General features: G+C 39.9%; 11 protein-coding genes across 17 annotated transcripts; 7 read left to right on the top strand and 4 right to left on the bottom strand.

Annotated features, from left to right (window-relative positions):
* Positions 1 to 8,027: 8,027 nt before the first annotated feature.
* urb2 (URB2 ribosome biogenesis homolog) lies at positions 8,028 to 31,465 on the bottom strand. Of its 2 annotated transcripts, none has more exons than XM_030726472.1 (12): positions 31,396 to 31,465; positions 30,081 to 30,236; positions 29,807 to 29,983; positions 28,455 to 29,581; positions 28,206 to 28,344; positions 24,967 to 27,436; positions 24,175 to 24,335; positions 23,843 to 23,953; positions 21,765 to 22,007; positions 17,629 to 17,725; positions 13,749 to 13,882; positions 8,028 to 10,597 (listed from the first exon to the last, which is right to left on the bottom strand). In XM_030726472.1, exons 2-12 carry the CDS (start codon positions 30,204 to 30,206, stop codon positions 10,400 to 10,402), a joined length of 4,983 nt encoding a protein of 1,660 aa, XP_030582332.1. In that variant the 5' UTR covers positions 30,207 to 30,236; positions 31,396 to 31,465; the 3' UTR covers positions 8,028 to 10,399. The 2 variants fall into 2 exon arrangements, with proteins under 2 accessions (XP_030582332.1, XP_030582333.1); XM_030726473.1 differs by having other exon boundaries at positions 31,382 to 31,446.
* A 2,455-nt stretch (positions 31,466 to 33,920) lies between these two features.
* abcb10 (ATP-binding cassette, sub-family B (MDR/TAP), member 10) lies at positions 33,921 to 50,233 on the top strand. Its single transcript, XM_030724440.1, has 14 exons — positions 33,921 to 34,811; positions 36,291 to 36,497; positions 37,952 to 38,154; positions 41,213 to 41,347; positions 41,904 to 42,050; positions 43,036 to 43,171; positions 44,495 to 44,590; positions 45,657 to 45,866; positions 45,963 to 46,042; positions 46,182 to 46,362; positions 46,964 to 47,007; positions 47,208 to 47,242; positions 47,398 to 47,456; positions 47,562 to 50,233. The coding sequence occupies exons 1-14, from the start codon at positions 34,397 to 34,399 to the stop codon at positions 47,753 to 47,755; spliced, it is 2,142 nt and encodes a 713-aa protein (XP_030580300.1). The 5' UTR covers positions 33,921 to 34,396; the 3' UTR covers positions 47,756 to 50,233.
* A 4,923-nt stretch (positions 50,234 to 55,156) lies between these two features.
* acta1b (actin alpha 1, skeletal muscle b) lies at positions 55,157 to 59,268 on the top strand. The gene is made up of 7 exons (XM_030723499.1): positions 55,157 to 55,285; positions 56,178 to 56,314; positions 56,948 to 57,272; positions 57,649 to 57,810; positions 58,225 to 58,416; positions 58,536 to 58,717; positions 58,878 to 59,268. The coding sequence occupies exons 2-7, from the start codon at positions 56,186 to 56,188 to the stop codon at positions 59,019 to 59,021; spliced, it is 1,134 nt and encodes a 377-aa protein (XP_030579359.1). The 5' UTR covers positions 55,157 to 55,285; positions 56,178 to 56,185; the 3' UTR covers positions 59,022 to 59,268.
* Positions 59,269 to 60,437: 1,169 nt separating this feature from the next.
* ccsapb (centriole, cilia and spindle-associated protein b) lies at positions 60,438 to 64,325 on the top strand. 3 transcript variants are annotated; one of them, XM_030757576.1, is made up of 5 exons: positions 60,438 to 60,505; positions 61,413 to 61,825; positions 62,632 to 62,709; positions 63,552 to 63,772; positions 63,865 to 64,325. In XM_030757576.1, exons 2-5 carry the CDS (start codon positions 61,438 to 61,440, stop codon positions 64,045 to 64,047), a joined length of 870 nt encoding a protein of 289 aa, XP_030613436.1. In that variant the 5' UTR covers positions 60,438 to 60,505; positions 61,413 to 61,437; the 3' UTR covers positions 64,048 to 64,325. The 3 variants fall into 3 exon arrangements, with proteins under 3 accessions (XP_030613436.1, XP_030613426.1, XP_030613416.1); XM_030757566.1 differs by lacking the exon at positions 60,438 to 60,505 and adding an exon at positions 61,062 to 61,121; XM_030757556.1 differs by lacking the exon at positions 60,438 to 60,505 and having other exon boundaries at positions 61,220 to 61,825.
* Positions 64,326 to 70,601: 6,276 nt separating this feature from the next.
* Positions 70,602 to 79,593, bottom strand: rab4a (RAB4a, member RAS oncogene family). Of its 2 annotated transcripts, none has more exons than XM_030722609.1 (8): positions 79,444 to 79,593; positions 77,243 to 77,323; positions 74,948 to 75,062; positions 73,924 to 73,986; positions 73,505 to 73,659; positions 73,225 to 73,320; positions 72,901 to 73,047; positions 70,602 to 71,808 (listed from the first exon to the last, which is right to left on the bottom strand). In XM_030722609.1, exons 1-7 carry the CDS (start codon positions 79,457 to 79,459, stop codon positions 72,932 to 72,934), a joined length of 642 nt encoding a protein of 213 aa, XP_030578469.1. In that variant the 5' UTR covers positions 79,460 to 79,593; the 3' UTR covers positions 70,602 to 71,808; positions 72,901 to 72,931. The 2 variants fall into 2 exon arrangements, with proteins under 2 accessions (XP_030578469.1, XP_030578460.1); XM_030722600.1 differs by having other exon boundaries at positions 70,602 to 71,804.
* Positions 79,594 to 82,217: 2,624 nt separating this feature from the next.
* Positions 82,218 to 94,059, top strand: phf10 (PHD finger protein 10). Of its 2 annotated transcripts, XM_030726409.1 has the most exons (13): positions 82,218 to 82,357; positions 83,564 to 83,673; positions 84,256 to 84,386; positions 84,486 to 84,569; positions 84,685 to 84,809; positions 85,194 to 85,343; positions 85,861 to 85,970; positions 86,065 to 86,212; positions 87,689 to 87,841; positions 91,803 to 91,911; positions 92,492 to 92,680; positions 92,892 to 92,996; positions 93,328 to 94,059. In XM_030726409.1, exons 1-12 carry the CDS (start codon positions 82,286 to 82,288, stop codon positions 92,987 to 92,989), a joined length of 1,479 nt encoding a protein of 492 aa, XP_030582269.1. In that variant the 5' UTR covers positions 82,218 to 82,285; the 3' UTR covers positions 92,990 to 92,996; positions 93,328 to 94,059. The 2 variants fall into 2 exon arrangements, with proteins under 2 accessions (XP_030582269.1, XP_030582268.1); XM_030726408.1 differs by having other exon boundaries at positions 92,892 to 94,059.
* Positions 94,060 to 95,792: 1,733 nt separating this feature from the next.
* Positions 95,793 to 99,430, top strand: psmb1 (proteasome 20S subunit beta 1). The gene is made up of 6 exons (XM_030720900.1): positions 95,793 to 95,986; positions 96,328 to 96,435; positions 97,284 to 97,365; positions 97,498 to 97,627; positions 98,233 to 98,339; positions 98,877 to 99,430. The coding sequence occupies exons 1-6, from the start codon at positions 95,886 to 95,888 to the stop codon at positions 99,060 to 99,062; spliced, it is 714 nt and encodes a 237-aa protein (XP_030576760.1). The 5' UTR covers positions 95,793 to 95,885; the 3' UTR covers positions 99,063 to 99,430.
* A 2,970-nt stretch (positions 99,431 to 102,400) lies between these two features.
* psmc3 (proteasome 26S subunit, ATPase 3) lies at positions 102,401 to 104,180 on the bottom strand. The gene is made up of 2 exons (XM_030720491.1): positions 103,194 to 104,180; positions 102,401 to 102,866 (listed from the first exon to the last, which is right to left on the bottom strand). Exons 1-2 carry the CDS (start codon positions 104,136 to 104,138, stop codon positions 102,528 to 102,530), a joined length of 1,284 nt encoding a protein of 427 aa, XP_030576351.1. The 5' UTR covers positions 104,139 to 104,180; the 3' UTR covers positions 102,401 to 102,527.
* tbp (TATA box binding protein) lies at positions 104,160 to 110,413 on the top strand. Its single transcript, XM_030720521.1, has 9 exons — positions 104,160 to 104,295; positions 104,760 to 104,911; positions 106,107 to 106,275; positions 106,417 to 106,585; positions 106,782 to 106,869; positions 107,541 to 107,632; positions 107,765 to 107,932; positions 108,053 to 108,147; positions 109,019 to 110,413. Exons 2-9 carry the CDS (start codon positions 104,861 to 104,863, stop codon positions 109,096 to 109,098), a joined length of 912 nt encoding a protein of 303 aa, XP_030576381.1. The 5' UTR covers positions 104,160 to 104,295; positions 104,760 to 104,860; the 3' UTR covers positions 109,099 to 110,413.
* A 321-nt stretch (positions 110,414 to 110,734) lies between these two features.
* Positions 110,735 to 115,584, bottom strand: pdcd2 (programmed cell death 2). Of its 2 annotated transcripts, none has more exons than XM_030720503.1 (8): positions 115,250 to 115,584; positions 114,586 to 114,694; positions 114,367 to 114,423; positions 113,915 to 114,103; positions 112,595 to 112,756; positions 112,349 to 112,449; positions 112,159 to 112,272; positions 110,735 to 111,822 (listed from the first exon to the last, which is right to left on the bottom strand). In XM_030720503.1, the coding sequence occupies exons 1-8, from the start codon at positions 115,430 to 115,432 to the stop codon at positions 111,643 to 111,645; spliced, it is 1,095 nt and encodes a 364-aa protein (XP_030576363.1). In that variant the 5' UTR covers positions 115,433 to 115,584; the 3' UTR covers positions 110,735 to 111,642. The 2 variants fall into 2 exon arrangements, with proteins under 2 accessions (XP_030576363.1, XP_030576372.1); XM_030720512.1 differs by lacking the exon at positions 110,735 to 111,822 and adding an exon at positions 111,890 to 112,052.
* Positions 115,585 to 117,703: 2,119 nt separating this feature from the next.
* Positions 117,704 to 126,342, top strand: rhoua (ras homolog family member Ua). The gene is made up of 4 exons (XM_030720532.1): positions 117,704 to 118,306; positions 118,685 to 118,743; positions 120,107 to 120,295; positions 121,452 to 126,342. Exons 1-4 carry the CDS (start codon positions 118,015 to 118,017, stop codon positions 121,734 to 121,736), a joined length of 825 nt encoding a protein of 274 aa, XP_030576392.1. The 5' UTR covers positions 117,704 to 118,014; the 3' UTR covers positions 121,737 to 126,342.
* The last annotated feature ends 2,610 nt before the right edge of the window (positions 126,343 to 128,952 follow it).

The following is a 128,952-nucleotide window of genomic DNA, read 5'->3' as shown; positions in this document are numbered from 1 at the left end:
TTATTCCAGTGAAATCATATGACAGCGATTAAAAACTGGAAAAGTTTGATTTGTTGTGTGTGTGTGTGTGTGTGTGTGTGTGTGTGTGTGTGTGTGTGTGTGTGTGTGTGTGTGTGTGTGTGTGTGTGTGTGTGTGTGTATTATTAAGTATCCATTTCACTGTGTTGACGTGAAATCCATAAAGAGGAATCCCACAACTGAGCTTTTCTGCGTCTTTTCTCACTTAATCATATTCATATTTAACCTAATTATTTATATACAATACCAGGCAAAAGTTTGGACACCCCTTCTGATTCAATGTTTTTTTTTCCTACAATGTAAATTAATGCTTAAGTCATTCAGACTATAAAGGAACACATACAGAATCATGTAGTAAACTTAAAAGTGTTAAACCAAAGTATGTTTTACATTTTAGATTCTTCAAAGTCCCAAGAGTGTACAAAGCTGTCACCTAAGCAAGAGGTGCCTACTTTCAAGAATCTACAATATAAAACATATTCTGGTTTAACACTTTTTTTTATTAAATAATGTATTTCTTCATAGTTTGGATGAATTTAGTATTAATCTACAATGCTGAAACTTTTTAAATAATGAAAAACCACAGAATTAGAAGGTGTGTCCAAACTTTTGACTGGTACTGCATAGATCACAAAACAAAAAATCTCAATCTGTTTAATAAACATTTTTCCATAAAAAAAAAAAAAGTTTTAAAAAGTAAACTGTGATGACTCACAACAATTTCTCCCACTTGTGTCCTAATAAAGATAAAAATCGACTTTAAAATATTGTAGTGGTTTACATCTTCATGTTTTTGATCCTTCCAGGAACTTCTCATCCACACTGTCTTGAAGCTTTGCTGCTTCCCACAGAAGATGTCATAATAAAAGGCACAGAAAGGTCAGATCACTTTCTGTATTCATGAAATGACTATCAGATCATCTATGCATTCAGTGGCAAAATTTGAAGTTAAATTATGCTTAAATGGTTTTTACTGAAAAGTCTGATAAATTTGAAATATCCCTTACACTATGATATGCTATGCCAGTCCCAGCTCTGCTGGAGTTTTCTTCCTGTTAAAAGAGAGTTTTTCCTTCCCACTGTCGCCAAGTGCTTGCTCACAGGAGGTTTTCTCTGTGTTATTGCAGGGTCTTTGCCTTACAATATAAAGTACCTTGAGGTGACTGTCGTGATTTGGTGTTATATAAATAAAATTGAATTGAATATGCAATGACTTGGATTCACATACAGTGAAATTTTCAGGATGTTTTTTCTTAATTACAAGGAAACATATACAAAATAATGAGTTATGAAGAAATTAATGAAGTATTTCAGAGATCTTTTTGACCTTTTATCCATTTTCCTTGTTTTCTGTTAGACACTCTTACAGTGGATGCTCATATAAAATCAAATCAGATGGGAGTCAGTGTAAGTAATCCCTGTGAGCCAGATGCTCAGGCTTCAGACTGCTCTCAGTTTCAGACAGTTTTGACCACTCTTGGCTCTGTGTGTTGGCACTAGTAGTCTCGGGCATGCAGCTCTGGTCATGAGCAGAGAAGCACTGGTGTGTTTTACACAGAGGAAGAACTGAGGTGCTTCACCAAGCCTGTTAAGATAAATAAGGATTTTTATTTAAACTGTGAATCATGCAAAGCTACTGTAGTAGAGTCCAATGATAAGAATATGAACCTGGAAATGAGCATAATAGGTACCCTTTAAAATTCCTCCAAACCTTTAACAGGCCTCCGAAACACTAACTTTCCCCAGTAACTTCAAACTAATGAGAAGAGCACTGAAAAAATGCAACATAATAAAAATATTTGCTGTGAAAGAAGTAAAGCTGACCTGATCTTGGCAGAAAATCATGTGCTTAGACTCCTTGCTCACAATAAGAAGCTTTCGCATGCCTTTAAGCAGCAGAAATCAATAAAATTGTATAACTTCCAAACACAAAGAAGAGGAAACATTATGTCCTGCCTAAAATTGTTAACATTCTGAAAACACAGCTGAAATGGATTTTTCTATGGTCTGCAGCACTCAGACCAACTCTCTCTGACATAGAGCTCAGCTGGAACACCCCTGGCTAAAACTAAAAGGTCTAGCTCATGTTCTGTGTGGTTCAATCTGCCTCTGACATTTTTCATTTTAATGGTGACAAAATGAGATTTTGACTGGAGAGCAAAATGCCTCTCGGTCCAAGTAAAGAAAAAAAAAATGCTATCAATACACACACTGTGCTGTTCTCCAAAGATGTCCCAACAGTATTATGCACAGGCAGAGAAAAACACACACTTATTCAGTTCTGCTCTCGTCATGGTGGTCTGAGAAGAGACTCAGTGTGTTCATGTTACCTTCAGTAGGGTTAGAGTATGGATGGATGGAAGTCAAACTGAGAGAGAGGGGATGAAGACTAAGAAGCACAGAAACAGATGTGCGAATTTAGTAGCACGGGTGTAAAAGAGGTTTTTATACTTTGTCCTTTACCTCTGATGCCCTGATTACCTGTTATGAGGGTCTCAAGTTACCCCTGAAGGGGTCAGTTTAACTCTAAGATTTCAGATAAAGATCAGAGGCATCTTCTTTGCTTTGATCATGGCAAACATGGCAACATTTTCTTGCTGTTATGCAGCAAGAAATGTCACGCCTAGCTCTGTCAAGTTATGTTTTTAATCTTCTTGGACTTATAAAAAAAATGCCTGTGCAGCAGCTGTTAAACAAGGATAATTGAAGTGAATTTTATCATTTTATGATATGTACAGGGACTTAATTATATGCAAATTGCAATCTGTTATGGCTTTTGGATTAAACCTGAAATCTAGAAAACTGTAATTAAACGGTCAATGAAACATGACCGAAATAATGTGACGAAAATTTTTAATATTGTAAAATAAGCTGTATTTAATGGCCAAATTTCTAAAGATGGCAACAATACTATAATGGGAAGTAAAATTCCAGACTCACTGCAAAACAATAGAGGATAAAGAGTTGCATAGAGAATTATCACTGGAGGATTAAGTCCAATCAAATGACAACTAACTAATTGTGTTCATTGTTTCTTTGATTAAAGTTCTTAGTTTTCCACAAGTTCACATGTCTGTGTCTGTAATCACTGTACAAATAAGTGTTGCATGGAGCAAACACATCAGTGTAGTTCTTAGTTTAGGAAAGAAAAGCAACCTGTGTGACAGTGAGGAGCTGTAAGGCAAAGAGACCTCAGATTTAAAGAAATATTTAATTCACAAGTCTTATAAACCTGCTGTGAAGTGGCCGTGGAATATGAGCTCACCCACTTAAAGAACAGGTGCTTCAACATTAGCTGAGCCTGGAGGAATGTTTCAAACTTATTGCTGCCAAGAGAAAAAGGGATTTTCTTCTGCAGGTCTGGAACATGGAGCGATGAGTCCAAGTTTGAAATATCCCAGCATAACTGCCAACTATTTGTCAGATTCAGAGAACATAAATTGTGCATGCATTTTTCAGACTGTCGTGGCTTAGGGCTGCTTTGTTGATGACAAAGTTACCAGATCCATCATACCTTACTATTATTTCATAGCAGTCTTTCAAGCTAACTTACCAGAGATAAGCTAAGGCCTTCAGTTACTTCCACTGTAAGCTGGCTCACTAGATTCTAGATTCACTACAGTTAGTTTCTTTTTCATCTAGACACATAAACAGTGTTTAGACAGAAATTAGGTCACCTACTGGCTCGCCTGTGCTGTAAATATCTTACATCATCCAGCCACTTTGTTAGGTACACGTTTTCAACTGCTCATTAATGCAAATATCTAATCAGAAAATCACATGGCAGCAACTCAACATGTAGGCATGTAGACATAGTCAAGACAACCTGCTGAAGAATCCAAGTGCTCTTTAAACATGGCATGATTGTTGGTGCCAAACAAGCTGGTCTGAGTGTTTCAGAAACTACTGATTTACTGGGATTTTCACACAAAACCATCTCTGGGGTTTACAGAGAAAAAAAGATAAAATATCCACTGAGCAGAATTTCTCTTGAGTGAAAATGCCTCGTTGATGCCAAACTGGCCAAACTGCTTTGAGCTGATAGGAAGGCAACAGTAGCGCAAATAACAACTTGTTACAACCAAGGTATGCAGAAGAGTGTCTCTGAGAGCATAAACACATCAAACCTTGAAGCATCAATGGACCACAGCAGCAGAAGATTACATTTGGTGCTACTCCTGTCAGCTAAGAACCAGAAACTGAGGCTACAATTTCCCGGGGCTCACTAAAACTGGACAATGGAGGACTGGAAAAATGTTTTCTGGTCCAATGAGTCTTGATTTTGGATGCAGCATTTGGGTGGTAGGATCAAAATTAGGTGTAAACAATATGAAAGCATGGATCCGTCTGGCCGTGTATTAATGATTAAGGTTGATGTGGTATAATGGTGTGGGGGATATTTTCTTGGCACACTTTGGGCCCCTGAGCACAAGCAATTGTACAAGTATTGTTGGTGACCATGTTCATATTTTTATGACCACAGTGTACCCATCTGCAGCAGGATAACTCAAATCATCTGAAAAAAGGATCAAAACCTCTGACGAATGTTTATAGCACCTTGTCAAACCTATGGCACAAAGAATTCAGGCAGATTTGAAAGCAAAAGGGGGGTCCAACCCAGTAGTAGCAAGATGTATCTAATGAAGTGACTGGTGAGTGTATACTAAGAGGTGTTGAATTACAGGAAAAACCTGAATGCTTGTCTCCTACAGTGAGGTGATTCCGTGAACCTTTATCTCTACAGTGATAAACTGCGATCTCCACCACCATGCCTCTGGTAGAGATCCAGGGAAAAATCAATGTCAAGGAGCACTGAAGCTCTTCTGGTGGCACATAGCTACCCAACACTTTAATGTGACGCTTTATTAACAAAATAATTTTTAAGCCTGTCTTGTCTGCCAAGTTTTGCAAGGAGAATTATGATCTGAATGCACTGTTGTGTCAAACAAATTTGTTCTTCCAAAATGAGCTCTTAAATTCTCTATAGTTTCCTCTTGTTAATGTTTTTCCTTTTATTTTATTTATTTATTTGTGTTATTTTTCAAATAAATGTACATGTATTGTAGCAATGCCAGAGTTGACAGACGAGGGAAAAAGCAAGAAAGAAAGAAAGAAAAAGGGGGAGAAAATAGAAAAAGATAAGAGGACAGAAAACCACAGTGGCTCACCAACTGCTGAAAAACATACAAAAAACAAGCAGTACCTAGAAAAAAATATACATGTGAAAATAACTAAAAAAAAAAAAACATGGCCACACAAACCAAAAGACAGAGTTCATCCTTATTGTGTTGTGGTCTGTGTGTGTGTGTGTGTCTGTGTGCATGTGCATTTGTGAGCTTGAGTGAGTAAGAGAGTGTCAATGTCTGTGTCTCTGTCACGAAATGTACTTAGTAATGAGGGCGGAAAGCCGCAGCAACGCCCCCCAGAAGTCAGAGGCAGATAGAGAAAGACCCAGGAGATCGGAGCCGCCTGCAGCCCCCCAAGAGTAATGAAGACCCATGGCCACACATTCCAATGACAACCGCATGTCCACCCCAGCAGAAGGGAGAGGGAGGCCCCAGATGGAGCTATCCCAGCTAAGGGGCAACAGCCCCAGAGAACTAGAGGCAACAGGAAGCCAGCCCCCAGAGGCTGGCCCCCCAAGCACAGGACGGTGGCAGGGCCCTAGGGCCCGAGACACCCAAGAACCGCCCGGCACCCAGCAGAGAGACGGAGAGAGGGACAAATGGACAAAGACACACACTCATCCACATCCGGCCACCCTCTAAAGCGGGGCACATGGACACCGCCCCTTGGTCAGCAGTGACCCCAGGATGCTGCCAACCTGGCCCCCGAAGCACCATCTGACTCCCATCACATGCCAGGTGTAGGAAATAGGGGTGTAGGATGACCCGTCCACCCCTCCCCCTCCTTGTTAGTGATATGATGGGTGCATGTATGAGTGTATGTGAATGTATGAGGTGTAAATATGTGTGTGAAGCTAGTGTGCTGTTAAAATACACACTTTATTTAGTTTTTATATTTTAATTCATCACACATCTGTATCTTGTTCTAGCTTTATAGTCTTAAATGAATACTGCACAGACCGGAGCATCCTATTTCTTGTGTATCGTACCTCAAGCCAGTCTTTATCTGGTGAGCAGTGATCTCTATATATTGTTTTGAGTTTTGTATTATTCTTATTTCCCACAGGCTTGTGAAATATTACATATGACTGAAAACTGTTCAAGCACTTTTGTTAGGCACTAAAAACATACTCTGACATGCTGCCGGCTTGCAAAACCCGGTGACCCATGCAGTGAGCTTCCATTATGTTTTCAAAAGGTGTGGCCTCTTCAGAAAGACTGGATGCCGTTAAAGAACTGGATGGGAAGACCCTTAACAAGCCATTTCCTGTTTCAGCTGTTACCTGCAGTATGTCTCATTTGTGAAGCTTTTACTGAGGCAAACTGCACCTTGAGGAAACAAGGTTTCAAAAAAAAAACAAAAAACAAAAAACAAAAAATCTCTTGAACCGTGTTGTGACACTCTTGTAAATAAAAATGTTTTCCATTTATGCCATTAATGCAAACCCTGCATGACAGGAGTTTTCAGACTGATCGATGCATTGTGAGAGAGTATATTTTGTACATGCAGGCACAGTGATGAAGAGTCCATTTACTACTTTTAAAAACACATTTAGCTACATCTACTACTTAGGTTGTCAGAAAAAAAGATGTTTTCAACTAATTTCCCACCGTTTTAAAATATAAATGACTGAGCACTGAAATTCTGTGCACTTTTAGTTATATAGACATCAAAGCTGCAGATCAGTTATTCTGTCAAGTACAGGCAAATATGCACAGCATATCTCTGTAAATTCTAAAAGAGCTTGACTCTAGCCCTCCCCTTTTTTGACAGTTTTGCATTAATGTTTACAAACACTGTCAGTTTAAACACTCGATCCAAAGCGCGAAAACCCCAGCTGTCACTTTCTGCCAGTCTTTGTAGATCAGTTGATGTATTGAAAAATAGATTAAAAAAAACAACTTTTAGATCAGTGTTTCTAAACATAAAGCTACAGTTTTATTGGTAAAAAGAAGTTCTGTACCATTTATTATATAAACAGTTTTAGCAGCTGTACACAAACAGACATGTATAATAAAAGTGTGCACCTAAATGAAAGCTGTGATCATAGCGATGCCTATCCTGCCAAACAAGTGTCTATAAACACTATAAATCCAGTTAATGATTACCATTTTTTTTCCCCACAGCTGCAAATCTAATAGATTGATTCATCATTTGTCCTTTTTTTGTCTCTGAAAACACAGTTCATTCATCAGCTTTTCCATCAATAGGCAGGTTTCTGTGGAGATCCTTTTAAATGTACAATTGAAAACGCTCCCTTTTCTTTCTTTTGCCTTACTCCTTATTAGATTGTGAATGTTTATCCAGCCAGTTTCCACCTGACAATCACAATCACCCACGCTGACCTTCACTTTATGCCTTTTCTTTTATTCTGCCCAGTTTTATGTCTGTTTTTATTCTTGCGTTTGCTGCTTTTGTTCAACCTATAAAGTGTGTAGATTTTTTTTGTCAGTGATGGTGCGCTAAGTTGAAGCCTCTACATGAGAACAACAATAAAATGTTGGCTTAACATTGAGCCTGGCAGTCTGAAAGACACACAGCAAACTTGCAGTATCTCCTGTTTGAATCTGTCTCTGCAGAATATCAGTCTCTCAGATCTTCCCACACATTACCTGTCTGACCTGCTTCAATACTGAACTGAGTAAAGGCAAAAATGCACACAAATTATGTAATATATGAAGTATACTGTTTAATTTTTAAGCACTTTTAAGCACTTTGAATGTTAGTATTTGCCTATCATCTGCAACAGTGACAATGGGAAATATTTTCCTATTTAGATTTTTTATTATCATTACCTTTATTTTACCAGGAAGTCCCATTGAGATCCCAGTCTCTTTTAGAAGAGAGGCCTGGCCAAGATAGCAGCCCTATAAACTCAAAAACAACTCAAAATATTACAATATTACAATTACAATATACAATATAAAATACCCATAACATAAAACATTAAGTGGCTTCTCAAAAGAAACATTTGCAAGTCTCCTCCACTGAATTCCTTGTTATGCATTTAAATTCAATGATAGATAGAGACATGTTTAAATTTAGGTCTTTCTGTAAATTAGTCAATATCCAAGGTGCATAGAAAGAAAATGCTGTTTTCCCCAGATCTGTCCAAACTCTAGGTACACCAAAAAGCAACCATTCAGAAGGTCATAACTGGTAACTATTGACACCAAGACAGAGAAGATACATAAAATGGCTTTATAGAGGAAAATATACCAGTGCTGTTTTTGTCGAATGGTCAGTGATGGCCAACCCACCAACTCTGCATTTGTAATAAAATATAAAGATGAATGGTACACTGAAAAAAGACTCTTTAGAACTGAAGAGGTAGCATGCATATACAGTGTATCACCATAATCAGTTACAGGCAAAAATTTAGCTTCCACAAGTTTTTTCTTAGAAAAAGCAGAAAATCAAGATTTATTTATTTCTTACGGGGAACAGGATTAATTTCAGAAGCACAAAGTCACTGTTACAGAGGCCTGCAGATCTGCAGACCTTGTGATTAAAAGCAATACGCTTTACCATGTAAGCCACAGCCAGCAGTATGATTTTTATTTTTCAGTGTTGGTAACTTAAGGTGACATAATAGGTACAAAACACCATGAGATGACCTGCAGAAATGTTTTTTAATTAAAATGGCAGAAAAAATGGTGTGCCATGATTTGAATGTTGCGTTATATGTTGATTAATGATTCAGAAATGCAATTACTGGCAATAATGCAAAGGTTTAAAATTGCAGCAACTTGTCAGACTCGCTCATAAAAATGCCAAAGTGGGAAGATTGAGGAAACATATTTAATTTATTTATGAAAAAAAAACACACTTAAAATGCATATATTCTTGTTGTTTTGTGACTGTCTTCTACATTTGCCTAACTCCCATTGAAACTGAAAAGAAATATTTGACAAGTGAGTCTTTTAAAGCTTCTGCTCCTCACGTCACACATGCGCTTGTGTCTTTAGGATTCAGGGTGTAACCAAAGTGATCTGCCTGCACCGAGCTTTATGTGCAGTAAACAGATATTTATACGAACTGCAACTGTGTTTGCAATACCTGCAGGTCTGGTTACAACCCTCAGGCCATTTTCAAGCAACTACTTTACAGACATCCTTTTAACACTGTCAGTTTGAGCTGTTTAAATGTTCACATTTAAGGTGACGGTACATAGAACCAGCTTTGGAGGGGATAATGCATCATAGTACCAACACACTCAAGGTGCTGATCTACTGAAAAAAATAAAGTTTTTTTGTATATCATTGTTCATGTGCCTGATGGAACAAATATATCTTTATATCTTGTTGTTTTATACTTCGGGAGTATAAACCTTCATCCAAAAAGGAAGGAACTGAATCTCACTGTGCAAAGTCATAAACTGAGTCATCAACTCTTTGGGGTACAGGGATGCCTTTTCGAGTTGTGGCTCATCATTCAGCCTGGTATACCATTTAACAATGTTTACATATATTTCACAGGCAAGTAAACCAAGAAAGCAGTTTGAGATGATGTGAGCTTTGTGACATGGTACATCCTGCTGGAAGCAGCCATCAGAACATGGGTACACTGTGGTTATAAATGGCTGGACATAGCCAGCAACAACACTCAGGTTGGCTGTGGTGTTTAAATAATCCTCAATTGGTACCGAGTGAACTAACATGTGCCCATGTGCCATGAATATATTCCCTACACCATTACACCACCAGCAGCCTGAACTGTTAATATTTCGCAGGATGGAGCCATGCTTTCATATAATTCTGATCATCATGCGAATGTTGCAGCAGAAATAAAGACTAATAAGACCAGGCAACATTTTTCCAATTTTCTATTGCCCAAAACTGGTTAGCCAGTGTGAACTGTCACCTCAGTTTTTGGTTCTTAGCTAACAGGAGTGACACCCAGTGGGATCTTGCGCTGCTATAGCCTGTCCATGCTTCAAGGTTTGACATGCTGTGGTTCAGAGACGCTCTTCTGCATACCTTTCAGTTGTTGTAATGAGTGGTTATGGCCTCATGAAGACAGGACTCCTCACAATATTTAACAAAATCATATAAATTGAATATTTATTGTCTTAGGTACAAAATCCATTGCCTTATATACAACAAACTGTGTCTGAGCATCAAGAACAAATCGACATTGTGCTCTTGCAGTGACATCTTCTGGTATCCACAACTGATTTTCTTCCTCAAACCGAAACCAGCAAACCAACTTCTGTTTATTAAAATTGACCCTAACCCAAAGGCAGTTCTGGCAGTTAAACAGTGTATTTGTCCTCTCCTTGCCTCTGTGCTTTGTGGTAGTGGATGTAGCTGCCGTACAGCTCATTGAAGACCTCACTGACTCCCATTGGCAGTCCCGCCTTGAGAAACCTGATATCCTGCTCCTTGCACAGATCCAGTATCAGGTATATGCCCTCAGTTAGATGCAGCTTCACATCTGGTCGCAGAGTAACCTGGAGAGGTCAATTATGAAAGAGGAGAAGACAACAGACACAACAGGAGATAAGAGAAATTTAAATCAATCAGAGGTCAGACAATGTTTGTCCATTTCATAAATTACATCTTTGTTCCAGCAAAACACTTAGCGATGATCCCTTCCATCTACACACATCCCAGCTCCACTGTTTTCCAGTTTAACAAGATCAAATTTGCATGGAAATATGATACCGTTATGCAGTTATATGCATTGACCTGAGGCAAACTTTTCAAGCCATAAATTATGCGTCAGAATAGTTAAATACTCATTTAGTTCAGCCGTAAGTTTCAATTAGAGAGGCATCAAAGGACAGACATCGTCATCTATACTGGCCAAAAGTACATTACTGCAAATGCTCAGAGCAGGACTACAAAAAGATAAAACTGAAGATCAATTAATCCCCTAGAAACCCAGGAAATATTTAAAAAGGAAACTCCCAGAGGCACCACAAAAAGAGTTTCTCAAATAGGATCAATAAGCATCACAACATAATTGTTACTGTTCCCACTTTCAGTCTACAGGAATCATTCTGCTTTGCAATTTGACACCTCATCTGAGTAGATTTTAAAGCAGTAACCAACTCTTTGTGTCAGTGTTGCTGCAAGATGAATTAAAAGCGTGGAAAGTATTATTTTAAACCCACGCTGTAGTTCACATCTGAAATTCAATACACTACGTGGCCTCACACTGTTGTAGAGGATTGTCTAGTTCTCTGAAAATGGGGAGGTCGTACACACCCACACCCACACACACACCTGAGTGATAAAAGCAGAGCAGTGTGTTCAGACAGCAAGATAACCAACACTACAATGGGTGTAGCTTTCTTACTCCAATAACACGTAAACAGTCAAACAACAATGATTGTGCTCAGCAGAGACTGCAGAACAAGCCAAGTGGATATTCAATATCATCTAGTTATTCATCTCCATACACCCCCACAGGTATACAGGTGTTACGCACCATGACTTGATGCTATTTGCAGTGACCACAGTCCACAGATCTCTGACAAAAACCGAGGAGGTGATAGTTGCTCTGTGCTGCTGACTGTACCGGTTTCATGATTAGCTAAAACCCTGCTCACATAATGATAGGCTTCACACATGAAGGAAACAACCAATCAGGGGGATTTCTGCAGACAAAGCAGTTAGAAGCACTTCGTAACTGCTTTGTTTGCAGAAAACTAAGCTACCCACAAAGAAGAGGCAGAACATTTAACATGATGATAACCAAAGCTATGGAAAACACCTGTGTATTTCTGCTTTTTTTAAATGTGCTCTTCAGCACTATTTGGCATCTACTCTATCTGAAGGATTACATCCTGTAACATTTGCATAGTTTAACCACAGTGACACTCCTTCAACAATGAAAGTGCTGCCATAGTACCATTCTGGTTTCCTGCTGCACCTTTTGGAATGCAAATGTAATCCTGACATGATTTGAACTAAAATTAAAGATTATTACAATTAGGATTTATTTAAAAGAAGTATAGTACTAACTGTACATATAAGGGTTCGTTTACAACAATACAACAGTCCCAATGCATGTGTCAAAAACTTGTATAAACTTTTTGTGTTCCCAGTGAAAACTGTGTATCTGACAAATGTCCTCAAATCCAAAATCTCCATTAGTCAGTGGCTGAGTTTTACTTAGGGTAAAAAAAAATTAAAACATTTCTAGTTCTGCAGTGTCAGTTCCGTGGACTGCATATAAAAGATAGACGTGGCCTCCAATTCCAAAAGCTAACATCAATGTTAAAGTGCCTTAAACTTGCATGCTCCAGAGGGTGACTCCTCTGGCTGCAGTCCAACTGAAAAAGAAGTCTCTGAGAAAATGACCTTATATTACAGTTATAACCTACAATATCCTGGTCAGTTTATGATCTCAGTTGCTAGCTTCTTATTTAATGTAAGATGATATTCAATTTTTCTTCATGGTCCCAATTTTTATGATTAATTCATATTAATATTAACATTAATATTACAGCTCATTGTATGGTACGGACGATCCAAGTAGTTGGTGCTTCTCCACCCTTTAAACGGTAACTTCTGTCTCCAAAAGAAACAACACAGCAGCAGACAAAATACTACAGGTACTGCTTCAAAATGCTTTGCTCCAAACCAGTGGATGACGTAATGGTGGCTACATTCATCTTTGTTCCATTTGTGATTCTAACCACTTAATGGCAATTTTTTAAAAAAATGCAAAAGCAAGTTCAATATGTTCAAAACTAAAAAGAAAATGTTGCTTTTCTATCTGCAGCTCCACTCTTGTCTCGTAACACCTGGCTGCTGCACAGGACGTTTGTTCCTAAGAGTCATCAGGAGCAGCTCTGAGACAGCTAAATTACAATCTGACTTACAAAGAGGACCATCTCTTTACACTGTTCCACTGTTTAGTTTTAGGTCAATTTACATAGTACAAAGAATCCCAAAAATGGCTTCCACACTATTTCTGTCTGTCTGTTGGTCTGACAGTCTGGATTGGTTTTGTTCATTTTCTTCCTCCCAGTGTGTGACTGCTGGAAACTGCTGAGTCAGGCTGGCGTCATGTTAAATACAGTCTGGCAGCAGAGAGGAGCCGCTCTCAGGAGCCAGACGTGACTCACTGTACTGAGGGAGCTTCACTCCAGCACTTGGAGTTACGGTAATCCTGGACCTGTTCACTGAGATTTGTGAACATCTACAGTTTGGCCAATGGAAATGCTTCCCATCACTGCTTCTGAGCGTCAGCGTCTCCATCGCTCAGCTCAACAGTTACCAGACAAACTGGGTTGGATCAAAGGATCATCTGAGATCCTGCTGCCTCTTCCATACATCTGTGTGTGTGCGTGTGTGTGTGTGTGTGTGTGTGTGTGTGTGTGTGTGTGTGTGTGTGTGTGTGTCTCAGTCACAGCTGTAGAAAATCACAGGGGATGACAGATGGGTTCAGATGAGGAACTGTCTTGGCTTTCTTTAATACTATGACTGTGTGCAATTGTGCGTGTGTGTGTGTGTGTGGGTATTTCATTGCTCTGTCACCAAATTGTAAAAACCATCAGAAAGAATAATTTTTCCAGTGCAAATATTAGCAAGTCAAGACACAGAGAACATTCATAACATGAGTGAGTGTGTGTGTGTCTGTGTGTGTACCTTCTGCAGCTCTGTGACGTACTGAGCCACCATGAAGGCTGAGAGTGCGGTGAAGTTCTCAGCGGTTGTAGCGATGTGAGAGTACATCCTCTCGATCAGTCTGGAACACTGTAAGTACACATCACTGTCTGGACCTTCAGGAAACACAGAATGGTGTTCATGTCATTCAGATATTCATATGGGGAAAATGAAGATTGTGTATTTAGACACTGAATCTGGCTTTCCAGATAAGCTTTTAAACAAAGATTCTTATTTTATTGTACCCAAACAAAGCTAATCAGCAATGGATAAACTAGAGTGTAATACTGCATTCACACAACTGGTGAAAAAGCGACTGACTGCAAGACATTTTCAATGAAACCTGGAGATATGACACTACAAACTGACACTTGACACAAATCAAAGTTGTCTTCAATCTATAAACTGTATATAAATGATGGGCACAGGCATTGGTAAGTTAAGTTGTGAATCCTCGAGATTTTGAGTGTTGCCACCTTGGTGTCTTAAAATCAGATGTGAGGAGTGTGGAACAAACTTCACTTTATCCTCCATTTTTGACTAACTGGAGCTTTACAAAATTCGCATCACATTGCATTCGGTAGCAAAAGGGCCATTTTCCCATAGACTTCTACAGTTATGGCCAAAAATGTTGGCACCCCTGAAATTTTTACAGAAAATTAAGTATTTCTCCCAGAAAATTATTGCAGTTACACATCTTTTGTTATGCATATGTTTATTTCCTTTATGTGTATTGGAAGAACACAAAAAACAGGAAAAAAAAGCCAAAATTCATATAATTCTACGCAAAACTCCAAAAAAAAAAAAAAAAAAAAAAAAAAAAAAAAAAAATGGGCCGGACAAAATTACTGGCACCCACAACTTAATATTTGGTTGCACACCCTTTGGAAAAAATAACTGATATCAACCACTTCTGTAACTATCAACAAGCTTCTTACACCTCTCAACTGGAATTTTAGACCACTCTTCTTTTGCAAACTCTTATATTTGAAGGGTGCCTTCTCCCAACAGCAATTTTAAGATCTCTCCACAGGTGTTCAATGGGATTTAGATCCAGACTCATTGCTGGCCACTTCAGAACTCTCCAACACTTTGTTTTCATCCATTTCTTTGTGCTTTTTGAAGTATGTTTAGGGTCATTGTCCTGCTGGAAGACCCATGACCTAGGACAAAAACCAAGTTTTCTGACACTGGGCCCTACATTGCGACCAAAATCCTTTGGTAATCTTTAGATTTCATGATGCCTTGTACACAGTCAAGGAATCCAGTGCCAGAGGCAGCAAAACAACCCCAAAACATCTTTGAACCTCCACCATATTTGGCTGTAGGTACTGTGTACTTTTCTTTGTAGGCCTCGTTCTGGTTTCAGTAAACAGTAGAATGACATGCTTTACCAAAAAGCTCTACCTTGGTCTCATCTGTCCACAAGACATTGTCCCAGAAGGATTTTGACTTACTCATGTACATTTTGGCAAACTGCAGTCTAGCTTTTTATGTCTCTGTGTCAGCAGTGGGGTCCTCCTGGGTCTCCTGACATAGCGTTTCCTTTCATTCAAATGTCGGATAGTTCACGCTGACACTGATGCACCCTGAGCCTGCAGGATAGCTTGAATTTCTTTAGAACTTGATTGGGGCTGCTTATCCACCATCCAGACTATCCTGTGTTGCAACCTTTCATCAATTTTTCTCTTCCGTCCACGTCCAGGGAGATTAGCTACAGTGCCGTGAGCTGTAAACTTCTTGATTATATTGCGCATCGTGGACAAAGGAATATCAAGATTTCTGGAGATGGACTTGTAACTTTGAGATTGTTGATATTTTTCTCACAATTTTGGTTCTCAAGTCCTCAAACAGTTCTCTTCTCCTCTTTCTCCATGTTTAGTGTGGCACAGACACACAATGCAAAGATTGAGTCAACTTCTCTCCTTTTTATCTGGTTTCAGGTGTGATTTTTATATTGCCTGCACCTGTTACTTGCCACAGGTGAGTTTAAACGAGCATCAAATGCTTGAAACAAAGTTTTTTAACCACAATTTTGAAAAGGTGCCAACAATTCTGTCTGGCCCATTTTTGGAGTTTAGCATGAAATTATATGGATTTTGGGGTTTTTTTTCCCCTCTTTTTGTGTTTTTCCAATACACACAAAGGAAATGAACATGTGCATAACAAAACATGTGATTGCAACAATCTTATGGGAGAAATACTTAATTTTCTGGAAAATTTTCAGGGGTGCCAACATTTTCGGCTATGACTGTATATACCGTAATCAGACTTCATTTGGCAAGCAGAAGTTTTGCCCCCTGCTGGCCATTAGAAAGAAAGCACTTCCAAACTACCTTCACTTTTCTGACACAGAAGCTAAGTCTAGGGCTCCATAAAGCCGACAACAGGGTGAATAGAAGCCAATCTATGTGCCTTTCTATTCTGTTCAGTTCTATGTAAACTGCTAAAAACATTAAGGGAACACTTGGAATTAGTTTCTGACAGCTTGGTCAAAAACATGGACATGAGCAGCCCAGTGGAGGTCATTTTGTAGAGCTCTGGCAGTGCTCCTCTGTTCCACCTTGCACAAAAGAGAAGATACCAGTCCTGCTGCTGGGTTGATGCTCTTTCACTGCCAGTGCAGGTGTTCCAGTGTAATAGCCCATCTCCTCTTATCACCCTGACACTCTTAAGACTGTGCTGGGAAACGGAGAAAACCTTTTTTGTGACAACATGAGTGAATGTGCCATGCTGGAGAAGCTGGACTACCTGTGCAACCCAAATGGGCTCCAGGTACTGTCTCATGCTATTAGCAGTGACAAAGACACTAGCAAAATGTGGAACTAAAAAGAAATCAGTCATTAGGGACAAGGAGGGTGCAATGGCCTGTGGCCACCACCTGCAAAACCACTCCTTTTTGAGGGGTTGTATTGTTGTCACCTCTCCAGTGCTGCCACTTTTATTTACGCCAAGACAGGTAAAACAGATTGACAATGGTTTATGCTTCCTAAATGATCAAGTGTTCCCTTAAAATTTTTGATTAATACATATCAGCAGATAAACGCAGCCAAGGTAGAAATATTGTTTTGCAAGCAGTTGGACAGTACATCCCAAGATATGTCAAATTTTTATATGCAGTCAGTATTCAGCCTTTTTCCATTTCTTTAATTACGCAGTGAAGCATCGGTCAATCATATATTTCCATTTCTGTAGGGACACACAAGTCTAGGGACGATATCGATGAGCACTAGATTAAAAAAAAAAAAAAATCTGAGATGATTCAGTTTGTAGTATAGCTGGCCATGGTCAGATATTTTGTAGCACAGGTAGCGTGAATGCAGCATAAGAAAGAAAAAAAAAAAAAAGAGCTGAGAATTTAAAGGTAACACCACAACATGCTCATACAGCACCCTTAGCAGTGTAAAGAATAGTTCCTTTGGTGACTAAGCAAGAGAGAGACTAAAAGGTTTCTGCAAACAGATGCCTAAAATTTACAGTGGATTTAAAATGAAAAATGAGCCTCTAACCTTCTCTACTTCTGGGAGGCTACTGCCAGAAGTGTTGAAATGTGCGTGGGCACGACACAAAGTTCCTGTCAACTCCAGTTTGCACAATGCAATTTATTATTCTTCAGTAATGTGCTGTGTTATTAGCTGTTGGGAGGATGGCAACAAAACACAAACCACATCTGTATTGAAGAGTATAAGCAAGTAAATCACTGACTGCTCTCTTTCATCATAGTGAAGGAGCCCATTCTATTAGGCCTTGAAGACATGTTAAAAGTTTCCTGTTATGTTTTTAACCTACAGTTTTACACTGTGCATTCCTGACACCCTGACTTAGCTGGTTTGGCCACATTAATGCATGATATTAATGTTACCTGTGTCACCATCTCCCCTTTGCCGACCCTCCTGCACAATAGATGCCACTAGACGATAGAAGACATTTAAGAAGGAGGGCGCTGCATTTAACATCACCTGGAAACACAGACAAGAAGTAAACAGTCACTCAAATATATATAGTTCATACTTCTGCCTACTAAAACACTGTTAGACTTTAAAAAACTGCTCAACTGAGATTGCTGAATAGTAACAGATGCTGGCAGAAAAGTGTTTGTAGACTCTTAAATTCATGAAGACGTTGATTCTTGATGATTTGGGACTGACTTTGGAGTATATTAGTGTATATTCACATCTCTAATACAGCAGACATTAACATGAATCCTGCTTAATTGATGACTTATTGTCATATAGTGTGGTAAAATGTTTTAAGGAGGATTAATGTTATACATTTTAGGATCTGCTAAACTGAGCAGAGAACTGAATCCAAAAAGGTTTTTTTTGAAAAAAACCAGACTAAGCAGTCCTGACAGAGCCATCTGTTACATCACTTTCACTGCTCAACTCATAACAGCGCAGCCATAAACTTAGAGCTCACAAAAATGACTGAGGTAAAAGTTGGATTCCCGCGAGAGCTACGTTTGCATTTCTGTCTGTACCTCGCTCTCCTTGGGGAGACTGAGGGAGGGAAGGAGAGACGGGGAGAATATAAATGAGAAAGGGATGATGTCACCAGCTCTGGTTGGAGCTCAGCAAAGGTTTCCATCAGCTTAAACCCGCTCCATGCCAACCCACCCGGCGTGCCAGCTCCCCTGCCTCTCCTCGCTGAGCCTCCTCCATCACACCTCTCCAGCTCACACCCCTCTTTTCCATTTTGTCCTGAAACTTCCCTCATGCATCACATTCTCCATCTCTGGCTATTTCTGCTTATCTCTTTATCCCCTCTCTCTCTCTCTCTCTCTCTCTCTCTCAATAAATGCACTCTGCGTTCCTTCAATGCCTCAGTTTTCCTCTCAGTTGTACCTCCCCTCTCTCCACCTCTCACGATCATCTTTTGTCCTCGCAAACATCTGATATCACTTTGCTTGTTTGTGGCCGCCTTTATTTAACACAGCTGACCCATTTCAGACCCGCGTCGTTGCTGTTTCTGAACAATAAACAGTCAACATTTTAGAGAGAATCTGAAAAATTACCACATTAACACCAGCACAACAAATGGAGTGCGTGGGCTGGGATGTAGATGGTCCCATTTCTTTAAGAAAAATAAAGTTGTTTTTGTTGTCCTCAGGGTGCAATGTGCACACTTCATAATAAAGGCAGTAAAGTAGACACCATGAGGTTTTCCATGCAGCTGGTGAGCTGCAATATCCTTTGTTTGAAAGCGGCATTCCTTCGAGGCATCCTGTGGCCTCAGCAGCGGCACATACCGCATTTTCTTCAAATTGAGGACTCAAACCAGCAGTCTTGATCTTCAGTGACCTTCATTACACAAGTATCTAGGCTTGGTTTCATAAGTGAGGGGAAGCGTGCAGGCATAGCTTGCAAAAAAATACTCAGAAGTTCTTTTATTTTCTTCAACTGTATAAATATACTTTGTACTGTAGGAAATTATAAACAGAACAAACAGACTGCTGGGGTTTCTATAATAATGTAAATGTACCAAAAACACTTGCTTTTTATTTCTAGACACAGTTTTGTCGTATCTCTTTGTAACTACAGTTTACAGATGTACCGTAATTGTGTCTCACAGTTTGGAAAAGAAGACAGCTGTAATGATACACTCTCTGAATGTGTGTGATTGTCCCTGTTAAAAATGTGGCTGCGCAGAATGGGCAGATTGTGGGTTGCAACTTTTTTGAGAACAGCTCGTCCAAAAACGATGTAAGAAACCAAGAAACCAAAGGCAAAAATAAATTTAATTAAATTAAAAACGACTCCAGCTTTCTTTGTAAAAAAAAAAAAAAAAACAGTTTTGGATCACTGAATGTGTAAACTTTTTTTGGTTCTCTCATTTTTTTTCAATCCATGTTCAAAGACCTATTTAAGGATTAAACTTGGCTGTAATATTAAAGTTTGAAAGAGGTTTAGTGAGGAGGAAAACAAACATCTTTCAGACATAAAACTGATAATCCATACAGCCTCAACTCAACACTAATAATAAATAATAATGCATTAGTCTTATATAGCGCTTTTCTAGACACCCAAAGATGCTTTACAATTTCATGCACGATTCATTCACACCTCAATCATACCTGGTGGTGGTAAACTACTAATGTAGCCACAGCTGCCCTGGGGCAGTCTGACAGAGGTGTGGCTGCCAATTTGCGCCTACGGCCCCTCCGACCACCACACACACAACCACATTCACACTTAGGCAATGTGCGCTCAGACTGGGACTCGAACACGCAACCCTCCGGTTGCAAGGTGAGCACCTGCCCACTGCACTCATTCAAGTCTCACTGCACTCATTCAAGTCTCTAGCAATTCAATGGCCAAATTTAACACACACAGACACACACAGACACACACACACACACACACACACACACACACACACACACACACAGTGGGATTGGGAGATTTTTGGCCCTGAATAACGCACATACAGCCACGATAACCCTCACCAGGAAGATATGGCAACCTTTATGCTGCCCAAGAGGCAAAATAATGAAAAAATAAGTCCACATATCCTTTGCTGTTGGCTCAAAGTAAGAACTGCAGGTGAGTCTCATCTCACACCTTAAAATAATTTGGGATAAAATATCTAAACCTTGAAATAAAGTATTATTTGATATCAGAGCTGTGTGACATTTTGATCTTGTTGTCTGGACCAAAGTAGATAAACTCATAAAATTTTCAGCAGCAGAGTGTCGCCTCACATCAAGAAGGTCATTTTGTATTTGGAGTCATGCTGCAGCTTGCACCCACTTCTCCTTCTACTGAATTATGGCTGAAACATGTCCCGTGTTTCTGCAGTACATTATCGTGAAATGAACTGCTCCCTTTTGTTCCCTTTTGCACACACACGCACACACACACAAAAATTCCCCACTCGTCCTGCGGGTGATCTTTGTCCTCCTCCAAGCTCAGGTCCTCGTCCACAGGCCAGGGGACTTGAGGGTCCTGTGCAGTATCATAGCTGTTCCAAGGACTGCGATCTTCTGGAAAGAGATCTCAGATGTCGTTCCTGGAATCTGCTGGAGCCACTCTTCCAGTTTGGGGGTCACTGCCCCGAATGCTCCGACTATCACAGGAACCACTGTTACCTTCACCTTCCACATTCTCTCTGGCTCTTCTCTCAGCCCTTGGTATTTATTGAGCTTCTCATGTTCTTTCTTCTTGATGTTGGCATCACCTGGTAACGCTGCATCTATCACTACGGCTTTGTTCCTCTGCTTGCCCACCACTACTATGTCCGGTTGGTTAGCCATCACAAGTTTGTCTGTCTGCATCTGGAAGTCCCACAGGATCTTAGCTTGGTCATTCTCAACCACCTTGGGGGCGTTTCCCATTTTGACCTCAGGACTTCCAGGCCATACTAGGCACAGATGTTCCTATATTCTATGCCAGCCGCTTGGTTATGACGTTCCATGTATGTCCTAGCTGCTAGCATCTTCCAAACTGTTGTTATGTGCTCGATTGTCTCAGGGTCATCTCTGCACAGCCTGCACCTGGGGTCTTGCCTGGTGTGGTAGACCCCAGCCTCTATCAATCTTGTCCTTAGAGCTTGTTTCTATGCTGCCATGATTAGTGCCTCTGTGAGCCTGAGGCCACCACAGCAGAAACCCACTGCCTTCATCTAGAAATTCTATCCATAAAAGTCATGAACAGGTTTAGGTTAGACAAAGGGCAGCCCTGGCAGAGTCTGACCTCACCGGGAACAGATCTGACTTACTGCCATCAATGCAAACCAAGTTCTTGCTACAGTTGTACAGATACTGTAAGTAAGCACAATTTAAATAATACAGTTTTTTTCACATTTCCTCAGCTACTGCCATGTGCATTACAATTTGTGGTGGCTATGTAAAAGCATAACACCTTCACACGTCAATTATTTTGGAGCTAATCAGCAGCCCCATATGTGTGTGCCAGACTGGACCCTCTGGCAGGCCAGTTCTGCCCCTCAGGCTGCATGTTTGACACCCCTGAACTACTTCGTTCATCAGTCTCTTCATACCTGAGGATGACACTGGATGATGGCAAACAGCGTCTCATGAACCGCCAAAAACGCTGACTGATAGACTGCTGGGGTGATGTGGTCGAGGGGGACCGACTGGAGCGCTCCAAAGACCAAAGACACATGATGAGAGCTGGTGATGTTACCCTCCCCCTGTCGCAGCAGTGTTGTCATTGACGTTATCATGGGAATGGTAAAGGAAAGGGTCAGTGAGACGTCCTGACTGGCTGATCTCACTAAGAACTGTAACACAGAAAAACAATGACACAGTAAACGTTAGAGAGAGATGAAAGCATAAAAACTATGAGAGTAAGCAGTTACAAATCCATTAAAGTATATTTTCTTCACGGCTCATCTTCATTAAAGCTTTCCGGATGCCATTAACACCAAATTCAATACGTAACTAAAAAAAAACTGACAACAAAAGCCCTTTTCACAGCAGACATGACTTCCCAGAACAGATCTATGTATTCATCAAATAGATCTCTGTTCTATGTATTTGAAGTTCCCAGTAAACCAAGTTAGTGACAGTGAGACAACAGGGTCCATATTCAAAAAGCTTCCAAGTACTCAGCTCAGAGTAGCTCCAAGAAATTCAATTCCAAGTCTTTAGGTGTTTTCAAAGAATTTCCCCTGAAAGTCCGGACTAAATCCTGGCAAAGATCAAAGCTATTTACAAAGCATCCCAAACACCTCAGGAGAACCCTTAAGGTGAAAAACTATTAGGAGTGATGAGGACACATTTTAGGAGATAAGAGGAGAAAATGGAAGAACGCACCAGAAGTCGCTCTGCCACTTTTTTCCCTTTTTAGTGAGGACATAAAATATTTGCAGTTTAGATTTGCTGACTGACTCAGGGTGTCAGCTCACACCAAAAACAGTTCACCTTGGAGACAGGTAGAGCTGGAGATGAGGCTGGAGAGACAGATTATTCATGAACTATTCACGCAGTAAGATTTGATCATATGCTTATAACACATGTGAATACATAACTGTAGAAATGAGCCACGACTCAGTGCACGCATACAGGCACGTGGTCACTGGTGGGCTCTGGTAATTAGTTAAAGAAGAAGGAGAAATATTTTCCAAAAACTGAATGTTAAATTGAGCAGTATTTTTATAGCACTTTTCTACTTTTTTACAAGCTCACATTCACACACAATTACACAGCACTTTATTCTATTACTTTTAAGCGCTTTCTAACTACCATACACACACTCACATTCACTTCCTTTGCCAAGGGCACTTCAGCATGGAGACTGAAGGCCCTGAAGATGGTACCACCAACCTTCTGATTGGCAAATGACCTGTTCTACCTCCTGAGCCACAGATGCCACAAATGACAATACCAATTTTTTTTTAAATACTGGATTGACTGAAAGTAGGCCTGCTCAATTATGCCAAAAATCATAAATAATTTGGAACAAAGTTCAAGAAGCATGCTAGCAAGCTTACAAAAAAGTACATATTTACAAGGGCATACCACTGAACTTTAAAAATAACTCAAATTAGTAACAAAGAAAGAAAGGAAAGAGGCTGGATCCGGGAGGGACAGCAAGTCATCTGGCACAGCCAGAGGACCAGAATAGTGTGTGTTTTTGACCACAAATCCCAGCTTGTAATTGCAACTGTCATCCCTGCTGGCTTACTGCCTCCACCATAGCATTTCTGCAGGTGGAGATGGGGGGGGGAACAAGAGACCCAGGCAGCACTTGACTTGCATGCCTCAAGAGACATACATGGAAACCATTTGAGAAGCACAGCTGCCAGGCAACTGACAACTCCGTCAAACAACGCCAGAGGCAGAACAGTCAGTAGACACTCGCAATCCAGAGAAAAAGGCAGCTGCAGGCAACAGTTAATAATCGTTCCAGAGCTTCAAGTATATCTTGTTGACTACAGTCTCTCTTACTATCTTTAACGTTCATAAAAAGGGGCCCCTTTTATGTATATATTCAAGTGTGCATGTGCATAAGTAAGATGCATGTGTGTGTGTGTGTATTCTCACTGACGTATGCTCCCTTTTCACCTGCATTAAACTCTGTATGTGTTTGAGTGTGAGTGTTTGGTTTTCTTACCACCATAGCAGATATAATCTGTGGTGCAATGAGCCACAGAGCTCTGAAGCAAGTCTCAGGCAACTGACAACAGGACAGCAGCTTAATGATGATTACTGCAGATAGCACCTCCTGGAGAACAGCAAGCAGGCAGAAGAGTTAGAAAACAGTTATCATCACAGCGACAATGATTCACTGTGGAAAAAGTACCAAAAAGCACAACTTCCCACCTATCATGGACAGGAAGAAAGCTTCTCATTTAAAATACTGTAATAACAGCACAGAAAAAACTAAGATCGTTAAATGTGAAATAACAAAAGTGTGGAAATCATCAAATTTAGTCTCAGCCTCACCCTGCAGTTTCCTGCCCTCAGCTTGTCAGTGCCGAGTCCGTCTCTGATCATCAGCAGCAGTAGGTTAAACTGACTTCTTGTACTTTTCTCCGCCAAGTGGCATAACAGCTCCTGCACAGCTGGCTCCAGCTTACTAAGATCAGTGGAAGACAGCCAAGGAGCTGAAATCAAAGTGAGAGTTCAGCAAAAAATAATGACAGGGTGGATGCAAACAATGTGCTCCCAATATCTATAAATTCAACCAGAAATGTGTTTTCAATACGTCTGCGTTATTGGACTGATACTAACATTTAAGGACTGGCACTAAAATTGACAAAGGAGTAAGGGAGACTTTTTTTTCATGTCTTAAAAAATGGATCTTTGAGGCTTTCTCTGTATCATGTCAATCAGACTGGATATTCTTAATTAAATCTTCTTAATTCTGTTTGCGAGGAGCAGCCAATCAGAAGAAATTTGCCTGAAATGATAAATTGGCTTTTTTCAAAGGGGTGGCTGCACAAAGGCCCCAGTATTAGATGTTACACTGAGCATCATGTAAAGCTACTCTAGTGGAGTCCAAGAGTCTTCTGCAAAAGAGCTCAACAAATGTATCTTTGCATTTGACTAGTTGGGATAAATCTGACTGCCATATGTGAGACAAAGAAAAGCTCATTTTCTTTAACAGATGGCATCAAATACTCCCTTAGTTGCATTCCAATATGTCAATATGTGCAGAGATAATTACTGAAAGGACAACACTGACTGATTGCACAAGTGAATGAGATGTTTATTTTTAATTTAGGTCTATATTACCTGTTAGCAGCCTGTGCACATTCTGCACAATCTGAATGTACAGGTCATCCAACTCCTTTCTTCCCTTCTTCATTTCTCCTTCTTCCTCCTCTTTTTCCTCTGTCAGCTGCACTGCTTGGTAAAAAAAGGACAGGAAACAGAGACAGGAAACCAGGAAGTCCATGGGCCTGGGGGCAGAGCTTATTTCTTTGAGGATCTGCTGGCAGAAGCCCTGATAAAGGCTCATATGGGTGAGTTTGGTGCTATTCTGCTTGTTCTCAGCCTCCACTGACAGTGAGGACAGTTCAGACTGCAGCATGACTGTCACAACTTCTACAAGAAAGGCTTGACCGAGGACGCTGGCGGGCTGCTTGACTGCCTCACTGACATTTTGGGGCTTCAGGATAGATTTGACAGCTGGTCCCAGTACACCAGTTATTTTTGTAAGTATTTGGGTTAAAGTCTGATTCAGTGGCTTGCTTTTTCCCAAGTTGGAGGTCATTACTTGGGAAAAAGAAGTCACTGATGCCAGCAGAAGATGAACCGATGACAAGGAAGGTCCTGAACTGGATTCAGCATTTTGTCTACTTGTCATTTCCTCACTGGTAAGATAGGAAGCAAACTGGTCCAGGTTGAGATGAATGTGGCTGTTTCTGATAATTATCACTCCGACCAAGGTCTGTATGAAGTCCTGCACTGCTTTGATAAAATCCAGCCAATCAGTGCTGGATGTGGCCTGAAGTCTTGGACTGTTGCTATGCCAGAGGAGAGAGGACAAAGTGGCCTGCAAGAGAGTACCACCATGCATGAGCTTCAGAACACTTTGGAAATTCCTACTCTCCAGGAGATGAGCCAGAATCCTGAGGAGCTTTCCTAGGAACCGAGCATCACCTCCAGATTCTGCTATCTGGTCTGGCTTACTGGAGGTGGAAGTGAGCATGAAGAAAAGCAGGAGGAACACAGAGGAGAGATCATCAGAGCTCATCCCATCTGGATTTAGGGTTGCTAAGATTTGGAGTAAGTTTACCAGCTCCCTGGTTTCTGTTTCAGTCAGGAGTACAAAAGTCTCTCCAGTTTTAGAAGAAGTCAGAATATCCTCAACTATAGTCTCTTTCTTCACCAGCGTGGGCAGAGGCTGACTGGCATCTCTCTGTGAAGAGACTGCTTCTCTTTCCTGAAATGTCAGAAATGTAGAACAAACCTTGGGTGCATGTGCTGCCCTGAGCACACAGATAATCCTTTGTGTGAGGGACCAAACTGTGGCAGAAAACAGTGAAGGCAACTCAGCAAATATTGGGCTTTGGAGAAGCTGTGACGATACGAGGGAGACAGTCAGACAGCTGGGCGGCTGATCTTCAGATCTATCTGTCTGTGTGTTCAGCGATGAACTGATAAGTACGTTAGCTATGCAGCGCGCGTCATCTCTGTTCAGGTGGCGAAGAATCAAAGGTAAATTGGACATAACGAGATACCAGTGTGTGGCAAAGTAGGAGCTGGCATTCACACTGCCTATCTGGCCATCCCACCCCTGTTCTCCATCCAGACTCACCTCAAGCTCAGATTTAGCTAAAATAAACTGGGCTGACTTTGTTAAAAGTGCTGCAGTGCTGGATTCACCCATCAAGGCATTGTCCAACAAAACCTTCTTCAACTGCTGTAAAGTGAGGAGTTTGAGCAGCACACAGCTCATTGGGCTGCAGGAGGGGGATGGACTGTGACCTGCAGGTAAGATGTTGCCTGATAAAAGACACTCTATGCGGGAGAGGACCGGAGAACTCGAAGTAGCTTCGTTTTCAGTCTCGCTTACAGCTGCTGAGTCACGTGATGTGTATTTGCTGCAGTGGATGTGGAAGAGTGTGTCCACCTCCACCCAGGTGTACCTGAGCAGAAGAGCTGCCTCCAGGGTCTTCTGCTCCCACAGAGCTCCTGTTTTAGACTCTGAAGGTTTCTCTTTGGGGTCCAGATTCTTTCTACCTTTCCTTGGGGTCTTCTGAACTGAACTTGTATTTGTATTCTTCTTCTCTGTTGAAACCACGTGTAGCAACTCCTTTACCAAGTCCTGAAACCCCTTGATTAGGTCCTGACTCTGCCTCACTAAGGGAGCAGGAGAGGCATTGTCTAGAGTCTTCAGATTGAATAAAACAGCATGAAGCAGCTGACTGAGGGTGAAGAGTTTCAGAGATGCATCTTTTCGCTCTTGGTCCTCATGTTCTCCGTCAGTCTCCATTTTTTCTTCCTCTGTTTTCTCCTTCACCAGGTCAGGTAGTATGTATTTCCTGATGGCCTCCATCATTAACAAACAGATCTCTAGACCTTGGGATGGGGGTGTGTCCAGAAGACAAGTCCTGAGAGAGGTGGTGATGCTTTCAGACAGAAGAGGAGGTCGAAGGTCATCTAGAGCTGGTTGGCAGATCACCGACAGGAGCTCAGAGAAGAGACGAGGGAGTTGGCGGAGCTTAGTGTAGGTCTGGAGGAGACTGCACACCATGAGCTGTTGGGACATAAATGTTGTTTCATCAAAACATCATCCTCTGAATATTCATATATTTTAATTTACAAAACCACTTCTGAAAAAGTTGGGACACTGTGTAAAATATAAATTAAAACAGAACGCAATGATTTGCACATCTCATATTTTATTCACAATAAAACATAGAAAACATATCAAATGTTTAAACTGAGACCAAGGCCATCCTCGCATATTTCAGCAAGACAATCCTAAACCGCATATTGCATCTATTACAACACTGTGGCTTCGTAGTAGAAGAGTCTGCGTGCTGAACTTTCCTGACTGCAATTCCAGACCTTTCACCAACTGAAAACATTTGGAGCACCATGAAACAAAAAATATGACAAAGAAGACCCAGGACTGTTGATCTCCTCATGTCCCAGGCATTTTATGGACTGCTGTTAAAGAAGATGGGATGCTATACAGCAGTAAATATGGGTCTCTCCCAACTATTTTAAGACATGTTGCTGTCAAATTCAAAATTAGCTTTTTTTTTTTTCCTTTTTTCTTAAAAGTTGTACATGTTCTCAGTTTAAACATTTGATACATTTTCTATGTTCTGTTGTGAAGAAAATATGGGTTTATGAGATTTATAAATATTGCATTCTGTTTTTATTTACATTTTATCCCAACTTTAATGGAATTGGATTTGTACTTAAAAACATCGATTTGTTGATTTAAAAAATTTTTTTTTTTACTGCAGTTAATTTGTGAAATAAAAAAAAGTTATATTGAGTGAATGAATGAAGACCTGTCTGGCCCGTTGCACTCGTGCTTCCATGCATTCAGCATTAATCCAGGCCGAAGATAAAAGCTGGTCCAGGTCTGGTTCAAGAATCAGATGATTGAGACTCAAAAGCACCTTTAAACAGCGGTACCATGACGGTATACTGAAAGTCAAGACATGAAAGTTTTTCAGAGTATGATGCAAAAAAAAATTATTATTCTGAATGGAAGAAAAAAAACTTTTACAAAATTTTATAAAGGAGTTATTCATTACCTTGGCTGGGCCTCGTTGAAGAGCATTTGTGCCACTGCTCTGTAATAGTTGAGCTGGACGTCTTTGTGCCGTATCCTGTCTGCAGCCACATTATAAATACCAGCTGACAGCGCCTGGCTTAGCAGGGACTCCATGGCCAGCACAGCCAGGTTCCAGTTCTCTGGGGAGCGGACGGAAGCTGGATGTGACTGCTGTCCGTCAAAGTGAAGATCTAAAGTTGGGACCAATCTGGTTAGAAAGTAGAAACACAGCATCCTCTGCTCCTCCTCATCTTCTACCCTCCCTTTGCTGTATTTTTCAAGGAAAAACTTAAACAGCAGAGACAAAGCACTGGACTTCACAGCGTAATGTAGTGATGGCTCACAGTAACCCTGGTCACTCAGCTTGGAAAGTACAGCACTGACAGGCTTGAAAGGCACTTTTGTCCCTCCAGAGCCACGTTTCCCAGAGTCCTCTTTAGGTGGAAGAAGCTCCTCCTTGTATGAGTTCAGGTGCTCAGAGGGGAAGAGAGCTAACTGAAGGAGGGAGTCTATCTTCATGCGGATGTCTCTACACAGCTGTTGACGGAGACGCAGGTGAGTGAGACACGCTGCAAATTCTCCAGAGGTCAGCAGGTATCGGAGCAGGGCTAACGGTTGGATCAGGTGGTTGGTGACCATAGTAGAGACTCTGCTAGGGTTGGCTTGGTGTCGCTGCACTGACAAATAAGATGACAGCACCTGAAGCAACACCTCAAATAAGTTAGCTGAACGGAGGTTTTCCTTCAGCTTGGAGAAGGATTTATTAGCTTCTGACTGTGGCTGATCCAGTGGACTGCCAGTCAGGGAGTCCGTCTTGGAAGTTTTCATATTTGTAGCAGGTTCAGTTTGAAGACTCTCAGTCACTGGTTCATCGTGATATGAGGCAGAGTCCTTCTTTAGGTGCTCAATGGACAATGGCTTCTGTAGCTCACAGCAGGCCAGCAAGCAGACTTTGGCCAGGAGATCAACCATAAGTTCATACTTAGTTGTAAAAACAGAAGAGAGTGCAGGAGAAGAGAAAATGCACTGAAACACACTCAGTATGTAGGACGCACACCCTGATGACTTGAAGCCGACATGTGCACACTTCTGCAGTTGGTCAAGCAGCTAGAGGCAAACAGAAAAAGCTGTGAGTAAAACGTCCACTTCTCAGTGTAAACTGACATTCTGGGAGCTTTTAGCATATTTGTGTCCTTATTAATTAATGCAACAACTGTACCCAGAACTGCTCAACACATGATTTTACTATCTTCCAATGATACGAGAGAGGGAGAGGAGATCATATGTGCGGTTAAATCACAAACTTAATTTCTGATTTAACTGCTCAAGTACCTGCGGCATGTTGAGCTTGAGAGTGATGGTCTTTCCCTGCTTGAGAAAAGACTGGAGCTTCCGGCTGTGAAGCATATCATCAAGGTAGCACCACAGACTTTCCAAGAAATCCTGGGAAAACTCCACCTTTTTATTGTAGTAAAGTGACAGGGCATGGGTGCACCAGTCCAACAGTACCTACACACAGACACACATAGGGCAGCTGCTTCTTAATACAGGCAACAAAAAAAGTATCATTACCATGCTATAACCATTCATAAGCATCCACTGCTACCTGTTCTTTGTTGGGCAGTAGGCACTGTGAGGAGATCCAGGCAAAACGTGCTAGCTTCAGTTTGTCCTCCCACGGAGTCTGTGGGCTCTTTAGTTTCAGGTGGATACCTGAGTAGATGGCAGCCATCTCTGCAGCTGGTGCTGCTGATGCAAAGGTCTTGAAAGTAAGGAAGACAAGGAGTGAGCGGTTAGACAGAGGAGGTGCAACAGAAAGAAAAGTGAGATGAGGAAACCTGAATAGTTCTGATAATCATAAGTACTGATAAAACTATCTGGATGAGATCTGATAACACACAGACAAGTTACCAGAAAGAGATAGGTTTTACACTTTTTTCAACAGACAGCAATTAAAAGCACTCCATCCTGATCTGAGTCTTATGTCACACAACAATAATTGTAAGCTACTTTATTTTATTGTTATAAATAGATGCTATATAAGTCTTTGACTTGTCCATCAGTTATAAAGTAATACTTTCGTTCTCCTGGAAGACTCTGAGCCTTGTCTTTAAATAAAGTAAAGACTATTCCTTAAAAGTCTTGACTTATTAGTATCCTTCAAATAGCTGTGAAAACACAAACTAATTACTCTGGACCTAACAGTTTGTTTCTGAGGCATCATTTGACAAAAATGGCAGTTATTTTTTTATAAAGCAAATTAAGATTTATACCAAATTTGGCACAGTCAACCACATCATTTTGATTTCAGAGCTTTTAAAACTTAAACTTAAATATTATTTTTTCACCTATTGTATCTCGGAATTTGTGATGTATGCTAGAGCATTTCAGCGTTTTTAGGTTTCTTCAGGTCCCTCTGATTTCTCACTTTTTAATACATACCCACAAACAGAGGCTCAGAAAGATTTGCGGTGTTTGAACGCAGCTTCAGAAGGCTCTCCAGTAATGATTACCTCGTATTTACTACATTTAACATTATTAACCTCTTCGTAATTTACTCCTCATTATCTAGAATCGGTCGTTTTTACGTATTCTTCCGTTTTGTACTGTAGAGTATGTTCGGAGTTTCTTTGCCCATCTGTCAGTTTACTTTCGCTTAAAAAATAAAATAAAGATCTCGCTTATAAGAACTTTAAAATTGATGAACAAGTAGAAGTCACGTCGGTGTGACACACACACATAGAGACACACACAAACACGCTTCAACGCTAACGACTAGCTGCGCAGCATATCCTGACGTTAATATGAGCGAAAACTGTGCTGCTCGCCGTCTGCACACAGACAGATCCGCACAGAGCGTCTGATTTACTTGATTATGATCAGCGACACACACTTTTACAAATTTACCTCTTTAAACTTACTTCTTTTGAACCTGCACGTGTCTCCTGTTTTCAGATTTGAAAGACCTTTCAACTTTCACCCTGCCGGGCCAGACAGAAGCAATCGAGAGTCGATGTAAAACATTGGATATTCCTTCTCTAATGGTAGAAATTGCATTAAAGTTACATTTAAAGCAGGGATTTATTGTTATTACAGCCCATTAGCTAACTAAAAAAACAGACTTGTATTTTATATGACATATTTCTTCTCTATCTGAGCACCTAACAGCCTGCAATCAACCTGACATTCACATTCACACTCACACAGAATGAAGGATGCAGAAAGCGTTGGACTGCATGATGTCTCTGTTTTCAGGCAACACAGGTGTTTGTATGAACTAAACAAAAACATTAACTTGGTCTTTGTACAATTTTAATCAGATTTTGTTTGGGGTCCTTTCACTTATAAAGGATAGCAATTATAGATGGGAAGAAAGTAGAAATATTTGCTAAAGTTTTTTTTTTTTTGTTTTTTTTTTTAAGATACAGAGGGGGAAAAACTAAACCAGAGAAAGAAAGAACTAAAATAAATCACACTGAACTGTTAAATCAGGTAACTGTTGGAGAAAGGCTTAGTTTTAATGTGTAAAGCAGTGCTTAAAGGCTCAAAAATGACTTCCCCTGGGAAAAAAACAAGTATGTTGTGCCTTAATAAAGCAGCTCAGAAATAAGCAAAGCTCAGGGAAGTAAACAAATAGTGGGGACAGTGTTTGGGGATGTTGAAAAAACTTATGACATGTTGTGGAGTGAGGATTAATTATTAAACCCAAAAGAACACAAAGAACATAAAAGAGAAAATGTTGAACTGGATCAGCGATTTTCTAAACAAAAGATCTGTAACGGTTCTGGATAAACAGGAGAGAGCATTATATCTTGAGGTGGCTGTCGATGGAATACCTCAGTGTGGTGTAATCAGTTCATTGCTCTTCCTAATCATGATTAATGGTATGTTTTGCCAGGTACCAGAGGACTTGGGAGAGTCTGTTTTTGCTGATGACACAGCCATCTGGAAGAGAGGAAGGAGCATTTATTTGCATGTTGCAAATAAATTACAGGAAATAGTTTGGCAGATCCAGATGTGGGCAGCTAAGTGGGGATTTCAGTTCTTGCTGGAGAAGATAAAAATGATGTCCTTTATTAGAAATCACACAGGAGGACTGTTTTATTCATTTGTATGGGGAAAACAATAGAAAGGGTGGAGTCATTTAAATTTGGGGGAATGCACTTTTATTTACTCAGGTGCAGCATATAAATAAAGTCCAGGAAAACTATATATAAATATTTAAAATATAATGATGGTGGGAACTCAATGGAGAGCACAAAAGGTAGCTTTAAAAAAATTATTTATAGCATTAATGAGATCTAATCTTGATTATGGAGCTGGATACTGGCACATGTGGGTATTATAGGAAATGGGCAGCTACTTTGGCTAAGGAGGCACTTAAACAAGAGGAGGTGGAGGTAGCACTTTGCAAATTGGAAGTAAAAGCACTAATAGTATTAAGAATTAAAAAAAAATGGCAGCACAAAGAGTAGACGTTCTACAGAATTCAGGGAACAGTGGACCAAGTCAAGACCACTATTCACAATAGAGTACAGAAAAGATATGAAATGTTTAAATTGAGACATTTTACTATTTCATGACAAATATTAGCTGACACTCACACATCTCCAAATATGTGGGATGGGGGCAACAAAAGGCTGGAAAAGTAAGTGGTACTGGAAAGAAACAGCCGGCGGAACATTTTGCAGCTAATTAGGTTAATTGGCAAGAGGTCAGTAGAAGTAAAGATGGGCAGAGGTTCACCAGTCTGATAAAAACAACAACAAAAAAAAAACCTGCATCTACAAATTGTGGAACAGTTTCAGAATAATTTACTGAACATAAAATTGTGACTTTGAATATCTCATCATCTGCAGTACATAATATCATCAAAAGACCTGTACAGGGTGTGTCCTACCTCTTGCCAGATGGCAGCTGGGTAGGCTCCATCCCCCCCGCGACCCCGAACTAGATAAGCGAAAGAGGATGGATGTGAATAAAATCTGAGTTTATGAGTTTTGCAAATCACTGCATTGTTTTATTTACACAATGCCCCAACTTTTTTGGAACTGCCCGGCGCGACGGGCACGCAGGAGAAGGAGGAGGAAGAGCGGTAGACTTTAGTTTACTTTAGCTTATTAAATATGACGTTTTACTACAAAGTTATTTTCATTATAGACAGGCAGGCTATAATTAGTTTACCCATCTGGCTCACTTCAGAGGACACTGACACCTCTGCTTTTTGTGATTATATGATGTATACGATTACAGATCGTTTCATGTAGATATTATTTTATAGAACTGCAGTAAAATGAGAAAGTATGGTTATGAAGTCTTTATGTTAGTGTGTGTATTGCCTATCTTGTTTTGTAAATCTTTGCTTAAAAAATGTATATGAGTGATCTGGGAGTGTTTGGTTACGCCTGGGAAAGTTTATCTCGTCAGCCATTGAAGTGACCGTAGAGGTGGAGGAGGTTCCCTGTGTGTACGTGAGACCCGTATCAGGTCACGTTTCCTGTTAATAGCTTTTATTTTCTTTGTTAAAGTAGATTTATTCTTTACCGCGGACTTTCTGTTGGGCAGTTTTCGGCACCTCGTGTTTCCGCTACGCTACACGGACCTTTAGCGGCAGATGACAGCGGCAGGCGGGGTGTTGGTAGCTGTTGGGTGATAAGAGATAAACTGGGTTAAAAGCGGCTGTCAGGCGCAGATAAAACCGACAGCAACGGTCCGATGTAGTGGCTACAAGCTGCAGCGGGAGGACGCGGTGTGTTGACAGAGGTCCAAAAATGTTTCTCCTGGTGGACTTACTGAACCAAAAACACATCGACACCATTAGTCACTGAGTTTGGAGAAAGAAAAAATACTGAGATTTTTTTTTTTTGGTCAAAATCATCGTTATTTCTTTATTTATTTGGTAAATAGCTGTAAAATAGGACGATGTGTATTTTAATTCGCATGTCAGGTTGCACACGCAGAGTGCATCCATCCAGACTGAAGCTGATGCAACCCAGGTTGTTATGGCTGGAGCACCGTCCGACTCTCTCAGCTGCCCTCCGGAGGAAAGGGCAGTCCACCGGGCTCAAGTCCTCACTCCATCCGACCCCGGCCTTCCCTCCCCGGGCAGCCAGCGTCTACACGACGGTCCCGCCGCGCGGCCCCCTCAGAAGTGTCCCTGTACTCTGTTCAAGCGCTCGGGGACTCACTCTCACACCTGTTGCCTTTGCAAGCTCCTCAGCATCCTCTACACCCACACCTGCCGAGTCAGTGAAGACCGATACTCCCACTGTGGTCCCCCTGAGGGATATTAAAAGGATTATGAGACTGGCTTACCCGGAGAGATGGAGACTGGCAGGTAAACCTAACGGGGTCATAGGGGTCATCTTTAGGTGCCTCAGTGATGAATAAAAACGCTTTCTCATTGTTAAAATGCTTTAACTGATAATAATAAAGCGAAGTTTTTCAGAGACTGATCGATACAGGATAATTCAAGTTTGTAATTTAATTTAGATTTGTCAGTAAATATTTACATTTTTACAGTAAACAAGTGATAGTATTGAAAATTGCACGTTATTCATTTTCTTTTAAATTCTTGAGTTGTCTAATTCCTGTCTAACGTAGACATATTGGTGTCTTAATTGTCTAATATTGGTGAAAACAAAAGTGAAACAGTAGCTACCAGCTGCCAAAAATAAATATGTAACTAGGGACTTGGCCTATACAAGCAAATCGAGCGAATATCAGAATCAACAAAAACACAGAGAAGGCAGTACTTCATCTCAGGCTCATGTGATCAAAGTTTTTTGTCCATTTGTAGACTTCGTATTGAGTTATAGAAGTCTTAAGTTTGGGAGTAGCTGCTTTATACACATACAGTATTGAAAAGATGACAATATGTATGGTCACACTGACAAAAGCGCAGGTTAAAGCTAAGAGTCTGTGGATCAGTGCCAGATTTCTTCATGTGCAGGAAAACCCCTGACTTCATATCACCTCCTGCACAGCTGTGATCTGCTTTGCTGCTTGTACTGCAGAGTCCTTGAGTATTGTAGACAATGAAGTTGGACTCCTTATAAAGTGTGATGGCACACTTTATAAATTTTCCCCTAGTATAGTATATTTTTATCAGGGTTTTTCCTACATACAAAAAAGAGGCCCATTTTAGGATGGTTAAAAACCTGAGTCATGTTTTGTAAGAATCCACTCTAAAGTCAGTTAAAACTTAATACGTTTGTGCACCCCCCCCCCCCCCCCCATCCAGTTAAGTTTCAAAGCTGAAATACAGACAGTTTCTCATTTTCAAACACAATTTCAAAGCTGAAACTGAACTGGCCAAGCATAACCATTCCTTCCCTCTTGCACCTCAACTCAAAAGGGAATGTGCTCTGCATCAGTCATAGTATGGGGAGGAAAAGAAAATCATAAATCTATTTTTTTTTTTTTTTTTTTTGGTTGTTACAGTTGATGTGTTAAATTAAACAAGAGGGTACCTCCTGTTTCTAAGAAAGTCTTATTTGTGGTTTTTATCTGATATTATTATTTATTTAGTTATTTTTGCAAGCCCTCCTTTTTCACAAGTCTCACAGTATGCACAAGTGAAGTGAAATAATGCACATAATGCAGACAGTTTATAAATTCTAGCTGCTTCCTGGCCTTTGGGTCATACCATATCCTTCTGAGAATTTAAGTTCTCTGTAGTGGGCACAAAAAATAAAATTGAAAGATAATTTTGCCTCAGTTCTCAGGAGCATATAAAACCTAAAAAAATATACAACACTTAATATACTTAATACATTGTTCTCATCTTTCTCTTTCTATCTTTTATCAACCACAGCTGGTGTAGGCTTCCTGACTGTCTCCAGTGCAGTAACAATGTCAGCTCCCTTCTTCCTGGGCAGAGTGATTGACACCATTTACACCAGTGCGGCAGACACAGAGTCAATGACGGCTTCGCTCACGTCGCTGTGTATCATGCTGGCCGGAGTGTTTCTGTGTGGTGGAGCGTGCAATGCTGCCAGAGTCTACCTCATGGAGTCCTCAGGTGAGATATATTCTACAGGGGCTCATGAAGAAAAGAGGATGGTGAACATGGATCTAAGAGAAAGACCAGGGAGGAGATTTGTGTGACAGAGGAAGATGCTACGGATATGTAGAGATAGAGGCAGATGAGCTGCTGTGGTGACCCCTAAAGGGAGCAGCTTAAAGAAGTAGTTTGTTTTTAAAAATACACCAAATATACAGCTAAAACTAAAATTTTAGTTGCATTCTTTCTTGTACAGGAAAAAAAAAAAGTAAGTAATCATTTGAAAAATCCATCCATCTATTCACTTCCGCTTATCCTGTTCAGGGTTGTGTGTGTGTGGGGTGTGGGGGGTGGAGCCTATCCCAGCTTCCATCCATCCATCCATCCATCCATTCGCTTCCGCACATCCTGTTAAGGGTCGCGGGGGGGCTGGAGCCTATCCCAGCTGTCATAGGGCGAGAGGCAGGGTACACCCTGAACAGGTCGCCAGCCTGTTGCAGGGCCAACACAGAGGGACAAACGACCTTTCACACTCACATTCATGCTCTCATTCACACCTATGGGCAATTTAGATTAGCCAATTAACCTAACCCCAGTAAGTGCATGTCTTTGGAATGTGGGAGGAAACCGGAGTACCCGGAGGAAACCCACGCAAGCACGGGGAGAACATGCAAACTCCACACAGAGAGAGGGAGAGGCCTGGGCCAAGGTGGAATCGAACCCAGGCCTTCCAGATGGTATTCTAACTGTGAGGCAGCAGTGCTAACCACTACGCCACCGTGCTGCCCCTATCCCAGCTTGAAAAACTTTATTATTTATTTAAAAATAGTTTGCCACGAGTTGGATCTGAAGAGGTTTTGAGGTGATTATGTTACCAGCTGAAAACAGATGCCCTTGTGCCTTGTCTTGTTTATTACTGAACAAACAGAATTGCCATAACTTCAAAGCTGTGGTTTTATAAGAAAGTTAGATGCTGTAGTTATTTTTGCCAACCATTATTCAAGCACAGAGACTTCCTGGAGTGTTTGCTGCTTCTTCTTTTGTCTCTCTCTCTGTGCAATTTGCCAATTATTCATCTTTTTATTTCCACAATTTAAAAAAAAAATACCCAGATTAAATTTTTGTAAAATAAAGGTTGACTTGATAGCATCAGAAATCCAGGTTTGCTTATTTGCCATTGAAAAATAAAACCCATTTACTCTACTTCACCCTGTATTTTTACCCTGTTGCATCATACTCCACCTGCAGTGGCTCTTTGTCTCACAGTCTGAGAACTACTGGGCTGTTATCAAAAAGTCATTACATGTGCGCATCTTTTCATGTTTGACTATCTGAAACAATTGATTATAGAACCGATTCCTTTTCTAAGGATTAACCTGTGAGTTGATTGTTTCATTACCACAGTCTCTGCCTTTCTCATTGATCTCTTTTCCTGTTATTTTTTCTTTCTTTTCTTTTCTTTTCTTTTGCAGGTGAACAGATTATTCGTAATCTCCGTGCCTCCCTCTTCTCCTCCATTCTCAGACAGGAAGTGGCATTCTTTGACAGGAATAAGACCGGCGAGCTTATCAACCGACTCTCCTCTGATACGTCCGTGGTGGGCAGCTCGATCACAGACAACCTGTCAGACGGGCTGAGAGCTGTCGCCCAGGCAGCTGCTGGTGTCAGCATGATGGTGAGTAAATCCCCTCTGAGTGGCCTGCTGAAGTCACTCTTTTTGTAGGAATATAACCAGAATGCAACCAGCTGGCAGCCAGTTGAGTCACGGCCCCTAAAGTTGTGCTCATTGACAAAAATTCATCCAGATTGATGGCAACATGTTGGCAGTCTGTCTGCATATATAAATTTGACAGCAATTATTTGCAAACCTTTGACAATCTCTGTGAGAGTGATTGCAGTCAGTCCAAGTCAGACTGCAACTGTTTGCAGAAAGGTTGTCAGGTGACCTGTGCAATCGCCTTGCAATCAAAAGTGGTGATGAATGTGCAACACTCTCAAGCTCTGGACAACCATTCAGTCGCCACAAGTTGTAAACAGTCGCAAAATCAGAAAAAATTCAATACACTCGGCCAACAATTTGGTTTTCATTTTTCGTAGATGCAAAGAGGTTGCTGTCTTAATTTTACTTGTGTGACACAGCCATTACTTTGTTCTGAATTAGGAGGTAGCTTTCTCAAGCTAAGTGTGTATTTGCTGTCCTTGTATCGATATAATAGCGCCGTGCAAAATATTACAGTACTATGCTGTATCAATTTTGTTTTCCTCTCTCGCCTACCTCTACTTGGCACCATTATTTAATAACAAGCTGATGTTTGAGCTTCAGGTGAATGCTATCTGAAGAAAAGCTCACCATCACATGTACTTCTATTGCAGGCTTCAAGGTTTTTATGTCAACTGCATCTTTTTATGAGAGTGTCTTATTGAAGCTGTTCTTAAATTTTCATTAGTCAACTGGTACTGGTAACGAGCTTCAAAAACAGACTACAATCATCAATGTGCCATCAGTGTGTGCCTCAAAATTGCAGTTGTGACCCTGAATGACCTTTCTCACCTGGATAAGGTTAGGAGCTTAGAGAAGGCGCAGTCACTCTTGGCTGTTCCTACCTGTTGGTTGCTTCCATCTCACCACAGATACTGTATCCCAATGAGCAGTACAACTCAAAAATCATTAATCCAAGCTGCCACTAGTCTTTTTTTTTCGTTTTTTTTTAAACTATGTCTTTAGTGTTGCTGCTCTGGATTTCTAACTTAGTGTGATTTTGATGGTATATTTTATGTTAATTTAGTACTGTGCTTGATTTGTGATTTCTAACTGTATAACAGATTGCCCCTTGGAGATAATAAAGATACACTATATGGTCAAAATTACTGCCACCTACACATTATACCTGCAGGAGCTGCTCAGCCATAGAGTCCCATGAGCTCCAGGCTCACAGTCTTTGTACAGATGTCAGTGTCAGAGGAGGTTTAGAGTTCTGGGAAGATTGTGGGAAGAAATTTCACAAACTGACTTGTTGCAGCAGTGGTATCCTATTAGAGTACCACACCGGAATTCATTGAGCTCTTTAGAACGGCCCATTCTTTCAGAAATATTTGTGTGGCTAGCTGTTTCATTTTATGCAATTGTAGCAATAGGACTGGAAAAACCTGAATTCCAAGATTAATGTGCCCTTGAAAAACAAACGTGTGCACACAGCGATGCTTTCCTAATGTCAGTCTTGCCATCACAGTAACACACCTGCTCTTTCATCCCATAAGACAATCGCAGGGCACTAAAAACTGAACTAAGCAAAACAGCAATACAATACTCTGCTTGGTAATAGTCCACTATTTTATTTGTGAGTGCAGTGCCACCTTATCAGAAATACACAACCACTCATTCACATACACGCACACGTATATTCTTGCATTGCATATCCTTGTATTTATTTATTTATATTTATTACATTTTATTCTCGTATTTATCTTTCCACATGTTTGAAACGCACTGACCAGCGGCAGCTGTCACTTTTTCATCAAGCACTTGTGTTTGATGACAATAAAGGCTTTCTGATTCTGAGAAGCGAAGAATTGTGAGAAATGTCATCTTAAAACCTGAAATGTCAGGTAGTTCCCGTTAAAAACCTTCCTTAAATATCTCTCTACCTCTTGCTTAAAAGCTCACAGTTCTTTAGTCATCGAGCTGTATTGCAGCAGCAGCGCGTGTCTAGTTTCGTTTTTTCACTACGAGGAAGTGTCTGATTTTTCTTTATCTGCAGCGTTCCATTCCTTGCTGCATGCATGTGGGTACAACGCCATCCTTAGGCTGTATTGTTGTAAAATGAGTCTACCAGAATACCTACGAGCACAAGGAAAGAACTGCCACACTTCTGACAAACTCTGAGCATCACTGAAGTCACAGAGCCTGTTATTCATGTACAGTTTTGATAGACAGGTTGCTAAACTGATGCTTACTTACTGAGCTATTAATAAACTGGTTTGTCACTTGATTTCATTTTTTTTCCTGGTTTAATTCCTTGTTTATATTTTTTTGCTTTAGAGAAAACCATAAAACACGAGATGTGCTCACGACAAACAGCAGTGAGGAAGTAAAATTATTTCTGTAATAAGTACTCAAGGAAATGAATGTAAGTAATTACTGTAATCGGATGTTAAATTGGGTGGATCCATGTTCACACATTAGCTTCATTCATTATTTAAATGTCCTGAAGTGCCATTGTGATCTTAAGGATCTAAATGCTTTCATGCGGAGCAAACAAATGAGCTGCTGCACCCAGATTTCTGCAGTTTCTACAGATCGAAGCAGTTTTATTTTTAAAAGAAATCTAAATATCTCTTCATTAATAAAATCAATTTTTTTTCTGCCTTGTTATGAGAATTTTACAGAGTCTTTTCCACTTAAATCCAATAATATATAGAATACTAACAACACTGCAAGGGCACAGTAATCAGTGCATTGTCTCGTTTGGTTAATGTAGGTTTTGTGGTTTGGGTTGTGTTTTAGTTACCTGTAGAAGAACCTTAGAGTGCTTCAAAGAAGTAAACAACAATATAAATAAAAATTTTTACTTTTCTGTTTTCTTCCTTTTATACATCCAGCTTTTTCAGCAGTTAAATTTGATGTCTGATATTTCACCAGTACAATGTGGAGCAATTTGGTATGAACTTCCTCCTCCTTCCTTATTTTTTCCATTTATTTAACTGCTGTTTTCTCTTCTCTTTTTCTTTTCTAGTTCTACATCTCTCCCAGTCTTGCAAGCTTTGTGTTACTGCTTGTTCCTCCTATGGCCGGTCTCGCTATCATCTATGGCAGATTCCTTCGCTCAATCTCCAAGCGCACACAGGATGCGCTCGCACAAGCCACACAGGTAAACAAATAGACAGTTTTTTAAATGAAGCAGCAATGAGTAGTTAATGAAGGGAGCTTAAATAGAGTGGAATAGCTCAGGAATATACAATAAATAAAATACCATACATACAATAACAATAACATACAGTATGACAAAAACAAAATAGGTCAAACAGGTCAAAATTTCCCTAAAGAAAGGACAAATAAATAAAACATTTTTAAAAAGTACAAATAAAATACAATAAAACCTTATGTAACCAGCTGAATATAATACAATAATGTGGATCAAAAGAAGGTAAATAGTTCAATAAAGCAGAATAAAACTGACTTACTAAGTGTGGTAAATGGGTGACATTGTAGGGGCTCAGCATAACAGAGTGTGATGTGTAGTGGACAGTGCAGTAAAATTGGCTTAGTTACTCTTTCTGTGTCCCTCAGTTTTGTGTAAATATTGCACTGCCTTTAATGACCATTAAATTAGCAGAGTAAATTTGCTTGTTGATAATTTGAAAAAATATTTTTCCAGTCAATGAAGTCATAATAAAATGTGTGTGCGTGTGTGTGTGCATGCACAGTTGGCAGAGGAGCGAATCAGCAACATGCGGACAGTCAGAGCTTTCGGTAAGGAGCTGTCAGAAGTCGACACGTACACACAGAAGACTGACTATGTCCTCAACCTAGCTAGGAAGGAGGCCATGATGCGGGCTGGCTTCTTCGGAATGGTAAGTGTGTGTGTGTGTGTGTGCGTGTGTGTGCGTGTGTGTGTGCGTGTGTGTGTGTGTGTGTGTGTGTGTGTGTGTGTCCTTCTTAGTGATGCAAATCAAATCAGTTAGCAAATGAGGTGTTGCACACAAGCTTCTGCTTTTTTGCCCCCATAGTTCAGGCTTGTCACAATAAAGGAGGTGTGGCGCCATAATATGGGCATGACCCAGTTTTCCATTCAAGGACAGAGAATACGTAAACCAACCTGTGAATTAAAAGTTATCTGTGCCACACAGCCTGTCCAGCCTTACAGCCTTTAAATGGGTATATATTCTTCAATAATTGTACTTTTTTTTTTTTTTTTCATAAATGAAGCTTAGACTGTCCGACTCCTGTTATGTCCATGATCACAAGCCAAACTCTGTAAAACAAAACGTAATCAACAACGCTGCTGACGGCAAACATGCACTATGTGATCAAATTTATTGTAGGGATGATGCATTTAATATTTAGCTAGGCAGACAGATAAATATAAAATATGTATCCAGTATGTCTATGTACACCGATCAGACATAATATTATGACCACCTGCCTAATACTCTCTTGCACTGTTGAAGAGATAATCAGTGCTATCACCTGTCAGTAGTCATAATGTTATGCCTAATCTGTGTAAATTTCATTATTGCAAAGAGGTTCTTTTTTTTCTGCCTATAAGTTTGTATAGAGTATTATTGTCTGCAAGTCGTGCTCCCTGCATCTCCTGTCTGTTTCTCAGGCTCATAACTCAACTAAATAATGCTGTCAGATGATAAGTTTGTGTGTGTTTGTAATGGATATTAAGAAAAAACTCAACATTTAGCTCTTTGTTCTGGTTCACTAATAGATGGTAATCAGTGTTAATGGAGGAGCAGTGGTCCCAGATGTTATAATTAGTGTGTGTGTGTGTGTGTGTGTGTGTGTGTGTGTGTGTGTGTGTGTGTGTGTGTGTGTGTGTGTGTGTTTCAGACTGGTCTCAGTGGAAACATGATGATCCTGTCAGTGCTCTTCAAAGGAGGCCTTCTGACAGCCAGTCAGCACATGACTGTGGGCGAGCTCTCATCATTCCTCATGTACACCTTTTGGGTGGGCATCAGTATTGCAGGTCAGATGCACATATATTATATTGCCAAAAGTATTCACTTGTCTGCCTTCACACACACATGAAACTGAGTGCCATCCCATTCCTAATCCATAGGGTTTAATTAATATGATGTTGGCCTTTGCAGCTATAACAGCTTCAGCTCTTTTGGGAAGGCTTTCCACAAAGTTTAGGAGTGTTGATGTGAATTTTTGACCATTCTTCCAGAAGTGCATTTGTGAGGTCAGACACTGATGCTGGACGAGAAGGCCTGGCTCACAGTTTCTCCTCTAAATCATCCCAAAGGTGTTCTGTCGGTTGAGGTCAGGAGTCTGTGTAGGCCAGTTAAGTTCTTTCACACATTCATGTCTTTGTGGGCCTTTCTTTGTGTACTGGTGTGCAGTCATGTTGGAACAGGAAGGGGCCATCCCCAAACTGTTCCCACAAAGTTGAAAACATGAAATTGTCCAAAATGTCTTGATATGTTGAAGCATTAAGAGTTCCTTTCACTGGAACAAAGAAGCCGAGCCCAACTCCTGAAAAACAACCCCACACCATAATCCTCCTCTTCACCAAACTTTTCCATCCAACTTTTCCAGACTTGACCATCAGGTTGCCAGATGGAGAAGTGTAATTCGTCACTCCAGAGAACGCATCTCCACTGCTCTTGAGTCCAGTGGTGGTGTGCTTTACACCACTGCATCCAATGCTTTGCATTGCATTTAGTGATCTAAGGCTTGGCTGCAGCTGCTTGGCCATAGAAGCCCATTCCACGAAGCTCTCTGTGCACTGTTGTTGAGCTAATCTGAAGGCCAAATGACGTTTGGACGTCTGTAGCAATTGACTGCAGAAAGTTGACAACCTCGATACGCTGTGCGCCTCAGCATCCACTGACCCTGTTCTGTCATTTTACGTGGCCTACCACTTTGTGGCTGAGTTGCTGTCATTCCCAATCACTTCCACTTTGTTATAATACCACTAACAGTTGACTGTGGAATATTTAGTAGTGAGGAAATTTTTTGACTGGAGTTGTTGCACTGGTGACATCCTATCACCGTACTACACTGGAATTCACTGAGCTCCCGAGAGCGACCCATTCTTTCACAAATATTTGTAGAAGCAGTCCACATGCCTAGGTGCTTGATTTATACACCTGTGGCTATGGAAGTGATTGGAACACCTGAATTCAATGATTTGGATGGGTGAGTGAATACTTTCGGCAATATGGTGTATTTATACACACACAGTCAAGCTTATCAATTTCCTTACCTGGAAATTTATATCAGTGCATGTATTGTGTGTCTGTGTGATCACTAACAGTGTGGTGGTGTTGTGTTTTATTTGCAGGCTTGAGTTCGTTCTACTCTGTGCTGATGAAGGGTTTTGGTGCAGGAGCCAGGCTCTGGGAGCTGCTGGACAGAAAGCCTGAGTTTCCTCTAAATGGTCAGTATACACATGCATACGCACCACGTTTTGCCCCTCACCCAAACCTTAAACATCATGAAAAAGTGCCTAATCCCTAACCTAAATCTAATTCTAACCTTAAATGTAAAACTAGCTCTTAATGTTATTCGACTATGTAAAAAAAAAAAAAAAAAAAAAATCAAATTTTTTTTTTACTCTTTATCACTTGGAACAATATATTCGTTCATGATTTCTGATAAAACTTTGCAGGGGTGTAGAGTGGGCTCATGTTAACAATCCATCAAAATTTGGCTTACGTCCACCGAGGTCTTCAAGGTCAACTTAATGATTTATATGTTGAAAATTGACAAAAAGCCTTAAAACGATTATTCTTTGTTACAAGTGCATTGCATAGAAAGCACCATAAAAAGATTTCAAATATCGTGTCAGATTTGACTTCTGACCTCCCTTTCAAGGTCACTAGATTAAAGGTCAATATGATACTAATGCTATAAAGAGCTATTTACTTTATATTTATCACTAAACATTTAATTAAATTTTACTAAACAATGAAATGAATGCTACTATGTACTATATCAACATAAATAAAAATAATAAAAAACTATTGTACTCAAAATTATGTCAAGTATATTAAAATGGGTAAATAACAAAAAGCCTGCACTTTCCACTTGTTTTTACTCTAGCACAAGCTTCTTAAAATACATTTTAAAAAGAACAAAGAAAATAAAACAAATATGTACAAAATGCAGTACTATTCCCTTAAAAGTAAATACTGCCCAGAGAGTGGGCTGCCTTGGTGGAGGTTTGTGTTTTCGGAGTGCTTCTTGTTCTTATAATTGAAGGACTTTCAAATAGTGATTGTATGAAAGAAGTTTAGCTGTGAAACACAAGTCCATAAAAAGTTTTAAACATGCTTTGATTTATCCCCATTTTTGGCTTCTCAGTTAAAACATTATATATCAAATTAACATTTTAAGATTGGTATTAAAACTCGATTTAGTAGCTTTATTTTAATTTATTTTATTTGGATGAGTTTTTAGTGAACCTCATTTGACTGGTTTAATCTTCCTCTGCCCCTCCGCAGAAGGCCGAGTCCTCCCCGCAGACCAGCTGAAAGGCCAGCTCGAATTCTGTGATATCTCTTTTGCCTACCCGACACGTAAAGAGACCCCCATCTTCCAGAATCTGAATCTCTCGGTGCCAGCTGGTAACATCATGGCTGTGGTGGGGTCCAGTGGATCGGGGAAATCATCCATGGTTTCACTTCTGCTTAGGCTGTACGACCCCGATGCTGGTGAGAGCGAGCACGTTCTGTCTTCTCACCTACGACGGTGCAAATGCATTTCAAATGGTGGCTGTTTTCCTACTAAGAAAGACATTTCTTCTTCAGGTAAGATCACCATAGATGGTCACGACATCAGGGATTTAAATCCCTTCTGGCTCAGAGGTCATATTGGAACTGTTAGCCAGGTAATACTTTAAGAGTTAGCTTTTTTTTTTTATATATACAACAGATATAAACCACACCATACAAGTTAAATATAGTAGACACAACACATGCTGTATTATTGTAAATGACTTCTCAGTCCTTTCTGTCTCCGTCTTCCAGGAGCCGGTACTCTTTTCTTGCTCTATCAGAGAGAATATAGCATATGGAGCGCTGAATCCAGATGCAGTGACCACAGAGGACATCTACAGAGCAGCCAAAGTGGCCAACGCCTATGACTTCATCCAGACATTTCCCAAAGGCTTTGACACTGTGGTGGGGGAGAAAGGTGTGCTCCTGTCAGGTGAGGAACCAAAACAGCAATTAATGAGCCGACACTATCGATGACATTATTTGAAGGAGTTAAATGGGATTTATTGTGCCATCTCTTCATTTTCTTAACTGCTGATCCATTACAGGGCAGTGGGAGACTATCTCAACTGCCTTTTTGTTAGGCTTTTCCTTCTTTTCTGACTGAAAGGGGATGTCCTCTCACCTCAGTGATGTGACCACTCAACGTAGTGTCACTGAGAGGACATGATGACATGTTTGGCATGTCACTGAGTGCCTGGGTAGACAGTTACCACAATCCTTTATTTGTGAAGTGCAGCCAATCAGATAAAAGTTGGTTTAAAGGGAGAAGAGCTGAAACGGCTTGTTTTAGACTGTGGATGAACTGAGGGGCAGCACCAGTTTCCAGAATTAAAAATTATTTAGATCTGTGAGTCATGCAAAGTTACTCCAGTAGAGTCCAAGAATAAAAATGTTCTTCTTTATTTATGCATTTTAAGCTGCTGTTTATTAATGTGGCATGCCCTTTATGTGTGTGTGTGTGTGTGTGTGTGTGTGTGTGTGTGTGTGTGTGTGTGTGTGCGTGTACATGGTTAACTTGTATTTGTTTTTAGGTGGTCAGAAGCAGAGGATAGCCATAGCCAGAGCTCTGCTCAAGGTAAATACAGAATCTTTGTTTTACTACTTAATACACAACATAACACAAGTCTGCTAACAACTGTAATTAAAACATTTATCATTTTTCTTATCCACAAACCAGCCACTCTAATAATAAAAGTTCATCTTATTGCCCATTGGCTGCCATCTAATTACAACCACAGTAGGTTTAAAATGACCGTTTGTGGTTTCTCTCCACAGAATCCGAAGATCCTGCTTTTGGATGAGGCTACCAGGTGAGATTGATGATTACCTCTTAATACTTTTGATGGTGTTGATGTATTTGCTATTATTTACACATTTGAGCATAAATACAGGGTTAAATAATCAATGTCTTGCATTATTTTGTTTAAAAAAAAAAAAAAGATCCTAAATAACCACCTTTCTTTAGTGCGCTGGATGCTGAGAATGAGTTTCTTGTTCAAGAGGCTTTGGAGCGTCTGATGGAAGGTAGATCTTGCTGCCTCTTCTTTCCCTACCTTTTATGTTGCATCGCACATATGTAATCAAACTTCTATTTTTTTATTTCCTGCTGTTCTCATCCTTTTTCAACAGGGAGGACGGTCGTGATCATCGCTCACCGTCTCTCCACGATAAAGAATGCAGACACTGTTGCTGTACTGGACCAGCGGTGTATAGCTGAGTGTGGCCACCCCACAGAGCTGCTAGGAAACAAGGAAGGACTGTTCAGGAAGCTGATGGAGAAGCAGGCGTTTCTACAGGAAGAGCAGCAGAGAGCACTTATCTGACAGGACAGGGCGCATGGATAACTGAAGGACAGAGAAATCAGGAGGTGAGGTCAGTGGCTGGGATAATAAGCTTTGAACTCTAGTGAGGGGAAGCCACTGAAAAATAGAAAAAGGGTTTTCTTTGAGACTTCCCCTTTCTGCCTCATTGCTGGAAAGACTGCCGTATGTAGCATCACACAAAAAGTTGATGACTAAAATGTGGATCAGTGAATACTCCCTAAAAATGTCTATTTTTGTTTTTTACCCCGAAAAAGAAAGTGAGATTAAGAGAAAGGCACTCCTCACACATGATTCACAGCCAGCTGTTAGAGTTAGAACTAGAGTTTGAGGGAAAGCCCAAATCCTGTTTGACATCATCCAGATGTTTAAGAGAAATGGGCAGATATTAAATGTGACACTGAGTCTGATCCTCTTTGTCTCTCTGCTGTGGCATATGGCCTTTTGGATTTTCATAATGACACCAAAACAACTCAGTTTGATTTATACAGCACTGCTGAATGTATATTTGTTTTGTGTCTCTGTAACAGTTTTTTTTTTAAATTTTTTTATAAAGACTTGAAGCCTTTTACTGTCATATTAGACACTAAAATTAATGAAACAATTGAGCAGCTACAGATGTATGTATGTGGTGTTTACACTGTGTTGTAAATCAGTCCCGAACACTGTTTTAATACATTTTGTTTAATGTATACACATTTGTCATGAGAAATATACATTTTGGCCTAAGGTAACAGCTAAGGTGCTACATATCTTAAAATATTTCTCTTAGCAAGAGTCTCTCTGAATCATATTTATGGTTGGATCGGCTCTTTGATACATTTACGTTCAGTCACACTTTTGCGCTTTGTGTTCAGGATTGAACTGACAGCCTCGAAACTGTTAAACTTTACTGTGTTTGCATGCCAAACATAATAAAATGAGCACAGTTGGAGGATGGAGCTGACTGAGGCTGCTAAACAGACTCTTTTATGTCTGGAGATCTGCTGCTCTCAAGGAGGAAAAACACTGGAGTCAAGTCATTAGAGTCAGAGAGGGTCCGTGTGTCATTAAAACAGTTATCTCACTGTCTAAAATCCACAGTTTCATCATCTTATATCCTCTTCAGAGAGTTACCCACTGCAGATAAGAATATAATCTTTCAGTACAATTTGGAAAAGCAGAAAACAATGTTAGACCTTAAACATGTGAGTGTGAAACACGAGATGAGTGCATACTGCATAAAATATGTGGCACAATCATCTCTTCCATGCTCTGTGCACTGCCTGGTGATTACAGGATGTGCACTTGACTGGCCTTAAATTCTATATAAACAAGCACCTACATGCAGCCACAGTGCTAAATATTATAAGTGGCATAGAGAGGCTGACTAAGTAATGACTCCTGAGTAAACATTTGGCTCCTAGATGCCCTCTTTGCTGCTCAGTGAGGGTCTGTTTGAGAGGATTTTCCTTAATTTTGAACCCAGACATTTAAATGTCTTGAGCTCAAACTCTCTGCTGCTCTATCGGAAGCGGCTCCTTTTTATTTGTAGCTGTATGTATATTCCCGGTTTGCTTTTGTAATGAGGCAGATCTATACCACCGTGTAGCTGGGAACATTTGTCACAATTTGTCACTGATTTTTATGCCAGCTCACGTGCACAGACGAGTCAGCAATAAGGACTGAACTCCTTTATATTGGGCAAAAATGAAGGCTTCAGATTCTAATTACAATATTGTAACTTACACACAGGTATTTATTAATATTACATATTAATTATGAACTAATTAGTAATCCTTTGAAACTGTGTATGACTAATGGCACAAATACTGCAACAGTCATTTTTTTATTTTTTTATTTTAAATAGTTCTTTGATAGCTCACATGAGAAGGGTGCAAACAGGTTAGCTCACAACTTGAAGGCAGTGATGTGGCTCATTAGTGAGATTGATGTGGACACTATTTTTTGGGGGGGGTGTTAATCCAGCATTGATCTGCAGTTTCTTATTTTTTGTGTCAGTTTAGAGAGGTTATTCATTACAGCGTGTACACTGTGCGTCAGCATGATTTTATCTGTGTTCTTAATGTTAAACTTATTCATCACAAGATGGTTCATTGGGGACACTTTTTTTTGGTTTTTATTTGATTTCACTTTAGAAGAAAGGAATTTTTACTTGAACTGCAGTCGAGTTTTGTGTTATTGCGACATATTAGTTCACATTTAAGAGCTTGAAAAGATGCCTTGAACGTCTGTGAACGTGTTTTTGCCAAACTGGAGAAGTTTGAAAATTAAATTTGCTCATTGCTTCATGCCAAATTGAAGGAAATGCTGAAGTTTGCCAGTCGATAGTAGATCCATGTGCTGCAAACATCTTTTTCTAACTTGTATATAAAGAGACCTAAAGATGACCAATATGATGTATGATGGATTTCTAATGATTTTTGTGGTCAATATATTATCATACTTGTATGTAAAGATAAATAAAGTGAAATATTAAGTTACTCTGTGTGGGAGGTTTTTTTTTTTTTTTTTCTTTCTTATGTGAAACTTTCCCCCCTGATGGTTTAACATACTAGAGTCACAAATAGGCACAAAGTTCAGACAAAACTGGGAGACCACCCAGATAATGGAGTTTAACAGAACTTAAATGTATTTCACTAACCTGAAAAGAAATATACAGTGACTAAATCTATAAAAGAAAGCAAATTATCAAAGAACTTAAACCACATGCTTAGCTGCTGGGGAGCAGAGAGAGATCACTAGGTACCAGCCCCCTTTAAACAATCAGCCAAAGTGTGCCTCACACACCCTGCTCGCCTCTAACACAAAGCCAGAGAGAGGTGCAAAAGCAGACAGAGTGGGCAGTGTCATCACACTAGTATGTAAATTTGTTTACCGGTAATCCATTTATACCCTGAAGAGCTTTCTGATCAGTTTTACAGCATTTGGCTGAATCTGCCAGGTTGATTGTTGTTTGGACCACTCCTAAAGTCTCTGCTAGGTTTGTTTTGGTTCTTCAGCCTAACGATGGCCTCCTTCACTTGCATTGACATCTCCTTACCTCATATTGAGCGTTTCAGTAAACAGCAACTACACAGTTTAACACTTTTTTTTTGGGGGGGGGGGGGACTCCAGATATTGTATCTGCTTAATTTGTCATGAAATAACTTGAGGACAGGCCTCACTTGGCTAAGAAATTGCTTGTCAGTCAATTGTCCATTTACTTTTGAGCCCCTGAAAATGACAGACTGTGTAGGAAAATGGCTGTAATTCCTAAATGGTTAATAAAATCCTTTTGTTAAACCACTTGAATTAAAGCTGAATGTCTGCACTTCAATCACACATTGATGGTTAGATTCAAAACCTGCTGTGTTGGTATATAGAAGCAAAATTACAAGGGGGGGAAAAAAAGTGTCATTCTCCACATATTTCTGAACCTAACTGGATCTCAGTGTTCTTCTGTGCAGTTTATCAGACTCTCAGCAGGTGGCGCTAGTGCTTCATACACGGAGCTACCTTCCTGGTATGAGGCATTCACTTCAGGTTGGTGGGATCAGTGCTGGTTCAGTCCTTCATACCAGAGTTAAAACCTCATGGTAATGATATGAGTAATGTGTATTCAGCTGTTGGTAGGTTGTGTTGACAGTGTCGTGAGCTTCTCTGCAAATAGACCGTTGTTCCATCTGCTGGCACACAGACAGGTCATCACAGCGAAGCGATGCAGTCGATATATTTATCTTTGTAAAAGTTTGTTACACCTGGGAGGCATCTTACGTGTTGATCAAGATTAATCAAATCTGCTTCAGCTTGGATTTAGAATTTGAAAATGGTCAGCACTGCATTGTAAGCAAGTGATTTTTAGCACAGACACATGAGACAAAACCCTGTTCTGAAAAACTCCCTAAAATATTTTATGAATAGTTTTACTTTATCTATCCATCCATCCATCTTCCGCTTGTCCTTTTCAGGGCCGCGGGGGCTGGGTGGTTGGAGCCTACCCCAGCTGTCATAGTTTATGGATATTAATTCATGATCTTAGTAAACAAATTATGTTATAAAGAGGATGTAATCTAATCTGAATTCTAAATGTCTGATCTTAGATTTTTTTTTTTTTTACCATATTCCTTTATTTAATGTCTTACTGAGGTCTCCTGTTTCTTCAGTTAAGTGGTATTTTCCCTGACACTACAGACACTGGGTTCACCCCTGCAGCAGACCCAGCAGTTGTGCTCATGCACCACACCAGGTCTCATGTGCTGCAGCTCTCCTCATCGTTCCCCATGTGACTACATTGGGCTATTTGAGGAACGCCAAGAAAAGAGGTTCTGACCCTTCTTGGCGTTACACAACAACATTCATTGTCTTTATTTATCATTTATCATTTGGAAACACCACACAGAAACTTACACAGCTAAAAAAATAGAAATATAACCAACTATATGCAACCAAACCAGAATAATTTACGATGCATTTTGAATCTCGGTCATGCCAAAGCACCGTGTGGAGGAACCTACGGAGAATTTCTCCATAAACCAGAGAAGACTTAATATAATTTAGAGAAATCCCTCCACTTTAAAGTTAATTCTCACTGGTCGGGTAGCCATGCATCCACCTTTTGTCTCTCTGTTGCATGTCAGCACTGCCCATCATTATCCATAACTCTGCCTACACAGTGGCATTTTACTGTTTTCATGTACTGCTCAGTCCAAGCAGTGGAGAGGGATTCCATGAGCCGATTTAAATAAAATGAGGGAAAGCAAGAATTAATTAAAGACCTGATATTTAATGGTTTTTATTGTTAAATTTTACCTGTCCATTTACAACACTTGCAGTATCCTCGGCCACTCCACACTGCAACAAAATGGACCTCAAGTTAATCAAAATCTCTAACAACAAGTGCTGCCTATTGCTATTCTATTGCTCTTAAAATAAAAAAGGGTCTACTGTACATGTTGAGCATGCTGCCACACTTTAAAAGGTAGGACCCTCATATACAGCAAGAGTATTGGTTCCAGCTACTGAATGCCTGAGCTTGTGCTATTCTTACATGTTCTCTGACACTCTCGCCCTCCGCGCTCCCATGATAGTCCTGAAGCTTTCAACTGAAGAAAATTTAACTGAAAAGGTAGCAGGTATGCAGCCACAGAGACTGAGGGAGCTTTTACAAAGAAAATAACCTTTTCCCTCAGCTTTTTCACTTCCAAAAATGATCTCTGTCTCCACCTGCCTCTATTATCATAACTGCATTCACTTTTCAAAGCACACAAATGCAAAAAAAAAAAAAAGTTACTCTTCCTTTCCAAAGTCTCTGTCTCATCGGCTGCCTCGGTCACACATCTTCTGACCAACTACACTCATCTTTTCTGCCACCTGCTGCACACGCCCTTTGACCTCCATCTTCCTCCTCCCCCTCGGCTCCAGGCTTATTCTCGCTAATCTCCTCCCCCTCGGCCCCTCTAACCTCCCCTCACCGTCTCCCTCTCACGCTCCCCAACAACTGCCAGTCCCTTTACATTTTAGGTGTTTCACAGGCCCTCAGATCCAAAATGGTTCACAACAAGTACATAAAAGTAGCTCAACCTTGCTCTGCAGCTCCTCCATCCCGTCAGCCCCCCTCCCACATGCAAACACATTCCCTAATCCACATTCTCTCTACTTACGGCCTGCACCCAAGGAGGCCCTACCCAATTGCTATCATCCACCAAGACTTCCAAGATTTTGTCTGCCTACCCCTTCTTGTCCTATTTATGTAGACCTGTGCTGTAAAAATGCATTTTAAGTTCAAGAAGAACACTAAGAGCCCACTGAACCACCTAATGCAATTAAAAATGACCTGATTAAGTCCTCTTTCCACAGATCTCTTTTTATACGGGCAGTGAATGCCAACCAGTCCATCTCCAACCACTTACAGTTCATGGTGTGCTGCTGCAATGACAATCCAGATTATGTAAGGTTATATGTTAGTATTTCTCTCTTCCCACAGGAATCCAACTCACTGTGTTTTTATTAGTTACTAATTCCACTGATTACTTGTTCTTCTTGATATATTATTTAAATATTTGCAATGAGATGTATAAGAACAACCAGAGTCTAGAAAGAAATCTACAAACAAATCTTCGATTTAAGCGCTCAATAAAAAAAAAAAAGCTCTCATCATGTTAATACTGTCCTCGCAACATATGTTACCTTCAGGGAGGACTTCCAGGAACTGCAACATCCAGTGTGTGTGTGTGTGTGTGTGTGTGTGTATTTTCTGTCTGATTGTTCATTTGACCACAAACATGCTTCCTTTCTCTGCCACTTTAGATGTATCTCTGTTTTTTGTACTCTAATCTAATCCGCTCTCATTCCTCCTATGGAGTTATCATAACCACAATGGCACCTCCTCTTCCATTCCTTTCTGTAACACACATTAACATGCATGTGCACACACACACACACAACTCTCCATTTGTCACACATGCACCAGCTCCCCTCCTCCATTAGAGTTATAATTAATCCAACTGCTCCACTGACAGAGCAGAGTAGCCCCTTCAGATAAGGTTTCACCTGCTGGCTGCTTCCAACTTAGATCCCTGTGAATTTGAAGCCACGTGGGCTGCAGGATGGCAGATTTTGAATTGAATTAATTGCACTTTTTAACACAGCTGTGGATACCGTTATAACTGAGAAGCAGGATTTCAGTTTGCAGTCTCTTAGTTCTGATCACGTACTCTTCTGTGTACATTAATCAATATGTCTAGTATTGATTGGTGTATTTTTTTTTTTAATATAAGAGAACATTTAAACTGGCAATCTAGCAATCCACGTCTACTTTTCTACTTAAGACTGTAACTTTATGCTACAGTATTTGTTGTAATGAATTACAAATAATCCTTTAGATCTGACATGTGATGACTGAAATAATAAGGCACACATTAAGCTGTTTACATACAGAATTTCTACACATCCATTGTTTTTTTAATCATCCGGTATTAATTGAGCTATCAATTGCCCTCTGCAGCACCCTTCCTGGTTGACCTGTCAGTCACTACATTAAGCACTGGCCCTTACTGTGGCCTAAATCTGTTCAGATGAGGGAAGCATATTCCCATTTTAAGGCTGGATGAGGCCTACTAGCAACAAATCTATAACCCTGCTTGGTAGCAACTGGTGTCTCCCCTAGAAACACCCCCGGTGGCCCGCATGCTCCTTATACGGCCCTCGAGGTGGGACCGCGAGCCTTGATGGGAGGTTAAAGCGACAGTTCCATATATGGCGCGCGCTCTCTCCCCGTCGGGGGCGCGCAGCGTCACTTCTGATCCCCTCATGAAACCCGGTGTATGGAGTGCCCTCCTTGCCTTCACGTCGGCGCCCCCTACTCCACCCACTGCTCAGCTTCGGCCTGTCAGTATCCTAATATGGCAGAGGGCCGGGATGGGGGCCAGTGCTGAGGTTTGTGAATGGTGGACATTGGATATAAAAGGTGGACGTTCAGCAGTGAGGACCGTAGCTGGTTCAGCAGCAGCACTGGTTGGGTCGTTCTCTCCGAGCCGCAGACACACTCCTAAGGTAAGACCCTGCTAAGATCTGACACTCCTGAAGCCACTCATCCAGGTTGGGACATCAGACTAGGCCTTAACCAGGGAACCACTGGAGCATCTACTGAGGGGCAAAAATTAGGAAGGACCGCCGGGGACAGGATACATAGGACGGAGAATGATTGGGGCAACATGGGCAAGGATGCTGATAGTTAAACCATAGGAGAGACCTGAAGAAAGAGGAACTATTCATAGTTGAGGAGCGAGTAGACAAACACACTTCCCAGGAGAAACCTAAACTATCAAATCTGGAAGTAAATAGAGCAGTTAATTGATAAATAGATAGGTAGATAAAGCAAATGTCCTTATTTACTGATTTGACTGATCTTAAGGTGAAAAACAATCTGACTTTATATCAATTTAAATGCCAGAGAAGTTTACCTGAGGAAGGATTAGTGAGACAAAGACTTGTAATTTTTTTCAACTCTAGCGCATCTTAGATCCTTGACTTTTTTTTAAGCATGCGCATAGATGTACACTATACAAATTAAGATAAAATAAAGACCAAATCTTAAATAACTCACCAAATTCCAAGACACTTTAAGAAGGATGTTTGTCATGTGTAAATGGCATGTCGGTGTGCCATAGATGCATTTAACGCATGTACTGGGCCTGACCAGATTTATGTTCCATTAAATTATTTTTTAGTTTAGTTTAGTTTATTTGGTTTTACATTGCAAAACAAACATAAATTAACATGGCATAAGAAACCAGGATTGCACTGGATTTTTAGCCACACTTGATATAAGAATATAAAATAATGAAACAGTGAATGAAAGCGGTAGTACGTAATTAATTTCTGTCACATACATTATGGATTTGATTTAAACTGAAATATTTTGTCTTCACCTCCTCTCTTACAGAAGCCAACATGTGTGACGACGATGAGACTACCGCCCTTGTGTGCGACAACGGCTCCGGCCTGGTGAAGGCTGGCTTCGCCGGAGACGATGCCCCCAGGGCCGTGTTCCCCTCCATCGTCGGCCGTCCCCGCCACCAGGTAAATAGCGAAGAAAATTAACTGCTAGACTAGATAACAGACTAGACTAATTGGCAGAAGTAAATAATTCACACTCACTAATTGTAGCACCTCCTTCAATTTATTGTTCAATATAGAGAAATACGTATTAGCCTTGCGACAGGCTGACGACCTGTACAGGGTGTACCCTGCCTCTCGCCGGGATAGGCTCCAGCCCCCCCGCGACCCTGAAAAGGATAAGCGGAAGAGATGGATGGATGGATATAGAGAAAAAGAATTAATCTCCAACTGCTTTAAAAACAATAAATTTGGATTTTAGAATTTGGGGAATTATTAAAATATTGACCGATATTTCAGTATTTCACTGTAAAAATTCAGTTGCTTGTGCAGCTGATATTAGCGGTCTCGAGTCACGTTTTGGCTCCTTTTACCTTGAGCAATGTAACATTTAAATTAGTAACAGGTTAAGTGCCAATCTCACAACTGCTCTCCGCCTGTCTCTGTGATCTGCGCTGATATTTGGCACATTTACGCAATGGTCACTATGCCTGTCCAAAGACTTTAATCTGTCCAGAAAAAGGTCGCACATCTGTACGGATCAGTTGACGTCCCTGGCTAACCTTCCTTTTATCTTGCCCTCTCTCCTCCCTTCAGGGTGTCATGGTCGGTATGGGTCAGAAGGACTCCTACGTCGGTGACGAGGCCCAGAGCAAGAGGGGTATCCTGACTCTGAAGTACCCCATTGAGCACGGCATCATCACCAACTGGGACGACATGGAGAAGATCTGGCACCACACCTTCTACAACGAGCTGAGAGTGGCCCCCGAGGAGCACCCCACCCTGCTCACTGAGGCCCCCCTGAACCCCAAGGCCAACAGGGAGAAGATGACCCAGATCATGTTTGAGACCTTCAACGTCCCTGCCATGTATGTGGCCATCCAGGCTGTGCTGTCCCTGTACGCTTCCGGCCGTACCACCGGTAAGACTGGCATAAGAAAAAAACAAACAAACAAAAAACCCCACATCTACCACTCATGAAAGAAACAGCTTATTTAACACACAAAACACATATAGTTAGTCTACTTTATTATCGATAATATGTTATTGACACATTAAATTAGTATAAAATAGATAAAAATAACTACTGACTGCGCAATTTCACAGTGAAATACTTTTACGCACAACTTTTACGCGCAGTTGACCAGCCTTTCTGGGACTGTTTATGTAGGTGTGTTGCCTTTATCTCGTGAATTCTATCCCAAGCACCAACTTAAGCCGTAATTTTATTACCAACACTGAACATTTAACCATTTTTGTCTCGGACTTTACTAAATGTTCTCCGTGCCTCTCTATAGGTATTGTGCTGGATGCTGGTGATGGTGTGACCCACAACGTCCCAGTCTATGAGGGTTACGCCCTGCCCCACGCCATCATGCGTCTGGACCTGGCTGGTCGCGATCTGACCGACTACCTGATGAAGATCCTGACTGAGCGTGGCTACTCCTTCGTGACCACTGGTGAGGAATTTAACAATGACCAACAACAAATGATCTGAAAGAAAGAATAAAACCACCACTTTTTAGGACGACATTATCTGAGCTAAGTCGAGTCTAAATTGTCAATTACATTTTATTTTTACTAGCAGTGGTGGAACAATTTGCTTCCATATGATTGGGAGAAATATTTACGCACCGGCTGCGCACAAAGATAAAAAACTTCAAGCAAATAATGGGCGCAGTTTGTGAGACCTATTATTGCCCACATGCGCGCTCAATCTCATAGCGATGCTTAAAAATAGAGATATAATCCTAAATAGAGTGAAATGAAGATGTGTACAGAATTTGTGTAGTTCGGCCCACTAAATCCGCGGTGTTACGCTATGTCTCCACGCTTTGGCACTCTGAATAACTCATCAACTTGTACCCCCACAGCCGAGCGTGAGATCGTGCGTGACATCAAGGAGAAGCTGTGCTATGTGGCTCTGGACTTCGAGAACGAGATGGCCACCGCTGCCTCCTCCTCTTCCCTGGAGAAGAGCTACGAGCTTCCCGACGGTCAGGTCATCACCATTGGTAACGAGAGGTTCCGTTGCCCCGAGACCCTCTTCCAGCCTTCCTTCATCGGTACTTTAAATAATCAGTTCTTTATTTATTTATTTATTTTTTAACCACTAATAGACTTATGGAGATGTGTACCATACTGGGCACTCCTTTCCTAACACTTGTCTATCTCATCTGACCAGGTATGGAGTCTGCTGGTATCCATGAGACTGCCTACAACAGCATCATGAAGTGCGACATTGACATCCGTAAGGATCTGTACGCCAACAATGTGCTCTCTGGTGGTACCACCATGTACCCTGGTATTGCTGACCGTATGCAGAAGGAGATCACTGCTCTGGCTCCCAGCACCATGAAGATCAAGGTACTTGAAATTTAACTCAAATCAGAAAACTAAAAACGTCAGTTTAAAAAGAGACCGAAAAAAAAAATCGCGTAAACTGGCAATTACGCACTTGATTCCACTGAACATTTATTCACTTACAGACATTGGCACTCTACTAATCCACTCTCTTCTCCTCCAGATCATTGCTCCTCCCGAGAGGAAGTACTCCGTCTGGATCGGTGGCTCCATCCTGGCTTCCCTGTCCACCTTCCAGCAGATGTGGATCTCCAAGCAGGAGTACGACGAGGCCGGCCCCAGCATTGTCCACAGGAAGTGCTTCTAAATCCTCCATCTTCTTCTCCGGCTTCTCCATCATCTCAGTCATTTTTACCACCGGCAATCTGGAGATCAAGCAAGGAGGAGGATCAACCTCTGCGGCACAACAACACGCTGTCGATGGACTATCTGTCCGCGCTGCTGACATTCACATGCATTCTTTAAACCTTTTTAAATTGTGCATATTTTATGGCTGTCTGTTGTCTGTGTTGCACGGAGAAAGGCTGTGAAAACCACCACTGAACCATGCATCCATCAAAAAACTTTAATAAAAAAAAATAACAACAACATGTTGCCCAACACATGTGAATGTAAGTGTATATACATATTGATAATTTATTAAAGTCCATTATTTGGTAATTTTGCCCCTGGTTTTACTTTTCTGGTAGTGGGAGAAGATGGCAAACAAAAGCACACGAAAATCATACCGCAAACAGATTAAAGTGGGTGATTTTTAGCTCATAAAATACTATTTTACCTCACGCAAACTATGCAAGTATTTAACAATTCTTGCAAGAATTGGGGGACATTAACCGGAATAATCACTAAATGAAGCATAGTGTGGCTGTGCTGTTCCACGAACCAGCTGACCAGATACAGGGCACATTCATGGACATCCATACACGAGCTGGCACGCATCCCTGGATCATATTTGGATGGATGTGAGGCAGGGGGAGGGGGGATGCCAGGTGAAAGAGGTATTGAAGGGCGACGCCTTCGAACTCTGACAGTCGGTGTTTGACTTGCCAGGAATGCGCCTAGGCAGCAGCAGCAGCTCCGCTTTTTGGACTGACTGGATCAGTAGCATATTGGACATCTGACACCCGCCTGTTGCGCTGCCTGCCCTGCACGACCATGTGCGCTCCCCCACCGGCCCCCAGACCATCTTTAGACAAAATCAGACCCCGCGTACAGTGGGGTCAGCTCCGCAGGCCTACCTTATATGCCTATAAGCTCACAGGTTATGTGGATGTAGGTTTGGGTGTAGGCTGGAGGCGCGCACATCATTTATATCACCCATGTAGCCTATCGTAAGACCACATTTATCATTACCCCCCCCCCCCCCCCCCCCCCCCCCAACACACACACACACACACACACACACACACACACACACACACACACACACACACACAGAGTAGAATTTAATGCTACATCAGTGGCAATTAAGAGCACCAACTACCTTAATTAACACGTCGCGCAGGGTCTAATCAGGGAAGCCAATTTATGCTTTGAATGCCTTATGCTTTGCTGTCCAAATACAACAAAACAAACTGTATTTTCATCCTCTTTTGCCATCTGTACATGCTCCATAGCCGCTCCGGCTGCATTCCTGACGTCCCGGCTCGGGACACCTGTTGCGGGTGTGTTTGGCTTTTTAAAAACGTCTTCAGGCAGGCGGAGCTAAGCTCAAAGACGCAACCCGTGTGTGATTACAGCAGCGGCACAGTGAACGCCATCTGTTCTACGCTTCCGCGAAATCCGAGCCTGGTGTGAGTATATTTACTGTACACAAAATTAGACTGTTACAGCCCTGAATTTCTCCGGGCGAGCCGCACACTGTTGTTGACTAGTGTCGATGGATTGTCTGTGACATTTAACGTCAACCGAGCTTCACCTACAGGCGCTGACAGGCGATTATTGGTGCTGTGTGTTAGTATTAGCGCCATATGATTAATAAAGAACGCCTATAAATAACACATTTGTCATGAGGAGGTGATGGCTATAAAGCAACAGGCAATAAATAATCAACACACTTACTCTCAGTTATAGCGTAATAGCGTATAAGGTACATTTGTGGGTTCTATACGCATGTCGTAAATAAGTAGGCTACGGAACCAGCATTTTTTCAGCAGTGAGGACAGACTGTAGTGATTTATCAGTGTATATGTTGCAAAGCCTGCGGTGTTTTCTTTCACTGATTACGGCTGACCTTTTAATTTGTAATATTCAACAGCAGTTTACTCCTCCGCAGCCAATCAGTGGATGAGGTGGCAGTTACGTCATCGCGTTCAGGAACTTTCTGCTGTTAACGTTGTAACGGTTTTCACCGGAGGCCATTTTTTATAATAAAACCCCGATTTAATATATAAGAATAGATAACCAAGTATGTAATTTTCAAGAAAAAAATAAAATAAAAATAAATAAATAAATTACCTTTGTCTACATCCCCGACCCAGGAAGACGAACTGATCTCCCTAGGGAAGATGTAGGCGGGATCTTTAGAGGAGGGGGGGGGGACCGTCCTGCTGCTCTGCCATTGGTTTTAACGGCTTTCCCATTATCTTTTAAATGTCTGGCGGTGGTGCCAAACACGGAGCTACGTGTGAAGGGGCATCAAGGTTGTTTATACTTATTATAGCGTATTCTGTGTGAGTAACAACACGCTTTTTTTCAGTTTAAAGAGTTTCCAAAGGTGCAAGATGGTGACGAAGAGGATCCGGTCGGAGTACATGAAGAAATTCAAAGACCCCAAATGGGAGACTTACACTAAATGTTACGAGGAGATGCTGAAGTACAGGCTGACCCGCAGGCTGCTGGAGCACACGCATAACCCCTGGTTCTGGAGCGGCTCCGACACTGACTCGGACTCGGGAGGAAGAAGTCCCCCTCCTGCTCCCAGTAAGAACCAGATACGGGACCAGGGGGAGACCGGCGGAGACCGAGCGGAGACTGAACTGGAGGAGTGTGAGGGGGCGAGGACGGACAGACAGCAGGAGCTGCAGACCAGAACCACAGGGCCCGTACCTAGGCTTCCTATTCAAGAGGAAGAGGAAGAGAGAGGGTCTGCTGCACAGTCTGCAGTCCATGGTAACCTTTTTATAAAAACCTTTACCACATACTGGGATGTGGCATAGTGTGTTAAAACCACTGAAGGTATTATTATTATCAACAACAATAATAGTAATTCGCTGGGCTGGGCTGGGGAAGGGGTGAAAGGACTCATAATTTAAATGATTAGAAACGTTAGGCAAATTTACAAGAAAAAATGTCAAATTAAAGGGAAGAAGTAAACAAGCTTATAAGAAAAAAGTCTTACTTTTTTGTTATTTTGTCCTTTGAATTTGCCAGTTTACCTTTTCTCATAAATTTCTGTGTGTGTTTTCTAATAATTTTGCATTTTTTTGTGAATTAAACATTTTTATCCCATAAACTTGTTAGTTTTTTCTTTTTTCCTCATAAATTTATATTTTTTTTCTAGTAAATTTGTAATTTTTCCTCATAAATTTGTGGAGATTTTTACCTTGTAAATTTTTGCCATTTTTAGCACTTTTACCTTATAATTATTTTTTTCTTGCAGATTTGCCATAATTTTGTCCTATATTTTGCAGCTTTTGTTGTGTCTATTTCGGTAATTTCTTTTCATCTTTTTCTCCTAAATTTACCCATTTTTTTTTCTCATAAATTAGCCATTTCTTTAAAAATCACTAATTTTCCTTGAAAATTGCCATTTTTTTCATGAGTCAAGGGTTCAAAGCTCTGGATTGTCAAGTGTAGTGTCAAGTTTAGTCCTCCTGCCCAGCTCCTTAAATTTTTTTCCCCTTCAGTAGCCCTAATACTGCATTGTAGGGATACACGCTTGATGCTGTACTATAACTTATTCCTTTACTCCTTAGGGGCAGAGTCTGATGCTGTGAGGGAGACAAGGGTACTACAGGAGGAGACAGAGGAGGAGAGAGCCGGCAGCAGAGGCAGTAAGCAGTTAACAAGATATTTATACTACTACTACTAATAACAATAATTTTCAAAATATATTTGCTTAACACAGTAAAATAGATCATAAACATTAAAAAAGACATGTACACAAATCAAAACAATAGTAACAGATTAAAACAAGGCGTAAAACCTGGACGAATAGTGTTGATAATATAACAGGTAAAAAAATAAGTCAATAAAATGGAAGAATGAGGATTAAACATACTGTGCCAGTGTCAAACCTATGACTGGTACTGTATGTAATTTGTAAAAATGTTCAAATTTTTCATTTGATGAACTTTAGTTATTTAAAGGTGTCATTATCTATGACTGGACTGCTTCCTCGGCTGAAATACTTTCGTCAAAGCCACTGGCATCTCAAAAAGTTGCACAAGGTTTGCTTTAGTTGGTCCTGTCAAGCAGGATTATAGTGAGACCAATCTCACTCCCAACCCTTATCCTATTCCTAAACCTAATCGAGTGGTTCCGAGTTATAAACCTGACCAAACAGCGAGGGAAAAGCCAAAGTGAAAACAAAACTAATCTGTGAGTAAACAGAACACAGTTTCTAGCCTTGTGGTGTACAATACCCTACTGCCTATTTATAAACAAATATTATAAATATCAGTGAGTAAATATTATTTATGTCATTGTTTGTTAACAATAAATAACTCTTAACTAAAGTTAATTAACTATCCCCTTTTATTAACAATGTCTGTTATAAAAAGTTGCCAAAAAAGGAGCGTTCATCAATATTTTATATTATCTCTGATTTATTTTATGTTTCTCTTGCATCTTCATGGCGCTTCAGCCTGTTTGTTTTTTTTTTTTCTGTTTATAGAGAAAGACCCGGGAGGACACCGATCACAGCCAAGTAAACCATCCAGATCTTCAAGGCAACCCCGGCGCTCGCAGTGGGTCAGGGCTGCACCGTCACAGCCGCCCAGAGAGGACAGTAAGGAGAGCAGACATCCTTTTGCCCTGTATGGCTCTGGGGAGAAGGATGCAGACACTGCAGGCAGGAAGACACACAACGTTGGCCCCGCGGCCTCGACTAATGAGGTAATCTTTCTGTCATAGTGGTTCTGTTGATTGGCCTAGACAGAAGTATCAACAAGGATGGTGATTATGATTTACGTTTGTTTACCTGATAGATCCATGAATCTGCTCTGCGTGCTAAGATCAGGCGGGAGGTGGAGCGTCAGATCCAGACCCAGCAATCTGAGCGGCGGAGAGCCAAGTCTGCTGACCTGGACAAGGCCAGAAAAGTGATCCAGCCCGAGTTCAACCCCTGGCTCACTGAGTACATGCGCTGCTTCTCAGCCCGGTCCCGATAGGACACACACAGGAAAAAAAAACCTTTACATCAGGATGACCCTAGACAACAAATACAAAACTGAAGCCATCACTGCCTCTCACCTTTAAAGTTTGAACTTCAAGTGACCGAGAAGGCCTATATTTCTACATTTTATTTATAAAAATGTTTCTTAGTATGAATTTGTCAGCTTACTTCTACAGCTTTCCACCATTTTTAGAGGAATTGGTCCATTGTGTGGCAAGGATAATGGAACGTTTTGTTATTTATTACCCCACAATAAAAAGGGCCTAATATATATGTATGTTTTTTTGTTTATTTTAATTTTCCACTTCTAATCACCAGTTCACCTATATTTTAGGGTCAAAATGATACTGTATACTGTAAAACGTAATTCACTCAAATATACCTCAAGGTTGAAAATGATTTTTTTTTCTTCTAGTATTTATGAAACACAGAATGGTTATAGTAGAAGTAACAGACAATCAAGTCTCCTATTTTTTTTGCCATAAAAAAAATGTAACATTATTAAATGACATTAGAACATAGGTATGATGATGATACATAGGTTTGATGAGCACTAACAGAGCCCATAAATGACCCCACTCAATCAGTTTTTAGTGGCTAAAGGGGCCTGGTCACTTGAGGATTTAACACCTACAGATATAGAAGATTGCATGGAATGGATTCATACTGAGGCTCAGGATGGAAACTGACTTTCACAGTTTCACAGTTCCACATTTCACAATTCCACATTTCTATAAACTACTTTTATTATAAGAGTACAATAATATGAATTTTACAGGGTACGATGCTTTATAGTAAATGTATAAATAATGGATATGTCTATCAAACACAAGTTTGGCTGAGGAGAGTTCCAAATACATTTTAAAGCCATACTTTAATGCAGGTCCTTTAAATACATGCTGTATAAGATGAGTCCATATTTTTATACGGAGATAACAAACCACAGTGGCACATGGGGAAAAGACAGAGCCTTGTTTCCTGAAGTAAAGTAAAAAATAATGTTAACGTTATGTACAATAATATGTCATTTACTGTGCGTGCGTGCACACACACACACACACACACACACACACACACACACACACACACACACACACACACACACACACAAATTTGATGCCAAGAATGCAGAGCGGTTTTAAAAAGCAGAAAGTTTATCTCAGATTTATTCGACTTTCAATGTGCATATTTTTTTTAATTTGTGGGGAGTAAATTTAATTCCCATATAGATAAATATTTCTGTTTAAGAGTGGATTTTTACTGCTGTGAGCTGCTTCATGTTTGTGTAATAATTGGTAGTTCAGACTTGGTTTAGGTAGGTAGTGACGCACTCTGTGCTGATGGTGAAAAATACACTCGTGTGTTGTGACAGTTGTATTTTTTTTTTTCTTCCATTTTTCTCATGAATTCTGATGCGTTATTGACTTAAAGTGGTTTTATAACTGGCTTTATACATCACCATTCTCAGTGCTAACAAGGTCTCCGTGGTACTATGGATACTGCTGACTTTGCTTTATACATCCACCCACTGTGGAATATTTTCCACCAGACAAAAAAGCACATGTAAGTAGACACGGTGCAAGCAAATTTTGAAAGATTTTGTTGTCATTTTGATAACTGATATCCGTAGAAAATGGTCAACCACAGACAAGTGCTGCAGGCTGCACAAACAACAAATGAAAGGTTTACAGGGCACACAAAAATGATAAAATGTTCTTAGGCTACCTCCTCTTCTACCACAACTAACTTGCATTTCAGTAACTTGACAAGTGGCACCACAAACCCCACCCCCTGGCGAATGCTTTAGCTGATTCGAATGTTGTCTGCCTTACAAACGTGTCACTCTCCAATCACTGAGATAACACATAGGTCCTGTTGTCCATGCCCATAATTTTCTTTTGACCTTGTTCTTGTGCAGATTTGGTATGAATTGGACTGGTAGTTGTGCTGTAAAATTGTTACGAGCGAGACAAAAGATACCAAAAACAAGACCCTGTTCCCTCCTCTGGGGGCGGGGTTAAACAGGTCACAAAACTGAACTAGCATTTCACATATATATTGTTTCTGCCACTAAAATGTTTTTTTCTTTTTTTTGCCATCCTATTGTCAGGTTATTATCTGAGAATTTCAACTTACTAACGCAAAACTTGTTAGACTATAAATAACTTGAAATTGAGAAAAAAAATTAGAAATTTCAGATTATGAAGTTCAAATTCTGAGATAATAACCCTAATTTTTGACTTATTGATGCATGGCAAAATGTTTATTTTTCAGTGGCAGAAACAAGCTTCTATATAGTTTGGTTCGTCACCACTCTGTGTCCTCTAGAAGCATTTCCAGTTTTTGAATGGGCTTTTGTGATAATTTGATAAACAGTAATGTTAATTAAACTTGAGCAAACAAAACTGTATTTAGCAAAACTGGTTTAAAATCCATATTTTAATCTGTGTGATTTTGGCTCTATTTAAAGCCTCATCTATTTGATTTTGTTGTATTTGCAATTGATGTGCTGTCAAATGAAAGATACTTTAAAAAAAATTAATAGGTTTTTCTCTACTTGGATGAATTTGGTTAAAGTACAGCATGTTCTGGTTTGTTGTTGAGGCCAAACCCTCTTCATCGTTATTCATTCAGAGCCAGCTAATGCTTAAATAACCACTAAGAGGAAATACATTAACACATAATGCTGATGTCTTGTTTGGTTTTGAGCCAGTCAAAGAGCCCTTTGATCATTTGATCACTGTGGTGTTTTCATTTCATCCATTCATGAACAAAAAGACAAACGTATGTAAACTTAGGTAATGAATGTTCAACCCATGAGAAGTTAGTTGTGGTAATATAAAAGTCATAAAATAAACTTTGTGCCATAAAGATTTGGAAAACAAATATTTTCAATTGTTGTTGGTGTAAATATTCTGCACGTAAAAGCAGATGATAGGTTGGGTAGACATTTAACATTTAAAAAAAAATCTTTGTGTTAATGTTGCAACTTTGAGTTCAGTATTACATTTTTTTTTTTTTTCCATTTTTGGCCACAGCGGCTTTTTGTGACAGTGGAGAGAGACAGGAAATGGGGGAAAGATACAGGGGAAGACACACGGGCAAATTGGCGCCGGGCCGGGCCGCGAACCCGCGCCGCAACGCAGCGTGTGTATGTGGTCGCCAGCTTCACCACTAAGCCACCCAGGCACTCAGTATTACATTATCAAGATTTGCTTTTTAAGTTATGATGAAATGCAGTTTGGTGCAATATTTTGATGCTTTAAAAGTTGTTTTTGAGCCGTTGTGTTTTTAGATGTGATAAACTTGACAATCTTAGAAAGTAGGAGTAAAGCAGGATAATACATTCCTTACTTCTTTGTTAGTCACTCAGACAAAGCTTTATAGTTCAGATCCAGCTTAGACTGTCAAGACCTTATACCTCTAGTAAGGAAATATTATACTTGCTGTGTTTTTCTTAGATTCACATGATTTGTGGTAGAAATCTGCCAAGCCAAAACATTCCCACCCAAGCTTCACAGTGCTGGTTGGTTTTAGTCAAAAAAAAAAAAAAAAAGGAGTTTCAGGTGTTTGTGAACGCTCTTACATGACAAATAACTGATGTACTGGGTCTAAATAACTGATAACAGATGTAACAACTACAACACTGTAAAACTGCTTAATTCTGTACATTCTTTCTTTACATATTAATCTTTTAACAAACTGTATGTCTGTATTTAAAAGACAAGAGTTGGGCTTACATGGTGTTGGCAAAGCTTTTAATAAAATGAATTTTCATCTGTGATTATTCTCAAGACTCTCATTTAGCATCAACAGACCATTTAAATCTGGTTAAATCCTGATTCCTGCTGTGGTGTCTCAGTGCCTCATAGCACAGCATCAAGCACCTGCTGCACACTGGGATCATGCCATGAAAAATCTATGTGCAACATATTTTTGTAATTAAAATTTTGAGTTGCACGTTTAAATGTGCACTTTTTAATTCATGTTTTTTTTTTTTTTTGAGCTCTCATAATTTCTTAAGTACAAAGATATCCACATGAAATATTCAGGGCTGAAAAAATACATTTAAGCTCTGTTAAAAACTACTAAACCAATTTTACATTTACTGCAAGTGCCACAATCAAAAGCCAAATATTCTTTTATACTGTCACCTCACAGCAAGAAGGTACCTGGTTCAAACCCCAGCTGAGGCCTCTCTGTGTGGAGCATGCATGCTTTCTCTGTGCCTGCAAGGGGTTCCTCCCACAGTCCAAATACATGTTAGATTAATTGGTGATTCTAAAAGGAGGCTGATGAAGTGCTGTGTGAGTGCACAGTTAAAATGTGACTTAATCCAAACTGCTGTGAATGCAACCTGAAAATGCACTAATGTAGCTCATGGCTGTGTAACTGAGAAACAACAGTTGAGCTTACATGTTCTATATTATTGTTTCAATATATCACATTAATCAGATAACCTTAGATCCCAAACAAGTTTTTTTCAAAATGGGAACTTTTTTCAGATTTGATTGATTTTACACTGAATAACCCACTGATCAGTTCATAACTGTTCTAACTAAAGTAAATCATCTCATTTTACCTTTGACTATAGTCCATCCATCAGAGTTTACAAAGCTGATTGAAATGGTTTGTTTGGTCAAAAACGGTAAGTAAAAAAAAAAAAAAAGAGCTTCCTTTTTGAAGACAATGCTGGATTTGTAGTCGCATTTATTTTAAAAACATATGCTTTTATCATACACAATAAATTATAAATCTATGATATTCATAATGACAGGAAAAATGGACATACATAAATACAAATAGATGACCTGAAGAGATAAACACAACATGATGTGGAACAGCCAAAGCCACCATCAGATATCAAACACTTGAAGATGTGAAACATATTTGAAGTGTCTGAAGTGTGCCTAATTCAAAAGCCTTAGTTTATGGGCTAAAATAACCTAAAGCAGGGGTGTCAAACATAAAGCCTGGGGGCCAGAACAGGCCCACTGGATGGCTTTGTTAACAAGAAGGCCATAAATCTTAGTGACAAGAGCATCCCCCATGGCCTGTTAAATACCAAAGTAATTAAGTAACAGATTAACTATTAAAGGTTGTTAATATTCCATCAAATAACAGAATTTTATTTATTTATTTTTTAGGATTTACTATAGAATTTTTTGGGTGTTGGTTCACGGTAAAAAAAAAAAAAGTGTGAATTAATGTAATTTTTAAAAATAGGTTATTAGGCAATATTTTTACTGGTCTGACCTACTTGAGATCAAATTAAGCTATGTGTGGCCCATAATGTAAAATGAGTTTGACACCCCTGATCGAAAGTATATCTGATATGATGCAGTGCGTGAATGCTCCAATGCAAAACACATATCAAATTCTAAAAAAAAAAAAAAAAAAAGCCATCTTACAGTCACTTCCTGTGACTTTCAAAGTTAACAAGAGGCGATAACAAGGAATAAAGCACACACTGGATAAGCCTCAAACATTGCTAAAACCTAAAAAGCAATGAGTCTGTATTACCCCACAGCTGGCAGCAGTCGAGCACTCATGTAAACAGACAACATTTATGCATGAGAGGTCAGTCATTAGTCTTGAATGAGAAGAGGTGTGTTACACCACCATTTAATACAGTTGTGAATGCTGAATATGTGCCTATTGTGAATTCAAAGATGTAACTTTCACACAAACAAAAGCCCAGTGTCTACTGGGAACATTTCAGGCTGTCTCTGTTTATTTATATATATATATATATATATATATATATATATATATATGATCTCATCCAAAAAACAAACAAAAAACAGCATTTTTCCCTCACAACTGATGATAAAATCCAAATCAGCTTGTCCTGTTTAAAAATCACATAATCGCTAAAATCAGTACTGCCCATCTACAGTATCCTGCTTACAAGTTGCCAGTGTATTGTAGCTTAACATGATAATGATACAGTGGAGCATGAAGCATATGCCGAATATGATATCTATTATGATATACATATAATATCTCTTCATAATGAAATACTCTGATATTCAGTTTGAGAAAACATGCGTCAGTCTCTATTTACAGAAACACTGTACAGGGTACGATGCTTTAGGGGAGGAGGAGGAGAGGAAAAATGGGATGTAAGTGCTGGAAAGGTTTGGCTGCGTCAGTGTTTTTCCTACAATATCATAATCAGTGCTACCCCGGGACCATCACTGCAACTCACCAATCACGCTTTTTAATAGACGATAAACACTGTCTATTTTAACAGAAACACTGATCTTTTTCACAAATTTAATAAAGTAGGGAATTTTTCTCCCAAATCTAACCAAACAAAACATATTTTGCAGTGAAAGTGTAATAAGTTCACTACAAACGACTACAACTATTTCAACGTTTACTTTCACTTTCCAGGAATGAACCTGGCTGTCTCGCTGTCACACCCTCACTCCTTCACTTGACCGCCACACACACACACACACACACACACACACACACACACACACACACACACACACACACACACACACACACACACACACACACACACACACACACACACACACACACACACACAGAGCTTGAGATTTTATTTTTCAGCTGTGTGCATGTGTGTGTGGCGATTGAAGGAGTGAGGTTGTGACAGCGAGACAGTCAGCCAGGTTCATTCCTTCATGCCTGCACAGTTTCGGCGTGGTTACGGCCAACAGTAGCTGCCGAGTTATGAATTAAAGACAACTTTTGCCAGCAGTCTCTAACCCATCCGTTCAGCGTCCTGACAGACACTACTGTATCAACATTAACGGGGATGCGCATGGCCATAAATTTTTAATTTTTTCGGGATCTCGCAAAAGTGCATCTTTTTTTTTCTCTCCCATGTTTTTTTTCTCCCATGTCCCTTTTTGGTCTCCATACTACACTCCTTCCATGACAGGAATAACTGAACTTTATTTTTTCCTCCCGCTGTAAAGCTATGACATCACATGCCGTACCTGATTAGTCAGTTGCAATGACGGCTGGGATATTATAGGAAGAACATCAACACGGTGATTGCACTGGATTACACTTTACTGGGAGTGAATGTGTGAAATAAGGGAGTGGAAGTGGCATTCAAGGAGTGCAAAATGTACAGCTAGTCAGGTGACTGTTAGTGGTGCGTTTGCAAATGTAAGAATGAAGTTAGCAGATTATTAGAGCAAGAGATGCTGAAGACCTATGGAGGGAGAGGGATTTAAATTGGTATGTGGTTGAAGGAATATTTTCACAGTCTGAGAAATTTTTCTCACCAAAAGTTAAATGAGAAATTCAAAACCCCACATTAGTGCATTAAGTATCAAGCTGGAGCCAGGAGGCAGTTAGTTTAGCTCAACCCAAAGGTCTGCAGGGCTTGCTCCAAAAATTTGTTTTTGCTTTGTTTGTAAGTAGCTGGAGGATTGACTGGAGCAAGTGGGAATACTAAAATGTGGTAATCTGGGTTAGCAGGTGTGTGGAGGAGAAAAGTGGTGGCGGTAGTTCCTTGTTGCAGGGAGAGTTTGGTCCAATAGATGCAGACTGTTGGGCGGTGGGCTGTTTACCTTGGAGATCTTTCAGTTCTGGGAGAGGGCATGGCTGGGAAGTCTTTTGAGCTCTCTGCATGGCAGCAAGGTTCTGAGGGGTCCATGCAAAGGTTAAGGGTCAAAGGGTCAGGGAGGAGTCACCAGCATAGTGATCTGAACCCGTCGCTGTCGGATCCCACATGGCTGCTTTTCTCCCGGTCTTTTCGCAAACCTGCCTCCAACATAAAAACACACAGATGTTGCAGGAATAAACAAAGGTTTATCAGTAGCTTGCTGTCCACCCAGTGACCAGCTCTCATCATGATGGAGGAAGAAAGAATTGCAGCAGTTTAACCTACTACCTATGGAAGCTTGTTTCTGCCACTGAACAAATTTTCTTTTGCTGTCCATAAGTCAAAATTTCAGGTTATTTTCTCACAATTTTGAGTCATTGTCTAAAAACACCAGCAGATCCGGGAAAAGAGCCTCCTGTATCTCGAAAGACTCTACTCACCCACTATCCACCGCACACAACTCTGGCACTTGGAAACTGGTTTGTCATTTCTTTAAAATTTAAACTTAATCAGAAGTTTGGGTCAGTAAGTCAAAATTTTGAGATAATAATTGTAAGAAAATAACCTGAAATTCATCTGAAGTCACAGTAAAAACAGTGTCAGACTACAGACGGAACTGCAGTGTAATGAGTTTCTATCCGACAACAGGTATCAGTGCAGCCAAAAGCCTGAGGCAGCTTACTCCCCTGTGGCATGGAGGTCTAGTGCTGTCCAAAACCATACCTGCTTAAAAGCCAAATCCAGGTATCCAAAAATACACTTTCTATTCCTGTGTGAATACTGCTAAAAACTACAGTGCCCTGTTATTTTCGGAAACCGCTCCACCTTTTTCTTCATGAAATAAAGAACTCTGTCACTTCAGTGGGCACAAATGGTTATGGACACCTGGGGGAAGTCAAAAAGCTCTGGTTCATCTTTAATGAGATATGTAGGCAATAACATAAAATATGGAATATCACCCATCTCTTTACTTTATGTCACTATTACAGCCATCATGATTACTACCTTGGACAACTATAGGCTTCCTTTGAAATGTATTGAAGATTGGATCAAGTGTGGGTGTTGACTAAATACAGAATTACTGAGTGCACAAAACTGAGAGACGCTGCAGAGAGCAGAAACCATGATTTAGGCTCATAAACACAGATTCTCCTAATTTGAAAAGTCTCAGAAATCATGTTTTTTTTTTTCCCCTCATAAAACAGCTAACTTTTTTTATACAGTGCACACAGCATAGACTCCGGTTCACCTCACCTTGTCTGTAATGTATTACAGGAAATTTCCACTAGCAGCCGCATTCCTGGGTGCCCTGGGGCTGAGCCCGGCGAGGAGAGCGAAGCTGTCGTAAAGCAGCGTCACCATATTGGATACCTGAGCCCATCCTCTCTGGATCCAGCTCCCCTAAAACAGAGAGATCACATAAATGAAGCATCAAAGAGACAGCTAACATAAACTAACATAAATAAAATGTAAGGGCAAGGCTGTAGTGGGGTTAAGCGATGTATGGAAACCTGTGGATTAATCCTGTCAGAATAACAGTTGGGGTTCACAGTTATGGGTGTGGCTCACAGCTCATACCTGACTCTATCTTGTTGAGGATTTTCCGAGCACACTGGACGAAGGCCTCTTCAACGTTCTCCCCTGTTAGAGCGCTGGTCTCCAGGAACATCAGTTCTGTCACAGCAGTTTACAATCAACAGGATAATAGTAAACAAAAAGTCAGTAATTCCTTGCAGTTGATGGTCTACACAGCGCATAACTAATCTAACTAATAACTAATCTAATAACAGCTGTTCCTCAGCTTTTATTAGATGTTTGTGATCAAAAATCCTTCCCGATGATCAGCTGTTGGTCTTACCGTTCTCCTGAGCGAAGCGTGAAGCCTCCAGAAACGTGACCTCTCTGTCAGCGTCCAAGTCCTTCTTGTTCCCACACAGGATGATGACAATGTTCTGACTCGCCAGCATCCTTGCATCACTCAGCCATGTGGTCAGAGCATTGTATGTTTCTCGACTGTAACAAAATAGAGAAATAATAAAAAAGGAAAACAGACAATGACAGGTTACATTTTGGAACTAAGTTGGGAGCTGATGAAAAAAAAAAAAAAAAAGGAAGTGGCACGAGGACAGACACAAAATGACAAGATAATACAGTTTTTATTTTAAATATTTTAGCATGATGTACAAAAACTAAGTTCCAGGCAAGAGGATGGAGAGAAGAGAGGAGGAGGCACAAATCAGAGAAATGTGAAAAGCCTAGCATAACGTTCTGTGATACCTGGTGATATCATAGACCAGCAGGGCTCCTGCTGCTCCTCTGTAGTAACTCCTGGTCACAGATCTAACAGACAAATACACACAGGTTAGCAGACATACGGTCAGAGCAATCAGAGAGTATATTTTACATTCACTTGAAGTTCATAGATGAGGAAGAAAAAAAAAACAAAACAGTGATTTTGATTTGTCATAAACTGGTTTTACACATGCACTGCAGCCCTGAATTTATCTAGACATTCACCTGCAGAGATACACATGAGGATGCAAATGTCTGTCTGATCAGATGTGGTGTCTGAAGATGTGGTGAGATGGTCTTGAACCTGCTAGCTCCACAGTGCAAAGTCCATGTGATGGGGGATTGTGGCAATCTATAAGCAGACCTAACTGTCCGGGGCATTCATCGCCAGTGAGTGGGCGTTATGTTTGCTGCTCACTGCACCCTCTGTTCAGGTAACTGTATCATCATAATCACACTCAGTATTTCCAGTCATGCTAATGCATCCGAATCTGTCTAATTTCTGCTGTGTACTACTTGTGAGAGAAGGCAATTCTGGAAAATGTCTCAACCAGATTTCTCCCTAAATTGATCTAAGTTCATGTGAGAAAACAGCTATGGCAGAAAGTGGAACAAATAAAATAAAAAATGGCGCTGTTACAGCAATCACTGCAATATAGTGTAGTACAACTGTCAACTACTGTGTTCCATAAATGAAAATGTCTCCTGTGAAAATCAAACTTTCATTCAGGCTACAGATTTCTGCAGGGCTCCCAGCCCGTTGTACACGAAAACATAACCAAAAGCCACAAAACTACATGCACAACTGTGAATATTTAACTCAGGACATCAAAAAGGCCTCCATGTTAAATAACCACTACATTTGACAAAGAAGAATATATATGTCCAGCTCTCCAATACCCTGTTACTCTGGTCTTTAAGCTATAGTGTAACAAATGTATTATTACCTTTTTGTATGTGGAATAACAGAAATGACATATTTTCAAAGTGCACAGTTATGTTTCCCCACCTGAACCTCTCTTGTCCTGCAGTGTCCCAAATCTGCAGCTTGACCATTTTGTTGACCACACTGATGATCTTAGAGCCAAACTCCACTCCAATTGTGTGATTGGATTCATCTTTAACTAGAAAAATCAAAACATGGAAATGTGTTATTATTATTAGATAGGTGGGATAAATATTGATGACCTACAGTCAGAGTAAGAAAAATCAGCATCAACTGCTGTTTCTCCACTTCAATGAAAAATAAGCAAATTTTAGCATATGTATGGATGACAAGAGGATTTTAAAGCTCTTCTCCTGCGATCTGGTATTAGTTTGACCTCTAAAAAACATTACTCATCATCAAAATCACACATTTAGAAGTTTTTGTTTTGCATCCCTTTATGGTTTAAAATGCGATGCAACCTGGCGTACAATTTGATGTGACTCGATGTAACGCACCTGTGAATATCTCTACTGCCACCCACTCCCACGCTGCTGGTGTGCAGCTCGATTCACGTTAGAATCCGCTTACACACTGTAACACTGCTCAGCTTCACACAGCAGCAAGTTAACACCGAAGCATTTCAGCTCGACATGTTTGAACTAGAAACTCATGCTGAAGAAAAACAATAGTACGTTGTGCAGAAGCGCTCACATGTAACTGCATCAGATTGGCTCAGACTGGTATCTTTTATGTCTTTCTCAACAACATAAGAAACAATAGAAAGCACGAGTTTTAGGCCTGTTATCAAACACATAATGTGTTACGTATCTAAGATAACCCCTTTTGCTGCTTGCCGACTCTGAGAAGTTTAGCTTTAACCCAAAGACAACAGGACTAGTTCCTCAGGTTTGCATATAAAACTCAGACTGCAGGTAGAAATGCTCATCCACGGCTTTGACTGCTTATTTCACTGATAAAATATGGACTCATTACAAAGGTTAACAAGGCCCATCACAGATGGGGACATCCTCCTGCGATTAATGAAAATATAAAATAAATGCAGCAGTCTGGATAACATTACAGTCCCATTTCATAATAGAAAACCCTTCAGGAGACATCCTTTTTACCCTCTGCAAAACTATTCTGCAATAATTTGGAGGCCTTGCGCTAAACTTTTATCCAAATACTTTTAGTCACCCCTGGGTTAGTAAAGATAAAACACATATCCCAGCAAAAATATGTTTTCAATGTTAACAAAACTCATTAAATCAAAACTATTTAAAGCATGATGTAAGAGACTGATATTCTGTGATTATCTTTGACATTTCTACAAATTTACAATACAAAACTTTTTGGTAACCACATCCTAAAAGAGACAAACATTTTTCATGGTAAACAATTGAAAGAAAGCACATACTGCACTCTTGTAGAAGGGTGTATACTACATACTACATGTTTGTCTATTTATATAATCTATAACGAGACATATTACATATTTACAAAGTATTCACATCATTTACTCAAGTGTGTACAGGAATATTAATGCATAATGCATCCATATGACATAACCTGCTGATATCAATACATTATGTATAACATCACTATAATCATAAGGCAACCAAGTACAAAAAATAATGCAACCCTGTTGTTTACATTTGAGCAATATCAATGATGAGTACTATTTATGGCCATGAGTCATACCTGACCAACATGTTAGACAGTGCTCAGCCAATCAGAAATTGGCAGAACAGGTTAATCAATAAGGTTGCAGCCTAGAACTGATGTTACTATAAACAGACTGGCTTTTTACCTAGAAATTTGGGATTCCCCAGTTTCTCACCATCTAACTACTGCTAGCTGTTCAGTGACCTGAGTCAGCTGCTAGATATGGGGAATCTCCACTTTCTCCATTTCAGTCAATAATGCTCAAGTAGGTATAGCCAATCACAAAACAAAATAGGATCACATAAGCAGGCTAAGCCAATCAGGCACGAGAAAGAGGCTGCATATCATTAGCGCATATTAACATAGCATTAGCAGTCTGAAATCCTCCATGTTGTTTACTCTCCACTTCAGATAAATACAGCCAAAGTGTAGAAAGGGTACTAAACATCCAGGAATATGAATAATGTGCTGCACATCTTTGAAAGGTAAAGAACACACATGCCAAATTTCATTGCTCTACTCTTTGTGGTTTTGGACAATATCCTTCCACTTTATTTTGCACAGGAGGACAAAAACTTGACTTTCATGTTAGGAATCTTTAACATGGAAATTACTGGTGTATTACTGTCGCTCTTGTCTGAAGAAATGCCCTAATGTAGTGCTGCAGGTCACAATAAACAGTGAGAGGTGTGCTGCATCTTTCAGACTTACATCTCTTCTCTATGAACTGGTGCAGGAGACAGGATTTCCCTGTTCCAGCATTCCCAATCACCAGGAATTTAAACAGGAAATCTGAAAAGGGAAAAGCCAAAAAAAACATATGCACAACACATTACATCAGCTAGGCTAAAATATCATGTCACATTTGACCTCTGACCTCTCCTTCAACTTCAATATATTTATCTGAAAGTCAAAGTGATAATGACACTGTATATAGCTATTTAAAACTGTTTCTTACTGCCATTGTTACATGTAATAACAAACTAAAGACATGTCCTCTATATTTTTATTTGATTTTAGTTAGTTTTGTGAGTACACAATATCACTTTAGTTACTTCTCTCCCTGTCTCTCTCTCTCTCTCTCTCTCTTGCTCTTTTTTTTTTTTAAACACATCTGGTTTTAGTTTTTGGTTTAGTTTTAATGAACTATAATAACCTTGGTTACCATTACAATGTTCTTACCTGGAAAATATATAAGAGCCTAACAGATATTATCAGCTAATATTGTGTTATCACAGATATACTAGTATGTTGTTTAGTTTCCAGTGATGTAGAAACTTTTTTTAAGCAAAACATAATTTAGAAAAAGATTAACATAATAAAATCCTTTATTTAAACAGGCTGCCTTATGGACACCGAGAGCTCTAATTTTAAGAGAAAAAAAAAACGCATAAAAGCAGAGTCACGAAACAGAAATAAAGAAGCATGTGCAAGAGATTTTGCAGATACATACATAAAAAATCTTGAGCCACCTCTCATTTCTGTGTGGAAGAATAAAAGTGGTGATATCAAATATTGACTGTCAAGCTCGTTAGAATTGTAAAACCTCTGTTTTTGCCTCATATGCTGGATTTGCATGAAGGTTTGCATGTTTTAAAGAAATTGCTGCACCTATTTCTTATTTTCCTAACAAATTCTAAACAAATGAGGAGTGGCTCAACTTCTGTAAATATAACCTTTAAAAATATTTTAGTGAAATCAGAGAATTTAGCTTCGTATTACTTGTAGTTCATTTAAATGTAGTTTCCCCCCCTTTGAGTGTTAGAGGTAACACTAATGTTAGAAAGTCCAGTGAGCAATCTTTGCAGTAGTCTTGCAAAAAAGCACCATACAGTGCTGCACTCTTATTTTTGCTAAGGAGGACTATCATACTATTTCATACAAGATGTGGTGAGAAAAGAATCACCTGTGATAAAAATGCAATACAAAATCAAGATGTATATAAATCTTAACACCACAGTCAAGCACAGACAAAACTGTGGATTATACAATTTTACAACTAGTGAATGAGAAATGGGATTTGTTGTCTTTAATTTTCTTGACACATGGGTCCCAAAAATGACCCATGGGGTAGAAAGTTAGAAAGCCTTGTTTTCAACTGTTTGTAATATACATAGCTGCAAAGTTAATACATGAAGCACCCATCTTTTTTCATATTATAACACACTGTATAAATAAATATATGTAGCGTATTGGCCATAAAAATTGACATCAGGCCCCAAAATCCATTCATCAGTCAGACTCCAGTATATGCTGCACAGAACTGCATTTTGGTCATAATAACCTATTGTTTATGTATGTTTTGTGTGTAACAACTAACGGCACCTCATTTTATTTGCTGGATTTTATATTTTGCAAATAAGTATTAAGTATTATCCTTAAAAAAAAAATTCATAAAATACAAAGACAAGGGGGTCTGGGAGGCTTTGATATACGCAAACAAAAACCGCAGACCATATCTGCAGACAGCTGTTCTGTGCAGCTTCTCCACAATTAAACCACTAAACTAGCAAAATCGTGATTATTGTGGGGTAAAATGGCAAAGCTAGGACAACAATGCCTCGCAAATGATTGCAATGTTGCAGCTCAGTCAGATATTACAGCTGTACCAGCCCCAGCCAGGTGTCAGCTTCCCCTGTCTTTTTCGATACCCTGCGGGAGGCTTGGTAACCTTGTATCGTGGGTACATTTTTTGCATAGGGCTACACTAAACTATGCTGTGCAGCCTCTGTGGATTTCCTTACGCTGACGAGGCAACTTTTAAGGCCAGCAGCCTTCAGCGATGGCTCGGTTAGCCTGTCAGCTATCTGTTTACGATGAGAAAAAGCTCTCTGGGCACACCTGCCCCATCCCACCTCTGAGGCTACGGGTGGATGTTTAATGGTGGCCACCGGTCAAAAGTGCTTCCTTACCGTACGACTCCGACATCGCCAGTGTGGCGGTTTGACAGCAAGAGAGAAGGGAGTGAGAAATAGGAGTTGGCAGATGGGTAGCTAGCTAAATAAAAGGAAAATAGTCCTGTTGGTGATTTCCGCGGAGTCCAAATGATTTTCCCCTCCGACTTCCCGTACACGGTTTGTTTCAAAATAAAAGCTATCTGTGTTCCTAATCGTTGGATTGCTGTAATGTTTTCAGACTGCCGCAGGGTGGCGCTGTACCTGCTTGAAACGTCAGAGCTAGACCTGACCCTCATGTAATGTTCATCATGTTGATATTTGACAGCCGCAAAATAATCTAAAATTCATTTTTAAGCCTGAAATTTGACGACTTTTACTAAAGTGACCAAAAAAACCGCCACAAAAATTAAAATATAAATAAAATATTTAAAAAATATTTAAAAAATATTTTCATGCAGGTGCTACAATTTTTTGTATGCTGAGTCAAATTTCCAGTCAAATTTGGATTGTATCTTTTTAGATCGATTTTAAATCCATGGGTGTGGGTCAAATCACTCCCATCAAATGTAGGGAGCCTAGAAACTCTGAAACTCTACATGCCATGTCTGACAGTGGGGAGAGAGGTAAAGGGGAGAACTGTCTCTGCTCCCACCACATCACACCACAAGTTCCCACAGAGACAGGGGGAGACTCTCCAAACAGTGTCATATTAAAACAGCATAGGAGCAACCATCTATATGGAATAGAGGTCATAAAGAGGTCAGAGGGTGCCTTCACACAGACACCAGGTCTGAAACAGGGCAGCACGGTGGTGGAGAGATTAGCACAGCAACAAGCTTTCTGGTTCAAATCCTGGTTGAGGCCTCACTGTGTGGGGTTTGTATGGTTTCCTCTGGGTACTAGGGTTAGGGTACTAGAGCTTCCTGTCTCAGTCCAAAGACATACATGCTAGGTTAACTGGATTTTCTATACTGGCTATGAATGTGAGGTAGCTGAAGTGTACAGAATAAAGTTCTGCATGAATGTGTAATTTACACAGATTCTGTGTGAATGTGTTGTAATGGGTAATTAAAAATGTTTTGAATGGTCAGTGAGACTAGAAAAGCAACATATAATTGTGAGCATGTTTTTTGCCTATCTGCTTGCACTTTGTACCTGCAAGCACAAGCAAATAGGCAAATAATGTACCAATAAAGAAATTAGAATCTATTTATACTGAGATTAAAACAGAAGAGTGGTTGGAAAGGCTGTAAATAAAAGTTTAGGGTTTCATATGCTTTACAGTTTCATCTAGTTTAGAAACAGAAACCTGATGAAACTCCTCACAAGTTTTCATGGCCATTGGACTGCTTGGAAAAGTATCAGGACAGAAACAGTAATGACCTGAGGTACAGAGGTATGCAAAAGTTTGGGCACCCCTGATAATTTTCATAATTTTCCTTTATAAATCATTGGTTGTTCGGATCAGCAATTTCAGTTGAATATATCATATAGCAGACGAACACAGTGATATTTGAGAAGTGAAATGAAGTTTATAGGATTTACAGAAAGTGTGCAATAATTATTTAAACAAAATTAGGCAGGTGCATATGTTTGGGTTCATAAATTTGTTGGATTTTTTTCTACAATTATTATAGGGCCTTTACCTTACAATGTGAATCTGTGAAGTGCATTGAGGTGACTGTTGCGTTTTGGTGCTATATAAGTAAAATTGAATTGAATTGAATTGAATTGAACATGGTAACCATGGATGAACAATTGAGAAGCTAAGTCATGAAATATGTGGGCAGTTTTACCTTTTACTATAACTTTACCTGCATCAGTTTAGTATCTGTTGGTTTAACAGTTCTTGGTTTGGGTTATTGCTTTCATTCTGCTTTCCTGGGTCCTGGTCTTCCTGTGTCTGTGTTCCTGTGTTTGTTTCCCCCTGTGATCTTGTCTTCCTTGTGTCCTGACCCCTTTTCATATTTAGTCTCCCTTCGGTTGGGTTCCTTGTGTTTGGTATTTAGGTTTTAATGTCGAAAGAAATATAAGGATTGATAACCAAATTCAAGATATTAAACAAGATCTTTGGTCTGTTCTTACCTCACCAAGTGCCAGAGACTCCTTAAAGTTTTCAAACGAAAATAAAAAAAAAAAAGAACAATAATAAAAAAAAAAAATTTCAGTGAGTGTGAGAAACACTAACCCCGTAACCCACACACACAAGGTTTCCTGCAGCTGCTTTGAATGCCCAGACTAGTTTGCAATAAGCAAGATTTGTGCTCTAAGTCTTAATTATTATTGAATTAATGTTGATAATTATAAATGGTAGTTATGAAGGTTTTTTATGATACAGAAATGAGGACAGTGTTTAACTGTTGTAGTGCTTATACATGGTTATATAGTAAATGCCAGTAGTTTCAGAATGTTCTTGCTCTTTCCACTTATATAAATATAATTAAATCCTTAAAGGTGCTATGTTTTCATGTTTTAAGTAAAACAAGACATTGTATTGTGTGACTGCGTGTCAAATGCGCTTCTGGAACAATGGTCAAAAATTCCCATAAACACACTCCTAAACCTTGTGGAAAGCCTTCCCAGAAAATAATCTTGAAGCTGTTATAGCTGCAAAGAGTGGACTAAAAATGGGATGCCGCTCAAGTTCAAATGCGTGTGAAGGCAGATGAATGAATACTTTTGGCAAATACTGTATCAAGATTATGTCACACATTCCCAGTCATTTCCCCAAACCAGCCACCTCCAGTCCAGCAGGTGTCGGCCATGTTTATACGTCAGCCAACCGCCGCGAGAATTTGCCGGCGAAGAAGGAACGAGCTCCTGAGCTAGCTTAGCTGCAGAACTCATTTAGCGAAATATGGCTGCTGTGCTCCCCGTCAGGCCGCCCTGCGATAGCAACCCCGCTACCCCCGGAGCACAATCCATAAAGGTGACATTTGTACGCCATAATAATAAACAAAACAAAAAAGACATGAGTCACTGTTAGCTTTGTTCCCGGATCCCTGCACGGCTGTAGCCTTAGCTAACAGCTAACTGGCTATCCATGATAGGACACTTTGGTCCATGATTGATGATCAGTAGCCACATTAGCATCATTCCTTTGTTTTCAGCTGTGTAGTAATTGGCTGGTTAGCTTGTTCGGTTGAATTTACATGTTGTATTTATCAGCAGTGACCTGTCTACTTCTTAAATTATCTTAGTAAAAAACGCGACTTTAAATACTGTATTACTGCTTTATTATGACTGATTTGAGCATTTGTGCGCCTGCTGTCAGCAAGCTCTGTTCTGTAAACTCATAATTTTGTTATGTCACCGATTTGGCGCAGTAAATAATTAAACTACCGTCGTAATATCCAGGAGATCTTTGTGTTGATGTATGGGGGACATATCCTTATTTTTTATGAGGTGGAATGGTAGTTAGTGGAGTTGATTTTAGTCTTTAGTGTGTTTTTAAAGGGACCCTGTGTGTGAGAGTGCCTAAATCTCTGAATGGGAACTTTTGGAGTTGTCTAAAAAGTTTTCTGCATTACCAGAAAACACCGTCAGGTCTAAAATATCAGTGATGTGCTCTTTGCGTGGTTTTATCTCCTGTCTGTGGAGTAATAAGTAAAAAGTCTGAATATGTCCACAAAAGTACACTAGTGTTTACAGCTATAGTAAAAGTAACTTGTTTTTTTGGGGGGGTGGGGGTCCAGTCTTCAGTGCCGCAATACTGCCACAAGTTAACCTTAATCATTAACTGGGACTGCTTAAGATGAATTCAAAACATCCCTTTGATGAATGGAAACTCTGTCAGCGACCAAGTGGGCCAGACATTCCCACCATAGGAGTTTGGCTCTGTGTGGAGGTCCTGAGGGTTCGATTCAGGTTAAATTTGGCTGTAGCAACATGACCATTTTCCTGGAATTGTATAATGAGCACTCTGAACTGTGCTTCAGTTTGCCTACCAAAAAGTAATTTAGGGATCTGATTATTTCTCTGTGTGTGAAAATGTCACATCAAAAATTAGAAAACTTGTTTTTCACTCTGTATTCCATAAAAGGTTTGTGCATTCACTCATGCACGATCTGGAGTTTTTAAACATCACATTATCTAATCACTGTGTTAATAATTCTGGTTTTTCTTTTTTCTGTAGGAGGATGTGATAGAAGAAGTGTCCAATGATGGCAGCCAACCTCCCAAGAGAAGAAGAATGGGTTCAGGGGACAGCTCTCGAAGCTGTGATACCTCCAGTCAAGAGCTCGGGTAGGCTGGCTTTGCACGCTACAAGGGGCAGTGTATTTGTTGTTTACATATCTTAGATTCTTTCTATTTTATTAAACCCCCAAAACATATTAAACATGTGCAATATTAGATTATTCATACTGAACAATATCTAACATTCCTATATTGTGTAATATCCAGTATTCATTCACTAGTGCAATATTCATCATCTGCATTTTTATATGTATGCACTTATTTACTTTTCTTACAATGTACAGATGCACCAATGTATGTATATATTTTTATACATTCTATTTTTTGTATATTTTATACATTGTTTATTTTCTGTATATTTCTTGATTATACTAGACTATAATATTTTTATTTTTTATTTTAGAGAATTTGATTTTCTATTGCATGGCACTGAACAGGAGTGGCCCTCCTATCTCATTGTACATCCTGTATAATGACAATAAAAGGCATTCTATTCTATTCTATTCTCTATTATACAACTGAAAGCTCTAACTGTCAGGGTTGCCTCTTTATTTCTTCCCGTGTAAGACTACTCTCGCAGAATGTTTTTAAATTGTTAAACCCTGTTGTCCTTCCAATCTCCCCTTCCAGTCCGACATATTTCCCAGCAGAAAACCTGACAGAATACAAATGGCCACCAGACGATACAGGAGAGTACTATATGCTGCAGGAGCAGGTCAGCGAGTATCTGGGAGTCACATCATTCAAGAGGAAGTATCCTGGTGAGACTCTTTCACTTTACCTTTTTTTTTTTTTTTTTGCAAAAAGTTACTATAAGCTATAAGCAGTGGTGGTGTTTGTGCTTTTGTATCCCTCTGTAGATATGGAGAGGAGAGACTTGTCCCACAAAGAGAAGCTCTACCTTCGTGAACAGAATGTCATCACTGAGACACAGTGCACTTTGGGTAGAAACCAGTCCTTCAAACTTAGGCTCATTAGCACAACACGAGCAGCTGATCCAATTATGCATGTCGATACTGTCAAATGGGTCACACTGGTATCGTCTTTTCATTTCTTCAGGTTTGACAGCTCTGCGGAGCGATGAGGTGATCGATCTGATGATAAAGGAATATCCGACCAAACACTCAGAGTATTCGGTCATACTTCAGGAGAGGGAGCGACAGAGAATAGCAAAAGAGTACTCTGTGAGTACACAGACAACATAAAAAGATCCTATAGAACAGGGATGTCAAATTCTCGGCCCACGGGCCGCATCCAGCCACACCCCCTACTAACATAGAATTTGGCCCTTTAAGTTACTTTTTTGACATTTTGCCTTCCCTTCCAATTATGAGGGTTAAGCAAAATATCAAAAAAGTAACTTAAAGGGCCAAATTCTATGTTATTTTTGACATCAATTTGCGGACCGGAAGTAGGGGGTGTAGCCAGATGCGGCCCGAGGGTCGGGAGTTTGACACCCCTGCTGTAGAAGCAGTCCCAGATTGTTTTCAAATATTTATCTAAAGTGTAATTTAAAATCTTCCACAAACACCTACAAATTATTTCTTATGTGCTTTGTTCTTTCATAGCAAATGCAACAGCAGAACCCTCAGAAGGTGGAGGCCAGCAAAGTTCCCGAGTATATAAAGAAGGCGGCAAAAAAAGCTGCAGAGTTCAACAGTAACTTTAACAGGGAGCGCATGGAAGAGAGGAGAGCTTACTTTGACCTCCAGACACATGTAAATCCAATGATATACCATCCATCCTCTTCCACTTATCTTTTGGATATATATATATATATATATATATATATATATATATATATATATATATATATATATATATATATATACACACACACACATATACACATACACACACACACATCTCCTGCAGAACCAGGCTCAGGGAGGGGCAGTCATCTACCCTCACCAGTTGGCTGGTGAGGGGGAGAAAAGAGAAAAAGGGAGCATAGAGAGACTATGCACCATAAACAGGACAGGCTTTATCAAAAAATTAATAGGAATTTGGAAGTTGTTTTTCTGGCTTCTTCCTTGGTGTTATTGTTTCACTTACTTCATTTGGAAATTCTGCTGCTTTTTGACTTGATGGTGCAGACTTCACTCTTACAACATTGTCACTGCTTTTTCCACTATACCTTGAGTTGTTTCCCTATAAAGAGAAAAGGGGGTAGCAGGCTGTCTTCTTTTGGTGAGTTTTAAATTTTCTCCAAAATGTTGTTTTTTGTTGTACCAGATCATCCAGGTGCCACAGGGCAGGTTTAAAGTGCTGGCTCCAGAGCTAACCAGGACAGGGCCCTACCCTGTGGCTCTCATACCAGGACAGTTCCAAGACTATTATAAAAAGTATGTCATATACTAAAAAAGGTGATTTTGCTTATAATTGTTCTGTTTTAAATTTAATTTAATATACTGAAGGATTACTTTGTGTGTGTGACAGGTACTCTCCAAATGAGCTGCGATACCTGCCGCTGAACACAGCTCTGTTCGAGCCTCCACTGGATCCGGAACTTCCTGCGCCGGACTCAGAGCCTGACTCAGATGATGCTGAGGATGGCAAGGATGACAAGAAGAACAAGAACTCCTCTGTAAGACTATTCTGTGCACAGCTATATGTATTTGTTATGGGAGTAATATTAATTAATCAGATGGAAGATGTTTAGTTAGAGTTAAGTCGTTCATTGTATAGATTTCATATTAAACTAGGTAGTCAAAATGAAAACCAGAAAGTGCAGGGCAGGTGGATGTTACTCTAACCAAGGAGTTAATTAAAGAAAATACTATACTTTTTGGCCTTCCTGCCCAAAAGAAAAATGACACAAGAGTGTAGCACTTCTAAGTCTAGTGTCTCTAACAGCTGACAGCACCTTACAGTGTGGTGTGTGTGAATATGAAAGGCTTAGAGCTGGCCCAGGTTCCTCCTATTTAAACGAATGCTTTAAGGACCAGACAGCAGTTTAGAGAAGAAAACATTGCAGTTACAAAGCCTTTCTGGGTACTGTTGACCTTTTTACAAGAATAGCCAAATGCTGAGTAACCTTGCCTTAGCAGGAAACAAGAAACGGGCAGATGGTTCATGTGACATCATAGCAGTTGTGATTCACAGTTTGACAGTCTTTTTAAACAACTGTCATAATTAGCACTGCTTGGATTTGAGCCGTGGACTCAGCTACAGATGAGTGAGAACTGGCCTGCTGCCAATTTTCATTGGTTAACCCTCTAACACCAAGCGATTGCCGCCGATTCACCTGTTACTTGCCTTTACGTGCTGTGAACAGCTTGTTAGCACTGAGGGTATCACCGCGGAGATGTCAGATCAAAAGTATTTTGAATTACCGTAATTACACGACTTTTTGGCTTATCGGAAAAATTCACATGGTTTCTGAAAGCTGAGAAAATGTGCTTCACACCCAACATAGGGTTATTACAGTAATTGTTGCCGGAAGTCCGCGAACGGCGGGACGTTTGCAGTACCTTCTGTCACCATTGACAGGTTCAGTATTATAGGGTTAATTGCAGGAGGAAGGCAGACTGACGGCGACCTGCACATAGTGAACTGCACAAACAATGAAGCACACAGTTGAGAGAGAGCCTATACACATTTAAAATACATGCAACTGTATTTTAAATGTGTATGTGTCTAATAATACATTCATCCTAATAAATGATACATATTCAGTTCAATCCAATAAAACTTTATTTATATAGTGCCAGTTCACAACAACAGCTACCTCAAGGTGTTTAATATTGTAAAATAAAGATCCAATGGCGTTGGGTCTTTGCTGGGCCTATGTGCGTAACCGGAAATCACCTCTTAACCATATGTGGTAATCAAAATCCTTGCGGGCTGTGTTGACCTGATGTGTAGTTACATTTCTCAAGAGGTGCTTGTCAGGTTCCGTCGTAGATTACGTTGTAGGGTTCAGAGGGGATTTCCAGTTGGTCTTATGTCAAAATCGCTACCCTCCACCACACTTACCTCAGATATCATGGATATAATGTCTCATACAACAGTGCTACACAGTTTGTCCTTCACTGATCCTCCGTCTTCTTTTAATCTTCAGGATAGTTCTTCAGGCAACACATCAGACGTGGAGAGCCAGGAGGGTGGAGGAGGACACGGCCACAAGTCCAAGGCCAAAGACAGGACAGCAACTCCAGGCAAAGAGGGCAGCCAGCGCCATTCTGCGTCCCAGAAAACCACCCCAGGGTACAAGGTAGAGGACAAAACCACCTGAACTCTTCTCCAACAACAGCAGCAGCACTTTTCTACCCCCTCCTCCTCTTTTTACTACCACTCCCTCACTCCATCCATCCCGCCACCCCTCCCTAGCTTTCTTCACTTTTTTTCTCCGGCTTCCGCAGTTTGTCAGTTTTTCAGCTGGGACAGCCTGGTCCGCTCAGACACACACACACACACAGACACACACTGGGGGTCCTGTCTTCACTTTTTTTGTTTTTAGGATTGCCACATGGCTTTTTTTTTTTTTTTGCCTTCTTTGTACAAGACTGTGAGCAATAAGAACATTTAAAGGAAAAGTTCACGTTTCTTTTTCACTGCACTTTCACTTTTGTGATTTTTTTTTTTTTTTTGGTGAAGACAAATTTTTCTTTTTGATTGTCTTCAGTATACCTCTTGTCTATCCTCACTTGTCAAAATAAATACTTCCAAGACAAGTAAGTGGATGTTTTTGGCTGCTAGTTTTCCTCTTCCTTTTTGAATAAAAGTCATTTTGTTACTCTGATATAGTAAATATAAACCACATACAGTTTGTAGTTGCTTTTAAAAAGTAGTTGATGTTAACACTAAAGAATTTTAACATTTATATCTTAAGTGTAGAGGGCACTTAACCCTAATGTTTAAGTGTGTATCGGTAAAATAACATGCTTTGTTTATACACTCTGTGATGTACTGTTAATAAGTATCAGATGGCTGTTTGACATGGGCATTACCTGCCCCTGTGATGTCATCATGGCGTGATGAGGCCTTGCTGACCTTATTCACACTGTCGCTGAGCTGAGCTAGAAGTGGACTGACACACTGTTGTGGAATATTTTCAATACTTATTCTAAACAAAAAGTCTGGATCTTGATGCAAATGCTAAACTTTGCTCCCAACAACCCACTGTGCACTTTCCATTTGTGTTTAGCTTTCCAATCCAACCTTGTAGGCGTATTCAAATGTTATAATGGACCTGGGTATGTCCAGTTGAGTTCAGCTCAGCTTTGTGGTGTGGGCATGGTCCTTTGATAGGTTCTGGTTACTTGCTAAGAGTTTCAGTGTTTTTTAAGTTTGATTTAATTTACCTTTTATCATCACAACTTTTTGCATATGAGCCTCCAAATATGGCATAGTGTGTTGGTAGCCACAATCAACTAGAAGTAGTCAGTTAATAACAGTACAGGATATCAAGTATGATTTATCATTTTGTTAAGTTAAAACATGCCTGCCTATAAAGACATTTTTTTTTCCCATTGGATGAAAATTTGAGTGATTTCTAATGACTGTTACTGTTTTTCAAATGTTATCACATGTGAAAGGCTGCTAGCTGATTAAAGTTACTTCCCTCTGGTTTGGCTACCATTAATGGAGATGCAGTGGTTGATGGTGACCTCACTCGAAAGCTGTTTTATAAACAACTCATGAATAAAAACTAATTATGAACACCAAAGTTGGAATTAGATTGACTGTTGAATACCTGGCTGTACAGCAGACTTTTATTCAGGTGTTGCATGTTCAACGCATAATATATATTGTAATATAAACAGGACATATTAAGTGTAGCGAGTAAAGGCCAAAAATAATGCCACAACGCAGCTGCATTTCAAGAAACATATAATAAAATTAAAACTGAAAATGAGACTGCCTGTTATTCCCAACTCAACTAATAATTAATAGACAAAACTGGAAAAATGCTGTGGATGATGGAAGACAGTGAGAGAGTGAGTTGAGCCCCATGCTCCATCTTCTGTGGGTGCTTATGCATGTAGCCAGTCAGCATGAGGGATGAATCAGCCAGAAGAGCATGATAGGAAAAAAAAAACTAAACAGTAACAGAGCACTAAATGCGCCTGCACATCAAGGTGCACGCAACACATATAGAGAAGGCATGGATTCACTGTGGGGTTCACTTGTGTAAAGTAATACAACATTAATTACGTTAACATCAGTCAGCAGATTATATTAATAGTGAGTCCAGTGGCTTTGAGTAAATTAAAAATCAATAGTGGATCAAGTGTCATAATTTGCTCTTATTCAGTTTTGCTGTGTGGAAGAGCGGGCATCATCCAGCCTTGCTCATCTACAATCAACAAATGTAGTTACAGTTGTAAAGAGTTTCAAATAGCAGTATAAATGTTACCAATGAGTCAGGCCAAAGTCATAATCAGTTGCGCTTTAATGTAGATTTGCTGTAGAAATATGTTTGAAAAATGTGCACTAGTAGTTCAGTAAACCACTTTCAGTTCTTTCTTGTTTCCCTCTTCTGCTGCTGTTTTGCTCCTACTTCTCTACTCTGTTTCTAGTTTTTAATTTCCATCATTAGTGAGCTGTGCTTTTGGCTGTTTAGTCTAATCTGCTCATTTCCTGTCAGGGGACATTTTAATCAAGGATATCACGCCATATCTTCAGGCATTTGAAGTAATTGGACATACTGCAGGGTGAAAATAATACAAGCATAAAAAAATAAAAATACTGAAAAAAAGGCTACATGAGAAAATGTTTGATTAATGGGATCTTGGTTAACTCAGTTCATCTTTAGATTAATTTCATACTTGTTTGAGTTGACTGTTACTCAATTTAGCCATAAAGGCTTTTGGTTTTAGATCTACAGCTGTATCCACAGTCTGTTTTTATTAATGTTTTCTTGATTTATATGGCTTTCTATACAGTTACAGGAAGGTTGATAAGTTTTAAATAGTCGCCCATTTGTGTGATGTCTTGACTTAAGGTCCCCGAGCCTTTTTTTTTTTTTTTTTTGCTCTTTCTGTTTCATTACTTTCTGCCATCTTTTAAACTCAACTGTAAGTTTTCAGGGTCATTTCATGTAAAATCAATCAATTCAGAAAAAGTTCCAGTCTGACACCCTCAGGATCAGCTGTATAATAACTTTAGCATATCTAATGAGCTCAGGTGAAATTTACTTTTGTACTATGAAAACAGTCAGTGACAGTCCCTCAAAGTGCATTTGGTTTGGGTTGAAATGTGCCAGCAATTTTACACTCACTGCAAGTGTCACAATCGAAAGCATATAATGGGATATGTCATAATTTAAATTGCAAAATATTACCAATTTAATGTCTGTGATGTAGAGTAACAGAAACAAGCATTGCTATACTGGATGTTTGATTTGTTGTTCGATATTAAACTGGAGAAAATACATTTTGGGGTAAACTTTAAAGGGTCATATCATCAAGTGGGATGGTTGGAAAAACAAATGTATAAAAGGTCTCATTTTTGCCTACATTTTGATACCTGGCTGAATCTCTATGAGCCCACACCTGTGTACTTCAAAAGCCTGTAACTCAGGCAGTTTTTATAGTTTGAAGGTAAATTTTTGCATGATGTCGTTAGAAATGCTAAAGTTATACTACAAGAAAAATCAGGTGATTCTGAGGGGATAAGGTGGGAGTTACTAACTGATTTTCCATGGACTGAATCAGGAATTTTATATTTCCATAAATATTTCATAAACCATCATCAGAGACTTTGCACACTCATGGGGAGGACAGAAGTTATGGTTGCATCGAAGCACTCGTTAGTCAGAGTGCATTAATATTTTTCAAAGTTATTGAACATTTTGACGTCATAAAGAGAAACGCTTCTTTGGAGCAACATGTCTGCCTTGGAGTTTTATGCTGAGTCATATTCTGATCACTGTACTTTGTATGGTGTTGCAGTTGAATGATCAGAATACATTTTGGGGCTGTGAAGTCCATTAGCCTGTGGTCATTCTTTATACAAAGATCACTTTTGTAGCTAAATAATAAAACCTACGTTTACAACACCTCAGAAGCTACTTTGACACCAAATATTGAAATTTTTGTTTCCAGTACCCCCCAAAAAGTAGAAAAAGCCTTGTGTTGTTTCCCCCAGCCATTAAATAATATATACTGCTGTATTTCCATGACTGCAGGATACTCGTGTGTGATTTTTATAGCATTATTCTGCCCTTGCAGCCTAAGGTCATTCCCAGTGCTATATGTGGCATTTGCCAGAAGGGTAAAGAGGCCAACAAGAAAGGCAAGCCAGAGGCTCTCATTCACTGCTCCCAGTGTGAAAACAGTGGTAAGTTCACACACTAATATCCAAAGAGCAGTTTCATTCCTTTTTTTTTTTTTTTTTTTAATACAGGTTTAGTCACATTTGTTTGTATTTTAGTGCAAATTATGTGTAGTTAGTCATCAGGAGTTACTGTGTATTAAATCACCTCTGTATTTAGTCAAAAGTAATGTTTAGTTATCTATTAAATGACTGGCTAACTTTATATATTTGTGTGCTAGCATGATTTAAAGTATTTATATTATTTATGCTGCTGTGTGTAACAGAGTTGAGCTTGTACGATTCAAAGTCATCTGTCACATGATTTACACTGGCAGTTATTCATCAACATTCTGCATCTTTATTGTGCCTGAAAATGTTCTGATGTTAGAAGTATTACTTTTTTAAGATGATGGGCTTCAGTATGTCAGTGGATAAATGCCTTAGAAGGGTCTGTAAAATACCAGGGTGGTATATTCATATGTCTGCATGGGCCTGTTTTCATGACTTGGCGTGTGTTTGCCCGTCTGTGCATGTGTCGTGTATTTATCTGGATCCGTGTGTGTCTCCCCATCTTTTGCTTCTGTGCACATGTCCTTAAATTCAGGCCACCCGTCCTGCTTGGACATGAGCGAGGAGCTGGTGAGCATGATTCAGACATACCGCTGGCAGTGCATGGAGTGTAAGACCTGCACCGTGTGCCAGCAGCCCCACCACGAAGACGAGATGATGTTCTGCGACATGTGCGACCGAGGATATCACACCTTCTGCGTAGGAATGGACTCCATACCTACAGGTGAGTAGATCGAGGCACAAAGGTGACTTCAGACTGACAAACTGTTCTGGAGGAATACCTGAGGCCTGACTTCAGGTTTAACAATGAGCTTTTGGGTTTGCAAAGGTAGTTCACTCCTTGCGGGGTTACATTTTGCAGATCTAACCTGCTTTGCAATTTGTTTTTCGATTCCTGTCTCGTTTGTAGTTACTGATTTATTCTGTCTCCTCAGGGCTTTGGATATGTGAAGTTTGTGACAGAGATTTCACCACACCCAAGAAGAAAGGAGGAGCCAAAACACCTAAGAAGTCCAAGTCAGCTCAGAAATGATTAACAGGTCCATCAAAATAATCCCATTACTAAATTCTGCACAAATGCACTGTCGTTAGAAGCTGTAAAACTTGAAAATTACATAAGTGTATGACCCAACAGTTTTAATGGAGAAAGATAAATGCATAGTTCATGAGCCATAAAAGAAAAAAGTGAAGCCTTCCAAATAACAAAAAATCCAAACACAAGATCCTGAGTTCCTGTTACTGCTTGAAAACAAATGTATCTTTTCTGTGGCAAGCCTATAATTTAAAACACAATTCTCATCAATAAGCCAAATCAGTGCATTGAGTTTTTATTAACTCTTGTATGTGATTCTACATTAACTTTATGTCCAGATAAGGGATTAACTTCAGCAGAGCAGCTCAGAGAATGAACTCCAGCTACAGAAATGATGCAACAAAGCTAAACTGGAAATTGTGTCCTTCCAAACGTACTGCACTGAATCCTTTGACCACTAACAGTGTCGACTGTTCCTTCATTAAATTGTACAGTTTCTGCCTCATTGTGTTGCTGCAGTGATAACCTGTTTGCTGGGAAATTGTTTCAGTTAAAAAAAATGGTGCTTTTGATCCTTTTGCTACTGAAACAATAGATCTTTTTTCTTTCAAAATTACATCCTTGTATGTTTTTTTTTTTATATCTTTTGAATTATTTTTTATGTATTTTGATAAGGTGGGATTTAATGAGTCAAGCCAGTAAAATCTTATTTAAATCAATAATGACGTGGTGCTTCTCATCCTATGTGTTAACGTGTAAAAGACACTGGCTGTCAGACCTCATATCTGCAGGAGTATTCAGGTTTTGGGAGTGAGCCTTAATTACCAAAACAGTCTCAGAAAAATTGAACCACTCGTAATTACACTGAATTGTAATTACGCTGAATTTAACACCCATCAGCTTGATGGTTAATTGATGGTTCTGCAATCAACTTAAAATGTTTCTTTTTCTGTTGTCCTGCAATAAGCAGGTTGATAATCTTACATTCATTTGTTGTTGAATATATTGTCTTGGTTACTGAAGTTTGATGTGTTCTTTTTTTTTTCAATAAAATCTTAAAAAAAGAATGATTTATCAATTTTCTAGCAATTTTTGTTCTATAATTTGTTGTTAATAGGAATTCCTGTCAATGATACCTCCTTCTACTTTTTGTTTCCAATCATTTGTCACAGACTGAGCAGCAACAACAAAAGTTGAATTGTTTACATCATTTAACACGTCTCAAAACAGCGCTGCATTATTAAAGCTAAACTGTTTTACCACTGCATGATAAGTCAACTTAATACTGCAGGGCTACATTGTTTATATTACATTATGTTTAGAGAAATAGAGCTACAGTAAATATATTACTAATAAAAGCGTCAATGTGCACCATCCTCTGTGAAATTTAGTTTTTAGGTATTTACGCTTTTTTTTTTTTTTTGCCACTGAGTGTGATTTTACTTCAATCTTTTTTGCAGAAACACTACCAATTTGAGACAAATTAAAAATTTGTTTGACTAAATCTGAAGGAATTTGATTCATTAACCTAAAAAAAAAAAAATTCCCAGCATTTTTGTCATAAAAGTGTAACAGGTCATACTTGTTGAAATGTATGACTTTGTAATATCTACCTAACCACCCAGCCACCCACTTCATTGGAGAAACAGGCATGATGTTTTCATTTTAACTTGACACAATAAGAAGCCCCAATCTTTGTTTCTTGAGATGACACATAGCCATTTAAATGCATTGTCTTATATCCTCAAGCCATATTGGTTCAACTAAATCTGGAGAAACAGATTCAGTTGATAAGATGACATGATTGTTTCCCATAGGAAAAATCATCCTGGATCAGGCACCTGCTGCATCAAAAATCAGCCACAGACCTTAGAATAAATAATAATTAAAAACCAACTAACCTCAAAAAGCTTGCCATTTCTCTGTCATTCACTCATGAGCTCCTCATTTATCAGTTTAACTCATAGAGGAACAAATGAATATTTATAGCAGTTATAAAAGGGGACCAGATCTGATATCAACACAAACTCAGAACAACTGTGAGGGGTCAGATAAAGTCCTGTTAGTCTGCCAAAAAGCAGACTGTACATAAATATTGGGGAGTGAGGAGCGTTGTTCCTGTGATTAAAATTATTTATTTATCTTACTGCCATTTTAATCAACTTACAGTTGACTGTTAAATCTCCAAACCAGCTGCTGATGCAATAATGTAAAATAGACTCTATAGTAGCCCTATAAAAAGGTCTGATCTCCAGCTGATCTGGGATCTAAACATAGAACACAAAGAAAGCAAATTTGTGTTTGGTTGATTATTTTCTTGTTGTAACAATGCTTCTTGACAGCAAATCTTATACAGTTGGAAAGCCTGTGTATTTCCCCTTAAATGGTGCAACATTTGTAAGGAAAATGCATCTGTGGGTTAAACAGCAGAGTTGAGAATGTAGTTGCAGCCATGAAAAACTTAGCACATCTTCTCTGCCAAGCTGGAGGTGTTGGAGATGTTAAGGTTTTCATTGGGAGTGACCAGAATGGACAGGATTAGAAATAAGTACATCAGAGGGACAGCTCAGGTTAAGTTAGAGAAGCAAAGTTGAGATGGTTTGGATGTAAGCAGAGGAGGGAGGGTGGATATACTGGACAAAGGATGTTGAAGATAGAGCTGTCAGCCTCGTGAATGCATTAAACTTCAGTAGAAATATCACAGAGGCAATTCTTATCACACACTCCGCGCAGATGTGACTTGCATTACAGGCGTGCAGCCTGTGGTGGCGCTCTCACAAAGAGACGCTCTGAAGACGCGACTGTGACGGTAGTAAAAGAAGAGGCTGCCATATTGCAGTGATACAGCGAGTTTACCTGAGAGAAGCTTCATCACAGTCGGCTTTTTCCTTCAAACATGCTCTCTGCTCAGCATTTCGGAGATCCTGGGAAGATGAAAGATTATCACTATACCGGCCCAGTAGAGCACAAGTTCTCACCGTACGCCTACAATGGAGGGTGAGACTTATTTTTCAACTTCTTTCTAGTTAGCCTGCTAACGTTTGCATCCTATTACATTCGACTCAAGCTAACCCGCTCAGAAAATGAATTGTCAACAAAACAGTTGTTAAGTTAACGAAAAGATTTTGATCTCATCAAAGATATAACGCATCTTCATTCAACCTCAGTGAACAAATCGATAAAATAGGGCACAGATTGGTATTAAAGATGAGTTAAATCCACAGTTTCAGTTTCGGATCGGTAGCTTTTAGCTTCCGTTAGCTGCAGTTTCCTGGGGCAGCAGTCCCTTTCCGTTCTTATGAGATGAACAGGCTGACCCGTGTTGTGTATTTCCGCAGAACTGTACTGGCTGTGGCCGGAGACGATTTTGCCATCGTAGCCTCAGACACCAGACTGAGTGAAGGCTACTCAATCCACAGCCGGGACTCCCCAAAATGCTACAAGCTGTAAGTGTAATGTCACTTCTCTCTCAAGCCACTGACAGGCAAAACCTTATGAATGATGGGAAGAGCCCCGTGAAGCCTTTAATAGTGTGTAAATGTATACAGTGCTGTGAAAGGGTATTTGACCCCTTCCTGATTTCTTAGTGTTTTGTTTTTCATATTTGTGACTCTTAAATGTTTCAAATCATCCAACAATTTTTAATAATAGACAGTGGTAACTTGAGTCAATACAAAATGCAGTTTTTAAATGATGATTTCATTTATTAAGGGGGAAAAAATCTATCCAAACCTTCCTCATTTTGTATGAAAAAGTAATTGTCCCCTAAACCTAATACCTGGTTGTGCCACCCTTGACAGCAAGAACTGCAATTGAGCTTTTGCTATAACTGGCAGTGAGTCTTTCACTTTGCTGTGGAGGAAATTTGGCCTACTCTTGTTTGGGAAATTGTTTTAATTCAGCCACATTGGAGCATTTTCAAGCATGAACATCCTGTTTAAGGTCTTGACTAAGCAACTCCAGAACATTAATTTTGTGCAGTTGTGCTTCAGGTCACGAACTGATGGTCAGATATTTTCCTTCAGGATTTTCTGGTAGAGAGCACAATTTATGGTTCCATCAATTACAGCAAGTTGTTCAGGATCCGAAGCAGCAAAGTTTAAAAAAAAAAAAAAAGACAACCAAAATTAGTTTGATCTGAAACATGGAAGTGTGTCAAATGTGCAAAAAAATCAGAATGGGGGCAGATACTTTTTCACAGCACTGTAGCTTTGTGTGCAGCAAAGCAGCTGTTGCTTTCTGGGGATAAAACTACCAGATGAAGGTAATTTTCCTTACTGTTCTCCCCTTACAGGACAGACACAACTGTCCTTGGGTGCAGCGGTTTCCATGGCGACTGCCTGACTCTGACAAAAATCATTGAAGCCAGACTAAAGGTGAACTGCAGAAAGATTTTTGCTTTCAAATTACATGATGAATAACGAGTCTCTTATTACCCACAAAGAGACTTTCAGACACTATCAAGCCTGACTACAACACACCTGTACTAATGTTTTCTCATCTTTCAGATGTACAAACACTCGAACAACAAGACAATGACCAGCGGAGCCATTGCCGCCATGTTGTCCACCATCCTGTACAGCAGGAGGTTCTTTCCTTACTATGTCTACAACATCATTGGAGGACTGGATGAAGAGGGTGGGTGCTGATGTGATTAGTAAATTTGTTTTCAAAACTGTGTTCAGGCTGTAGCTCTCGTTTCCTTTCTTGCTATAATTAGATTTTTTATTTTTTAATGCAACAGACATATTTAAGTAAATAAGGTTCATACGATTACTCCAGTTCTTGTAGTAACTTCAGGAAACAAACTAAAAGTTGTTGAGAGACAGAATTAAATATGCTAATAAAATAATCAGGTTACAGCTTAAGTGGGCAGGCTCATACTGTAGGTGCTGTTATGAGGATAATCTCCACCTTAATGTATGAAAAACTGAAACAATTGTTGCAGATCTCAGATCAGTTGGAGATCAGACCTCTATTGGCATACATACATAACAGGCAGGCTAATTCATTTAAGTACAGTAACTATTTTCTCCTGTAGAAGAAAGTAAAATAATCTATCTAATTACAACATGCACAAAATAATAAAACACATATTAAAAAAATCAAGGTGACAGTCCCCAGAAAAATACAGCAGGATGTTTGCGTTATTTTAATGTGGTGTTCTTGTAGCATACGGGTTGTGTTTTCTTCTGTATGTAATAACCATTTTCTATTTGAAATATTGGATATCTGTAATACAGGTAAGGGAGCGGTGTACAGCTTTGACCCAGTGGGTTCCTACCAGAGAGACACCTACAAGGCCGGAGGATCAGCCAGTGCCATGTTACAGCCACTACTAGATAATCAGGTTCTTAAAACACGCACGCCTACTAACCTAATATTGCCATAACTTTTAAAATATTCATGTATTTCTATCTTGAATATCTTTTTTTTTTTTTTTTTTTAAAAAGCTTATTTTACCTCTCAGCATCCACCAGGTCATAACAAACCACGTAGTAGGGTTAGCGAGCATTTTAGCCACATACTAAATAAGAATAGTTTCACAAATTTGGCATCGGCCTTCCAGTTCTTCTGTAATGGGACCTCCATTTAGGTATACCATATGGATAACAATTCTATATAAAGGGGTAGAGGTGAACCTGAAATTGGCTCTAAATGGGTTGGCGGTAACTGGGTGGATGTTGTTTACCTGTTCAGGGATTGCAGGTGGAAATTAGCCGAATGTGGTCTGTTGTCTTTTTTTTTTTTTCTTCTTCTTCCTTATGATGTTTGTGTGCATGGGTCCTCTCAAAGTATAAATAAATTATTTATTTATTTTCTTTAAGAACACAGACAAACAGTGGACTCTGGTTCTCTCTCTCTCTCTCTCCCCCACCCCCCACAGATTGGTTTCAAGAACATGGAGGGTGTCGAGCACGTTCCTTTGACTAAGGATAAGGCAATTCAACTGGTCAAAGACGTCTTCATCTCAGCTGCAGAGAGAGACGTCTACACCGGAGATGCCCTTCGGGTCTGTGTCATCACTAAGGAGGGCATTAATGAGCAGACTATACCTCTGAGGAAGGACTGAGGAGGAAACATGATGTTTCCATCTGCCTCTAGTTTTTCTGTTTGGTGCACATCCACTCTACAGCTTGGGCCCCTTTACATCAGGCTTCTCAAAACAGGAGTGTTGATTCAAACAGATACCTTAGTGTGGCTAACTGGGGAACTATTTTTCTTTCCTATGTTTCCCAGAAATTCCTGTTCACATCTTTTATGTGCTCTGGCAGAGTGGTCCTGTAATCCTGGATCCACACTCCTGTTCTGAGAAGCAAGTTCTTCACTTGCCCTTACTTAGACTCTGCCTCTGTTTTGAGTTTTTTCATTATGTTTTGGAAGGAGACCGTCTTGGCTATTCTTTTTACATTCTTAATAAATGTAAAGAATTTAAAAGTCTGCTTTGCTTGTTCATTGTGCACTCCACCTCAGATAAACCCATGTTTTCTCCTTGGTGCACTGTTTTCAATGGCCAAATGATTACAAATGAAAGCAGTCTCTAACACCTATTAAAATAAAAAAATGGGCCTGTTTATGATTTTTTTTTCCCGTTTAGAAGCATCTGGTAGCATGGTAGGCATACATCGTTCATCAGGACTGTAAATTTCCTTTTAGTTCATTGGCCACATATGACACAATATGATCTCAAGTAATCTCATGTTAGTGTGTAACATTAAAATAAGTGAGGCACCCAGTGAACAGTCAGCTCTTGAAGCTGATTTGCTGGAAACAGGTGAATCAAATTAACTTGGACAAGGGCTGAATTGTGACAAAAGGTGTGTGGTCTCCAATAATATTCATTCTATTAAATGTAAACTGCACAAAAAGTAAGGAGATGAGTTTGGGTAATTATTTCTTTGTAACAGTGTTTTTAAGCAGTAAATCTTATACTGTTGGAAAGACTGTTTATTTCCCCTTAAATGGTGCCACATCTGTAAGGAAAGTGGTTGTCTCTATTAGCCCTACAACAGGCTTGCAACTTGTCCAGGGTATACCCTGCCTCTTGTCCTGTGTCAGCAGGGATAGGCTGATAGTAATTCATTAGTATCCTTGTCCTAAAAGCTTCCTGAAAAGCCTTCAGCTGATCCAAAAGGCTGCAGCTAGAGTACTGACAGGGACTAGAAAGAGCATATTTGGCTTCTCTTCATTGGCTCCCTGTTAAATCCAGAAATGAATTTAAAGTCCTTCTTCTTGCATGCAAGGCCTTGAATATTCGGGCCCCACCTTATCTCAAAGATCTCATAGTACTCAGTGCATCATAGTACATGATGCACCAAGTGTTTCTTTTTCACTCACCTCTTTTCACTCTGTTTATAAACCATTTTGCATTTCATCATTATTATTAATCTGTGGCTCTCTTCCACAGCTTGTGTTTTGTCCTGTCTCCCTCCCCTCAGGCCCAACCAGTTGTGGGTGATGACTGCTCCTCCCTGAGCCTGGTTCTGCTGGAGGTTTCTTCCTGTTAAAAGGGAGTTTTTCCTTCCTGCTGCCACCAAATGCTTGCTCATAGGGGGTCATTTTGACTGTTAGGTTTTATCAGTAATTATTGTATAGTTTTTAACTTTACAATAAGTAGCTTGAGGCGACTTTGTTGTGATTTGACGCTGGATACATAAAATGGAATTGAATTGAATGTAGGCGAGAAAAGCAGATAAAAGATTTGAGATAAAATTTATCTGACTTCATGATAAAAACAAGAACATCTGCAGGAGAAAAGCAGCAGACAGAAAATGGGTGGCTTTAGTCAGGCTCATATGTCACTCTGTTCAGGACTTACATTAACAAGATGACCAACACCAGTGTGCCATTACTTAAGTTTAAGAAAAGTTAATGTACACCTGTATTCAACTCATAGGTTTACTATGATGTGTGTACAGGTCAGAGACAGGAAGGAGGACTTCTAAATCAACCAGAAATCCAAAGCCATTCATACCTTTAGATAGGAGTTATCTTTTCATCTTTTTAGGTTGAATGTATATACAAAAAATGTACACTTTTTTTTTTTTACATATTAATTTTTAACTTGTTTCGCTCACTCTCAAGGAGAAACCATAGTCTTGTTCAGAGTGCATAAAGGCACAATAGTATTTAAGACCCTTTTTATATTTATATATATTACATTTATAACTTTTAGACACATTTGAAAGTAAATGTCACTTTTTTATGGTTTGTACATGGACAAGTTTTGGCATGAACTGGAAACTGCTGGAACACCAGCGTCACTGTTCACAGTGAAGCCGGTTTTACATTGTGATGGACTGAGAGGGTGCTGACCAAGAAAGAAGCCCCTGCTCCAAAATCAACACCTTCAAGCTCGACTGAAATTTTCAGCTGTCCACATGGACAAACCAGATGCCTTCTGAAGAAGTTTTATGGTCAGGTGAGACAAAGATTGAGTTATTTAGCCACAGTGACAAAAGGGAAGTTCAAGCGTGGTGGTAGCGTCATGCTCTGGGACTGTTTTGTTGCCAGTGGTATGGGTACACTGCACAAAGTAGATGGAATAATAACTACCTCCAAATTCTTCAACTTCACCTCAGATCAACAGTAGATGGTTGAAATATGGACACAATTGGGTGTTCCAAAAGGACAATGATCCCAAAACACATCAAAATTGATTTTGGAAAGGATAAAGCAGGCTAACATTAAGCTGCTCAAATGGCCTTCCCAAAGCCCCAACCTCAACCCTATTGAAAATCTGTGGGCTATGCTTAAAAGCTGGGACCAATTTAAATGAAGTTTACCAGTTCTGCTAAGTGATTAATATCCAGCCAGAATTATGCCAGATGCATGCTGATGGTTACTAAAAGTGTCTGGTCGAGGTGCAACTTGCTAAGGGACATTTAACCAAATATTAGTTGGGGTGTATGCATGTATTTGAGCCTGTATGTATACTTTTGAATGTGTATGATAAGAGAAAAGCTAGAAATAAATTAAAACTTGTGCACCCAATTCTTGTCTTTTAAAGTCATGGGAGACTTATGATGTACATTCTTTTCACCCTGGAAAAGGAAGTCCAAAGAAACTAAATGACCCAAATTACCATGACATTCATACCTATGAGTGTATTTAAATTGCTGTCAACAGCTGTAAGATGAACCTTACCATCTATTTTGTTAACTGCTTATCAACTCAGGTTGCAGTTGGGCTAGAGCTGACTTCAGGCACAAGACATCTGTATCTATTAACTACCAAATATTCCACAAGAGATGTGAGTGATAGTGACAAACATTGCCGTTACAGTGTAAATATCAAATCTGGAATTTGTTAATGACTTATGCCTACGATGAAATTCCAGATGTGCTGCTTTTAAATAGCACCTGAAACCCTTAAAATATTTTTAAAACTGTTAAAGGAAACACAACAAAAAATAGTCAGGAAATTTTATTTCTTTTTATTAAGTCAAGATAATCAGAAATAGTAACATGTGATTTCTCAACAGAGTTTAACAATAATCAAAGGCTCTCACACACAAATATAGACACAGGTAGTGTCCTCAGGCATAGTACTGAAGGTTAGCCTTCTTCTTTGCTTGGACCTCCAGGATTCCCTCCATGTAATCCTCATGGTTCAGCTCAGTGGCTCCACGGCGCAGCGCAATCATGCCAGCCTCCACGCACACAGCTTTGCACTGGGCGCCATTGAAGTCGTCGGTGCAGCGAGCCAATTCCTCGTAGTTGACGTCGGGACTGACGTTCATCTTGCGGGAGTGAATCTGCATGATGCGAGCCCTGGCCTCTTCGTTCGGCATGGGGAACTCGATCTTCCTGTCCAGACGACCTGAGCGGAGCAGGGCAGGATCCAGGATGTCCACTCTGTTGGTGGCAGCAATCACCTAAATAATAAAGACAACATCACTGCAGTTAAACTCTGGTCATCATATTGTAAAGTATTATTGTGATGATTTGGATAAAGACTGCATTCTAACTTCTTTTTTTTCTTGTTTTTTTCAGAATGTGTTGTTGTACAGTTAAACTTAAGGTGCCTCACAGATCTATCCTGACAAAGATTATATGTTCATCATTATCAGTACTGAATATTCAGTTACAGTAAAATGGTAGCAGAGTTGTGGTGCAAACTCTTGCTCCACTCCAGAGAAAAGCGACCTATTGCACAGTGTGGTACATGCTCTATATAAAGTGTTAAAAACAGGTGACTTTACCTTGACCAACATGTTCGGCTGAAATCCGTCCAGCTGGTTGAGCAGCTCCAGCATGGTCCTCTGCACTTCTCTGTCTCCAGCCTTCTCACTGTCAAACCTTTTGGTTCCAATGGCATCCAGCTCATCGATGAAGATGATGGACGGGGCCTTCTCTTTGGCCAGGGCAAAGGCGTCTCTCACCAGCTTGGCTCCATCGCCGATGAACATCTGCACCAGCTGTGGACCTGCAAGCTTCAGGAATGTGGCTTTGGTCTGAGCAGCACACGCCCTCGCCAAGAGGGTCTTCCCGGTGCCAGGTGGTCCATACATGAGGACCCCTTTAGGGGGCTGGATGCCCAAGTTTTCAAACTTCTCCTTGTGGTTCATGGGCAGGACTATCGCCTCCACCAGCTCCTGGATCTGCTTGTCCAGACCTCCTATGTCGCTGTACTGCTCTGTGGGGCGCTCATCCACCTCCATGGCCTTGACTCTGGAGTCATACTCAGTGGGTAGAGTCTCCAGGATCAGGTAGGAGTCTTTGTTGACACCCACCAGATCTCCCGGCTTTAGCTTCTCGGCGTCCACCAACCCGATCACCGGCAGGAAGTAGGTCTGCCGGGTTGAGGTTTTAATGACTGCGCACTTTCCTTTTCTCTGGGAGTCCAGGTCCACGTTAGCCCCGTCCTCCTCCTGGTCGTTAGGGTCCACATCCAGCAGCTCGATCACGTTAGACACCAGATAGGGCAGCGTTTTGTTCACCTTTATCTTCTCCGTGTTTTCTTTGATTTTATCCTTCATAGCCTGCAGCTCGTGGGTCACCCTCAACACCTCGCTCTTCATTATCTTTATCTCACTGTCGAGGAGACGAGTGCGCTGAACTATCTCCTCTGTAGACATTTTTAACACTTCTTCACCGATCCCATCCTCCACTTCATCCCAAACTGATTTGTCACTCAGGGACGCCATCTTTGCTGTGTCTGCGGTGAACTGTGACACACCGGAAGAAGAAGGAGAAGCTTCCGGAAGTAGGTCATGAGCGCTCGAGAAGAGGTCCGGGGTTGATACGGAGCTGCAACTGAATTAATGTTGTTCGTGCGTTGATTTTAACGGTGACACTTTGACTGTAAGTTAAAGAGTAATTTGCTGCGTTGTCATGACAGATGTTTGAGTTTTTTTGCAGCTGTTTTAAGCGCATAAAGCCGTAGTTTTTAAACGTTTAGTTTGCGGTTTCGTGATTGCTAATGCTAACTGCCGCTAACTTCAGCTAGCTCGTGCGTTCATACGTTTCATTTTGTTTGAGGTCCGCTTGGGAACATTTTCAGTGGCATTTTTCTACACTTAACTGATTAAAAGACACCTCACGCATTGGGCCAGAAGTTAACGAGACAGCTAAAGTAGTGTTGCCAAAGGTTAAAGCTGTTTAAATGTGTTGGCGCCACAGGTTACAGCTGCACGATTTTGGCTTCATTCATTTGCATGTTGTTTACTCCGCGTTGAGTGTTTGTCTAAGTAAACTATGCTTCTACTCATCTTTCCAGGCAGTTCGCTGCTGCCGAGTATAACCGTTCTATTTCTCCTGTGCAAAAGATCGCAGATCGAAGGTCTAAAAAGCCCTGCTGGTTGAATTATCGCGCCTGTGTTGCTGCTTTCTCCTGAGTGGGACTGAACTAACCTGGGGAACTAAAAAGATGGACCAGAACAACAGCATACCACCCTTCCAAGGGCTGGCGTCTCCTCCGGTAATATAATTGAGGCTTTTTAAAAACGAACCCACATGTGTAAACGTCTAATTTTATTCATATTTTTAACTTCCAATGACTAAAATATAAAGAAACTCTTTTTTTTTTTTTTTTGCTTCAAATTGTCATGAGAGGTTAGACAGTAAGTGTCTGCAGCCATGTCTAAAACGTGGTGGAGGTTCTGTCATATTTGGGATTGCATTTCAACCAGTGGTGTTGGGGATTTTTTCAAAAGACTCTGTGTTGTGGTTAGCACTGTTGCCTCACAGCTAGAAGGTTTGGGTTCACATCCAGCCTTTCTTTGTAGAGTTTGCATGTTCTCTCCGCGTGGGTTTTCTCCAGGTACTCCGGTTTCCTTCCACAGTCCAAAACATGCAGTTACTGATTAATTGGTGATTCTAAATTGCCCATAGGTGTAAATTGTAGTCTGTCTCTCTGTGTTAGCCCTGGTAACTTGTACAGGGTGTACCCTGCCTCTTGCCCTATGATAGCTGGGATAGGCTCCAGCCCCCCGTGACCCTAAACAGGATATGGATGGATGCAATACCATCTGGAAAGTGTCTGATTGGCAACAGCTTAATTATTCAGCATGGAGATGATCCCAGACACACTGCCAATGCAGTCAAAGTCTGTGAAGAACACACAATGAAACATCAGTTATGGATTGTCGGCACTTGGAGGCAACCGATTGAAGTGACTGCCAGTGAGAATGAAGGATACTACTGATTGATTTTATGACTGAGTGATAAATATATTAGAGGGTTATCTAAGCAACCAGTTACTGGGCTGTCTGATAATGATGAACTGTTAGCTACAAAGTGATGGATGATGAGTAAATTGCTCCACGAGTGAACGCCCCTTCAGTTACTCAACTTAGATGTTGCCACTTTATTTCACAAAAAAAAACCCTCATGAACCAAAAAGACACCTTTAAGCGGGTTTTTAAGTTTGTTCAGAATTTGTTACCCTTTCACTGGTGAAAACTAGCTGCATAGATCCTCACATTCTCAGTGGGTTGAAAATGGGCTGGAAGCCACTGTCAGATTTTAATTCTCTTTGTGTAAAGAGGCGAGGCAGACTTAAAAAAACAACCAAACAAAAGACCTCTAACATTGTGGAACTATTTTTTAATCTTTTGTCCACAGTTAATTTCTGTTCCATTATGCTTTTTTGTTTCATTTTTTTTCTTACGCAGGGTGCCATGACCCCAGGCTTGCCAATCTTCAGTCCCATGATGCCATATGGCTCGGGTCTGACTCCTCAGCCAGTGCAGAACACCAACAGTTTGTCTATACTGGAGGAACAGCAGAGGCAACAACAGCAACAGCAGCAGCAACAGCAACAGGCACAGCAGACCAGCTCAGGTACAACACACACAATTTTTTTTTTTCCTTTCACATTTATTCCGAGAAATCTTTCAGGCATTTATGTCTCAGACATGGTAGGAGTTCATCTTTAGTTCATGTTACAAAGACATGCAAACCTTTTTTTGTTCCTCGTTCCAGGAGCGTCAGGGCAGACCCCTCAACTTTTCCACTCCCAGACGGTAACGGGCTCGACCACGACTGCACTGCCAGGAAACACCCCACTCTTCACCACCCCACTGACCCCCATGACCCCAGTCACACCGGCCACACCTGCCTCCGAAACCTCTGGCATAATACCGCAGCTACAGTACGTTTCACATCCCCACTTTCTCTCTCTTTTTTTTTGGTATTCTTGGTGATAGTAACTGTTTAAAATGTTTCTCTTTCTGATAGACAGTCCTGCACAGATATAGACCAAAATTGTAATTTAGAGAAATGAAAAGTACATTTGACTTTATATCTTTTCCTCAAGTGTTTTTTTTTCATGTCTTCTTTACATTTAGGAATATAGTATCTACTGTAAACCTGGGTTGTAAACTAGATTTGAAGACCATTGCCTTGAGAGCCAGAAATGCAGAGTACAACCCAAAGGTGAGGCTTTTTATTACCCTACAGCTCAGTGATGTGAGTTTTCTCCCTTTTTAAACCAATCAAAATGGGCAGGTATAATGTCTGTATAAGTATTGTATGCATTTTTAAGATTCAATTGAAACAGCTAATGCATGCCCCTGTGCAGCATGTGGTCATACAGCGCTTCAGACGAATGGTGATATGCCTGTTTACTCTGACACAGACCATTCATTTAATAGACTGAAGTCCTGTAGAAATGCGCAGGTTTACACAGCTGTCCTCTATTTTATGTTCCACTTTGTTTACAATAGAGGAATTGGAACAGGTGGTGCCATTAGATCTTAGAACCAACAGTTATCTGGAGATCCTCCAGAGAGTCAATTTAAACTGCTTTTAAAATTGCTTTTATAAATTAAAAGTAAAATATCAATAAATGGTTTAACAGACTTTTTTTCTGTTGTCTACCAGCTAGACAAAGATATTGATGTTTATTTTGAATAGCTGTCTTTTTTTCTTTTTTTTTTAAACAAACTAAACATTTCACCTCTACCGTCACCATCAGTCTTATCCAGCTACCTTTACAAAATATCAAAATCCTGACTCAGCAGCAGTTAAAGCAGAAATGGTTGTATTTTTTTTTTTTTAACAAGATGTGTGTAATAATGGCCATCATTGCTGTCTCCATTTGTTAGCGTTTTGCTGCAGTCATCATGAGAATACGAGAGCCCAGGACCACTGCTCTGATCTTCAGTTCTGGGAAGATGGTGTGCACAGGAGCCAAGAGGTTAGATTATATTTAATTTACAAGCCTTTCATGTTGGGTTTTCCTTGATGTTTTTTTTTTTTAATGATAAAATATTCTGCTTTCCTTATTTGTCCACTCTTGTGGGCTCTCATTGATGCTTATTCTTTATAGTGAGGAGCAGTCGAGGTTAGCAGCCAGAAAATATGCACGTGTTGTGCAGAAGCTTGGTTTTCCTGCTAAGTTTCTGGACTTCAAGATTCAGAACATGGTGGGCAGTTGTGATGTGAAGTTCCCCATTCGGCTGGAGGGATTGGTTCTCACACATCAGCAGTTTAGCAGGTAGTTTTTGTTTTTAACACGATTGAAAGTTCATGAGCTGCAAACTTGTAAATTATTAATGATTTTGTACTCTTCTTTTTTCCAATTAAAGACTGAAATAACTGACTTTGTGCTTTGCAGCTATGAGCCGGAGCTGTTTCCAGGACTGATTTACAGAATGATCAAACCCCGAATTGTCTTGCTCATTTTTGTGTCTGGGAAAGTTGTACTCACAGGTAAGATCCCATCCTCTAGACTTAAACAAAAGAAAGCACTTTTTACTACTCAGCATTAGAAGTTATGTATTAAACACAGGAGGAGACGTTAAGGTTTGTTACTCTGGTTAAAACTATGAAAAGTTCATTCTTGTTCAACAGTCTTTCAAACGCTTGTCTACAGTTCCTTGTATCCCTGGGAGTCATCATCAGGCACCCCCCGATGATGACTCCCAGGTTTTGCAGAAGGTAATAAGATGCTGAAGGGTTTTCTGTTATGAAATGGGGCTGTAATGTTATCTTGATTTCTAAATTTATTTTATATTTTCATTCATCCCTGGAGGATATCCCCATCAGTAATGGGTCTTGTTTCTTCATTCTGCATGGTGTTGATGAGAGTGGATATCCTTAATAAGATCCACCCACCTGCTGTTCAAACCTTATGTTTGTGAGGGGCAGCCAATCAGAAGCTGCTTGTTTCAAACGGGCTGCACCAAAACGCACCATGAGATAAATGGGGATTATTTTAAACTGTGAGCCATGCTAGAGTCCAAGAATTAGAATGTGGGGTTGTAAAATAGCATGATGTTTAAATTTGAGAGTGAACAGGACATTTTGTTGTTGGGAAAATCTCTGCACACCTGAATAATGTACTCTGATTGTTGGGTAGACAGAAACAGTTTGATTTAATAACTTCTCCAGCAGTATGTAATAAAGTGTGAGGGAGCTCCAGTCAATTGCTTTTGTGTAGTTTCGAAAATGAAATTGACCAACTGTTGAGTGGCCTCCTTGATTTGACTTGATCAAATATTACAATCGAATTTTTAAACTGTGTTAATGGTTGTTGATTTTTATTTTTTGTAAATTTCTGTACTTCCTGTTTGTGTTTAAGGAGCCAAGGTGAGGTCAGAGATCTACGAGGCTTTTGAAAACATATACCCCATCCTCAAAGGCTTTCGCAAGACAACGTAGACCCTGCACCTCTTCTTTTATCGTCTCCAAAACCTCGTCTCTTTTAAGATTTTTTTTTTTCTAATATTCATGTCAAAGCATCACCTCTTCAAGTGGACTGCTGTAAGAGATGTGCTATAAGGAAGTGATTTTCTCACTTTTAATTTTTGTCCCTACAGGATTTAAGATTGTCTTGAAAAATAGGGTTTTAAAGGTCTTTTCTGTGTTGTGATCACACAGGTTTGTATATTTAAAGCTCAGTTTATTACATACATATTTTAAGGCCTTTTTCAAATGTACATAAGACTGTAAGAAAATGTAAAAAGTACTGATTAGAAAAGAGGCAGTCTGACTGGGACTGTTTTTTTTTTTTGTTTTTGGTTTTATTTTTCGCACCTAGTTTTTTTACTTTGTTTTTATTAATCACTCATGTTGTATTTTGACGTTATCGGATTTGTCAGAGAGACTAATCAGAATTAGTTTGTTTTGTGACAGATGGTCTGCATTTGTATTCAAGTCATCAGGGTTCATTTAATATCTAAATAGCTGAATTGGATTTCCTTCTGAATTTAAGGTCAGAATGTTCAGCAGTTATTGATAGTGAATGCTCTTAAAGTTCAAATCAGTTCAGTTGGAGTCAGTCTAAAACTTTCTTTGAAGCAGATAACATAATTTTAGAAAGAAGTGTCTTAATGGTTAAACTTTTGTGTGTATATAAATATAAAAATATTTTTTCTACTGTAAATAAGTGAGTCCAACCTTGAAGGGGATGCTGCTTTGCAGATATTTTTTTTTTTTTTTTTTGACTAATAGGACCTTGTGTCTGTAAGATCAGAGACACTCAGAAAGTCATAAATTCAGCCAGGAATGAAATGTGAAAGAACAGTACAATAGGAAGCGGCAAACTTGATCCTGGATTTACATCTGGCAGTATGATGGCAGGTAAAAATCTGCATCATGTCACCGCATATGTATTAAGTTTTGTTTTTGGCAGTCAAAATCAAAACTACATTTCAAAGTTTCTGGGGTTCTTTTTCCAAACAGGAAAATGTAACTCTGTCCTGGTTGTCCGTGAACTTTGCTCAGACACACAGCTGCCGTGTGCTTCTGTGTCACAGGCAGGTTCAGCTGGACGCATCCTTCACACCAGTGTTAACATGTAGCTCTTAACCAATTCAGAATATTTGAGTCGCAGATCATTTGGTTCACATGTTCAGTCAGGTCACTTTCATCAACTGTTTGTATGGAAAACAAGCTATTAGGAACCCGTCAGGTCTAAATGCTTCTTAAGTTGTTAGTGTACTGCTCGGTGCATTAATAAATGTGTACATACTGACTCCCTTGTTGAGAGCTGAGTCTTTGATTGTATTAAGCAGCATTTTTACGCACTGAACCCACCCTGTCAGACATATGTTGGAAGTTTGAATTAAATTCAACTTTATATTGTGCCAGTTCACAACTGTTGCCTCAAGGCTCTTTATATTGTAGACTACGGACTCTACTTCAGAATTTGTTGTGTAAATAAAATTGGTAGCCACTGGAGGAACAGAGCTGCTGCGACTAAGGTGTGAATGACCAGCAGAAATATGGAATAAAACCAAGTTGAATTAATATAATTTTGGTAATAAAAAAATGTACAAAATAAGAGTTTGCTGGAGCAGTTGTGCTTACCTTTATTTCACAATAATTCAGTTTGGATCCTTTATTGACTGATTAGATGAACTGTATCATACCAATATCAGTAGTAAAATAAATTGTAGGGTGTCAGGAGAGGGGCAAAACAGAAAGTCTATCTACAGGTTTCATGATTCTTGCAAACTTTTCTTACATTGCATTCTGGCATTAAACTTATATTTGTCACTTCTTTCCCATCCAAACAGTTCTTTAAACTTCATTCTGAAGATGGTATTGCAACAACTTCAGAAGGGGGTGATAATTAAAAACTTTTGTGCCAATAAAGAACAAGGTCATGTTTTGTTTTGCTGATCATCCGCTTCAGTAGCCGTACTGAATGAACAGCATGGAGTACTGACAATGCCCAAATCCTACCAACCACACAGGTCAGATTATACCACATGCTGGATTTAAAATGTATAGCAGCACATGTTTGAAAGTGGTAGTAAAACCAGAAAGATGGCAAAAGCCTGTTTGGATATCTCAACTTTTATGAACCTGAGAGTATACAGGACTGCAACCCATAAAAATGATCTCCATCTTTATCGTAGCCTCTGAATGTTTGATCTCTCTGTACAAATACGAGCAGCAGCGAGAGCTCCAAAGTTTATGATTAGTTACATGTCCAGTCCATATAATGGGAGGATAACATCACTCCTGTGTGATTAGTCCAGTCAGTAATAAGCCAGCTGTTACCTGCAGCGCCATGCAGATGTTTTACTGGAGAAAAGGTACAGGTGAAACGTGGATATGTCAACATCAGGTATCCCACCAAGCCATGTAGGTGAGCGAACATGCACAGTAAGAAAACCCTGAAATTGAGCCACCTAAACATAATGAAATCAGCACCACCTGTGCTTTTCCTGCTATGCATAAAACAAAAGAGGTCCATTATCTTTGTTTAGTCTGCGTGTGTTGATCTGAGCTGAAGTCCTGCTTCCAGATGAACTCGGGGCAGTACTGGTCGCTGTGGTCACAGCTGACCGAGCACGTGTAGACAGCCAGAGTGCCCCAGTCGATACTAGCACCAGTTGAGTCCACACACAGACTGTTTAACAGCTGGGGCATCACCTAAACACACACCCACACACACAGTTATTAGATTCACAAATATAACCCAACACATCCAGGCACTTTTTTTTAGCATTTAATAATATCCATTTTGGTATTTTTATTTAATGAGTAATAATATGTAACATCATCTTCTCCTTTAAGCTGTAGATTTGGATGTTTTTCCTGCTTTTCCTCAACAAACTGTGGAAATGATCCTTCACATAGACACACGCACAGAAGGACAGTAACTGCATAAACGTGAATGAATCAATCATTAGTGTAAGAATGAAAAAATAAAGACCTGAACATATCTTTAACAAGTCACAGTATTGAGCATTTAGAAGCATCAACTACCTGAAACTCAAATGTCCTCTTGGCACCACAGGTGCACTGTGGGATATCCTGCTCTGAAGGGATGTGCTGAGAGGAGACCCACAAGGGAGAGCCCCCTCGACTGTAACGTATCACCTAAATATGAACAAACACTGTGAGATGGACACAGAAGAAAAAAAACCTGTCTCTTTTTAGCTCTGCTGTTTTCTACCTGGTGTGGTTCAGGTGCAATCTTCTTTTTAAACCTCTGGAACACCTTATTGTCTTCAGTCTCATGCAAAGCCATCTCCTCCAGGTCTGTCTCTGCCAGGGCTGATAAGACAATAGAAGGTCAGGATTGGTGCAGGTCATATAATTATAATGGCATAAATCTAAGCTATCAGTAAGACTGGATTTTTTTTAAACATAAATTTTTTTTTCATTTAATACTGAGAAAAACCTTAATCTTAAATCTTACACTCTGCCAAGGAGGGACAATCCATGCTCTGAGTACTACTCCCTCCACCTTCCTCCTCTTCTTGTTCTCCTTCAGCCGCCTTGGTGTCTTTCTCCTCTTCCTCTGGCTCAGTGACCAGCTCAGATTCAGGAAAGAGGAGGGGGGAGGTTGTGACAGCAGACACTTGTAGACAGAAGTGGACAAGTTTAGTCTTCCTAGTGCTGAAAAATGACAGCCTCAGTGACTCGAAAGCTTCAGTCAGTGAGATGCGGTGTCTTAGGGAAAAGATTATGAACCCCTCAGCTGTCCATCCATCCATTTTCCTAACCAGGTACACAGTGAACAGCTTGGCTGTCCATCACAGGGCTAACGCACAGAGAGAACCACACAAACTGACACCCACACAAATTTAGAATCACCAGTTAACATAAATAAACTGAGTATAAGGACCGTGCAATTTATACATTTTTAATTTCAATTACATTATGGGCTTCCAACGATTATTAAAATGAGATAATCTAAACTTGTGTTTGGTTGATTATTTCCTTGTTGTAAAAATGCTTCATGGCAATTATCTTAAACAGTTGGAAAGCCTGTTTATTTCCCCTTAAATGTTGCTACGTTTGTAAGGAAATTCTGTTTGCGGGTTGAGCAGCAGAGTTGAGTATGTGGCTTGCATCCATCTTTTCTGCCAGTGATAAAGAGCTTATTCTGCTATTGACTCTTGTTTGGTGTGGTTTACTGGATTGGATGATTACTGGTTGAAAAATGGGATGCCATTCCACAGCAGTGTGTGACCAAGTTGGTGACCAGCATGAGGAAGAAGTGCCAGGCTATTGTGACTGTGTATGGGTCTTCCACATGCTACCAAGGCCCCTGCTTGCTAAATGAACTGCCAATATGGCTTGTTTCTTCAGACTTCATTCATCCAGTCCTATAAGCATCACCAAACAAGAGTCAATGGCAGAATAAGCTCTTTAGCACTGGCAGAAAAGATGGATGCAAGCCACATACTCAACTCTGCTGCTCAACCCACAAATGCAATTTCCTTACAAACGTAGCAACATTTTTTTTTTTTGGGCTAAGCTTAGATAAAAAGATTATTGTGCTGTGTTCTGGTTTGTAACTATTTTAACTTTTAGCTCACCCGCTTCCTTTACTTTTGTGTCTCTATTAAAATCAAAATACAAATGGAATTTCACTTAAACTTTAAAGGCAGCTAAATGTCTTCATTTTAAAGTTTAATTAGTTAACCCCTTATTGTTGAATAATCATGATCTCAACACTGAACAAAATAATCGTGATTATGATTTTTGCAGCCCTAGTAAACATCACACATACCTTGGCTGCCACACTCCTTCTTGTGAGACTGTTTCCAGTGGAGGGTCTGATGATGTTTTCCACAGTAGGTCACAGTGTGGCAGCGGGAGCAGGCTTTGTTGCCGGGGCATCCACACACCCAGCACAGTTTAACTCCAGAGACGGGCAACACCGTGTGGTCTTCCTCTGCATCGCAAGGTGGTTCATCCTCTGAAGGAAAATTTAGAAACAAAGATGATATTTTATATTTGTTGAACAACAGACATTCAGGTGTGGTTTATATCATGGGCATGAATGTCATGTCATTTTGCACTTTTAATGATTTCTTTGAATTGCTCTTTTTCCAGGCTGGAATGATTCTACAGCATACATCTATTAATTGTAGTCAATCATAATCACCAACGACATGTTATTAAATATTAAACACGTCATGAATACTTTATAAAGAATTACACTGCAGACCATGCACAAACCTGGTGGAGGGTCGTAAGGGTAGAACTCATTCCTCCTTGGTAGCTGACTTCTGAAAACTGTCATGAAGGAAAAAACAAACTCTTAAAGAAAAGTTGTAAAATGTATTGAGTCTTAAACAAAGACAAAAGTGAATGACAAAACAGCGTAAATACAGAATCAGCCAACATCTCACAGCACCACACCTGGCAAGTGAGAGACATCAGATAGCGAAGATTTACCTTTCATGCAGCGGTTATCATTTCGTGTGTAGCACTCAGGAGTTTTGCAGCAGAACAGAAAGAGCACACGGTGAAAACTTCTGTCCTGACCGGATATTGGTGCATACACCTGCAGCAGTTCAGATTGGATAAGTCAGGTCTAAAACCAGCTGTTTAGTTAGAAATAGAGTCTTCAGACTTGGCTCTGCAACATCACACCAAAGGAGTTTATCTAGTATTTTCATAGCAAATAAGGCTGAGGTGGGATACAGATGTTAAATCAATAAGAGTTCAAGTGTGTGTTTTGGTGAATGAGGTTTGTTGTTAAAAACCCTTTGAGTGCTCAGTTAAGAGTAGTACACCTTAACCATGCAAATAAATGTTTTTTTCCCTAGTTTTAAGACATTGAATAAGGATATATTTCAGTATGTGCTGTTTTTAGGAGGGTAATATAAAAATGTGTGATATGCGTGCCACTTATGTGTGCTGTCTCTCTGTTTATGCTGTTAAAAATGTGACATTTACTGTTTAACATTTGAAATAGGACACCATGAGCATTTCCAGGGTTTTTCTGTCCTCCTCTCTGTACCTCAGACTTACAATCAGTAAATAATAATAGTACAGTAAATAATAATTTTTCAGGATAACAGCAGGAAAACATGGTTGGCTGCTCCCGGAGGCTCACCTGCAGCAGGAAAACCAAAGGCAGACGGCATATCTCACACTCCAGCGCGGACAAGGAGGGCAGGCCTGTCTGACTGAGCCACGCCGGCTTCCCTCCGACTTTACTGGGAAACTGTGGGGAAAGAAGCCGCCACGGCTCCGCGTCCTCCAGGAAGCCCAGAACTACCTCCGCCGATGATGACATAGTTGTATCGCTGATTATCTATATTTGGAAATATAATGAATAGACTGCGTTCCTCACGGACTAAAACTCTTCTCTACCTCTCACAACCAAAACACATGCTGATACAGCACTGAAACTCGTCCGTGAGGGAACAGCGGTCAGTGTTTAGTTCCGCGGGCCTCAGAACTCTCATTGTATTGGTAAATACTCATAAATTCATCATTGAGCCTGGTGGCTTGTATTAAAATGTTTGTCTAATATTAAGTAAAGTTTTAATATGGTTGATTAAGCAAGTTAACCTACTTGTATTTTATCGTGTCCACCAGATGGCGCAAATATCCCACTTGTCACAAAGCCATTCTTGATGATGGGAAACGGGGAGAATTTGGTGTTGCATTTCAGCCAGTGGTGTTGGGGATCTTGTCAAAATTGATGGAATTATGAACGCAGAAAAATACAATCAAATTTTAATCCATAATGCAATAACATCTGGAAAGCATCTGATTGGTAATGACTTCATTTTTTAGCATGAGAGTGATCCTAAGTACTTTGCCAGTGCAACAAAAGCATACCTGGATAGAAAAACACACAACGGAACACTATCAGCCTCCCCAGAATCCGGACCTCATTATTGTTTAAGCAGCGTGGGATCATCTTGACAGACACCAGAACAAAAGGCAGACAATATCCAAAGAAGTTCTTTGAATATCCTTCAAGATGTCTGGAGAATTACTCCTGAAGACTACTTAAAGAAATGACAAGAAAACTTTCCTACAAGAGTTCAGCCTGCGTTGAAGAATAAAGATGGCCACACCAAATATTGACTTTAAAGCACATTAGAATTACACAAACTCTGTTTTTACCTTATATAACATATTTCCATGCTTGTTTGCAAGTCTCAATAAATTGCTGCACCTATTTCCTATTTTCATAGCAAAATATAAAGAAAAGAGGGGTGGCTGAAGACTTTTGCACAGTAATAATAATAAATAATAATGCATTAGTCTTATATAGGGCTTTTCTAGACACCCAAAGATGCTTTACAATTTCATGCACTATTCATTCACACCTCAATCATACTTGGTGGTGGTAAGCTACTAATGTAGCCACAGCTGCCCTGGGGCAGTCTATAAAGTACTACAGTACTTTATATTTGAAACTCCCCACGACATAGAATTGGATAAGCAGAAGAAAATGGATGCATAATATAATATAATATAATATAATATAATATAATATAATATAATATAATATAATATAATATAATATAATATAATATAATATAATATAATATAATATAATATAATATAATATAATATAGGGGCATCACAGTGGTGCAGTGGTTAGCACTGATGCCTCACAGCAAGAAGGTCCTGGGGTCAAATCCACCATTTGATTGAGCCCTTTCTTTGTGGAGTTTTCATGTTCTCCCAGTTTCTGCATGCATTCTGGTGACCTGTCCAGGGTGTACCCTGCCTCCTGCACCATGGCAGCTGAAATAGGCTCTAACCCCCAACCCCCCTAGGAATAGGGTGAGATGGAGGCAGGTGATTCACTGTGGCAACCCCTAAAGGGAGCAGCTGAAAGAAGATAATACATAGCTATTTTCAGCTGCTCCCTTAGTCACAAGGGGTCACCACAGCAGGTAGTTCCACATATTTGATGTGGCAGATTTTTCTCCTGATGTAACCCACAAGGTATTTGTGTCTCCTCCTGGGATTGAGCCAGAGATCTTTTGCTTGACTATGTTCGACTTCAGTTTGTTTTTAAGTTCCAGTACTGAAGTTCACAATAGACTACCAGTAAACCAGCCTTCCTGTAGTGTGATAAGATGTGGTATGTGATTTAGAGTAAGTACTCTAGAACACACAAAAAGAGGACAAAACCACATACCATACTTTTTTTTTTTTAGATAATCAAGATATCAGACAATAATGCTGATGTTTTTTTTGTTTTTTTTTTTAGAAAACCCCCAAACAAAACACCATAATAATGCTTTATGAAAGAAAACAGAAAAAAGACAGGAACCACTAAATCAGATTTAAAAGTATGAGAACATTAACTACTCACTTATGACCTCTAACCACTAATTAATTAACCCCAGTCTGTAACTGAGCATAAACCTAAACCTTAATGGCCTGGTACTTATAAGACATAGTTACTCTTTGTCCTCAGAAGAGCGAAAAGTCCCCAAAGTGTGAATACGGACAACAGCTACATGTCCCCACAACACTGGTAATCCAAGCAGACACACACACAGGCACCGTGATGTCACTGTGAGGGGAGTGAGCGGCGGGTCTGTCCGTTGGACGTCCGCACGGACACAGACTCAAACCAGCGGCCAACTGTAATTCATCCTCCGCTTTTAAACCGGGCTTTCAGTAATAATTTAATAAACCATGAAGCTTAAATGGGCTGTGTTGAGTGAGCCTCGGGTCCAACTTTGGTAATTTAACCATGGTAACTAAAAGGAAGCAGACAGCGGCGACGACATAAAGTCAGTTTGACAAACCGCTCTGTGGAGGATGTTATCGGAAGAATGGACGGAGTGAAAACTGGCCCTCAGCAGGACTGAACCTCCCGCCCGGGTGTCCTCCGGCTCCATGTCACCCTCCTCTCCGTGCCAGATGCCCCAGCGGGGTGATGGCGTCTACAAGCCGGCACCGGTGTCCCCTGCTCCGCCTGTGCCCCCGAGGAGGGTCCGGAGTCGGGACAAGGTCTCGGGCAGGACGCGGCGGTCCGCGGCAGGGTCAGCGGGAGTCGGAGCAGCGGAGAAGCGGGTGAAGTGCGTCCTGGTAGGGGACGGGGCCGTGGGGAAAACCAGCCTGGTGGTCAGCTACACCACCAACGGTTATCCCACCGAGTACGTCCCGACTGCATTCGACAACTTCTCAGGTAAATAAAGAGGAGAAACTAATTGATTGTTTATCAACAAGTTTTCAGTTAATAATAAATTAATTGATCAATCTTTCAGTGCAATAAAGGTAATAAATTATTTCTACAATGATCATATTTCACATAATCAGAGTTTTGCCTATTTGACTCCACGACCTGAGTGATGCGTTTACTTGGCTTATTACTGAAATACAGTTTTGGACACTAAATTTGTTGCCAGTTTGTGTTATTTTGTTAGCAAAATTTGTCAGCTGATTGCTACAGAAAACCTTACATGAGTGATACTGATCTTATAATGATAATGCTGATGATCATGGTGTGTGTGTGTGTGTGTGTGTGTGTGTGTGTGTGTGTGTGTGTGTGTGTGTGTGTGTGTAGCGGTGGTATCAGTGGATGGGCAGCCAGTCAAACTACAACTCTGTGACACAGCTGGACAGGTCAGTGATCTATGTGCGCGCGCGCTCACACACACACACACACACACACAGACACTAGGAGAGAGCAGCATTTCCTGTTGTTGTTTTATTCATGTTGGACACAATGCCTGTCATGAAGAAATTATTCTTTCTTTCTTTTCCTTTCTTCCCAGTCTAAGCAGCATCTAGTAACACAAATGCTTTTCTTGCCCAAGTTACAAAGGAAATGGGGGGGAAGAGGGATGTAAGACATGCTGAAAAGGCTGAATTGAAACAGGACAATGCATGCCCAGTAGTCCTAGTCACTAGGCTACTGGGATAAGATGTAAACAGGTTAAAACATGAAGTACATTATGTCCTAAATTGCAGGGGGATTTCATAGATAACAGGAACGTAGATTAGGACTAGTCATAGACCGAAAATAAATCAGTGTTTTGTGTGTCTGGTTGGTCTTTCCTTGGAATAACTCTCTGGCACACAGGAAGTGATGTAATTATGTCTGTCTTTGCAGCAGCAGATGTTTGTTTGAAGATGGTGAAAGATCCATATCACTGTGATGAACTACAACTGGTTAGAGATGATTAAACAGTGGCTATGAGCTGACAGAAATAAAACAAATATTAACAAAAATAAATACATTACATCCACATCATCATTCACATACATGCTGTTCACATTTCATTTATGGTAATTCCCCAGGCAGCCTGAGCCTGTAGCAGCATAACTAAGGGATGGTTCAGGGTCACCTGATTCAGCCCAAACTATAAGCTTTGTCAAAAATAAAAGTTTGAAGCTTAATCCAAAAAGTAGATATTTTGTCTGTCTCCTAAACCCAAACTGGGAGTTGGTTCAACAGAACAGGGGGCTGATAGCTGAATGCTTTGCTTCCCATTCTACATCTGGATAACTCTAGAAACCAAATGCAAGTCTGCACTCTGAAAGTGCACTACTGGGATAATGTGGTAGATTATCACTATAATGATCAGCTGCCCTCCAAAACAATGAAACATTGAATGGGAAAGGAAAGAAAGAGTTGGGAGATCAAGGAAACAGAAAGACAGGGAGTAGAAGAACTCGATGAAACACAAAGAAACAGATAAATAGAGGCTGCTTTTAATGCAGCACTCTTTTTTTTAAAGCTCTTTCTGAAATGTTACCATCATAATAGCTTAAGTATACTATTTTTTCTTGACAAAAAAAAAACAACTCACATTAGTTCAACTTAGTGTCACTCCTAACCCTCAACATCCCACCTGCATGGATATATTTCCCACCTGTGGGGTCTGCCCTTTAGTTTAAGAACCACTGCCCTAAAGCAGAGCTGAGCGGTGATGAATCACAGTATCTCTGTGTGAACACTCTCGATTTCTCCCGACCTTTCCAGGATGAGTTCGACAAGCTGCGCCCTCTGTGTTACACCAGTGCAGATGTGTTCCTGCTGTGCTTCAGTGTCGTCAGTCCTGCCTCATTTCAGAACATTCCTGAGAAGTGGGTGCCAGAGATACGGAAACACGCCCCGCTTGCTCCACTGGTCCTCGTTGGGACGCAGTGTGACCTCAGAGAAGACGTCAAGGTGTTGATTTTTTACTGTGTACATAAATCATGATTTGCCTGATTCTGATCCCTGTTTGTGTTTATGGTAAATTCTTATCATCGTGCACATAAATGATCCATCCACAAACTAAAGGGAAACCTTATTATAGTAATGGCACAGCATACTTGTACACTAATAATAATGAACTTTAACATTGTGAAGATTGTAATGTTCAGCTGGTGTTGATGCTGCTGTAGAGAAATGTTTATTCACCTTTATGGTCATTTTGGCAGCTTTAGTTATACTGCTATCGAGGTTTATACATTCTGTCCACTCCATTTAAATCAGTGGGGGTAGACTAAGTATTAGACACACTTTGCTGTATAACACAACATCATTCAGAAGCACCACAAACTGGAGCCTCGTAAATGTCCAAGTCTCCATGCTGTCTGGATGTTTTTGCGACCACAGAGAAGTGTTGTCGCAATGTCACAAGCTGGTAATGTTGCAACTTACCAAATTATGACCAAATGCAATGTTGGCATTGTGTAATGTGTTTGTAGGGATATGCAGATGGACATATACTGTATAACAATGCTTTCTTTTATTTTCTCAGAGATTGCTACTCACCAAAAGCACAAAAGCATTTTGTAATTGTTATGGATGCTAAAATCTGTACAGATGTATCTTTCCCGTCTCCTTAACCAATTGGGTGGCATGGTGGTGCTGAGGTCAGCACTGTTACTTCACAGCAAGCAGGTTCCTGCAGATGTATTTCTGCTGTGCTTCAGTGTTGTCAGATTCTAATCTTTCCAGCTTTCTCCCAGAGTAAAAAGATATGCACGTTACATTACCTGGTGATTCTAAAATTTACAATTTATGATGGGATTTACTCATAATGAATGTATGAATAAATGTAGGTTGTAATCTAAACCTTTTGAGTGATCAGTATAAATGTCAGTCCATTTCCAATAATAATAAACTTTATTTAGATAGCACATTAAACCTTTGAACAATGGGCAGAAGCAGAAGATTCATATGTTATTATTTAGACAGAGAGCCAAACATCAGTGTCTGGCAAGAATATCCAAAACAGACAGGAGGAAAAAAAATCAATGAAAGACTTAAAGCAGGTAACACACATGGAGTGATGTGAATCAGAATATTTATTTCATATTTTGATAATTTTCTTTAGGTTCTCATCGATCTGGCTAAGTACCGAGAAAGACCTGTGGACCCAACGGATGCCCAGGACTGTGCGATGGAGATTGGAGCTGTGGCCTACTTGGAGTGCTCCTCGCTGACCCAAAAAAATCTCAAAGAAGTGTTTGACACAGCCATACTGGCCAGCCTGCAGAACTACAGCTCCCATAAGCACCCAAGGGGGAAAAAGAGATGCAGAAAAAAGCAAAGACAGACACCGGACAAGATGAAAAGCCTGTCAAAGTCGTGGTGGAGAAGGTACTGCTGTGTGACCTAGAGCAGACTTCATTCTGGTCTGGATTCAGCTGGGGTTTGGTTGATAGGAACAGAAGGCTGGTTTTGTCTTTAAAAAGCGGCTGGATACAGGACCTCTCCTGGACTGTGGTTGGGAAGTGTCACAGATGTAAAATAATTTTTTTTAGCTTCTATTGTGGATGAGATTTACTACTGAGCCCTGCAGGAGAATTTGCTTCGGTGTCTCCTGGAATTAAACTGGCACGAACCAGTTCTATTATGGGACTAGCAGAAGATGTGATAATATTTTTCAGGATTAGACTGGTACAGATTTGAAAAGGAACTTGGAACTGTGTTTTCTCTGGAGTTAAACCCAACCTGTAATGGATTTATGCAGCCTGGTATGCACCCTGGAGGGGAACTGGATTGTCTGCAGAATATGATTATTATTGGTGGCTTAAATACGCTGCATCTAATCTTAGTCATTTTCCTAACTTGCTTCTAAATTTAGTCTGGTTTCAGATGCCCATGATTAGAAAGAACTGCTGACTGAAATAGAGTAGACCAGACCAAACGTTGTCATTTTGGATTTTCTTACCCAGACAATGATCAGTGGATATAATTATAGTCAGAACAAGTCCAACCCTCAGTTAATTTTAGAGCTGCTTTTTATAACTGGGGCCAGCTTTAATTATAATGAAATAAATTACTGTATTAAGCTGTTAAGTATTTCCTGGTCACGTATATGTTTAATCTATAACATCGATCAGGGTTTCCCCTTTTATTGTAGTGTTGATCTGGGCAATTATGCTGTTGGGTCTGGCATGAAATTGAGTGTGGTTTTCTGCAAGTACTGACAGCAAAAGGTTTGGTGAAGCTTCAGCTTTGGGATTGGCTCAAATCATATCTTTCTCCATGCGAGCTTTGATCAAAAGTGAGATTTCCAAGAAAACCTGATAATGAAAAAAAAAAAAAAAAAAAAATCACAATATGTTAGTAATCAGATTGTCAGTAAATGATGCTGAACAGCAAAACATGTAGGGACTGTCTGAATATCCACTGCTCTCTAATAGCAAGTTGTGTCTTTATTTAAGAAGATACAACCTGGATCCAGGACTCAGTGACCCACTTTGGGTTTCCACTGGTAGCTATGGTATTTTATCATTGTCATCTAGCCCCCCATTATTACTGAAAGAGTGAACAGTCTGTGAAAATAGAGTGGTACCAGTGTGGCGTGGTTAAATATAAATCTCTACTGCGCTGGTGACTGGTGCTTGACCTTAATCGGGCAGGAGGACATTTTGTAATTCATGATCACATTGCTCCACAAATGAGAATGTTGTTCGGTGCAGTAGCCAAATGACTCTTTTCACATGGAAATGAAGAATTAAATTTGAATCTAAATCTACAGGCAGAAGCTGCAAGGCAGGCAAAAAACAGCAGATTGATTTCATATAATTGTTCTGCTTGATGTTGGTATGATTTATCTTTACAGACACTTAAACAGCCTTAAGTATGAGCACTCAACAAAATTAAACCAACCAAGTGCTCTTTGCATGTGGTTGTTTTTGCAAAAAAAAAAAAAAAAATCTGAACAGCCTGAAGATGAGTTCACCTTTTCTCTTCAATGCAATAAAGACTGTGAAGTTAGAATTTCGTGCTAGCAATGTTAACTGTCCTTTTTTTGTACATCCTTACTGCTTTACCACGGAGGCCTCCACTGTTATAGCCTATGCTGTGTTTACTGTTTTCTGTGCTAGTGCTTGCAGTCTGTCTTCTTTTATATAGCTTTATGTATTGTAAAGCAGAAATAAAAACAAAAGTGAAGATGGAAACCATGTGGCTGTCACACACTCAGCTGCCACACCTTCCTTTGTACATTATAGTCCCCAAACTGAGAGCACAGCCCAGCCCAGCAATATCTGTTTTAGTTCTCTTCAGTGTCTTCGTCTGAAAGGCTCATTGTATTAGAGCTTCTGCAGCAGATAGGAAAAGGGGGCAATGTTTGTTATGCAATTTTGTAGTATAAAAGATAAAAATATGAAGTTAAAACTCCAGTAACACTTGTAGTGTAAAGAATACCTTTATTATTTGACTGGGCTTGTGGCCTCATCAGGTTCATCATAAACTATATCACAGGCAAGATTTTAAATAGCATATAGAGTAAAAAATATATATAACAGCCAATTATATATGTCCAACATACATACCACCAATGAGGCACCAACAAGGATGGCCTGGGCAAATGGTTTAAAGTTCAGGGTCTTAAAAATGTTTAAAAATAAAAAAAAAGAGATTTGATTTAACAATTCATATTTGCTGCTTATATTGTAATGACTTTCACTAAGGCGGTTGATAGGGGGTGTATCATTTTCCAAGTGTATGAAGTTACAGTTATTCAGATCCAAGAATGCTGTAACTGTGTGGGGAGTGGGGCGAAAACTCTGTATATTTATCGTATTTTCTATTCTGTGGTTGTTCAGGTGTGAAATCGAGAGAGCCATGTTGTGCCTGAGGAGTTCAATGAATTTTAATTTGGAAACTTGTCCACGGTTTGGTGTTGTTTTCTGTCACAGTAGTAGATTTGGATGGTTTGTTGAAGTTTTGTGGAATATTTTCAGCCAATTAGTAAATTACGCTCTTGTGCTCATTTTCAGCTTCATATTTTTTTGGACTCTACTAGAGTAGCTCTGCATGATTCACAGTTCAAAATAATCATTAGATTTCTTATACTGGACCCTGGTTCAGCCCCTCAGTTCACCTTCTGTCTGAAACGAGCTGTGTTAGCTCCTCTCATTTTAAGGCAACTTTTTCTCTGATTGGTTGCTTCTCGTAAACAGAAGGTCTGATCAGGTGAGCAGGTGGGCGGAGTGTCTGTGCTCAGAGAAACTTTGGCCCTGTTTAAAATGAGCATCCATGAGTGTAGCAGTACATGTATGACAGAGAATAAGGAAAAGCAAAATAGAGCTACTTAAAAAATTTTTTGAGAATTTATTCCAGACTGGTTGTGTTGAGTATGTTGAAGACAGGGTGTTACTGGAGCCGCTTGGTAGTTTTCTGCTGAAGATGTTACAGTGGTGACTGAATGGTTTCACTGTTTCACGGTGTTTTAGTCTTGATAGCAAACGCATTGTTTCTTGCAGGGAAAAGGCATAATAGGTTACTTGTATTGCTGTTTGTATGCAGTCTTGGCTGATGGTGGAGTAAAGTAGGCTGAAGGTCATGCAGAGTATTCATCATAGCTCGTGTTTCCCTTTGGTAAGTTTTACCTACTTGAAAATTGATGGAAAGCAGTATGCTTACTCATTATAATCTTTTCATAAATATTAATTTGCTAATTTATTCACATTAAATTAAAAATATTCTTAAGTGTGTCTGAGATGGATTTCAGGGTAAATCCTTCTTTTTGTGGTTATTCTCTCTATAACACCTGATAAATCAAAATGTTGTGGCTTCACAAAGCAAGCAAAATGTTCTGAATAGCAGCCACTCTCGTCATGACTGATTGATTTATGGGATATTATATGCCAATCTACTGTCACAGGACAAACCTTTTAATATGTAAGACTACGTTACCAAAAGCAGCATAGAATACGTTTTACTTATTTCAGCTGCTTGTCTGGTGATTGACCTACAGCAGAATGCACCCTGCACTGTATGATGATATAAGGCTTTGCAATGTAGAACAGACTGGTCTCTGAAAGTGAGCAGTTGTGTCTAGAGAACAGACTGGTGGGCTGGTAGTTCTCTGAAGCTAAGACAGAAATGTTCTGTGTTTATGTCTAAAGTCAGGAGGTTTATTGTTGTGAGCTATGACTTGTCAGGACTGTGGCTGACTTTAGCTATTGTGGTGAATTTGGTGCTTGAACTGGCTTCCAAAGTGGTAAAAGTGAACTAATTATCCCTACTGAGGACACTTCTCAAGAAATAACCTAACTAAAGGTAAACAGACTAGTTCTTATATAGCGCTTTTATACTTTGTTCACTCAAAGTGCTTTATACAACACATTTGCATTTACCCATTCATATAAGCACTTCCTTCTACAGCTAAGTGCTTACTATCTAACATTCACACACATTCATACTCCAATAGTTGCATCGGAGAGCCACTTGAAGTTCAGTATCTTGCCCAAGGTTACTTTGGTATGCAAACTGGAGCAGTCAGGAATCAAACCACCAACCTTCCAATTAGTAGATGACTTGCTCTGACTCCTGAGTCACAGCTACCCTTCCAATAAGAACCAACCATTTAATAAGAAAAAGGTTTGAGTCAGACTACAGAAAGAAATGATCCTCTGTTTACTTTAGCAACTCACTTCATGCACCTTTAGAACTAACTGGGCACTAAGTACCCATTTCAACATAATTCCTGATTCCACAAGACTGCCACATGTGGTCCTGTGAGTTTAATGTCTCATTTTTCCAAATTGATTGTTTTACCGAGGTTGATACCTCCTAGAAAACACCTGAGTTCACTAACATGAGACACCAACTGAGATCTTCTCTTAAGAAACCAGTCCACTGAGCCTGTGTGAAGTGCCAGTGTTTTCATTTTCTCTGCATATAAAAACACTGCTGCAATTCTCTGTATAACTGAGGGCTTTGGTCTGTGTTTTATATGTTTGTACAGTTGTTTTATACTCTGAAAAATAAAGAATATTTAGTAAAAAAAAATATATATATATATTGTGCTTGAGTGTTTAGTGGCAGACTGGGAATGTGTGGGTAGTTAAACTCTGGCATGTATGCGACCCTGATTACTGCCACAGGCTGTAAACAAGAACATAGTTTCATTTTAAGATGTGTGCATGTTTGAAATGGGTTTAGAAGTGCAGCATTTAGCATAATTGCTTCAGTGCAGAAAGGTTTTGAACCTCCTGGTGTGACAAGTACAGAGAAAGAGGACAAAAAAACAAAACAAACAAACAAACAAGTCCAAAATGCAAATCCAGAAACAGACAGAGGTCATGCAAAGGTAATCAGACAATCCAAATGAGGCATGCAAAAGGCAAAGTCCAGCCTAGATGTCAAGAAAATAACGATGAACACAAGGGAAAAAGCTATGAGACGTGAGCAACTCTAGCCATACTGGAAATTTGACTGTAAGGGGAAAAGACAATTTGTACTGGTAAGAAGAGAACAAATTCAGGTATATACACTGCTCAAAAAAATTAAAGGAAGACTTTGAAAGCACATCAGATCTCAATGGGAAAAAAAATCATGCTGGATATCTGTACTGATATGGACTGGGTAATGTGTTAGGAATGAAACCCTGAATCCTGAAAATCAAAGTGAAAAAATTATGCAGCAGGCTAGTCCATTTTTGCTGATATTTGATTGCAGCAATTCAACAATGGTACTATTTTGTAGGGCCTCCATATGCTTGTATGCATGTCTGACAATCTCATGGCATGCTCCTAATGAGATGACTTATGGTATCCTGAGGGATCTTCTCCAAGATTCTCCTCCTTTCTCCTAAAACCTTCTTGAAAGAGTAGTTGTAAAACAGCTAACTGATCATCTGCAGAGGAACGGTTTGTTTAAAGAGTTTCAGTCAGGTTTCAGAATTCATCACAGTACAGAAACAGCATTAGTGAAGGTTGCAAATGATCTTCTTAGATCCTCTGACAGTGGACTTATCTCTGTGCTTGTCCTGTTAGACCTCAGTGCAGCCTCCAATACTGTTGACCATAATATTTTATTACAGAGATTAGAGCATGCCATAGGTATTAAAGGTACTGCACTGCAGTGGTTTGAATCATATTCATCTAATAGACTCCAATTTGTTCATGTGAATGGGGAGTCTTCTTCACACACTAAGGTTAATTATGGAGTTCCACAGCGTTCTGTACTAGGACCAATTTTATTTACACTATACATGCTTCCTTTAGACCAGGGATCCTCAAATCCAGGCCTCAAGGTCCGATGTCCTGCAGGTTTTAGATGTGTCCCTAAGCCAACACACCTGAATCAAATACAGAAGTCATTAGCAGGATACTGGAGAACTTGACTGCATACTGAGGAGGTAATTCAGTCATTTGAATCAGGTGTGTTGGATCAGCGACACATCTAAAACCTGCAGGACACCAGACCTTGAGGCCTGGATTTGAGGATCCCTGCCTTAGACAGTATTATTAGAAAGCATTGCATACATTTTCATTGCTATGCAGATGATACTCAGCTTTACTGATCCATGAAGTCAGATGACACACATCAATTAGTTAAACTGCAGGAATGCCTCAGTGACATATAGGCCTGGATGGCCTCTAATTTCCTGGTACTAAATTCAGATAAAACTGAAGTTCTTGTACTTGGCCCAACAAATCTTCAAAACATGGTGTCTAACCAGATACTTACTCTGGATGGCATTACCTTGGCCTCCAATAACACTGTGAGGAATCTTGGAGTCATTTTTGACCAGGATATGTCCTTCAGTATCCTGGTATTAAACAAATACAGCACCAGTCAAAAGTTTGGACACACTTACCCATGTCCAAACTTTTGACTGGTGCTGTATGTAGACTGCTTTATTGCATTTGCGCAAATCTCTAAAATTAGAAACATCCTGTCTCACAGTGATGCTGAAAAGTTAATTCATGCATTTATTACTTTTATGGACTATTGTAATTCATTACTATCAGGCTGTCATAAAAGCTCCCCATGATGCACTGAGTATTTTTTCTTCATGCTCCTCTTTTTACTATGTTTATACCTTACTCTGCATTTAATCATTAGTTATTATTAATATCTGGCTCTCTTCCACAGCATGTCTTTTGTCCTATCACCCTCCCCTCAGCTCTTCTCATGGCAGATGATTACCCCTCCCAATAACATGGTTCTGCTGGAGGTTTCTCCAGCAGAGAGTTTTTCCCCTCCCACTGTCACCAAGTGCTTGTTCACAGGGGGTCTTTAGTGCACCTGTTGGTAATTTCATTAACATCAAAGGAGCTGAAACTGATTAACAACCCCCTCAACTACTTAACTGACCAGATCCATATCCCAGAAATTTTAGTGACTTGATGCTATACTCTGATTAAAAAGTGTTCATTTTATTTTTTTAGACTACAGTACCAGTCAAAAGTTTGGCCACACTTACCCATTCCTATGAATGGATGAGTGTGTGTGTGTGTGTGTGTGTGTCTACATGCTTTCCACACTGCCTGTAGGTCTGGAGGTACAGTCAGGGGTTAAAGTGGGATTTGGGTGGTGGCAGAACTCTAAGATTAGTTGTCGTGGCTCAACGTTTCACAATAAACATA

This window comes from Archocentrus centrarchus, chromosome 3 (assembly GCF_007364275.1).
Source record: "Archocentrus centrarchus isolate MPI-CPG fArcCen1 chromosome 3, fArcCen1, whole genome shotgun sequence".
Taxonomy (NCBI): domain Eukaryota; kingdom Metazoa; phylum Chordata; class Actinopteri; order Cichliformes; family Cichlidae; genus Archocentrus; species Archocentrus centrarchus.
The sequence above is the reverse complement of the archived record's forward strand: the minus strand, read 5'-3'. Positions and strand labels throughout refer to the sequence as shown.

Coding starts and splice junctions, on each gene's coding strand:
- abcb10 (XM_030724440.1), top strand. CDS start 34,397: ATGTGTATTTTAATTCGCATGTCAGGTTGCACACGCAGAGTGCATCCA. Junction 34,812..36,290: donor GGAGAGATGGAGACTGGCAG/GTAAACCTAACG, acceptor TATCAACCACAG/CTGGTGTAGGCTTCCTGACT. Junction 46,363..46,963: donor GAAAGGTGTGCTCCTGTCAG/GTGAGGAACCAA, acceptor ATTTGTTTTTAG/GTGGTCAGAAGCAGAGGATA.
- rhoua (XM_030720532.1), top strand. CDS start 118,015: ATGTCACCCTCCTCTCCGTGCCAGATGCCCCAGCGGGGTGATGGCGTC. Junction 118,744..120,106: donor TCTGTGACACAGCTGGACAG/GTCAGTGATCTA, acceptor CGACCTTTCCAG/GATGAGTTCGACAAGCTGCG. Junction 120,296..121,451: donor ACCTCAGAGAAGACGTCAAG/GTGTTGATTTTT, acceptor AATTTTCTTTAG/GTTCTCATCGATCTGGCTAA.
- rab4a (XM_030722609.1), bottom strand. Junction 75,063..77,242: donor CCAGTTCATAGAGAAGAGAT/GTAAGTCTGAAA, acceptor TGATTTTTCTAG/TTAAAGATGAATCCAATCAC. Junction 73,660..73,923: donor CTGGTCTATGATATCACCAG/GTATCACAGAAC, acceptor ATTTTGTTACAG/TCGAGAAACATACAATGCTC.
- urb2 (XM_030726472.1), bottom strand. CDS start 30,206: ATGGCTGCCATCTACTCAGGTATCCACCTGAAACTAAAGAGCCCACAG. Junction 29,582..29,806: donor TCAAGCTCAACATGCCGCAG/GTACTTGAGCAG, acceptor GTTTGCCTCTAG/CTGCTTGACCAACTGCAGAA. Junction 27,437..28,205: donor GAGTGCAACGGGCCAGACAG/GTCTTCATTCAT, acceptor ATGTCCCAACAG/CTCATGGTGTGCAGTCTCCT.
- psmc3 (XM_030720491.1), bottom strand. CDS start 104,138: ATGGCGTCCCTGAGTGACAAATCAGTTTGGGATGAAGTGGAGGATGGG. Junction 102,867..103,193: donor AGCCGAACATGTTGGTCAAG/GTAAAGTCACCT, acceptor TTTATTATTTAG/GTGATTGCTGCCACCAACAG.
- phf10 (XM_030726409.1), top strand. CDS start 82,286: ATGGCTGCTGTGCTCCCCGTCAGGCCGCCCTGCGATAGCAACCCCGCT. Junction 84,810..85,193: donor GAATAGCAAAAGAGTACTCT/GTGAGTACACAG, acceptor GTTCTTTCATAG/CAAATGCAACAGCAGAACCC. Junction 86,213..87,688: donor AGAAGAACAAGAACTCCTCT/GTAAGACTATTC, acceptor TTTAATCTTCAG/GATAGTTCTTCAGGCAACAC.
- pdcd2 (XM_030720503.1), bottom strand. CDS start 115,432: ATGTCATCATCGGCGGAGGTAGTTCTGGGCTTCCTGGAGGACGCGGAG. Junction 112,273..112,348: donor TTGCACCTGAACCACACCAG/GTAGAAAACAGC, acceptor GTTCATATTTAG/GTGATACGTTACAGTCGAGG. Junction 111,823..112,158: donor AGAGGACATTTGAGTTTCAG/GTAGTTGATGCT, acceptor GTGTGTGTTTAG/GTGATGCCCCAGCTGTTAAA.
- ccsapb (XM_030757576.1), top strand. CDS start 61,438: ATGGTGACGAAGAGGATCCGGTCGGAGTACATGAAGAAATTCAAAGAC. Junction 61,826..62,631: donor TGCACAGTCTGCAGTCCATG/GTAACCTTTTTA, acceptor TTTACTCCTTAG/GGGCAGAGTCTGATGCTGTG. Junction 63,773..63,864: donor CCGCGGCCTCGACTAATGAG/GTAATCTTTCTG, acceptor TTTACCTGATAG/ATCCATGAATCTGCTCTGCG.
- acta1b (XM_030723499.1), top strand. CDS start 56,186: ATGTGTGACGACGATGAGACTACCGCCCTTGTGTGCGACAACGGCTCC. Junction 56,315..56,947: donor TCGGCCGTCCCCGCCACCAG/GTAAATAGCGAA, acceptor TCCTCCCTTCAG/GGTGTCATGGTCGGTATGGG. Junction 57,273..57,648: donor CGCTTCCGGCCGTACCACCG/GTAAGACTGGCA, acceptor GCCTCTCTATAG/GTATTGTGCTGGATGCTGGT.
- psmb1 (XM_030720900.1), top strand. CDS start 95,886: ATGCTCTCTGCTCAGCATTTCGGAGATCCTGGGAAGATGAAAGATTAT. Junction 95,987..96,327: donor CCGTACGCCTACAATGGAGG/GTGAGACTTATT, acceptor GTATTTCCGCAG/AACTGTACTGGCTGTGGCCG. Junction 98,340..98,876: donor AGCCACTACTAGATAATCAG/GTTCTTAAAACA, acceptor CACCCCCCACAG/ATTGGTTTCAAGAACATGGA.
- tbp (XM_030720521.1), top strand. CDS start 104,861: ATGGACCAGAACAACAGCATACCACCCTTCCAAGGGCTGGCGTCTCCT. Junction 106,586..106,781: donor GGCATAATACCGCAGCTACA/GTACGTTTCACA, acceptor CTTTACATTTAG/GAATATAGTATCTACTGTAA. Junction 106,870..107,540: donor ATGCAGAGTACAACCCAAAG/GTGAGGCTTTTT, acceptor TCCATTTGTTAG/CGTTTTGCTGCAGTCATCAT.